Raw genomic sequence first — 144,179 nt, 5'->3', positions numbered from 1 at the left:
TTTTCTCTTTATACCAGGAAAGGGAGGAATGGACATGGAATTTATAACATGGGTCCAGGTTACAGCAATAAGATAAAGGCGTGTGGTTCTAAAAGAGGATGAAGAGTGACTGAGCCTGCACATCAGAGAGATGTCCCACCACACGGTGAGGGGTGCTTTAGGAGGAGGCATGAGGGGTCTAGAAAGACTGGTTGGAGACTGTGTCAACAATCTAGCATGGATGATTAGGTGGAAAAATCTGACAAATGTCTTCTAGAGAAAAATGTGAGAAAATGCCCTGAAAAGGCTTCGGCCATAACTGGGAGGCCATATTGAAGGTTGTATGGTTAGCTTACTAGGCAAATGTTCAAAATGATTATAGATTTAAAAGAAGTCACGCTTACTGTGTCATCCTGGCCTGGCAAGGATGCTGATGCTTGGGTTAAACCCAGGAAGTGGTTCCACATTCTTGGAACATTCCCCACCCGACAAACCTTCTCATCCTATAAAGCTCAGCCCACCTACCAAACACAACTCTGCCTTCGGGGAGGATTCCTGGCCTGCTGTCTCCTGGATCTCCTTCTTGAGGCTTCCACGATGCCTTGTGCCTATTTCTACCACCTTACCTGACACCTTGTTATAAAAATTTCTTACCCACAAAGTACGGCCATCTTAAAAGGAAGATAATTTTACCCATCCGCGTCTCCACCACGACAAGGGCCCAGCATGTGGAAGGTGCTCAGTATTGGCTAAATGAATGAGTAAAGGACTGAATGAGCTCAATTTGGCAGGGGAAAAAAATGCAAAATCTGCTTATTAAAAGTTTAAAAAGTGAACAAGTAGATTGAATTAAATCATCGAGCCTGGCTGAATGCTTTAGCTTAGAAAAAATGTGAACGTTTTTTTAGATTTATTTTCTCTGGAAAATGAAAATACTAATTATTTGTAGAACTAGTCACTGAATCCTGTCTCCTAATTTTCTTACTGATAGCTTTCTTAATGATAGTCATGAAGACAGTCCCCATAGAGCCGAGGAAATCATCCAAACTTCATCAATCCAAAATCCTAGTAAGGACGATTAATTAGATCACACTGCTGCCTTCATTTTGGATTCTTTCAGAATAAGTGAACATCAGGCCCCAGAATTGTATGTGCTGAAATCAATCCTACACACAGCCACACATAATCGATGTATTCCACTGATGGTGTTGATGCTTCAATTTTTAGGAACTGGAAGTTTTGTGAAGCCAAATGCACCCATTTACCCTGAACTCTGTATCTGGACCTTTGCAGCATTTTCAGCCAGAGAGCATCCATCATTGTAATGTTTTTCTCTCCTAATCAGGTTTTAACAAGTGAATTCATTCTTCAAAAAAATAATAAAAATAATTATTTAAGGAATGAGAAAGTACTGAGTAGAAACCATTTTTTTTTCTAATTCTGGAATTTATCTTAAGGAAATAGCCATAAATAGAATTATTTTGTTGCAAAGACTGTTCCACATCTTAAATTTTTTTTTCAAATATCAGAAAATAGGGAATACCCTAAATGCCTAAACAATGGGAGTATATTTAAGAGAACTATGGTTTCCACGGTGTAAGCCTCTCAAACCTCTGATTTTTCTTCTCTCCCTACCCCACCAAACTATTCTCCACTGACAGTGAATTTTTTGTAGCCCTCCATAAAGAAAAATAGAAGTTCCCAGAAACAAATCTCCTCCCTTCTCATCAAACAAACTCACCACACCTGCCATCCCTTTCACCTTTCTTAGAGTTACAAAGGAATACGTATCCAAAATCCAAATTTCCCCAATGGTCCTGGATTTTTCTAATTCCATTTTCTTAGGAGACTTTCTACCCTACTCTTCTGGATTATTCTGCTCATTCAAGTTTCTTTTAAAAAAGCAAACAGGGACATGGTTAAGGATCTGCCTTTGGCTCAGGGTGTGATCCCTGAGTCCTGGGATCCAGTCCCACATCGGGCTCCCTGCAGTGAGCCTACTTCTCCCTCTGCCTATGTCTCTGCCTTCCTCTCTGTGTCTCATGAGTAAATAAATAAAATCTTATAAAAAAAAGACAAAGGCATACTCATTCTTGCTACTACCCTATCTTCCTCTAAAAATGACCTTATGCAGCTAAGTCAAAATGAACAATTCTCAGTTCTCACCTTACTAGACCTGTCAATAGTTCTGTAGGCCAGGATTGGCAAACTATATCCCATCACATGTTTTGGAAATAAAGTCTAATTTGAACACAGCCAGGATCATTCACTTACATAATATCTAGGGCTGCTTTGGTGCTATAATGGCAGAGTATTCTCTCCTCGAACCAGCCTCTTCCCTTAGCTTCTCGAACAACAATCTCCTGGTTTTCCTTCCACTTCTCTGGCTCCTCTGACTTCTCTCTTTTGGCTCCTTTTCTGGCTCCACCTCATCTACTAGTCTTTAAATAGTGGAGTTCCAGGGCTTAATCCTGATTCTTCTCTTTTCGTACATTTACCCCTAGATAGCCTCATCTACTTCTTTAGCTGAAATAGCGTGTCTAGGTCGACAATCCATAAGGCCTATCACCAACTCAGACTCTCTCCTGGGCTCCAGAATCATTTAGTGCTGCATATAAAACATCTCCATTTGGAGGCTTCCCTGGCTTCTCAGACATGAATGTCCAGAACTGCACTCTTACGATTCCCCACCCACAACCAACCACACACACACACACACACACACACACACACACACACACACACACACAATCTACTCCTCTGAAGTGTTTCTTATGTAAGTTTTGGACTTCCATGGATCTATTAGCTCATACCAGAAGCAGAAATTATACTTGATAAATTCTTCCTCAAGTCAGTATTGTCAGTTATATTGTCGGGATAGGTCTTGAATGTACTGAATTGTCTTTATACCACTGTATCATTTCTGCAAGCAACTATCATTTCTCCACTGAATTACTGTTCTAGTAATCTTTTAAATGAATGCCTTAATTCTAGCCTCTGATCAAGCCATTCTCCATGAATCTTCCAGAGAATGTGTTAGACATGACTTGTGCTTCTCAGTGAAGAGTTCTACACAATCTGATTCCCTTGCACACCTCCTCCTCCATATCAGGACGCTTTTCCACTTGTCCATTATGTACCACCCACAGTAATCTTTAAGATTATGGGAGACATCATGTTATCTCCTTAGAGATTTTCATATTTCCTTCCTCTCGTTAGCTAGTTAATTCCTATGCATCCTTCAATTCTCAGCTTCAATGTCACTTTCTCAGAGAGTCCTTCTTTGCCCACTTGGTGGAAACCAGGTTCTTTGTTATAATTTGTCATTACACTTGATTTTTCTTTTATAAGGTACCAAGTTTGACTCAAAATCCACCAAAGGTAATGCTCAAAAATTAGATTCCTTTATTTGGATGATATAAAATTAATTCTATCTCTATGCAACCCCCCAGAAAATGAGAAATTAAACTTTAATAATACTCAGGAATTATCAATATGGGGTTATGACAAAATTAGGGTAATCACACAGCAACAGGAAGTAGAGGAAACCTTTTTGGTTATTGGCCATCTGTGCACACAGGTTAGTGTTGAGATGCTCATGGCCCAAGTTTATGTGGTCAATGCTTTCTAGTTACAGGGAGGATTACTACTGCACCATGCTGGGGCCAAAGATCCCTGGAGCACCTGCCTAGGTACATCACACTTTTCTCTGAAGACTTGCCATCCTCCTGAAGTCCCAGTGTTCCAGAACCTCTTGGCCCTCTTTTCCTCCCAGTCAAGAATCTCACTGACTTCATTGCTCCTCAAGTCTCTATTGTCTCTTTTCTCTCCCCATTTGGGTCACTTCTCTAGTCCCAAAGCCTTACTTTCTGATCCTTGCTGGAGGATATCTTTTATCCAGTATGACTGAAACACCCTTAAGTTTGTGGACCTTAAATTGGCTCTCAACACTGCTTAGCAACCCAAACAAGTTTCTCTAGTAAGCTTTCCTGTTGTCCAGAGGAACTCCTTTGTCTCTTCTCTCTTCCCTAACTGCTCTCACATCCCTCCAGACTTCAACAAATGAAGTCTTCATACATCATTAGGAAAAATAAGCAGAGCACACAAATGTCCTTAAATTCCTTTACCACATTTATAAACCGACTTGAAGCCAACTTTTTCATTCTTATGACAAATGAGGACATTTCCTAATTCCCATTTAATACGAATTTATCCACCTGTCCTGTGGATTTTTTTTTTTTTACTTTCTACTGTCTTCATGAATTTTCTTCTTTAGTTATCCATTCTCTGTGGCATTACCAATCTCTCCTCTCATCTGCTTTTGTTATCAGCATACAGACTTGCTTATGACTTTTTAAAGTTAAAAGTAGCTCTCCTGTATTTGTCAGCCATTGTTCCACTTCTCTGATTCTTTCAATAGGCCAATCTAAGTGTTCTTGTTTTCTAGATATATTTCCTTTATTTACTTAGCTCACGCTGATACCTATATCATCCTGGGTTTTGTCTTTATCATTTAAACAGAAATGAGGCCATCAAAATCAGAAAAAAAAAAAATACATGTGGCCAGATCTTATTGACATTTTTTAACAATCCAAATAATTGGATTTTAAACAATCCAATAATAATTTCTTGATTCGCAGTCTAGGTGCTAGTATTCTTACTTGGTTCTGCCTCAAACCTGCCCCATTTGGGAAAGACTCCTATCTCCAACATGACAGTGGGACCCATTCCTTGAGAGGGAAATTTCACTTCCAAAGATATCTTTCTTCTGTATCCCCCCTTCCCTGAGGCACCTGTAGTGGAGCCCATCTGCAGCCCAGAACAGACAAAATAATTGCTAAATTTAGTTTATTTCAGCATAGATGACCAACTTCATTAGATACTTGACTTTTACTATGTTGACACTTCCAACCCTCAAGACCACAAGGTAGGATCCTCTTGCTAAAGCCTACATCCTAGTGTTGCATATATGGCTGTGCCCACATGATTATCCTTCTGGAAAACTTGGCCCATTCAGCACCAACTCCAGTAACAGAGCTCTGTTGAATGCAGCAAACGGACACACGGGTCTCTGTGTTCAGCTCTACTCCAGATATTCCAACAGCACTTGGGGGAGAGCTGGGAAAGGTACTATTTTGAGAAGTCAGATTCTACATGGATAGGTAACTGTCAATCAAAGGGATCCGGGAGGCAGAGTTACCCTGATGATTCAGCAGCACCCCACCCACCTTCACTTTCCATGGCTGTCCAGTTGAAGATCTGCATGCAACCCTAGGACTCCTGGCAGTCCCATATTAAAATTACAAACATCTACAACACCTTTTCCATAGCGACACTGTCTCCAGAGTTGTTATAAACTCTCCTGATTCCTTGAAGTAACTAAGGAACAATGGCTCTGAAATTTATCTTCCACTTTTCTGTCTTGAAATAACAGAGTCCAATTGCATGATGGCTTTGGGGGATTTTTAATGCTGGAATTGGCAGGAAAGTTTGAATGAATTTTCAGTCCTATATTCTTTGTTCTTCTTTATATATATTTGGAATGCTTGCATTTCATTTCAGGGAAAGACCTGAGGCAAGATTGACCTAGAAATTTCTATAGCTTAGCACAGTTTCTCTGTGGACCTCTGCACGATATATGTTCAAGTTGATTCGATGAACAATGTATAAACACTGAGTGATAGCTGTGGATCAGAGAGACTCAAAATATAGCTTCAGTCACAGTGAAAGAACAAATTGGCAATAGAAATGTGTGTATGTGTGTGTAGGGCACCTAAAAAAAATCTCAGAAATAAAGTGAGAGTCTTGAAGATGTAGCCTGTAAACAGTTAACTATCACGTGGGCTTTGGAACTAAGATATCAGAAACCCAATGAGGAAAACAAATAATGTAAGAAAATGGAAGGTTTTGCTTTGGATTGAAAACCTATGGGGGAGAGAAAAGCCCTTCCAACCCAAGAAACATAAGTATTGGCCCTACATACAAGAGAAGGGGGAAATTTTTAATCTGTGCAGCAGCCTTGAGTTGTAGACTTAACTTACTTGAGAGAAGCAAGCTCTTGACAGAGGAGAATAAAAAAAGGACCTAGAGGGAAAAAGGATTGTCACAAATATAACTTGCAGAGATTGGAGGTTACAGGGGACTAACAAAACTCACTCAGACCTTATAGAACATGAAAGCTGACGGAAGACAACATTCCGAGAAAAGAACAAATGACAGAGCTCACACCAGCTCTCACCAAGAACCTAAGGGCCCAGTCTTTGGAACAACAGCAATGTATGGTGAGACATGGAGAGAGAAGATACTTTTGTACCTAGTTTTTAAAAAGTATTTTCTCTAAGAGGTGTGACTTATTCAGTTAGGCTTTAATTTCTCTTGGAAAAAAGAATTGTTTTTACATGGAGCAGGGGGGCTCAAATAATTTTAAAGTGTCACAGCAAATTTCAGGCATGTAGCATTGCTGACAGTTTATTATGTGGCCGATGCTGTCATCTGGTGCCCATTGTTCAAGTCTCTGATTAGTTTTTTTATGAAGAAGCTGTACCTAATTTGAAATGAGAGGCACAATCATGGATGAATCTCAGCCTGGTATACCTGTGGCCTTGTAATTATGTGATGTCCTGAAGAGATCTATGTCAGAAGTTTCTACAGCAACAACCAAATAGGTTTGTAAAGGTCTTTAGAAGCTGAACCACCCAATCCTCCCTTGCAGGTGGAAAGTAACAAGGAAATGGGGGTAAGGATGGCAGAGTCAGCTGGATTTCTCCAGCACCCAGGCTATCTCTACAGCAGTTAGCCATTCCCTCAAGGTGACCACAGAATTGACTCTAAGATCAATTAAGTTAACAGGAAGAAAAAGGAGGAAAATATTGGTTCTTCCAGGAAAAGCTAAAGTGTTTTCTCAAAGCTCAAGGATGACAGTGAAGGTTAGATTTTAGGATAACTATTGGCTATGTTCATGATTAGAACAAAATATTAGTAGCGTCTTATGTCTATGATATAGAGAAAAAAACATTTGTTTCAGCTTCTTGTATTACCACCTCCTTGTAAATAGTTTGAGAAAGCAAGAGATCTAATTTTGGTAAGCCTATGCAAAAGTGTAGTTTGAAGATAGGTTGGTGTGATCAGATGTACACTTTATATGTATATCGGAGGCTACAGTATGAAGGGTGAATTGAATGGAATTAATGGCAGGGAGATCAATTAGTACATAAGACAGGGTAAGTCTCTGGATCTGAAAGTTCACCATCCTTTATGAATTCACATATTTCAAGGAATTCACATATTTCTAAAGTTTTCTCAAACCCTAAAATTGTCCCTATATTTATATGGAACTAGGTGAACAAAATTCACACTACTCATTGTTTTTGTAGACTTCAATCACAGCATTGGACTCCTCTACTGCCCTAGCCCAGACCAAAGTCTATTTGATTTCTCATGCATGTGTCTCCATCCTCTGGTTCCCGTAGCACCCTCTCTCAGCTTTCCACAACTCATCTGCAATCTTTCTTTTAGATATATAAACCAGGGCAGCTCATAGAGCAAAGCCAGATTTTTGCTGGGTTTCCAATACCTTTTGTAATACTGCCCAGAGATTAGTTGATCTATGGGGCTGCCTAACTATATTGAGTCATCCATAGTCATTCGTCACATAAATGTATTATTCAGGGTTCTCCAGAGAAACAGAACTGTTAGGATATATTGAGATAGACATAATAACAAATTTATTGGGGGAATTGGCTCATACAGTCATGGAGGCCAAGAGGTCCCATAATGTGCCATGACAAGCTGAAGAAGCAGGAAAGCCAGTGGTTGGTATAATTCATCTGAGCTCAAAAGCCTGAGAACCAGGAGTGCCAATTTCCAAGAGCATGAGAAAATGAATGTCTCGGCTAAAACAAGAAGAGAAAATTTGCCCATCTCTCACCTTTTTGTTTCAATTCGAACTCTCTACAGATTGGATGATACCCATCCATAGTGTGGGAACAATCTTTTTTTACTCAGTCTACTGATTCAAATGCTAATCTCTTCTGGAGACACTCTCAGGAAATACGTTTCACCAGCTATTTGGTCATCCCTTTACCCAGACTGACACATAAGATATCAACCATGACCATGAGAGTAGCAGAATAACTTTTACTTTCTCTGTGTACAGACTGCACACTTGCCTCTTCTAAGAACACACTCACTTTACATTGGTTTCTTTTGGGTATTGATGACACACACATCAAAAGCAGAAAGTTAAGAGCAAGAGTGATGACACTCTTTAACTTCTCATATTTCTGACGTTCTTTACAAATTACATAGAATTTTTCAAATGAATTATATTATTTTTTTGCCAAAACAACCTTCTGTAAGTAGCTTCGCTGACCTAGAGAGTGGGACTCAGAGAAGTTGAACCACCTGCCTAATATAATCCAGCTCAAGGCAGCAGAGCTGTGGTTGTCCAGGGTCTCCTGGATCCAACACCAGTCTTTCCCTTCTTTCACCCTGGAAAAATGTGTAAGTATGAAGTCAACTGACCCTGCTTTATCATTTTGAAAGATGAGGAATCATTCACTGTGTCTTATCACCTTAGTTTTTCCTAAATACTGTCATTAGCAAGGACTCTGCTTTAAAGAATTTTCCAGTCTTCCGAAGCTTGTTACACTCCTCAGTATTCACACATCATTATGGTTTTCCTGTAAAACTGAATAATCTGTGTATTTAGTGTGCTTGCTCATGCTGACTTGGAGAGAAAAGGGTGTTTTTCAATGTGTCACATTGCTGTAATTCTTGTAGGCCATGGCTATTTAAACCTTCACATCTATAAATCAGCTATCACATAAATGACCCTTGGGATTCTTTCAGTTAAAAAAAATTACAACTTTAATTTTCATATCCAGCATCCAAATTGAGAAGGGAGTGGATACTTTCTATCCCGACTGCTACTATGAAATAAGCCAGTTTGCTGGAAATTTTACATTCTGTGGTGTTCTGTTTTCTGTGAAAAATATTTCTAAAATCCATACTTGCCCAGAACCCTTTTCTGGAAACAGCTCTACCATCCTACAGACTGGCTTTTCTGTGCCTGGTCTTCCAGGGATAGAAGTGGCTCTAGAGACTTTCATCCAGCTGGTCCCTCTCCCCATCTCCAACCAAGCAACGTGACTGGGAACATCTGAATTTCTTTCCTTCACTCTTGCCTTGTTCAACAGATTTTGGATGAAATTGTTGAGTCCTGTCTTGGGATTTGGATTCCACACTCACTCTTAATTTGAGCACATCTGGGCCTTGTCACATAGTGAGAAAAACAAGTGCTCTTGTTTCTTAGACATACTGTTAGATAACATGGCATTAGCCAAGTCTGTTAATTAAAGTCTAGGTTAATCAAGGCTGAAAAACAAAATCATGTAGTATTGTTCTTCTCAGCCTAGATACAAAGTCCTGTTCCTTGCCCCTCCTTCTTGGCATTTGTTTTAGAGATCCTTACTGCAGACATAGTGGGGCAGGCGTGTTTGGAGGCTATGAAGGGTAAGAATGTATGAAATGGGGGATCCCTGAGTGGCTCAGTGGTTTAGCACCTGCCTTTGGCCCAGGGCGCCATCTTGGAGTCCCGGGATCAAGTCCCGCGTCGGGCTCCTGGCATGGAGCCTGTTTCTCCCTCTGCCTGTGTCTCTGCCTCTCTCTTTCTCTCTATGTCTATCATGAATAAATAAATAAAATCTTTAAAAAAATGTATGAAATATGATCTAATTCCCTGAGGATATTTGCTTTCTATGGATCTCTCAGCCATCCATTTCAGAGATCCTGAGCAAGTCTTTACTCATATCTCTCAACAAAGTATAGCAGATCAAACAAAACCAGCTTTATCTGCTCTGTGTATCATAATTCACCTTGCCAGATCCTGATTTCACAAGAAATGTTTGAAGGTTACCCTAAGTTAGATTAAATTATGAGTGGTGTAACGTGAAAAAAAAAATCACAAAGGCCCACAGGAGATCTTATTAATTCAAATCTGCTACAGGATTTTTTCATCGCCTCTAACATTTTAAATATTCTACATATTTCTTTAGCACTTTGATTTGGACATCAGAAGGACATGTTGGGGAAGTAATGACTCACCACCTACAAAATCAAAGTCCAAGCTTTAGTTTGACCCAAAATATTCTTTGACACTTCCAAGTTTGTCTACCAAAAGAGCAAAGAGAATTCTCGTTTTCTGAAATCGATGGAGACATCACTGTTGAGAGTATCAGGAACCATATGCCAATAGTTTCTCATGCTTTTAGCACTGCTGGGGCGGGGGGGGGGGGGCTTGCTGCCCAGGTGTAGGTTATTCCCTACAGTGAGGAAGGTCAGGAAAAATAGGAAAACAAAAGAAGAAGAGAAGCAGGGGCAAAGACAAAGGAAAATGGTATATCAGGACATGCTAAGTTACACTGTGCTGGTGAAATAAACAACACACAAAATATCGGGGGCTCAAAAGAACAAAGGTTCATTTCTTGCTTGTAGTACATGACCTTCTTTGGCAGGATGGAGGCTATGGTTGTATCCTCACATCTTCACTTGAAGATCCAAATTGAGGCAGTGGATGCCATCTGGAACAGTGTACTTCCCTTTTACCATAAGGAAAGGAGAAGGCATTGATGCGTGTTCTAGGTATTAACACTCTGACTGGGAAGTGACACATTTTATTGACCGGACAATAGTCTCATAATCACACTTTATGAGAAGTATATTCCTACATTGTGCTTAAAAGGGAAGACCTGAAAATTCATCATAATCCTAATGATTACCCTAGTTGGGGAAAAAAAAGTGGGGGCAGGATTAAGGAATATCCCTAGGTCTGAACTGTGGGCACTCTGCCCTGGAGGGAGGTATGTGGGCTCAGGAAGGGCAGGCTCTACATTAAGTAGGGTGCTTATGCTTACTGTAGGAAATCCAACAGACAGGAGAAGTAGTTTCCCCAAGTTCTCACAGGAAGGAAATAGCAGAACTAGGCACTTTGGTTTCCTGTGCACACGTCTGCTGTCTCAGCCATGCTCTAAACTGTCCCACTGAGGGGGGCACTTGACTGAATGAGCACTGGGTGTTATACTATATGTTGGCAAATCAAACTCCAATAAAAAAAATGAAAAAAAAAAACTGTCCCACTGAGTAATTAATTGACCATTTGATGTCTGCCCTTGAGATACTTCCAGAGAAGCAGAGTAAAAACCAGGCACACAAGAAATTAGGGAAACTACCAAGTCAGTATAAATTATAAATTAAAGCGTAAGTTGTGTTAAAACAGCCCAAAGAACGAGTGCTTGGTACAGCCAGGGATCACCCTGGGAAGGCTTCCCGAAGGAGACAGGATTCATAAGTGCCCTCCAGGGATCAATAGGATTTGTTTAAGGGAAGAAAAAAGCAGAGAACTTTCAAAATGAGCAGAACAGCAGGTGAAAAGGCAAAAGGGAAAGAGAGAGCCCAGCAGCAGTGAGAACCCTTGGGGAGGCTGGGCTGGGGAGGCTGGAGGCAGAGGGCAGGGACACACACTGGATGCACCCACTGAGCAAGGATTCCTCAGCAGGCAGTCGGCCCTGCAGACAGATGAAGCTGTGAAGGGCTCCTGAGCAGAGGTGCAGGTGCTTAAGAAAGTGGTTTGGCAGCAAGATGGTTTGGTTTGGGGCAAGAGAGAGCTTCAAGGAAACTCGCCTTCCGAGAGATCATTACAAGGATCCTGGTAATAGGCAGATGTGGAGTTGGCTTCTAAGATGCCCAAACTCAACAGGTCGACAGTACTTTTTTAAGTCTCGATTTCAGTTCAATGCCAGGCATTGGGTGCTCATTTTTAGGATACGGTGTGGGAGCCACCATGTGGAAATGGATCCTCCTCCCCTTGGTCTCCAGAGTGAGAAGGGGTTAGCGGGGTGAACCTCTGGCACAGGGGTCAAGCAGCAGCTATGCAGAAAACCCCAGCAGCAGGGAAATAAAGGAGTCACAGCCCCAGGATTCTGATCTCACCATTGAGCAGGCCTGAGGGTGACCTCTCTGAGCTGATGAAACTGGACAACTCTCTGAACCTGAAAATGAGCCTTGACCCAGACTCACAGCTCCAGCTCCCTGCCCCTAAATCCACCAACCAGCACAACTTCGCTAGAGCCAAGGGATCTTACACGCATCCTTGGGGGAACTTAATTGCCTACTTATTGCTGTGATTAATGAGGGCAAACCTGCTCCTAGCAATGCCTCATAAAAAGAGGGAGCAGCCACCTATCAGAACACAGGGGCCGGGAACCATGAAGTGCCTTCCAGCCAAGCATCAACACATTACCCCCAGGAGACCGACAGACCCACACCCCCACACACATCCATGAACATGCACACACACTTATTTCCAGGGACCTCCTGCACACACCACACTAGGACAGGGCCTGTCTCCCTCCGTCCCCTCCTCCTCCCCTCTCCCAAGCCCTCCAGGCCACCACAGCCCAACAGGTTGTCATCAGGCTCCTGGAAGTCCAGCCACTGAAACAGCTGGAGGTGACAGAGGATTCAGGCCATTTCCGCCAAGGTGCAATAGCCACGCTGAGGCTGTGACTCATTCAGATTCAATTTATACTCTGCTTCCTTCTGATTTTATGGTGCTTTTACTTTCATGGCCCTGAAAAAGCATCTTTGTCAAAATACACATCATAGTATTAGGCCTGCGGAGGCGGCACTTTACGACACCCTCCCCCGTGAGGGCACAAATGGGGCGGGGTGTGACATAACTCCTATTTATCTGTTGGCCACTGGCTCCCACTGTAAGGCAGAAAGGATCTTGCTGCTTCCATTAGGAAGCTTTCTCTTCCTGAGGATGGTAATTAGCTAAATGCTCTTAAGCTCCAGTATGGAAACAGCTGGGTGTGTTTCCAGGTGATGATTCAAAGCTTTACTTGTAGAGATCTCTGCCTTTCTAGATGGTAATTGCAGTGTGGGGGAAACACAGGAAAAACAGCTAGTAAATAACAAAGCTAGAGGTGCAGGCAGGAGGCAGCTGGTCACAGGGACACATGCTGGGGGCAGCGGGGAGTGGCAGCGAGGGCCGGTTCCGGATATCTGGCCTCCCCAGCCAGGATGGATCCTGGGGAAAGTGAGCTGGCCCCAAGCTGAGCCCAGGCCAGGGCCACAGGAGACTCTCAGGGAAGGAGAGGTTACGGTCCAATGTTCCTCATAGGCATGTCAAAAGAAAATTAATTTCAAAATGACATTAACTAGAAATATAAGCTGGATTAAAATGGCCTTTTTTTCTAGACTTTCCAATTGCAAAGTTAGGAGTAAATTTATGTAAACTGAACTGTTTTCCTCTTTCTGGTAGAGGTAGTGCTCTTTCTTTACCCTAAGCATGTGCTAGCTCAGTCTCTTGGATCCTGGCACAGAGCTGTACCCTGGACACACTTGTCTTGGTGATACAGAATTGATCAGAGTCAGGAACGCCATCAAGAGCCTGAAGCCTGTGGGGCACCTGGGTAGCTCAGTGGTAGAGCATCTGCCTTTGGCTCAGGGCATGACCCTGGGGTCCTGGGATTGAGTCCCACATCGGGCTCCCTGTGGGGAGCCTGCGTCTCCCTCTGCCTGTGTCTCTGCCTCTCTATGTGTGTCTCCCATGAATAAATAAATAAAATCTTTAAAAAAAAAAAAGAGCTTGAAGTCTGTGACAGGAATTCTGGGCAGTGTGGTATGCTTTGCCCCAGGTAGGAAGCCATTGCTCATGAGGATACCTGTCATGGGGCAATAGTTGGGGAACCCTTCAGTCCTAGAGCCTATACTCAAATGTCACTTCAGACAGGTCTTCCCTAACAAATCTCTCACTAGAAGATCTCCTCCCTCCCAATCATTCTCTGTCTCTACCATGATTTATTTCTTTCTTTAGCACTTATCTAAACCTAGTATACTGCACCCTAATTCTTTTACTGTTTTATTTACTGTATGAAGGTATGTGGTAGGCCAAATAAAGTTCACTTGAAGATGCTCATGTCTAACCCATGCAGCCTGTGAATAGGCTACTTTCATGGCCAAGAGAACTGAGCACATGTGGATAAATTCATAATTTTAAGATGAGAGTATTATCCTGGATTGTCTCTAGGTGGGTATCATACAACCAGAAAAGTCCTTATAAGAGAAAGGCAAGAGATCAGTCAGTAGAAGACAGTGCTGCGATGCAAGCAGAAGAACAGGCTATGTGATGTAGACCATGGGCCATGGAGTGCAGGTGACCTCTAGAAGCTGGAAGAGGCAGCATGGATTCTTCTAGAGGTTCTAGAAGGAAATCAGTCCTGCTAACATCTTGATTTTACCCTTCTAAGACCCATTTTGGACTCTGGCTCCAGAACAGTAAAATAATAGAATTATATTGATTTAAGCTTGTGATAATTTGTCATAACTGCAAAAGGAAACTAACGCAGGGTTTACACTCTGTTCCCAGCTCCTAGACTAATGCCCAACACAGAGAAGGAAATAAACACCACTTGCTGAATGAAGAATGAATTAATGAATTTAATTTACACCTGCAATATGAAGCTACAAGATTTTTGAGGGTAGTATCCAGACCAGAACTGGCTTTTTCTCCCCAGTTGTTGGCACTTTATACAAAGTAATCGGTCAGGGAAAAAAAAATACTAGTTGATTTAATGAGTTAGAGGTTTGAGATAGTATGCCCAGCTGCATTCAGGCATCAGTTTATAGAGAACCTGTGTGTACCCAACACTAATTGGCATTAAGAGTAAAGACCAAAAAGATCACACCTATTCACACAGTTACTTACAGCTTAGTCGGGGAGAGAAGGATAGAAACCAAAAACTCTCACTGCAAGAAGTGAGGGTTAACCTTAATTGAGCGCCTACTATGTGACAGGCACTGTGCTCAGATACATTTCAATAAAGCTTCTGAGAGAACGGGCTTTGTGGTCTAATAAATCCTGAGTTCAAATTTCAGTTTGTACAAATTACTTCATCTCCCTGAGCCTCTAATGCCCCATTGTGACTCTGGGAAACAATACTTACCTTACAGGGTTAATGGGAGAGTTAAATGAGCTAATGATCATGAACATAAAAGTTGTAATACTTAATTTTAGGTGTCAAACTTAGGTAGGCCATGGTACCCAGATATTTGGCCAAACGTTATTCTGGATATTTCTGTGAGGATGTTTTAAGATGAGATTTAGATTTAAATTGATGGACTTTAAGTGGAAGATTGTCCTCTGCAATGTGGGTTGACTTTATGCAAACAGTTGAAGGCCTTCATAGAATGAAGACTGAACAAGAAGGAATTTTGCTGGCCGATGCCCTTTGGGCTTCAACTGCAACTTCAACTCCTACATGGGTCTCTGGGCTGCTGATCCACTCTACAGATTTTAAACTTGTCAGCCTCTATAAGGCAGATAACACACACACACACACACACACACCCTGTTGATTCTCTTACTCTGGACAATCCTTTTTTTTTTTTTTTTTTTTTTACTCTGGACAATCCTAATACAAACATATAGTATAATGCCTAGCCATCTTGTAATGCACTGTATCTCACTTAATGCCCACCTATGACTACTTTAGGTATGATTACTCTCATTATACAGGAGAGGAAATTACATATTAGAGAGATGATTCACATTCAGTGGTACCTACCACCTAAGCCTGGATGCTCCATCTACAATACTGTTCTCACTCTGCTTTAAAAGCTGGCCAGGCAACATGCTAAGAGAATTGTTGATTTCAAAATTTATTGAAATTCCAGATTTCTTAATATTTTTCAAAGTATAAACACACATTTAATCAATATTTAGTGCTCTAATACATTGCATTACACTAGATGCCCCCCCTCCCCAGGCTCTTTGGAACTGCTAAGATGAGCTTCAGAAAGATGCCATGTATCAAAAGAAGATGCTCTGACAAGCAGTCTCTTTTTACCCATGCATTTTAACTCTGTATAATCTACTTGTATCCCACTACAAACCTACACCTACTGACTACATTCTCTAAATTTTCTCTGATCATCTCTTAAATATACAGATTTACTCTGTGCTCATCTACCCTTCCTCTACCCTCAATAAATATGAATAGAAAAACATAGAATTCATGTTTCCAAAAGGAACTACTGACAAAATAATTCAGAGACATGATATTTATTAATTGTTAACAATGCTTTATGCCAAACTAAGATCTGGAAGGATCCAAACATTCCTAAATGCAGTTACTTCTGCCTCCAGTGAAGATGGAATAACTGGGATCATATTTCTGGGATATTTACCTTCCTACCTGGAGCAACAAAAATATAGACATAATATATGAAATAATATCAAGACGTAAGACATCAGGAAAGGAGACCACTAATCTTTGATAATTAAGAAATATGCGAGATGGCCCTAAAATCACTATGGCAAACTTCCTTGATAAACTTTCCAGACTAAAATGCACCCAACTCCTTCCTAAACTGAGGAGACTGGACTAGAATTCCTGGGACTGCAAGGTAGCTAGATTTCACAAAACATAATACTGGAGAGGAAAGAGTCATGTTGTGACAAAACTCTGGAGGTCTTCAGAGAGTCACTCCTGAGTATTTGACTAAATATTGACTAGCACACACATGTGAGGAAACCAAGAAAGAAAGAAAGAAAGAGAATGACCTTAAAGGGTAGATGTAACAGTGCTATGCTTCACAAGACTGGGAAAAACTCCTGGTCCCATGAGAAAACCTCAAGAACCATAGGACATTGAGCATAGCACACAAAGGATCTTACATCAATAATGGGGGATAATTAGCCCCAGATCAAGCATTGCTCTGGTCCTAATACTAACAGCAAGACCTAAAAGGATTAAACTATTTCCAAGTAAATATATCAGATAATGGGAAAAAAAGCTCAAGAATATCTATGTGAACACACACACACACACACAAAAAAAAAAAATCCAGCATTCATTTAGGTAAAATTTATAAGTCTGGTACCAAATAAAAAGTTACCAGGCATTTAAAGAAACATACAGAAAAATATAACACACAATGATGACATAAATCAATTGAAACTGACCAAACATTGACATAGATATTAGGATTAATGCAAAAGGACATTATAGTCATTGTAATTGTATTCCAAAGATTGAAAACATTAGGTAGAGACATGGACAAATCAATCTTCAAAAGATAAAAATCTACAAGGTTTGAGATGAAAAGTACACTAAATGAGATTTATAGGTTAGACATTACACAAAAAAAATCAGTAAATTTGAAAACACAGCACTGGACACTATCCAAAATGAAATATATATATATATATATATATATATATATATATATATATATATATATAGTAATGGAAGAGTATTAGTAAGCTGTGGAATGATTTCAGAGGGCTAATATATATGTAATTAAAGTCATATGTAATGAAATAAAACAAGACCCATTCTAATCAAATTGCTCAAAATCAGTAATAAAGAAAAATGATAAAGGAGAATAGAGGGGAGAAAAGACATGGCCAGAGAAACATTTTTTAAGGCAAAAGACCTCCATTTTGAAACAATACAGATGAGAAGATAGTGGCATAACATCTTTAAAGTAGTTTAAAAAGCCTGTCAATTTAGAGTTTTATATCCAACAAAAGTCATTTTTTAATACGAAGATTAAATAAAATCTTCCAGACATCCAAAATCTGAAAGAATTCATCACCAGCTGACCTACACTACAAAAGCATTGTTAAAGGAAGTCCTTCAGGTAGAAGGAAAATAATATCAGATAGTTGTATTAATCTACAAAAGGAATGAAGAACACCAGAAATGATAACTTAATGGATAAATATATGAGTTTTTCATATTATTTAAATGTCTTTAAAAGACAACTGTTTAACTAATGTAGTATAGGGTTAATAACAACTGAAGAAGTAAAATGTATGAAATCAATAGCACAAAGAAACATAGGGGATTACCTTGCCCTTACCAACAACTAACTTTTCAACTGTTTCTATGAGTTTGACTTTTTTAAAAAGATTTTATTTATTTATTTATTTATTTATTTATTTATTTATTTATTTATTTATTTATTTATGAGAGACACAGGGAGAGAGAGAGGCAGAGACACAGGCAGAGGGAGAAGCGGGCTCTGCTCCGTGGGACTTGATCCCAGGACTCCGGGATCATACCCTGGGCTGAAGGCAGTGCTGAACCACTGAGCCACCTGGGCTGCCCAAGTTTGACTTTTTATTTTGATTCCACATTTAGTGATATGCAGTATTTGTCTTTCCCTATCTGGCTCACTTAGCATAATGCCTTCCATTTGTATTGTTGCAAATGGCAGGATTTTCTTTTTTCTCAGAGTTGAAGAGTATTCCATTGTGTGTGTGTGTGTGTGTGTGTGTACCTGTATATTGTACCTATATAATTATGCATATATGATATACATATATATCTTCTTTATCCACTCATTGACAGATTGTTTCCTCATCTTAGCTATCATGATTAATGCTTCATTGAACAAACTGCAGATATTTCTTTCATATCCTGTTTAATTTGTTAATTTTAAAAGCTTTCCTACAAAGAAAACTCTAGGACTTGATGACATCGATAGTGAATTCTACTCAAAAGTTAGGGAAGAAATACTACCAAATTTATTCAAGGTCTTCTGGAAAATTGAAAATTACAGACTACACCCCAGTTCATTCTCTGAGGCTAGCATTTCCCTGATGTCAAACTAGACAAAAACATTACAAGAAAAAAAAATCCACTACAGCTAATAACCTATATTAGACTATTAATAACTTGATTGACATAAATGCAAAAATTCTATCTAAAATTTTAACAAATCAAATATACTGCATAAAAAGGAAAATATAACCTAGTGGGATTTACTTTAAAAATACAAGTTGGTTTTACATTTGAAAAGCAGTAAATGTATTTTGCCATATTAACAAACTGAGAAATAAAACCCATGTTATCATCTCAATAGATGCCAAATAATCATTTGACAATATCCAATATCTATTCCTGATTTTAAAAAGAAGGGAGAAGAGGAAAAGAATAAGGATGAAAAGGAGATAGAAGGGAGAAAAAAACTTCAATAGAAAGTAGACAAGAATTTCCCAAAACTAATAAGATGTACAGAAACCTACAGTACACTGATAAATTATAATACACATGATGCTTAACAGTAAAAAAGTGAAAGTTTTCCCTGTAAGACCGGAAATAAGACAGGGATATTTATTTTTTACTACTTCTACTTGATATTGTACTAGAGATTCTATTCAGTTTGAAATAAAGCAAAAAAAATAAAAAGCCTCCAAATTGGAAAGAGATAATGAGCTGGGATATATTCTCTAGTTTATTTACAGATGATGAAATAATCTATGTAGAAAATCTGATGGAATCTACAAAAGCTAAATGTGAGCTTATCAGTGTTGCAAAATATAGGTACAAAAATCTATTTTATTTCTATATGCTAGAAATGATCAAAAATTAAAATCAAATGGTAAAAATACCATTTACAAGCACATGAAAAATTTGAAAATAGAGTTCTGACAAATAATGTGAAAGACATGTACAGTAAAAGCTACAAAACACTGCTGACAGAAACTAAAGAACTAAATAAATGGACAGAAATGTTATGTTCATGGGTCAGAAGGCTCATTATTCTTAGGATGTTAACTCTCCCTAAATTAATTAGTAAATCATAGTATTTCTAATCAAAATAACACAAGGTATTTTTAAATTTTTATTTATTTATGATAGTCACAGAGAGAGAGAGAGAGGCAGAGACACAGGCAGAGGGAGAAGCAGGCTCCATGCACGGGGAGCCTGACGTGGGATTCAATCCCAGGTCTCCAGGATCGCGCCCTGGGCCAAAGGCAGGCGCTAAACCGCTGCGCCACCCAGGGATCCCAACACAAGGTTTTTAAAACAAAAATTGATATGCCACCTAGGTGGCCCAGTCGGTTAAGTGTCTGTCTTTGGCTCAGGTCATGATCTCAGGACCCTGGGATCGAGTCCCACATTAGACTTCTTGCTCAACAGTCTGCTTTTCCTTCTCCCTCTATCTGCTGCTCCCCCTGCTTGTGCTCTGTTTCTCTGTCAAATAAATAAATAACACATTGTTTTAAAAACAGAAATTGAGGGACACCTGGGCTGCTCAGGGGTTAAGCTGGAGTCCCGGGATCAAGTCCTGCATTGAGCTACCTGCATGGAGCCTGCTTCTCTTTCTGCCCTATGTCTCTGCTTCTCTGTGTGTCTCTCATGAATAAATAAAATCTTTAAAAAAAAAGAAATTGATAAACTAAATCTAAAATTCATATGGAAATTCAAAGGATCGAGAAAAGTTGTACCAATTTTGAAAAAGAACAAAGTTGGAAAGATACTATTACCTAATTTCAAAATTTACTATAAAACTACAAAAATGAAGACTATATACTATTGATCTAAAGATAGACACATATCAATAGACAGTCCAGAAATAGACACACATATATAAATATGGACAACTGATTTTCAACAAAGGTGCAAAGACAATTCAATGGATAAGGGATATATATAGTCATCATCAACAGATGGTGCTGAAACAATGAGCTATCCATACGTTTTTAAAAAGTGATCTTCAATACCTTCAATAGTACCATATACAAAAACTCATTCAAAATGGGTCACAGACTGGTATGCCTGAGTGATTCAGGTCATGATCCCAGGGTCCTGGGATTGAGTCCCGCATCGGGTTCCCCACAGGGAGCCTGCTTCTCCCTCTGCCTATGTCTCTGCCTCTGTCTCTCATGAATAAATGAATAATTTTTTTAAAAAAATGGAAAAAAATGGGTCACAGACCTAAATGTTCAAACTAAAACTATAAAATTTCTAGAAGGCAACATAGGAGAAAATCTTTATGACCTTGATTTAAGAGAATATTTCTTAGACACAATGCCAAACAAATGATCCAGGATTAAAAAAAAAAAAAAGAATGTACAGAAAAGAGTTAATATAGCAGGACTGAGTTTGCTATTCTTGAAAGAGGTGCAGGAAAGGTTGGCCCTCTCTTAGTGTCTGGAACCTTGGACTCCAGAAAGATTCTCACCATTCTCAACTGATATGAGTGGTATACTGAGCCCCGACTGTTCCTACAAACAATATGGCTTATGCTAAACACATGCTTTCCTTCTGAGAGTCTGGAATTTTTTATATATGCTAGGAAGAAGATGCCTACAAACCAGCCCCCAATCACAGCCCCAGCCAGCTCTAATGAGCTCCCCTGGTAGACAACACTTTGTTCAGATTGTCACAATTAGATGCTAGAAGATCGTCATCATCTGTAACTCCATGACGAGAAGACCCTTGAAACCTTACACTTGATTTCCTCAAGACTGCATCTCAGACACCGTTCCTTTCGCTGATCTTGTTTGTATGCTGTTGCTGTTCTAAGTTTTAGTCATGAGTATAATTGCAGGCTGTATCCTATCAGTTTTCTTACCAAATCACCAAACATGGTGTTGGTTTGATCAATCTCTGATATCAAAATAAGCTAATAATTTGGACTTCATGAGTATTGGAGAAGTCTACTCTTCAAAAGATACTAAAGACAAACCAGAGTCTGAGAAAAAAATATTTGCAAAGCCTATATCTGATAAAAAATACTTCTACCTAGAACACATGAAAAACTCTCAAAACTCAATAATAGATGAAAAAATCAATTTTATAAAAAATGAGGAAAATATTTGAATAAACATTTCTCCCTCCAAAAAGGTATATGTATGATAAATAAGTACATGAAAAGAGGCTACATAATACTAATTGTTAATTTCACTAAGGGAATGCACATTTTTACCAATGGGGTATCACTACACATGTATTAAAATGGCAAAAACAAATTGATCACACGAAGTATTGATTAGCATGTGGAGGAGCTGGGAAAAGTGTCACACTTTGGATTACTGTTCAGTAGTTTTCTAAAAACTTAAACATGTACCTACCATATCATCGATCCATTCCATTCCTATGTATTTACCCAAAATAAATGAGAGCATATGTCCATATGAATGTGTGAGCACATATGTTCATGGAAGATTTTTTTCAATAGTTTAAAACTGGGAGCAAACCAAATGTCCATCAACAGGTGAAGGCAATATAATTACACTGACCATAAGACAAGTGTAGTTCTATTTAAAAATTAATTTAGTATTCATTTTAGGTGGTATAGATTCCATAGGATACAAGCTCTAAAAGTTGCATACTCTGTAGTCTATACATGTATTCTATGAATCTGTGACTATAAGTATAATCACAGTGGAGATGTCAAAGTCTAAATTTGAGCTCCTTCACAAACGTAAGGTTCTTACCCAAATGGACTTTCTAACCAGCCACACAATGCCATCTGCCCTGCACACGTAGTTTGTGGTAGAACTGTTCTCGTGCCCAGGCCTAAGGCTCCCCATTTCTTAGCTTTGCTTCAGTCCTCTCAAGACCATGAACACACACACACACACAAAGAAAAACCACCCGTATTTATTAAATTTCTACTTCATCAAAGTTCTACATGAGGCACAGTGAAAGAGTCTAGACTGGTATCTATGGAATCTGTCTTCTAGTTTGAAATATAAAGATCAAAACATAGCAAATGCAACAACAAAAGTACAAATGATGACAATGTATAAAGTTCCAGGCTCCAGCAGGTAACATTTGGTACAATTACTGATGCACTTGGTGACACTGAAATGATAGATGACCCTTTTGTTTGTTAAATGTTAAAAGTCACCAAAGAGGACAATAAAATGCAATAGTGGGGTGGGGTGGATATCAGGGTGACCTAAATGGCAATGAACATTTTTTTAAAGTGTCAACACTGAGAAATAATAGGAAAGTAATGATACTGCCTTATCTTGCCTTTTCAAGGAGATTCTTAGAGCACCACTCTCGCTAACATTTTCTGCAGTAATACTTTTTTCCCTTCAGAAAACACATCCAGAATCTGAAATGAAAAATCTGTCAAGCATGTGGTTATACCACAGAGGATGGTCCACTGGGGAATGGAAGTGCTGGCATACTGAGAGAGGCATTAATTTCTGGAGGCCTTGAAGCTTAATTTTTGCTACAGGCTTCCCTCCATTAAAAGGAACTTGGAAAGAAAATAAGCAGAAATTGGTTTCAATATTCCAGAAAGTGATATTTTTCATGAACTTCCAACTTAATGGAAAACAAAGTGTTTTCAGTTACTGTATCAAACTTTTTTCAGTTTACTTTTATTAATCTTGTAAAAATTATTATATTTTGTTCTCTCTCCTTTTGTCCAGTTTCTATTTTTTGACTCAAGTACACTCCTCTCCAACCAAGAAATGTCACCTGAAAGATCGTCATGCCCACCTATCTTCCTCAAAGACACTTCCTGGTTTGTAGACAAAGAAGTCACAGGGCAATGAGGCCTCTTGCATCTGATACAAAGGTACAATATCAGAGAGGGGACTTGGTCAATAATCATGGACATTTATTGATTGAATGAGATTACTCAGGCAAGAAAGTTCCTATGTGCCTCTCAGGCTATGCCCACTCCCCAACTTCTCTTCCCATCTCTGTCACCATGGGATTCCTGCCTTCAAATCCAACCTACTCCTATGCTCTGAGAGTAGATACCTAATCACATGGCCAAATCACTTTCACCAAAAATGTTCCTTGATTATGAGTTCTCTCATGCTGTAAAATGTTCAAGGTCACACATGATCTCATACAGAAGAGATTTAAGATGCAAACTGGTGAAATGCCTGGGTGCCCCAGTGGTTTAGCATCTGCCTTTGGTTCAGGGCATGATCCTGGAGTCCCGAGATCAAGTACCACATCAGGCTTCCCTGCATGGAGCCTGCTTCTCCCTCTGCCTATGTCTCTGCCCCCTCTCTCTCTTTCATGAATGAATAAAGTCTTAAATAATATTAAAAATTAAAAAAGATCCAAACTGGTACAGTCACTCTAGAAAAGAGTATAGAGTTCCTTAAAAAATTAAAAATAGGGGTGCCTGGGTGGTGTCCTCATTAAGCAGCCAACTCATGGTTTTCAGCTTAGATTGTGATTCAGCATCATGAAATCAAGTCCTACATTGTGAGCAGAGCTGCTTGATATTCTCTCTCTCCCTCCCTCTGCCCCCTCACTCATCATCTTTCTCTCTCTCTCTAAAATATATCTTAAAAATAAGAAGTTAAAAATAGAACTACCTATGATCCCACAATTGCACTACTAGGTATTTAACCAAAGAATACAAAAGTGCTAATTAAAAGGGATACATCTACCCCATGTAGCAGCATTATCTATATAGTCAAATTATGAAACCAGTCCAACTGTTCATTGATTGATGAATGGATAAAGAAGAGGTGGTGTGCGTGTATATGCATACAATGGGATATTACTTGGCCTTAAAAAAGAATGAAAACTTGCCATTTGCAAAAACGTGGATAGAGCTAAAGAGTATTATGAGTATTGTATATTAAATTCAGAGAAAGAAAAATACCATATGATTTCACTCATATATGGAATTTAAGAAATAAAACAAATGAGTAAAAGAAAAAACAGACAGGTGGTAGGGTCCAATGAAGAAACAGACCCTTGACAATAATGAACAAACTGATGGTTACGGGGGGGGGGAGTGGATGGGGGAATGGGTAAAAGAGATGATGGAGATTAAGGAGGGCACTTGTGATGAGCACCAGGTACAGTATGGAAGTGTTGAATCACTATATTATTCACATGAAACTAGTACTACACTGTATGTTAACTAGCTGGAACTTTTTTAAAAAAACGTAAACAATTAAAAAAATTAAAAAGAAGATTTAAGTTTCAACATTAATTGCCTGTGATAAAAGCTAGAAATAGTCTAACTACCATTCTAGGATAAAATAGTTAAATATGTTATGGTATGCCTATACCATGAGCAGCGAAGTACTATTAAAATAATGGAGTAGATGTAGATGTACTGATGGGGGAAGTTGTCTACAGCATATTGTGAAGCAAGAGAGCAAAGCTACTTACCAAAATACATAGACATATGGCAAATATTTTTATTCATTTATATTTAAAAAAAAACTTCTGAAAAGGAATAAACTGTACTTTAGGTGGGATGGAATGGGTAGAGGAGAATTATACATTTTATTTTATAAAAATTTTGAAGTTTGGGGGGTTATAATTATTTTTATTTCTCTTTTCCTTTTTTCACATAAAAAATCTTAAAAATCAGTAAGTAATAGAATATGTTTTCATCTTTTCCTTGTATCTTTCCCATCATTTATTGTTGGACCAACCTACTAAGAACACCTTGTGGCAGAAATCATGTGTGCTTGGTCACTGTTGTGTCCCTTAGACCCAGAATAGTATCTGGAATATTGAAAATATTCAATGAATATTTCTTAGAGAGATGGATTAATTAAATAGATTCAGTCCCATCATACTTTGATCTGATGTCTTTGGTTTAATTGCACTCTGCTTTGTTTTCATAATCAAGCACCACCTTGTATCCCAACATCATAATTGTGCCCCCACCTTTTTCCCTTGCATTTGACATCTCTGTCTTGATTCTTTTCTTAATTATTTGGTCCCTGAAACACTGATCTTGCTTTTGCTGCTCTCCTACCAGGTGATGGAGCCTTCCCACTTGATTCTAACCTAGTGAAATCTCTTCTACTTTCTCCTGCCTACCTACACTCGGATACAGTTAGCTCTGAAGTTATCTGCTACATATTTGTCTGGTTTCCCCAGAATCTCCTTAGATCACTGGACGGCCTATTCTTTGACTTCTTCTTTCCCTTTGGACAAGGCTCTCTATTGGCACCCTTCCCATGTTCCAAAGGTGGGTCCATTTTCAGATCTCCTCCACCAGGAGGCAGGTCTGGTTCCAAGTTCTGACCTGCTCCAATCTACCCCCACCCTATTTCAACTAGGTTATCTGTACTTGGACTGAGAAAGTGATGCCCATAAGATGTTTTATGAAGACCCAGAAATATCCAGTGTTTCCATTATCCTTTTATAGGGATATACATTTTTCTGAAGTTTTTTAAATCTGACTTCTTCACCTGAAATGAAAGCACATCACCACATAATAGTCTACAAGGACCTTTGCTCCCTTCTGGCCCTGCTCTGTGGCTCTCCCTGCTCAAAAAAGTAATTCTCCCTTCAATTTTGTGTTCATAAATAGAAGCCTATGAGATTGTACCTTTGGTTCTAGTCACCTAAGAGACTCTCTAGAGTCTGTGGGTTCACCCCAATCGTTTGCAACCTAAATAACCATAACAATGAAAGTGCATTGCCCTTAAGGTTGTGACCCCAATAAAGATCCACAATATATTGTCCAAGATTAAAGTACAGATTTGAGGGAATTCACTTGTGTGCATGTAATAATGGTGATCATTAGGATCATGCCCTAAACTATTTTGTCTATTAAATGTTCTATTCAGCAGAAATCAGCTGTTATTTACTAGGAAATTCATACAGAAAAAAAATCAAGCCATGGTATCTATAAACATAGCAAGATTGAAGTGAGTGAGGAATTATATTGCAGGTAAGGTCAGGGACCCAGGAGCATCTGAAACTTGCTCCCCATCCTCTCTTCTTTAAGATCTCTGACAGAAATTCATGATCAGAGAATAACTTGAAGAATATCCGATATTTGTTGGAGCTTAGGTCCTGAGGCATTTGAGTGAGCTGTCTGACATGGGCCACAGAAGGGAAAGGATACTTTCTGCTTAAGCTAAAGAATCCCTCAGAATCTGCAAAGATTTGCTCCTACTTTTACTGCAAGACTTTTCCTGCAAGACCCATAGCTAAGTCACATTTTCATGGCTACAATGGGAGAAAGCACGCGGGCCAACAAGAAGCAAGAGACCCAATGAAGACCCAGAGTGTTTGAGCAGGCCTCAGTCAGCTGGCCCTTGGCTTTTCTCAATTCAAAACTCATACATATTGATAAGTTATTTGGGGGAAAAAGATCCTTCAGAATGAAGCTATAAAGAAAAAAAAAATGTGGATGGCTGGCCTTTCTCTCAGAGAATCAGTAACTGAAAGGGTGTCTCCTCCCAGGTATTAGAAAAAAGAAAAAAAGAGGGCCCAAAAATCCACCTCAGAAACCACACAGATGTCCACTTTCTTTGAAAGTTGCAAGACTGGGACTGAGGCCCAGTACAATGTCCTGGAATCTGACCAATTCAGAAAAGTAGCATTTAAGGGTAGAGGGAAGCAGACAAGAGTAGCTTTCCTTGACTAACAGTCACTTTATTCCATTTCCAGCTATTCCTCCATAACCAGTCACAAGAGCTCTATACCACAATATGAGACACAACTGCCATATTGATCAACAATTACAGACTCTGTATCTCTTCAACTCATCACCAGCACATGGAGCATCTACATTCTCAGCACCAGGCTAGTTCTGCTAAAAGACCAAAAACAGAACGTGTGACTCTAACCTAAATAATATTTTTCATATTTCCTTTCACTCTGAGAGTAGATACCTAATCATGTGGCCAAATCACTTTTTACCATGAATGTTCCTTGATTATGAGTTCTCTCATTCTGTAAGATGTTCAAGGTCACGCATGATCTAACTTTGAATAAAGTTATGAGACATAAGAACTCTAAGAAAGATTTAGATTTCAGTTGCATTGAGGGCTTTTTCCCACCATTATTATCAACTCTTAAGAAATTTAAAGAAGGGAAAAAACGTTTAAATTGTAGTTGTTTTTAAAATCATATTTATAGCAAAAAGCAAAATAGTCTACCTGCTGAGATATATTTTCAAGGCGCAATACTGACCCAGGTCAAAGGCATGAGTATACCCCAATAAGGACCATTCCAAATGATGACAGGGCCCCCGCCATCCATGCCAGAGAGCTCCACCACTCTTCAGCTAGCCAACTCAAACATACCAATGCTCAACCCAATCCTATAAAGTGCTGTCACAGGGATACGGAATGCTCCCCATCCATAGGAAAGCTCTGCAATAGTGCAACTGTCCTAAACCAGGCAGCAAATGATCTTCAGGCTACTCTGGATGACCATACTCTGGTCAAATACAGCCTTCATGGAAGCTGCAGATTTTCGAGATTTTTTCTACATTGTAATGTTTGTGCTACTCTCCCTATCTGCCTCTGCTCTTCAGCCACACTGGACTTCTTCTAGTTCCCCAAAGAAGACTTCAAGGGCCTCCTTCCCACACACTGCCATCTGTGTGTCCTATCCTGATTTTCAATAAAGATACTTCCGAAGATGCTTTTCCTCTGTCCTCAGATGCCTTAGTTCCTGCTGTCACCTGTTCCCAAGGCACTTCTCTTCACTGCAGTTGCATAGCTTGTGTTTAATATTGGACTCCCTACTAGACCATGCATCCTACAAAACCCAGGGACTATATGTGTCTTGGTTACCTCTTTATCCCAGGCTTCTAGAACAGTGCCAAGCACATGGTATTTGCTTAATAGTTTTCTGAATAAATGAATGAAGTCATAATTAACCAAGAAAATATAGTCCAATAGAAAGTTCATATGAGAAAGGAAAGTTCTCCAACTTCTGGAGAACTGAATCTCAGCTGGACAATGATCTATTCATTCTTAAGTCAAAAATAAATTCTATCAGTTTTAAATGATTCTCCAATCTTACCATCTCTGTGCAATTTCTGTCTTGGTGTCTAGTTAGGCTTTGTCCAGAAGATTCAAATCCATAAATGCATGCTATCAAAGAGCAGCAGATGTGAGAAAAAATTCAGCTCTCATTTCTTGGCAGTGTGAACTTGAGGAAGCCATCTGACCTCTCTGAGTTCAGATATCCACCTATAAAAAGATAATAATGGTTCCTGAGGTATCATATATGAAAGAATCTCCCAAATTACAAAAGGCTGGACACACGTATAAAACTATTGTAACGCTGAAAACACATCAGAATTTCAAATAGAAAAATATAGAATTGCAGGATTGGAGAGTCCAGACAAATTTCCCTTGCAACCCAATGAATAAATGACAAGGCCAGAGACTGTGAACATGTTGCCTGGGAGGACTCCAGTCACCCTGCCCAGCCAACAGCACCACTATCCCTGCCAAAGAAGAGGCTGGATGCTGATTTTATTTAAATAGATTCCATTCCATCAGATTGTCTCATGATAAAAATATTTTCCCATATTCTCCATGAATTTGCAATGAAGTTCAACAATGTATAAAAGCCACTGAAGCACGAACACAAGCTAAATGAATCTGGGCTTATGACTAAGGATGGCCTCACACTTGTAATTCAACCACTGCCTTCTGAGAGGCTGGCCTGACAGGTTTTACTATTAAGGGAAATGGTCACATTAGGAAAACCTAAGAAGGTAGCATTGTTCTGTTGCAATCAAGGACACTTTACTACCAATGAGAACCCTGATAGCAGCACCCTGTCCCATTTCATGTCAGCATGGGACAATAGAATGGGGAGCTGAAGATTCAACATTTTGCAGCTTGTTTACGTTGAATCACTCATTAATCTGAGATTTTGCAATGGTCACAGGGATGCGTAAGAAGAGACATATGTAGGTATAACTAGAAGTTCCAACCTGGAGAAGGCACTGCTGGGGACCCAAGACAGCAAGCTCTGGGGAGAAGCACAGACAGAAACTGGTGGCTGTGGTCTAGTGAGACTGGCTCAGGAAAGAGCTGCTTCTCATTTGGGACTAAGAGGAACTAGGGGACCCTCATGGTGGGAGCAAAGAGTCTGGGCTTAGCTACCTTAGGTCAATGCAGAACAAATGCTTGCCCACAGGCTGACTTTCCATTGGTAACAACTCCTTCAGGAACTTTGTAGGAAAGCTGCCAGTGGAAATCCAGAGGCTTCCCACTGCAAGCTGTCCTCCCAAGTGATGAATCAGATGTAAACCAAAAGACCTGTGGATTCCTCATTAAAGTATACAGTGACAGTGTGTCCCTGACTGCAAGCTCTTGCTAACCACGAATCATTTCCTATGCTTCTTGCCCCCATAATGGAGCCAGGCAGCAGAGAAACCCAGAGCCCACTCAGATCTGGTGCCTCTGCCTTTGAAGAGATTAAAGTTTAAGTTAGACACTAATGATGTAGCTATTACCAAATACACAAAGTGAATGCAAATGTTCACAATCATATATGTGTGAGCCACCCCAAGCACTCCAGAGAGAGTCACTCAGCTGCCTGTACATTTGGTCGGTGAAAAACATCAGAGGAAGAAGCTGTTTAGCTTTCAGAAGCAAATCCTCTAATAATCATGGGAACTGTCAGCTTTAAAAAATGGAAATTTTGTGGAACTCCTGTGGGGTCCCCCCAGTGTTTTGCATATGGTTTCAGAAGGGGAATCTTTATTGATATTCTGCAGAGATTCCAGCAAAATCTATCCAGGGCCCCAACTTCCTGCAAATCCTCCTAAAGAATCCCTAGGCAAAAGAGAATAGCTATGATACTCCCAGAGCCAGCTTCAGACCAAAACATTGACTGCCTCTGTGGAAATAGAAATAAATCCTAATATCTCCATGTGCTAGGCACACTTCTTATTTTTCTGGCTTGCCTAGGAGGATTCATCTGTCTAGATTAGGTGACTAGAGTTTTGGGATTCTTGCAAGAAGCTACTTCTGCCTGTCTGATGCTTGAGTCCTAAGATAGCATATAAGAATGAAATGGCCCAACTGAAAGGGGCTTTGGGCTTTCCTCTGAACTGTACACAATGACCTGTTTTATTATGAAGGGTCTGAGCCCCTATGTAAGACTTGAATAGCAGGAATCAAGAACAGGTTGTGGTTAGGAAAGGACTGCAAGCCTGAGCACTTCTGACTCCCTGTTTCAGTTCACTACCACAACACCAAAAAGCATTTTGTCCTCTCCAGCTTCTTGTTTTAGTAGTCCTTATATCATTTACCTTATATCTACTTCCATATTCTACAAATTGGTCCCATAATTTCTCCACCTGAAGTTTTTCTCACTAGGAGAAAAAAGGGTGGGAGAGCAAATGGATCTAACAAATATGCAGAACATTCAACCCAAAGCAGAAGAACATATTTTTTCAAGCACACATACAACAATCGCTGGGATAAGTCATGCATTAGACAACAAAACAGGTCCGAATAAATCTATAAAGACTGAAATAATACTATTTTGCCTGACCACCATGGAATGAAACTAGAAATTAATTGCAGAAGGAAAGCTGGAAAATTCACAAACATGTGAAAATTAAACAACACACTCCCAAATAACCAACAAGTCAACAAAGAAATCAAAAGAAATACTGGGAAATATCTTGACAAAAATGAAAATGAATACACAACAGGCATATCAAAACTTATGGGATGCATCAAAAGCAGTGCTAAGAGGGAGGTTTAGAGCTCTAAACACCTAGATTAAAAAAGAAAAAAAGATCTCAAAAAAAAAAAAAAGATCTCAAAGAATCACCTCGCTTTTCACTTTTAGGAACTAGGAAAAGAACAAAGTCCAAAGTTAGCAGAAGGAAAGAAAAGAAGATTGGAGCAGAAATAAATAAAATAGAGAATTAAAAAAAATTAACTGAGTTGTTTTTTGAAAACAACAGAATTGAAAAACCTATTAGCTAAGAAAAACAAGATCCAAAAAAATGAAAAATGAAAGAAGGGACATTATAATTAACACAGAAATATGCAGGATCGCAAGAGACTAAAAACAATTATATGCCAACCGATTGGCCAACCTAAAAGAAATGGGTAAATTTCTAGAAATCTATAGCCTACCAAGACTGAATCATGAAGAAACAGAAAAATCTGATCAGACCAATAATGAGTAAGGAGATTGAAGCAGTAATCAAAAACCTCCCAACAAAGAGAAGCCCCAGACCAGATGGCTTCACCGGAAAATCCTACCACATATTTAAAGAATAATTAACATCAATCCTTCTCAAAGTTTTCCAAAATATTGAAGAGGAGAGAACATTTTCATACTCATTTTATAAGGCCAGCATTATTCTGATACTGAAGACAGAAAAAGACACTTAAGACAGAAAACTACAGGCCAATAATCCTTATAAATAGATGTAAAATTCTCAGCAAAATATTAGCAAACCAGATTCAACAGGATCATTCACCATGACCAAGTAGGAGTTTCCCTAGGATGCACGGATGGTTCAACATTTACAAATCAATCAAGGTGACACATCATACTAACAGGACAAAAGATTCAAAGCATATGATTGTTTAAATAGATGCAGAGAATGCATTTGTCAAAATTCACCACCTTTTCATTATAAAAGCATTCAGCAACCTAGGGATAGAAAAAAAAAATTAGCTCAACATAACAAAAGCCACAAATGAAAATCCCAGAGCTAATTTTACACTCAATGGTGAAAGCCCGAGTGCTTTTCTTCTAAGATCAAGAACAGGGCAATCAATATAAGTAGTAGATTCAATATACTACTGGAAATCCTAGGCAGAGAAGTTAGGCAAGAAAAGGAAATAAAAGGCATCCAAATAGAAAATCCTAAAGATTTCACAAAGGAACTGGAAGAACTGGAAGACTTAATATTGTTAAGATATCCATACTACTCAAAATGTATCCAAGATTCAATGCTATCAATGTTGAAATCCCAATGGTATGTTTTGTAGAAACGGGAAATAGGAAAAAAATAGCCTTGGAACTACAAACGACTCCAAGTAGCCAAAATCATCTTGAGAAAGAATAAAGCTGGAGGTCTCACACTGGTTGACTTCAAAACATGTTACAAAGCTACAATAATCAAAGCAGCATGGTACTGACATAATAATAGAGACCAATGTAACAGAACAGAGACCCCAGAAACAAACTTACTCACACACAGTCAAATTATCTTTAACAAAGATGCCAAAATATGCAATGGGGAAAAGATAGTCTCTTCAACAAATGGTGCTGGGGAAAACTGGCTATCTACATACAAGAAAATAAAAAGAGAGAGAGAGAGAGAGAGAGAGAAAGAAAGAAGGAAGAAAGAAAGGAGAAATTGTACTTTTATTTTATGCCATTTGCAAAAATCAACAACATATTTAAGACTTGAATGGAAGACCTGAAACTATAAAACTTTTAGAGGAAAACAAAGAGAAAGCTTCTTGACATTGGTCTAGGCAATGATTTCTTAAAAATGATCTAAAAAACACAGGCAACAAAAGCAAAAATAAACAGGTGGGACAGTATCAAACAAAAGAAGTTCCCATGCAGCAAAGGAATCAATCAGCAGAGTAAAAAGGCAACTTATGGAATGAGAGAAAATATTTGCAAACTCTGTATCTGATAAGGACTTACTATCCAAAATATGTAAGGCACACCTAAAACATAGTAGCAAAACAACAGATATCCAGATTAAAAAAGATGGGCAAAGGACTTGAATAGACATTTTTACAGAGGGGATGTAACAAATAGCCAATGGGTATGTGGAAAAACACTCAACATCACCATCCTTGAGAGAAAAACAAACCAAAGCCACAAAGAGCTATCACCTCACACCTGTTAGGATAGCCACTATCGAAACACAATAAAACCAAACAGAAAATAACAAGTGTTAGTGAGGATATGGAGAAATTGTAACCCTTGTACACCACTGGTGGGAATGCAAAATGACGTGGCCACTACGTAAAACAGTATGCAGTTTCCTTAAAAAAAAATTAAGTATAAAAATATTAGGTTCCAGCAATCCCATTTCTGAATATTTGTCCAAAAGAACTAAAATTAGGATCTCAGAGATACATGCGCTGTCGTGTTCATTGCAGCATTATTCACATTAGCCAAGAGGTGAAAACAACCCAAATATCCATCAAAAGGCAAATGGATAAACAGATAAGCGGATAAAGAAAATGTGGTGCATACATACAATGGAATATTATTCAGCCTTTAAAAGGGGATCCTATCATAGGCTGCGACATAGATAAACCATGAACACATTATACTAAGTAAAGTAAGTCAGCCACAGAAGGAAAATATTGCACCATTCCACTTATATGAAGTATCTAAGGTAGCCACATTCGTAGAAGCAGAAAGAGAATGGTGGTTGGGAGGGGCTGGGAGTCAGGAGGATTGGGCAGTAGGTATTCAATGGGCATGGAGTTCAGCCAGGTAAGAAGAGAGAAAAGAGAAATTTTAAAAAGACCGTTGTTTTAACACATTTAGTCTTGCATCCGGAGAGAATGACGGGGTTCCCAGACTTTGTGAGCAATCAGGCCTAATGCTCTAAGCAAAATTCCAAAAAGAAAGCAGGTTAACTGTCCTTGATTTTCCCAGCCTCATTCAACCAGGTCCTTGATGCCTCTCATCACAGACTCGCTCTTACCCAACGTTGGAGCCATTTGCAATCAAGCCATTTGCATTTTTCATCATTATGTTCAGTCAGGCAATGAGCATGCTAGTGTAGTTACTGAGCGTCTCTCCACTAATATTCTTAGAAAACATTTCTAGAAGGGAAATTACCATGAAGACAGATATTATCAAAATTGTCTAGAAGTGTTACTATCAATTTACACCCTCACCAGTTACCTATGAGGGCCCAATTCATCTTGTCCCTGTCAACATTGAGTTTTATATGTTTTTATTTCCAGATTTCAGAGAGGGGTGCCTGGGGTGGCGGCTTAGTGAGTTAAGCGTCTGCCTTCAGCTCAGGTCATGATCCCAGTGTCCTGAAATCAAGCCCAGGGTGAGGGTCCCTGCTTCTCCCTCTTTCCTACTTACACTATCTGTCACTATCTGTGTTTCTCTCTCAAATAAATAAAAATCTTTAAAAAAAATTTCAGAGGTGAAAACACCTTCTACTTTTAATGTATCTTTTTTGATTATTGGAGAGATGAAACTCTTTTTCACATAGTTCTTGGACTTATTTCATCTTAGATGAATTTTCCCAAATCATGTTTCCATTTTTCTATAGTTGGTTGCTATTTCTGTTGCAAGATTTTTACATATTGAAAATATCAAGATTTATCAAAGTTTTAACAAAAAAAATCCTAGTTTTTAATTAGCATTTCATTTGTAGATGATTTCTAAAACTACATACTGAGTTTTAATAATTAATTTCTTATTCATTTATGATCATTTCCATGTCTTTATCACTCCAAGATTTTCTTTATATTTCTAAGGGTCCTAATATATGGTCAGTTGTTTATGACTTATTCATATGTCTGAAATAAGTCATATTCTCTTTTTGAAAGATGAAATGTGGTTATTCCCTCCTTTACATGACCACAGAGAACTGATCATTTTTATCATTCTGATCACATATATTTTACATTATCTTTGTAGTTGCCCTATGCTATGATGACACAAATTAAAAGCTGATTATTTTACAATAAATTACAACTTTAATCAATATAAAACCATGTTGCTATATAATAGTCCCTTCACTGTGTTAATTTGATTTGTAAATATTAATATTCTCTTTTAATATTTTAATATAGCAAAGTAACAAATCTTGGTTGTCTTTAACCAAACTGTAGACTCTGAGTTATTAGGAGACAGAATTAATCCTTTCATAACTATTATAGTAACTGGTATGTACATTCTTATTCTTGTTATTTTCTTTCCAAATGCATGCTTTCTAAGTTTTCTATCACTTCCTTTATGCTTCATCTCTGCTGTTATAGACCGTTGCTTTTATATTCCACAGGATTGGGAAGATAGAAATCACACTTTTAATCATTAGTAGTCTGAATACTATAAATACATAATTAAACTTCCCTTTGATAATGAAGAGCAACTTGTAACTTCCAAATTCTCACAAGCATCACAAGAATTTTTTGTGCATGCATCTTGCCCATTCATTCTGTCCTTCTGTTTGCCGCAGTCAATATTTTTTTTTACTGAATGATACAATGGGCTGATATTTGACCACAGGTCAAATACATCAAATGTCAGGTGTCCATTCTGGTCATTCAGTTTTTCTCACTTACTGGCTGTGGACCTCGGTTATTACTACACAAGGATTACATTTAGAATAAAAACATAAGCCTCCTAACTCTGGAAAATGAACTAGGGGTGGTGGAAGGGGAGGAGGGCAGGGGTGGGGGTGAGTGGGTGACGGGCACTGAGGGGGGCACTTGACGGGATGAGCACTGGGTGTTATTCTGTATGTTGGCAAATTGAACACCAATAAAAAATAAATTTATTATTTAAAAAAACATAAGCAATAGTTTGGGTTTTTATAATGCAAATCTGTAACCATGTTTTTTTAAAAAATCCTAATATACAGATTATATATTCTATGTTGTTCTTTTGTGTTACGTGTTAAGCCATTCATGTAAAAACTCAAAAAAAAATTGGATTACACATTTAAGTTACTTGTTTCAGGACAGTTTGATGGTAGTTGGTGTCCTCTAAGGTAAAGGAGAGTTTCTTACAGTTGCCTTCTGACATGAGGAACAACTTGATTTAGCACGGAATTCTTTTAAGAAATAATTGAAAAGACAAGTGTTTGAGAGAAAAATAAGCCTGATTATAGTTCACCTTACGAAACTGATTTATTTTGCCATTCTGTGCTGCTTCTTTCTTCTTACAATGGAAAAGCTTGACAGTCCTGTCTAATACTTGGCCTCTTTCATTAATTTTATCCACTACTCAATAAGTTTATTTGAATTATAGAGTCAGACTTTTTTTAGTTCAAGGACAACTTCTTCTGTGTTACCTTTGGTAATTATTACTCCTAACAGATTTCAAGTTTGTTCCTTTGAAACAACTAAAAGCTTAGGTTGTATCTCCAATACCTGCCTTCTATTTTTATCATTTTCTTTCTCTCCTTTTTCCTCTTTTTATTATTCACACTGCTGAGTTTATTTTGTATATTATCAATTCCGCACTCCCAGGATCCCAATGTCTATTTCCAGTGTTGCCTTTTGGCTTCTTGAACTTTTTTTTTTTTTAATTTAAGCAAGTTTCCTTTACATCACATCTATGCCTCTATAGTAACCCTTTATTGCATTATGATTTCCTGCTCTATATTATGGGCCAAACTCTTAAAATTCTTTGAAAATACCAAGACATGTTTCCGAAGATTTCCTTGTAAAAAATGAAAATCCATCGCTTTTAGTGATATTTTCTTCCTTTTGATCTATACGGTCATACTCCTTTTAATTACATTGTGATATATTTTTACAGAACCTATGACTTTTTCCAGCTTTATTGAAGTATCATTTACAAATAATGAAATTCATCCTCTTTAAGCATGCAACATGATGAATTTTGGTAACTGTATAAAAGCAAATATCCTCCACCACAGTCAAGAGAAACAATATTTGTACTATCTAAAATACTTTTTCTTGGGCACCTGGTGTTTCAGTGGTTGAGCATCTGCCTTCGACTCAGGTCATGATCCAGGGTCCTGGGATTGAGTCACGCATTGGGTTCCCCTCGGGGAACCTGCTTCTCCCTCTCCCTGTGTCTCTGCCTCTCTCTGTGTCTCTCATGAATAAATATATAAAATCTTAAAAAACAAAAAATATTTTCTCTTGCTCTTTAATAGGTTATCCTCTTTGCCATCTCTTGTCCCCAGGAAATCATGAACTGATTTCAGCCCCCATACTTTTGTCTTTCCTGGACCTTCATATCAATGGGATAATGCAGTATATTTTCATGTATTTGACTTCTAACTCAGCATAATGGTTCTGGGAATTATCTGTTTTGTTCTGTGTATTAATAGTATGTGTCTTTTATCATTGAGTAGTATTCTATAATCCACATTTTTTTCATCCACTTATAAATTGGTAAATCCAATTATTTATCAATTGGATTTCCAGCCTTGGCCTATTACAAGTAATGCTTCTATGAGCATTCATATACAATGTGTGGACACACATTTTCATTTCTGTTAAGTAAATACCTAAGAATGGGGTTTTTGGGTGATAGGGTAGGGATTCTTAGCTTTATAGAATACTTACTGCTATCCTATTTTCTGAAGTTGGTTATAACCACCACCACCACCACCCACAAGTATGAGAACTCCAACTGCTTCATATCCTCGCTAATATTTGGTGTGTTCCATCTTTTTAATTTTAGCTATTTTAGTGGGTTTGTAGTGGCACCTCATTTGTATTTCCTTTATCACAGGTGAAGTTGACCATCTTTTCATGTACTTATCAGCTATGAGTAGATCTTTTCTACCATTTCTCTTAGGTTCCCCACCTCCTTGCCCTTATTTGTTTTTGTTTTGTTGTTTTTGTCTTTTTGATCATTGAGTGGAAGAGTATTTTGATATTCTGGATACAAAGCAAGAACGTGCTTTTGCAACTATTTTCTCTAAGTTCTTGGCTTGCCTTTTCAGTTTCTTATATTTTTCAAAGAGGAAAAGTCTTTAATTTTTGATAAAGTCAAATTTATCATTTTTATGCCTCATGCTTTTTTTTTCTCTTAACCTTACATAGAGTCACAAAAAAAAATTCTCCTGTTTTTTGCTCTAGAAGTTTTAGAGTTTTGACTTAGACATTTAGGTCTGTGATCTATTTCGAGTAATTCTTTACATGGTGTAATATAGGGTCAATGTCTGTTTTTTCCATGCAGATATTCTGCTTTTCTAGGACCTTGGTTAAATTACTCTGACATTTTAGATACAAGCCAATTGGCCATACATTTATTTCCAACCTCTTTATCCAGTTCCATTGACCAGCATGTCTATCTTTACCACAGTGCCACCCTGTTGTGATTACTGTCCCTTAAAGTAAATCTTTTTATCAAGTAGTGTTAAATCCTTCAATATATTTTGTTTTTTGAAATTGTTTAAGCTCTTCTAGGTTTAGGTATTTTTTGATTTTCTGCTAAAACTTTAATCTTGTCAATTTCTGCAAAATCTGCTAGATTTCTCATGAACATTACATCAAATATACATACTTGGAGTGAATTGACAGCCATGCTGATGCTTGCAATTCAAACACAATATATTCTCTTTATTTACACTGTCTATACATCTATTTTGCAATATTTTGAAGTTTTTAGCATATATATTCTAGACATCTTTAATTTATCCCTAAGTATGTTATTTTGGGTGCTATTACAAATTGAGTTCTTAAATTTTGTTTGGATTACTCATTGCCAGTAAATAGAAATATAATTGGTTTTTGTATCTTTAATTTTGATAAGCTTATTTACTCTAACCTACTTATACTTTAGGGTCTTTAATATGCATAAGCATGAAGTCTGCAAATAAGGACTGCTACTTTTTCAATCTTATGTATTTTCTTTTTTTTTTTTTTATGATAGTCACAGAGAGAGAGAGGCAGAGACACAGGCAAAGGGAGAAGCAGGCTCCACGCACCGGGAGCCCGACGTGGGACTGGATCCCGGGTCTCCAGGATCGCGCCCTGGGCCAAAGGCAGGCGCTAAACCGCTGTGCCACCCAGGGTTCCCAATCTTATGTATTTTCTTGCCTTATTTCACCACTTAGGACTTTCAGTATAACATTAGATAGGAAAGAGCAATTCCATTGCTGAGTTTTAAAATATCCAACTATTATTGTGGAATTTTTGCCTCAGGTATTTTGAACCTCTGTCATTAGTTGCCTGCATGTTTATGATTATTATGCCTCCCTGAAGTGACCAATGTAATTACAAAATTTCCCCTTTATCTCCAGCAATATTTTAGGGTTTTTTAAGATTTTATTTATTCATGAAAGACACAGAGAGAGAGACATAGGCAGAGGGAGAAGCAGGCTCCGTGCAGGGACCCGATGGGAGACTCGATCCCAGGACCCTGAGATCATGACCTGACCTGAGCCAAAGGCAGACACTCAACCACTGAGCCACCCAGGTACCCCTGGCAATATTTTAGTTTTAAAATCTATTTTACCTGATATAAATATAGCTGTTACAATATTTTAATGCTTAGTTGGCCTGGTGTATCTTTTCCTGTTGATTTACTTTCAATTTTCCTGTGACTAGCATCTATAATGTGTCATTTCTAGAGAAGACTGAACACTAGATTTTATGAAATATAAGTTGTGGAGAATCTGGTTTCCATTCTTTTTCCCTGGTGAGTGCTATTTCTTTTGTTTTAAGAAGCAATTATCTTGGATGAACTTGAAGTACAAAGTCTGTTTCTTATGCAATGTGTCAGTCTCAGTTCAAATAAGTTATCTTTATCTGAGTAACTTTGAGTCTTAGAGAAGACTTGGGGATTTCCTATTTAGATCCTCCCCCTCCAGGATCCTCCCACTCTGTTTAGTGGTCACAGTGACCCTAGCTTAATTTTATTTTATTCCCCAGGCCAAAATACTGCAGATGTTTCCTCTGATCTCCCTACCCCACTACTGATGTGGCTCATTAAAGGTATTTGGGCTCAAGTTAAGAATTATAAATAAGGAACTCATATCATCAAACTACCCTCTCTGGGTACACACCATACCACCTGGTCTACTGATGTTCATTTTCTAGTGCCCACAGCACTGTTTTTTTTTAATTATATATACTGCTTATAGTTATTTTCTGTGAGAGATTCAGTCTAGTAGAATCATATACTGTCATTATCATCAGATCTCTATCTATTCTCCCATAATGACTGTTTTTTCCACTAGCCTTAAATGGGGAGATATCAACATAGAGCTGACATTTGCTAAAATAGCAAGCATAGTGTTTTCAGATCATTCTTACTGTCCATGTAGGCTTTTTTTTTAAGATTTTATTTGTTTATTCATGGGAGACACAGAGAGACTGAAATATAGGCAGAGGGAGAAGCAGGCTCCATGCAGGGACTCCGATGTGGGACTCAATCCCAGGACCCCGGGGTCATGCCCTGAGCCAAAGGCAGATGCTCAACCACTGAGCCACCCAGGCATCCCTGTCCATTTAGGTTCTTGGAGCAACTTCCTTTCATATCCAATTAAAGAACAGGTTGAAGTATGCTGTCCCTGGTTCAACTGCAATGTCCAATCAGCAACTGATCCAAAGTCTCCTGCTCCAAAGATCAGGTTTATCAACCAAACATCAGCTACTGTTCAGATGCTGTAGTTCCTGAAAGCATTGCTACTTCTTGCGAACATTTTACGCTTCTGTTCTTGTTTACACTTATTTTCTCATCTGCTATGAAATTAGGGTGTGACATTGTTTTAAAGCCCTTACATTTACTGCTATATCGGATCCTAAAAGTTTTGGTCCCCGAAGGATGCAAATAAAGGGAAGATGATGGTTTCAAAAATATCTCTTAGGCAACCAGGGAGTAACATCCCTTTTCCTGGTAAGTCAAGCCTCTGAACATCAGAACTAGAGGTGAATCAACTGATTTCACACATTCTTTGAAGTAGTTTGTCCTGTTGATTTTTAGAAGATGAAGGATATAACATATAATAAAAATAATCTTCATAACCCATGACCCCCCATGATTTAATAAGTAAAAGCTCTACCCTGTTGGCCTTAAAAAATAAAATAGCCAGTTATCTTACCAGCAAAAATGAGTTTATTCAGGAGTAGCAAACTATGTTCAAGACAAGCAAACTATGGTGAGCCATGGTCAAATCCAGACAGCAAAGGAGAAGAGTATTCCTTTTATGGAGAAAAAGAGAGAGGCAGGAGGGGCTGTTTAGGATGAAAGTTCATTGAGGAGAAAGAGTTCAGAGTAGCTGTCACTTCTTTCTGGCTGAATGTGGCAATTTCTCATTGGCTAGGCTGTTGTTGATGGGCAGGGAGAAAATCTTCCTTCTTTCCAACAGGATATGTAAAGTAAGTTTCTTCCTATTGAAAAATGTGAGGTGTGATTCTTCCTGCTGGAGTTTGTGCATGGCTGCAAGTGGAGGTACATGAGAGCTTCCCCTTTTGGGCTTCCTAACTCCATTTTAAGTATGGATTCCTTTATTTATTTTCAAAACCCAGTGTTAACACATCACATTTCTTCTGTTTTAGAGAGCAATGGCTATTATTTGTCTTGCTGTGAATGTTTGTTTTTAATGAGAAATCAGGAGATATGTCAGGCCCATGTAGTCTGGCATCACATTAACCCAAAATTGTCAATAACCTGATTTCTGATTTAAATCCTCTTCCAGGATTTAGGATTTGGCTTCTAGTTAAGCTCTTACACTGATTCCCAGTGTGACTTTGGCCAAAGTCTATTTAGACTATGAAATCACTCATCTATGATCAGATGATGAACTTCTACCATAATGTAAATCAACATACTGCTTCATTCACCAAAGGGAGGGAGGGAGGGAGGGAGGGAGGGAGGGAGGGAGGGAGGGAGGGAGGGAGGAAGGGAGGAAGGAAGGGAGAGAGAGAGAGAGGGAGAGAGAGAGGGGAGGGAGGGAGGGAGAGGGAGAGAGAGAGAGAGAGAGAGAGAGATGAGGAGAGAAAGAGAGAGTCCAAGAAACACACTTAACTATAGAGAACAAATTGGTGGTTACCAGAGGTGAGGAGGTGAGGTGGCAGGAGATGGGTTAAATAAGGATGAGTATGAACATTACACTTATCATGATGAGCACTGTGTCATGTTTAAAATCACTGAATCACTATATCGTACACCTGAAATTAATATAACACCATGTGTTAACTATATTGGAATTAAAATTTTAAAACTTAATACACAACAAAAACCTTACTACCAAAAAAAAAGGGAAGAGAAATAAGGTCAGCCAAGTAAACAGTGTAATTAGTTATGGATTGTATTTACATTGTATTTACATTCCCTCATTCTGATGGTTTTTTTTTTTTTACATGACTCGATCCTAGAACTGACAAGAATAGCATTATCAGGCTTCAACTTAGATTAATGAAATCTGAAATTTCAAACTTCAATAATGCACTCTTCATATTTCTAATTGTAGGTTGATACTGAGGATAAATCATTCTTGGGATGCAGCAGAATATTTACTCATTCAACAAATCCTTGAGCACCTACTATATACCTAGTAGAGATACATATTTGATTGATCAGCAAATCAAACAAAAATCCCTGTCCTCATAGAGCCATCACTGAGTGGAGGAGATGGGGTGTAATAATAAAGATAATAAATAAATCAACCATGTGAATAGCTGGGCAAAAGACAATTCCAGGAAAAAAAAAAAGTCCAGCAAAAAAAATAAAAATAAAAAACTAGGCATGCCTAGAATGTTTGAGAAATCACAGATGCCAGCATAGCTGGAGCAAAGGGAATCAGATAAGGACTAGAAAGACCACCAGGAGTCCAGATCACATAGGACCTTGTAGAGACTTGGATTTTTGGCATGAGTCAGTTGGAAGACTTTTAGAGGACTTAAAGAGCTTATGCAACAACTTTAATTTTTAAAGGTTTGATCTAATTGCTACGTAGAAAAGAGCCTGATGCAGAGCAAAGGTAAAGTTAGGAAAATTTTGTATTAGTCCAGGCAAGTGATGATGGATAATGGTCAAAGTAGAAGTGGTGAGAAGTAGTTGTACTAGCAATGTGTTTTGAATATAGAGTCAATGATATTTCCCAAATTTTTTAGATCAAGTATGAAACAGAGAAGGGTCAAAATGACTACAATGAATTTACAGGGAGCAAAAAGACAGATGGGCTGCTGTAAAGAAGATAGGAAAGGAAGTGGATGAAGACATTTGAGGGTGGGATGGAAACATGATAAATTTTTTTTTAATATTTAGGTGGAACTGCCAAGGAAGGCATTAGATATACAGATCTGGAGTTTAAAAACGAGATCTGGATTCAAGATAGAAAGCTGGGAGTTATCAGTATATAGAAGATATTTAAAGTAATGGAAATAAAATTATTTCAAGAAACTTTCCAGAAATGTTTTAAGACAGAAATTCTCATTTTTCTCCATTTCCTACTCCAAACCATTTCAAACACAGCCTACAGGGAGATGTTGCTAGTTTACAGGTTTTCAGGGCCCTGGCTCTGGCACCTGGCCTGGATGCACCTACTGATGCTGACTGGTTGGCAGGTACACATCACCAGGCACACATCACCAGTCGTCAGGAAGTCATGGAGATGACAGATTTGGCTCTGAGAACCTGAAGCAATTATACACCCTCTAGTCCTGGCAGCTACTCCAGAATCAAGGCAGGAGGCCTGCCAGGATCCCACCTTGATGGTGTGAATACATAACTGTGCATTACCTAATGAGGAGGCTGCGCGCCAATAACATTCTTGCTTGTCAAAAATTTTATACCCTAAAGAAAACAATACCAAAAGCTGAGAGACTTCTAAAGCTGTGAATATAGTAGTCACACACCCCACAAATAACTAAATATTAATTATTAAAGTACTTTCCCCAAAATAATAAATATCTGTGGAAACAAGAGAAGGTAAAGTTGATGTAAGGCTAAGAAGGACTGGAGAAGATCTATGCTTAAGAAAAAAGAAAAATAACATTGACATCACCTATTCAGGCTTGCTGGAATCAGAGAAATCAGGTATATTTTGGGGGGAAAAAAAGAGTAAGCCAAAAGCAAGTAGAACTGAAGTCAGAAGAACTAACTGAACTCTCTGGGTGGCCCTCAAATAGGTAGCCCAAAGTCCAATAGTTACTGTTCAAAGAGGTGCCTTGAACTTGGGTTTGCTTTAGCCTAGTATCTATCAGCTCTGGTGTAAAAGGTCCTCAGAAAAGGAGCCTCTGAATCAGCCATCTCCAACGTCCCATCAAAATATCTATGAAGAAGCTCAGAAAAGCATGAAAAATTTTTAAAAAGGACTGAAAATAGGTTTTAAAAGTCAGCCAGCTGCCAGAAGATGAGAATAATTTAAATGTATAAAACTAAGAAAACAACACTTAAAAATATATTCTGAGGCCCACCTGGGCTGTTTTCTGGGTGACAGGTATCATGACCTCTCTTCTACCACAAACTGCCATGGGCAATGGACCTGAACAGACATTTCTTCAGAGAAAACATACAAGTAGCCAACCGGTAGAAGAAAAGATGCTCCATATCACTAATTGTCAGAGAAATGCAAATCAAAATCACAATGGGATATCACCAAAAATCTGTTAGGATGTTCATTATTTAAAAAAAAAAAAAAGATAACAAGCGTTGGCAAGGATATGGAGAAATTGGAACTCTTGCACACTGTTGATAACGCAAATTGGTACAGCAGCCCGCAAACCAATGTGATGGCTCCTCAAAAAATTAAAAATAGGATAACTATGATCCAACAATCCCACATCTGTGTATTTATCCAAAGGAATTGAAATCAGAATCCCGAAGAGATTAAAAAAAAAACAGGCAGAAGGCATGAACAGACATTTTTTCAAAGAAGATGGCCAACAGAGACATGAAATAACACTCAACATCACTCATCATCAGGGAAATGCAAAGCAAAGCCACCTTATACCTGTCAGATGACTAAAATCCAAAAGACAAAAAATAAGTTCTGGTAAGGAGGTGGAGAAAAAGGATTTTTCATGCACTGTTGGTGGAAAAATAAATTGGTCCAGCCACCGTGGAAAACAGTATGGAACAGTTCATCAAAAACTTGAAAACGGAAGTACTGTATGATCCAGTAATTCCACCACTACTGGGTATTTACCTTCTCCCAAAAATGAAAACACTAATCCAAAAATAGGCATGTACCTCTAAGTGTATTGCATTATCTATGATAGCCAAGATATGGAAGCAACCTAAGTGTATATTGATAGATGAATGAACGTGATATCTGTGTCTATACACACACTCACACACATAGAACGTGTATATATACAAATGCACATATACACAATGGAATATTACACAGCCATAGAAAGGACGCAATCTTGCCATTTGTGACAACATGGATGGACCCACTGGGTATTATGCTAAGTAGGTCAGACAGAGAAAGACAAACACCATATAATTCCACTCATATGTGGAATCTAAAAAACAAATGAGCCAACAAAAGAGCAGAATCAGACATAAATACAGAGAACTGATGGTTGCCAGAGGGTAGGTGGTTGGAGAGATAAATAAAATGGGGGAAGAGGGATGGGAGATACAAGCTCCCAGTTATGGAATAAATAAGTCATAGGAATGAAGGGCACAGCATAGGGTGTGTAGTCATTGATATTTTAATAATATTGCATGGTGGTAGATGGTAGCTACGCTTGTGAGCAAAGCATAATGTACAGGGACGTGGAATCACCATATTGCACACCTGAAACCAATATAGCATTGTGTGTTGATGGCACTCAAAATTTTTTTAAATAAAAACTAAAATAATAAAAATTTAATGCAAAAGCAGTATAACTGGAACACACAAGTTGGTGTCCCACCTTTCCCTTTTCCATTGCTTTATGCCTTTACTACAGTTTTTGTCACACTCTATTGTATTAACCGCTTTTGCTTCTGCTTTCCCCTCACCCAGACTATATGCACCTGGAGGGCAGGGACTTTTGATCTTTTGGAGTTGCCCACACCAGTGCAGAGCTTTGTATATAGAAAGTTGAATCACATGGAATCACTGCTTTCAAATATTTTGGTCTACAGAAAAAAAAGTAGCTATTTTCATATAATGCAACCTGATAGGATTCGATGGGTATATATCCAATCAATGCTGAGTTAGATAGAAGCTGAGTCTCCACAGGGTAACCAATATCAGACTCACTTCTACAACCCTAAATATCAAAAGACAGACAAGTATCTATAGAATTTTAAGTATTGAAAGCCTAAAATTTATACCCAGACTGCCTTTTCAAATGTGAATGCTACAGAAAAACTGTCTGAGATATTTCAATTCTCAGAAATCGTATCATTCCTTTAACATTTATGAAAAAGATAACTTCAAGGAAATATTCCAAATGGCCAAGATATTCCAAATGGTACTGGGATATTAGTGTTAAGTACAATTCCTGGCAGTATCTAGGAGAAGCTAAAAAATAAACTCTCATCAGGGTATCTGCCCACATCTGGGGCAGGTGGAAATGGGGAGAGCTGACCCGCCTGCAGGCACCCAGCCCAGGTATGAAGAATGGGAGTATCCCTCCTCCTCTTTCTCCTGTAGTTCAAGCAAAGAGCTGGCCAGAAAGGTTGGCAGAGGAAAGGTTCCAAGATAAACTATGAGGGTACCCCCTAAATCAGGGAAAGCCCAAGACTTCAGACTGAATAATACTCAGCTCTAGAAAAACAACAACAAGACCACTGCACTGGTTTTTAGGGCCCTGCCTCCAGTCCACGAGAATGGAGAGTCCTCTCCAGACCCATGCAGAACAGAAAAGGAACATCCTAGCAAAGGACGAAGACAACAGGGACACCTGGTCAGGTTAGACCGGCAAGAGTGTCTAAGGATCTCCTGCTTCACCTTGGTGCCAATCCTCCCATATCAGAGAACAAAGTGTGGCTAAGCCGGCAGGTGAGAATCAGTATGAGGATACAGGAGCACACAGAGTCACACTTTAAGTGTCTCTTCATGGCTGGGGAGCCTGGGTGGCTCAGTTGGTTAAGCATCTGAGTCTTGATTTCAGCTCAGCTCATGATCTCAGGGTTGTGCGACTGAATCCTGCATCAGGCTCCCCACTCAGCGGGGAGTCTGCTTGAGAGTCTCCCTCTCTCCATCACCCCCACATGCATGCACGCACTCTCTCTAAAATATTCTTTAAAAAAAAAAAAGTCTCTCTGTGGCTGAAGGATAAAGTACCAACTCCCTGGAAGATCAGGTCCTGCGTGTCATTCTTAAGCACTCCCAAGGACGTGTGTTTTGTCTCGCTGAAGTACACCCATCTCCAGGGAGCTCTGGCCACAGAGTTGGTGATTCCTTCCTTCACGCGACCAGCTCTAAGCCACACACCATGCTGCTCTGTAAGGACTTGATTATGTGTTTCTGCTCCTTGGCAAGGACCATCTCCCTGCATCTCCAGTGCCTATCACAGAGCCAGACTACAGAAAGATACACAAAATATGAACCACAGAACACATGGAGCCACATGTGAGCTCCTCTAAGCCATTGAGGACAAGGCGGTATGACTACAAGGTGGGGTTGCTAAGTTTATTGGCATATGGGGAAAAAAATGGGACTTGGGGACTATTGCTTGGACTTTACCCTGACTGCCTCTTTGATCTCAGGCTGTAAATCTTTCATAGAAACGCTCATCTTTGCCTTCCTCAAGGCAGGAAGGTGACAGGTGCAACTGGCTGACATTGAGGAATGCTTATAAATGATGGCAAGAACTCAGGACTTGAAAAGTGTTACATTTGGGTGTTATTTTTTAACTCCAGGAGACAGCACCTACGAAATATATTTTCTGATTTTATTGCCTCCATGCATGAATAAATAAATACGAGGCATTTTGATGTAGTGGAACCACCAAGGGCTTGGTTTCACAGATGTGGTTTCCAAATTTTAGCTCTACCACTTAATAAGAAAGTGAGGTGATAGGTTCTGAAGCTGGGATATTACCTTTAGCCCACAGAGCTGTGAAAATCATGGACAAATCAATGTAATAGGCCTAAATCTGAGCTGAGCTCCTATTACACACTCAGCAAATGTCTATCCCCCCCCCCCTTCTGCGTCAGATCCCGCTCCAGAAATCTATGCATCAAGACAAAATAAGTTTTAGCCTCCAAATAAATATTATATAATCCCATAAATATAAGAAAGTTCCTAGCCCTTAGTGTTTTCTTATTCAGCTAAATGATCTGGAGAATCACCAGGGAATTCTGGAATGCGTTGGCTGTGGATTTTAATGTGAAGACTTCAATGTTTCTTTCAAATGTAAAAATGCTGTGAGATTCTTTGGTGCCTCTGGATCCCTTCAACCTTGATATCACCGAGAATGAAAAATAGTAATTGGATTCACCTCTGCAAGGGCTTAAGCCGCCCAAGTCCTAGACACTGCCAGGACAGCATCTTCCATAGTTGCTCTACTCCCTCAGCAATGCTTCCCGGGAAGTCTAGAAGGTTCAGAGAGAGATCAAAACAGGGTACAAGTTGGACGAGTGTAACTACAGGGCATATAAGGGTCTCAGAGCTTAGGAATGCAGAGGAAAAGCAGCTGTGGGTGAAGGTGTCAGGGATGAAGTGGATCTTCCAGGGGACACGGTGGCCTGCAAATCTGCACTGCGTCTAAGGTTGTGATGAAGCAGGTTTGCTCCCCACAGACCTTGCTCTCAGAGGAACTAAACCTGGTGGCTGCTGAAGCAGTACTGCAGGAGGCTCTTAAGCCAAGTGTGATGACCGGGGTCAGGGGAGGTCAAGCAGCCCTGTGCCTTTCTCAGTCCTAATTCCGAAATGCTTAACCCCAGCTGACCTCTTCATTCCTTCTGGCTCTATGGCCCGTGGTTGCTCTGCTGTTTCCTTCCCCTCCGTGCTCCTACCAGTAACGCGGACAGGAATTACCTTCACTGAGCGGCGCCCGGAGACGTATCAGCACGGCTCCTTTCCCGAACACAGGCTGTCTCTCTATCCAGGTAAGTGGATTTCAGCTGTCTTGCAGCAACACCTCTGTCAATTCAAGCTGATGCTTCAAATCCATCCCTGTCCTCCCTCCTCGTCCTCCCTCCCTCTCCTTGTGCCTAACTTCTTAGCAGATGACCTCAGCATTCTGGGTGATGACTCTGAATAAGCCCTGAGGTGGAGCTGAGGGCATGCTGATGGGTCCAGTCCAGTAGGTGGTAGAGCCAGGGATGGAGACTGAAGTTGGGGCAGGGCTCTAACTTAGCGGAAAGGGGAAGCTAAGCAGATGTCCAAAATTGGCAAAACTGGAAATTGGAGCATTGAGGGTTCTAAGGGTGCCCTGAGCTTCCCCAAGTTATTCAAAGTATATACGGTAACTTGATTAATCTCCCACTTGTAGGAATGGGTCTCCCTGTCCTCACAAGGATTGATCTAGACTGGGGTGATCCTGCAGGAGGAGGAGGGAACCCTTGAAGACTATGGACTGCACCCCAGAGTTACTACATGTCCCCAAGCTCTAGCCACACTGGTCCTCTCCCCCCAGCTGGTGACCTTTACACAGCCTCCTTCCCCTGGTCAGGAAGCTTTTCTACTGCCCTTCTCTCCACATGGGAGCTTCCTGGTAATCTTTCAACGTTCAGCTCTCCCTAAGCCCCAGACCAGACCAGGCCACCCTGTTTTTTTATTTTAAGGGTGCCCTGCACTTTTCCTAGACATCCCATATCACAGCTGATAATTATCAGTCTCTGAAACCACTTGATTCATATCTGTTTCTTCAAGGTTGTAAGATCCATGAGGCAGAGATAGTATGGATTTTATTCTGACCCCAAGAGCCTAATATGTATACCGTAATTATTGCTTCCATTAATGCATTAATGAGTTTGTCAAGGCTTTCTCCGCTAGCAGCATACTCAGCATCTTAACTGTGTCACCTCATACAATCCACACAAGGACCTAACAGGGTTGGTGATCTCATTTTCCTCGTTTTGCAGGTGAGGGAACCGAGGCTTAGAGGGATTAATTAACCTACCCCAGGGTGTCAGACCCAGGAAGAAGTGGGGTCACTGTGTGAACTCAGGCCCACCTAATGCCAATGCTTGAGCTCTTTGACAATGGTCCATAGTTTTTACACAGGGGACAAGCAAAAGGCATGAATTCTGAAGTCCTCGTGGTGGCTATGGTCATACTCACCCTAAGTGCCCAGTTTGGGCATATCACTCCTCTACACTCCCTAGGCCTCAGTTGACTTTTCGTATAGAGGCAGCTGGACTAGATTATCTTTATTTATTGGGCACCTAGTAGGATTCTCTGGGAAGACATTAAAATTATCTCCTGAACAAAGAAAGGAGCTAAATGGCCTTTATCTCTCTAAAGAGAAATGCCCAGGACATCAGTGAAAGAAGAGCAGGAAATAGGCCTTCAGACATTGGGGTGAAGGGGAGCTCTCCTCAGATTATCCTGGTCACAAGGAAATTCTTTCATGGTCCTCCTTTCGGACCAAGCACTTGGCCTGTGCTCTTACCTTCTCTTGACTCCCCGCCGTCACTAGCTTTCAGGCTCGTGGCTCACAGCTTAGTGATCCCCAAACACGGGGCTCCATTCCCTAGAGGCACGTTTCCACCCACCTTTTCAGATGGCCCCTTAGATGTCCACATGTGTGTTACACCATTATTTCAACTTTACAATGTTTCCAACCATACTCCCCTTCAAAGTCTTCACATCTTTTAGGGGCCTAATAACAATGCTCTTGGGCATCAAAGCTAAAGATAAGAAAAACCTCCAAAGAAAGTCACCCGTAACACCTCTCTTTGCTTCATCCCCTGTCTCCAGCCATCCCCCAGTCTTACAATTGCCCTGCTGTAGTGTTTCCCAGAGCAATCCCCATCTGTTCCCAGCCATTTCCAATCCTCTGGCAGGCTCAAGTCATCTTATACCTAAATGGCTGTGGGAGCCTTCATGCCAGTCTCCTTGTTTTGGTCTCTCTCATTTCAACCCATGCTGCCACCCTTTGTCCAGTCCCAGCCCCTTGACAGCCATTTGTGAAATCAAAGCTCAGCCATCTGTAAGGGTCAGAGGTAGTGGCAAAAGAATGTATTAGGAATGTCCGGTTTGGGTTTGGGCCACAAAATCAATGGTACTTTTTATAGATGTGGTTGAGACATGGCAGGGGCACATTCCTAAAACATGAATTTCCCTAGTGGTACCACACTACCTACATAAGTAACTGCTGGAGCTTTTTTATTATTATCATTTAATCTGGCCTTCAAATCCTTATTTTACTTGTTACCGGTATAAAGTTCACTCCTCTGCAATCCATCCCCAGTAGCTCCAGCTGGGCTGTTCTAGCATTGTCCCACCCACACCACACTTACTCCTGCTTCTTTCATATAATTTGTCTCCACTTGTAAAGGCTTCCACCCTCGTTTTCCACACATGCAAATCCAAATATACTTCAAAGCCTAACTATTGCTGCCCTGCCTTCCTTTAAATTTCTTCCAACTTTTCTAGGTCATCCCAGAAACCCCCAAGCACACAGATGACTCTTGGGGGCTCATTTAGCCTGAGCTTATATCTCCCAGTGGGTTTTTAACCACTTGCTAACCAATTTCTTAGTCACTTCAAGAGGCTGAAGGAAAGGTAGGCTACTTAAGCATAGGAAGGAACCTTGTCTGATCCTCATGTGTTCCCCAGCCCCTCGCACAGCTCTGAGTCTAGGACATAGACTCACCAAGAGGTGTCAATTGGTTGTGATACTGGGTCAGGTAGGTTGCTCTATCTGAAGCTATGTGCACAGACCCACAACCAAGACATCCTGGAGATGATGGGCAGGTTTCTACTTAGCTCTAAAGCCAGAATCCTCACTTTTTCCTGCATGGTTGCAGTTCTGATCCGGTAGCTCCGAAACAACCCATGGTTTTCTAGATTATTTAAAACCCTAATTGCAACACTCACAACTTGAAGTAGCTGTGCGTATCTTCAACTACAAAGCTTAGGGTGTGCAAGGATAGAAAACCTCAAGCGACACATCAGTGCAGGTACCACCATTGAAAACTCCACATAGAGAGCTATTTAAGATTCAAGTTGATCTTGCAACTGCCTGCAGCCTCTCTAAATTCTAAAGCCACCTGAAGGATTTACCTTTCTAAGGAAAGGAGGTGCTCAAGCATGGCTATACTTATCCCCTGAAAGGAGCCAAGAAAAGGCACTGAAACATACCAAGGATTTCCAGTGACATAAAAAGACTAAAAGGCTATTAACAATGAAGGCTACGATAGGATTTGAAGAGTGTTCGCACTCAAGTTCAATATTTGAACTTTCCCCAAGCTCCCAGACCTTCACCCAGATTAAGTATGTCCTTTTTCTTTATCTAAAAATGTTTCCGAGCCACTCTGTTCCTGAAATACGAATTTCCTCTTCTTCCTGGAAAAAAATACCCCTTTCCTTTTTCTTTCTTTCTTATTCATTGTCCTTTAATACAATGCCAACTCCGGTGCTTGTCATCCTCAGGCCCAAGACAGTGTCTAGGTCAGCCTCCATAAAAGTCCTCTAGCTAGACCGTGTACCTGAATAGCACAACCTGCATTTCTGCTCCATAGAGCCACCAGGCAGTTCCGAGGGCCTGTGTATGGGGTTAGGGTTGCCTGTCTCACAGAGACATCTGCTGGAGCCAGCCTCACACTGCAGCTCTATGACATATGGCCGCCTAGAGATCCATACCTGTGCCCAGAGGCACTGTGCAGCCCTATGCTTCAAAGTTAGCTTTTGGCTGTATGTCTAATCGGCCCCATTTCCTACCCACTCTGAATTAAAAGGAAAAAGAATATTCACTTGGCATCCCTTAAGTGCAGATACAATGGTAGGTGCTTTCTATTTACCACTGTAAGACCCTGTCATCACCCCAGAAACAACCGGTAGATTTCCTGTCCAAACAGAAAGCAGGCACGTGTAACTCGAATGCTGCTAATCTTTCTGTGTCTGCAAATCTGAATGCTCAAGGTCTATCCAGGTGGAGTCCTGGTCTGCTGGGGCTTTATAAATAATTCATTAATCTATGGCATCATCCATCGTTTGATGTCTCTTCCCAAACACATGTGAGCATTACCAAATGGGGTAGGAAAAAGATGGAGCTTTTATCAAGCATTTACTAAGAGCTAGGCCCATTTCATACCCCATCACATTGAGTCCTCAAACAATCAAGTTGCTATCTCCACTTAATAACTGAAGGTCCCAGAAAGCTGATTAAGTTGAAGATGGCACAGCTAATAAGCCATTGGGCTGAAATAAAAACTCAAAGCTCTTTCCTCAATCTACTTGAGCCTTGTCCTTTTACAGCCTAATGCAGTACTCACGTTTCTACAAAGCTGGCCCTCGGCGTGTATGGTAAGTAATTTTTCATAGGCAAAGCCAGCTTACTAGTAAAAAACAGAGCCCCAACATCAGCAAGAGTCAGAAAGAGAAATGGAGGCTGAAATTCCATCTGAAGAATTATAGATCAGCTGAGCACATTTTTTTTATAACTAAAATGCATCACTACCTTTTTGTATTTCTTTGTGAAACATCTTAATAAGCAGGGGGTGGAAAATATAGTGGAGGCCATGCTGCGACCATCTAGTTTGCAAGAAATAACAAATGAGCTCAAACCACCAGGAGATAGATTGGTACAGAGGGAGAGCAGCCCCTGATTCCAAAGTCAGAATTTAAGTGGCTTTAGCACCTGAAACAGGTGGACTCCCCACAGGGATCTCTGATGATGAAGGGGGAAAGCAGCAACACGGGGTAGAAGGAGCAATCACAACAAGGTCAGAGTAGAGACAACCTATGAAATTCAAGGTCACAAAGGAGCTATGAAAGGAAGATGCTAAGGAGAACTGAAAAGAGACGGCTACAGAAAGCAGTGAAGAAATCCACTGAAAATGCCAAAAACGGTGAAATGCCCCTACACAAGAGGCCGCAGAAGCCAGGCCTGGGGTATACATATATGTGTATGTGTTCATGGGTAACATGAAAAGCCATAGTCCGTACGCATGCAAAAATTCTGAGTAGATGCGTTGGCTACAGTTCCCTGAGTCTGCCCAGAGACTTCTAAGCAGGATGGCCCAATCCCCAGGATATATGAGTGCTTCAGCACTATACTCCCACGGAGTATAGACACCCAGGGAATGTTGGTAACAGAAATCATCCTAGCACCGTGGCCAGGCTTCTGGGTGCCCATCTGTCATGCCTCTCCACTAGGGCTGTTAGGAATCACAATAATTAGGTCCAGTGCACTCACCTACACAGTGTCTTCAAGACTGAATGAACCACTACCCTCTTCAAATGGATGTGACCACCACCACCCTGACCTGGCTGTCCAGTCAGAAGTTAATGTTTCTTAGAGCATCATAGCTCATGTAAGTGTTCCAATGGGGTAAGTTTTTCAAAGGGAACATTTGTTCATAACTTTGTCTCCCTAGGACCTATCATCTTAGTAGGAAAGATAACACGATTGACAGATATCAATTATTTGTATGACAGCGTGAATCATGATCAGAACAAAGAGCAGTAAACTTCCCAAGGAGGAGATCTGAGCCTCAAGAAAATGAGACTTACTCCTGCCCCATCCACACTATATATAACCTTGAGTTCCCTGAGCTTCAGCTGTTCCACATGTAAAACGAGCATTAAAAACTCAAGAAGTGGAGGAAAGTGGAGTGATATGATGGAAGTATACAAATGATGCTAATTGGATCCTACTCCATAAATGTTCCCTCAAATTTGCAAACTCTAAAAGCTACCAGCTGGAACAGATTCCAAGCTTGGGAGATGCTGGAGGCCAGCTTTTCCTCGTCCTCCTCTTCTTCATCTTTTGTTGAGCCCACTGTGTGTTGGGGCTAGGTTTCATACAGTATCTCACTGAAACTTCAAAAGAACATTCAGAGGTAGACATATCCATTCTTGGCAGACCACGAAATCAAGGCCCAGCGAAGGGAGGTCGCTTGCCAAAGGTCTCATAGCTAGTCTGTGACCCAATCAGAATATGAACTCAAGTCTCTGAGACAAAGCACACCATTTACCTGTAATGCCTTTCTGCAAATGGCCCATGGGATTGAGTCCTTGATGGGAACTAATCCTGGGCAGGCGAAATTCCCTAACTTCTCAGTTCATCTGTTTGACTCCCAACATCTAAGAATTATTTTATGTGTCTTATGAGTGCTTTAAACCTCAAAGCCACTGAACTGGAGAAAACAAATCACATTTCCTTCCAAGTGCTAGCACTCCGGGTGTCCCCAGTGCCCATCTTGTTGAAAAGGATGTTGTCTCTAGATCCAGGTGACACCCAAGGGGGAATGTCAACACTGAATTAGCTGATTGGATTCTTGCTTCGTCACCCGGGGGAAAGCACACATAGCCCTTTTTTCTGTGTGCAGAGGTATCAACTAAAACGTCTATGGCTAAGTAGGTTCCCTGTTCATCGATCTGCTGTGGTTTGCAAATGACCCCTCTGATAACACAAATTTGGTATCCTTAAAGGAGCCATAATATCAAACATCCACTAACCTATCACTAACCCTGACAACAACACAAACCTTTCTTTTTTCAGTGGTGGCCTGGGGCTCCCAACCCACATTCAGGCCTGGAGCTCTGTAGACACCATTTCTCCTGGGGCTCAGTCAGCACTAAAGTCATGGATATCTCACAAATGGAAACTCTTGCCAGGAGAGAAAGTGAATGGTGCCAAGGTGATACCATCCATGTGGGGCCTCCAGCCAAGGCCAAGAGAATGAAGTAAAAAATAAACAACATCAACAACAAAAGAAACAGTAACCATAACCAAAAAAAGGTATTTGTTCAGAGCTCATTGATTCATCCAAATATATTTAATGAACACAGACTGTCAGGTGCTTGGTTAGGCCTCTGGATGAAGCAAAGAGGAAGATACTAGTCCTGCCTCTTAAGTGGGTTCCAAGACCGTGGATCTGGTTTCATCAAAAGATATATTGATAGAGAACGACAATGCAGTGTGAGAAGTGTATTCATCAAGAGATGCACAGATACATTTAGGGCAACGTTAACCTTTTTGCTGATGATCCGATAGACTTCATAAAGGAGGGGTCACATGAGTTGGACCTTAAAGAAAAGAACAGTTTCCACTAGAGATCGCCTGGAGGTCTTAAGGAGAGAATGACAACTTGAGGTCCGGAATGATTTATCATGGGCAGAGAGAGCTGGAGAGCATGTCTCTGTGTAGCTGTTGGAGAGCAAAAAATTGGTAAAAGGCTGCCTGCGGTAAGAACCCAAGGCAGAAAGGACTACGTCAGGGGCCGAATGGCCAACAGCATCCCCAAAGACCAGCAGAGTCCAGGTTAGGCCCCAGGACCCTGTCTTCTGATGACAACTGGGGAAAGGCCCTTCACTGTGCTTGTAGGGGAAGGGGAGTTTGTTCCTGTGGGATTTTAAAAGTCTATTTCAACACACATAAGTCACACAGCCTTGTGAAGGGCTGCTCGAAGGGCAGAAAAAGAAAAACATAAGTTGGTAAAAGGAGCGTTGCTGCCTCTACTGTGATCTGAACAACAGATGCAGCCGGGCTCATTACTGCTTGCAAGGTGGCTCTTGCCACCAGCCGAAGAGGAATTCCTCAACAAGGGCCTTGCTGATGCTTTTCTCCGTTCAAGCCCAGACAAGAAAAATAATCATCTGCTAGAACAAAAGAGAAAATTAAAAAAAACTATCTTCAGATTGTTTTCATTAACATACAAATGCCTTAAAAGGGGGGGGCGGAAAAAAACAAAATCCTTCTTGAGAGGATTTGATGAGGCAATTCAGGAAGAGCACACTCAAGGGAAAATGGAAGGAACTAGTGATTCGCCAAGACCCAGGGACCACACAACTGCTCCGAGGTCAAAGAAGGAAGGCGGAGGCGCCACTCTGAGCTCCTGGGTTGCATGGCAGGGATCCATGGGGCTCCTGGGGCGGTAGCTCGTGGCCCTGTCCCCGTATCCTGCCTGAAGAGCAGAAGCACGTGGGGTTGGCTTCACTTGTGGTGCCCCTGCCAGGCCCAGCGCCGTGTGGCTCAGGGACAGCAGGGGACACTAGGCCCGTCTTCCCCGGCACACTTTCCAGTTGGCAGGGCCTCTCTGAACTCCCCCAGGCTCCCCGAGTAGTTCCCTACCGCACCCACAAGCTCAAAGGGGCGTTACAGGTGCCAGCAGGACAGCCACCGTGGGGGGGCGTCCTCCGTGGGCCCACAAGTCAGTCTCTCAAGGGAGCACGGGTTCCTGTCCATCCCCCTGCAACCGACCAAGTCCTGGCCCAGAATGGGCACCCCTGGCAGGGTGGCGGGGCCCAGGAAGAGAGCCCAGTCTACGGCCCGCCGCCTGGGCCCATCCCCAGCAGCACCAGCCCCACAGGAGGTTGTTCACTATGTGCCCCCTGAACTCACGGCTTTATTTATTTGTTTTTAATATCGTCTTTTAAGATCTTATTTTGTTTTCAAGCAGGCTCCGTGCCTAGTGTAGAGCCTGATGCAGGGCCTGGGACTCCCAACGCTTGACCAGCTGAGCCACTCAGGCCCCAAACTGGTTTCTTTCCTCAAACTGCTTCTTCTGACTTCCCTCACGCACCTGCGTCTTTGATTTCCACTCCTTGGACCATCTGGTAACTCCTCAGTGCCCCGGGTCTCCCTACCCCGCCACAGAAGAGGATGGGTCAGCCAACCATTTAAGTCATGGAAGGTCAGGGGTCGCCCCAGCTTCCCTTCCCTGATGTGCTTTGACGGAAAGGAAGCAGACACGCTCGCCCCTGAGAAACGTTTAAGATGGCCTTCTCCGGTCAAGGGAGAAATGAGGTTCTTGGTGGTCAATGACTGGGTTCGAGGCCTCTCACAAAGAGCCAGAGGAGAATGGGGCTGATGGGAGGAGGAAGCCAACACACAAAACAAAAGCAGTTCTGAAGAAAACACAACTCCACAGGAATTTCCCTGAGGTCAAGAAAGTCCAAGAATGAGAAAAGGGGGTGATGCAAAGATGGCCAGAACCCTAAGGCTTCTCCCTAGGACGCCGGCCCCCAAAGGGATGGGGACATTGAGGGTGGGGTCTAAGGGAGCCCGGGAGGGACTTGGTGCAGGTGCCAGGAGCTCAGTCCTCATGAGGGGACCCTGTCGGCCACACGCCACCTCCCTTATCAAGGGTGGGCTTCATCCCAGCAGCATGTAGCCCGCCACCTGCCACCCCCTCAAGCCCTGGCCAGTAGCCCGGCTCCAGAATGCGCCCCCATCCCTGCCACCTGGTTCCTGTACCTGTGTGCTGTTCCGTGCAAATACACACGCACGCACACAGACAGCAGCTTCTGTCGTGTTTCCTCGGTCTCTCCCACGCATGTGACACATACTCACTCCGGGGGAACCAGCTGCCTTATCATGAGAAGCCTCAGGCAGTCAGTAAGGAGGCCCATCTGGCAAGGAAGCCAACAGCCAACGAGAGCTGAGGCCTCCTTCCAACCACCACCCAAGAGGCCTTGCACGCGGATCCACCCCAGGCCGCGCTCTGAAAGGACTGCGGTCCCAAAGTGGGGCCTCCTGAGTGACCCTGAGCCAGGATCCCGCAGCTAACCTGCTCCCAGACCACGACCCTCACAAACTACGAAGTTGCATCTATTTTGTGTTTTTATGCTGGTCCGGGTACTTCACTAGGCAACCCAAAACCACATGGTGCACTTTACCCCAGGCAGACAACCCCCGTTTTTCACTTCTAGAATATCTAAGCACCCAAGAAGCATGGAACACATGGCTGGACACTCACCGGAGTGATAGTGAGAACGCCGGCCTCGGCTCGTACACATCGGGCTGATGGAGCAAAGTTCAAAGGTTATGCCTGCCTTGTGGGGGCCTCACGCCGAGCCCCGCTCACTGCCCACAGCCACACGGACTGAGCCGGAGGCTTTCCTCCAGCCCCCCAGCCTCCGTCACCCTTCCTTGCGGCCCCCGTGCCCGCTGTCAGGGTTCTGAGCCACAGCCCAGGCATGGCACCTCAAGATCCTTCACTCATTCCTCTTCTACAGAATAATGTTTAATTATAATTAGGGCCCAACACTCCCCTAGCGCTCCCCCTGTAGAGGAAAGTGGAGAAGAGAGAGGAGATATAATGGGTCTGGTTGGGGTTTTTTAATTTTTTTTTCCTGTTCTGCAGCTGTTGTTCAGCTCTCAGGCTAGTCTGAGGGGAAAGGTCGCGTCCCCACTCAAACACGAGCCCGGTGGGAAGGCGGTGGTGGCTCAGACCTCAGTCTCCACAGGTGTCAGCGTCCCTGGACATCAGATCGGGTGTGAAAGGAAGTATTGACAGGAAAAGGGGTGGACAGCCATAGGTGTCCCCGTCCTGGCTCCTAGGAACACTCTCCATGAGGAGCGCAGCCAGGAACCGGGGCGCCAAGGCTCAGGCGGTCCGTCCGGCAGCAAGTGGGCTGCGTCAGCCTGGAGCTCGGGCCAGGGGGCCCAGCAGGCCCAGCCAGGCCCGCGCTAGCAGCCTGCAGGTGCTGGTTAGGCTGCGGCAAGTGCCATCAGGCCCCGGACAAGCCACACAGACTGGGTTTCAGTCGTAGCTGGTGACGGCTGGACCGGGCACTCGGGAGGCCTGGCCTGAGCTCCCGGAACTGGCACAGCCCTCCTGGAACAGAAGCTGGGCCTCACTTGACGTCTCCCCTGAGGGAGTTTCGCTCCTGCTGGAAGTAGCATTGGTCCCCTCAGCCGTCATTTCTACCATCATCATTCAGCCATCATTTCCTCGGGGTCACACATGGTTACAGAAAGGACGCCTTCAAGCTCCTGGGCAGAGGAGACGTGCTGGCAGCAGGCGGAGATGTCCTCAGTCCTCACGACGCCTCAGCAGCAAGTACTACAGGCTTTTTCTGGTTTTTGTTTTTTTTTTTTTATAAGATTTTATTTATTCATGAGAGACAGAGAGAGAGACAGATACCCAGGCAGAGGGAGAAGCAGGCTCCACGCAGGGAACCAAACGTGGGACGCGACTTCGGATCTCCAGGGTCACACCCTGGTCCAAAGGCAGGCACTAAACCGCTGAGCCACCCAGGGATCCCTGTTCTTTTTATTTCCTTCTGTTTTCTTTGCTTCATGGTTACCGTTACTTCCTCTTTTTTCACTTTTCTCTCATTACTTTCCCTCTTCTCCTCTAGACGCGTTACCTAGTCCCCATCACATTCCTCCTCCCTCCCTCCGCCCTCTTCCCACTCACAAGCTTTCTGCTGCTCCGACCACCATGGGTCATGAGGCCCTGCCCTTCAGTTCCCTAAACTAAGGTCGCACAGGAGGGAAGGTCTAAACATGGTTGACTGACGTGGATACCCTTCACATCCTGGTCAGGCTCTTCAACTCATTTCCCAACATCCATCTTCCCTTCTCCTGGGTGGCTTCTCCAGAAAAGGCCCACTTACTTCCATCCAGGCTACACCTCTCTGCACCCCCTTGGGGCACCCAGTCATGATACAGCCTCATGCCCCATCTGCTAAGACAGGGGTGATCTAGCATTACTCAAATTATTCAAAGGTCAGGGTGAGAGTGACACAGACAAGACTTTAAGATTTTATTTATTCATGAGACACAGCTAGAGGAAGCAGCAGGCTCCATGCGGGGAGCCTGACATGGGACTCCATCCGGGGACTCCAGGATCACACCTTGGGCCAAAGGCAGGTGCTAAACCATTGAGCCACCCGGGGATCCCCAGCAAGACTTTATTTTTTTTTAAGATTTATTTATATATATATATATATATGAGAGAGAGAGAGAGAGAGAGAGAGAGAGAGAGAGAGAGATCGGCAGAGACACAGGCAGAGGGAGAAGCAGGCTCCATGGCGGGAGCCCGACGCAGGACTCAATCCCAAGACTCCAGGATCACACCCTGGGCCAAAGGCAGGCGTGAAACCGCTGAGCCACACAGAGATTCCACCACCCCCCGCCAGACAAGACTTTAAATGCTGGCTGTGCCATTTCTCCAAGCTGGGTAATCTGGGGCACATAACTCATCCTTGCTCACTCTTGGTTTCCCAATCTAAGGAATAGTTTCTATAAAGTAATCAGGACTCCTGCACGGGCCAGAGAGATGATGTAGTAGCACACCTACCACAGTGCTTGGAACATGGTAAATACTCCAAAATTACTGGGCATTTCACCCTTTATTGTATCCCTTCATTTACCCTCTCACTCTCTAAACTGAAAAGCCCATAAGAACACATGCCTTACATTTGAAGACCTTCCTAGCCCAGCCCGACTATGATGTTGCCAGTGTCAAGGAAAGTTGAGATTTTGATGACAATTAGAGCATCAGTACTAGGCACTTATCACAAGAAGGGGCTGAGGGGAGTAAGCGGTCGACAGATTCACTGTTGGGAAAACAATTCAGAGTTTTGGCAAAAATCTCCCCAGATGGTTGGCCAAACCAGACCAGGTTTGCTTACCTATGACCTCAACTTCCAGTCTCCTGCTGGGAACTCTACGTGTTTCAGAAAACCCACACTGCCAGCTAAAAAGGCCGGAATACCCAAACATCACCCTCAGGGGCAGTGTGGCTGTGGCTCACAACTGTTGGAGGAGTCGCACCAGGGAATCTGTGTCATTTAGACACCAGCTCACAGGTGCCTCCCACCCAGGCTCTGATGAGACGTGCAAAATCTAATCCTGTAGTTTCTCAGGATTATTATTATGTGTTTTATTTCCTAGCAATTAAGAACTGGCCAACGAAGCAAGGCTGCCTCTTCCCTCTTCAGGCAGGCGGACTTCTAGGTAAAAGCACTCAGCAAACATCATTTACAACCAAAGAGCCCACTTGGGTAACACGAGACCTAATGGCTGAAGGGTCCGAGTGTTGCCCACAATTCTCCCCACGCCAGTAAATGAAAGATGCCTTTATTTGGACTCCAAAGATGGTATCTGTTACCTTTTCTGGGAAAGATGTTAGGGAATTCATCATCCTACTAAGAGCCCTGATCTTCGCTTGTCTCCATCAGGATTTTCTGTAGCAGAGAATGGAGTTCTAATTATTAGGAGAGAAGCAAGAACTGCAAAAAGGCACTGAGTTTTCTCATAGGAAGAGTCAAGCACTAAAAGAACTCTGGTTTGGGGCCTTTATTCTTCTGGTCAGACCCACCTGCCTAGATCTGACCAGATTTTCAGCAGTGAAGGTGCAAGACAAGACCCCTATCCCGCATAGCCCTCCTCCTGCATATGCTGCCCACTGTTCCACCAAGACACAGTAAAGGACCCTGTACTCTTGACAGTCACTTGCAAGAGCACTGTGCCATTTCCAGCTACGGGAATCCCACTATTTCCTAGGTAACTAGGAAGGAAAAGTTTATAGGCTGCCTCTGGAAAGGCCAGTGAATCAAAAAGGAAAAACTCCCCAGTTCCCCAGTGGGGTGGTAAATGCAGGTAAGCTGGCCACTAGCCTTTTAAATGTCTCACAAAATTCACTTGCTTCAGAAGCACAGGAAAAAACAAAAACAAAAAAAAAACCCTGACTCTTTTCCCTTTGTCCTCTCACTTCAGAAACTGCCTTGTTTCTTGAGATTTTTATTTTTCTTTTCCATGAAAGGGACAGAATCATTAACTACCCTTGGGCTTTCCCAGGACCACATTAATCTGATTTGGGGTATTTCCCTTCGGTTAGAAATGGTAAACAGTGAGCCAACTCCAAGCTCCCGAAATGGAAACCTGTGTCACTCCTCATGCAAAGCCCCAAGGCTCCCTGGTGGAATCGGAGACTCAAATTGGCCTTGTTCTTTTACCCAGGCAATTAATAATGCATTTAGCAAAAAAAAAAAAAAAAAGAAGAAGAAGAAGAAGAAAAAGTCTTGTTTGCTAGGCTCCAGAGACAGCTGCCAACGTTCCATAATTGAGTCCAACCTGCTCAGCTAAGGTGCTTTTCTACAGGATCTGCTGGGTGGGAGCTGCGGGGACCCTGCCAACGACGCGCTCTCCCTGGGAAGGACATGCTGGCTCATTATTTGCATAATCAGACCAACTCCCCCAGCATGTGTATGGCACTTTGCAGTTTACATAATGTTTCTCAACAGTTATTTCAGTTAATAGTTACTGCTCATGTCTCCCATTTGCATTTCCCAAAAAAAAAAGGACAGTAGATAAGCCCCACCATACCTTCTCAGGTGTGAGAAGGATTGTTCAACTCGATGACAGTTGGGTTTACTCTGGGTCTTTCCTATCCTGTTAACATTCCAAAACTGGGGATGCTGCTTTCCACAGAACACCCACCCCCCCAAAAAATGACTCATCTCCAGAAACAAGTTTGAGGCATATGTGATTCCTATTTAAAGTCCTCTCAATTCCCTATTCTTCAAAGGATACAGTTTAAAATCTTTAGCCAGATTCTGTTGATGCACATGGATCTAAATGATTAATTTAAACCACTACGCGGTCATGTTCCCGTGGGTACATAGGCCACAGTGGATGCCTCCATTCCCTTCCTGGGGAGTGATCTTTTTTTGGCTATTACAGTGTTTCACTGCAGGTGCTTGTACATGTCTCTAGTGTATTCACACCAGAATTTCACCAGGCTGGAAATAAAAGTCCTGTGGTAACAAGGAGAAACTTAGAATGTCTGACTCCATTTTGCTACCATCCCCTTGCCTCTGTGATCTATAGCTTAGAAACTTCTGCTTAGCCCTGCATAGAAGCATGCATATTAGCTAAGATTTGCAGGATTAATTCTTAACCAAAATCTACCTCACCAGAGGAGATAAGTACACACAGAAGTGACTATGCTGGGGCACTTGGGTGGCTCAGCGGTTGAGCATCTGCCCTCAGCTCAAGGGCATGACCCCCGGGGTCCTGGGATCGAGTCCCACATCGGGCTCCCTGAGAGGAGCCTGCTTCTCCCTCTCCCTGTGTCTCTGCCTCTCTCTGCATCTCTCATGAATAAAATCTTTAAAAAAAAGAAACAAACCAATGACTATGCTATGTTTAAGATTTACAGGAACAACATGACCAGATCCTTATAAGCCAAGATCAACTGACCTAGGACAAAGAAGTTACAGGACCTTCCTTGATGCCTACAGACGCTCAGTACCTCTGGACTTCAACCTCTCCCAATTCCCCCTCTTCCTGACATAAAAGAAACTCAAAATCTCATGCTCAGAGGGATGGTTCTATAGGACAATAGTCCACTATCTCCTCGGTCTGCTGGCTTTCCAAATCAAGTCACTTTCCTACCCAACATCTTGCCTCTTAATTCACTGGCTCGTCATGCAGTAAAGCAGATGAGCTTGGACTTGGTTATGATTTGGCCAGCCAGCCAGCAGCAACTGCCAGCCGGGTGGCCAGCCCGTCTGTCCCACGGATTTGTCAGGTTAAGTCCCTAGCAGCGGCAGGGACCATTTGTTGGGGGGCTTTCCCTTTGAGTACCCGGAGTGGGACCGGTTGCCCCTGCCTCTGACACTTGGGGCAAGGAATGGACAAATCTCTCCAAGGCATCAGACTGGAAAGTGGGGTAAATCTCTCCACCATGTACAACCAGGAACTCCCTTTCCCTTGGTCTGGGCTTTTCCTTTAGAAGCAGCCACTTTGTTAGCATTTGTGGGGGGTGCGCTGTGAGAGAGGGGCAAATAGTTGTTAGACTTTTACCCAATTTGCGAACCAGTTCCTTTGCATTTGGTTTGTTGCTGCAGCTTTTGGGATCTTTGGACAAAATGAGCCACGTTAGATTTGTTTTATAAATTGCCTTGAATGTTCTTGACTGAGTGTTCCTCCTCCCATTCAGTTGCCTCCAAATAGGGGGTCTGACTCAGTTGGTGAAGCTCTGGCTTTGGAGGAAAAACCAGAAACCGAGAAGCAATTTGGTTCAGTTAGTGAAACTCCAACAGTACTGCAGGCTCCATTCACAGTTTTGTTCCTTCTGTGTCCTGGGTTTTTGCCCTGGAAGATGGCACTGCCCCTTCCTGTCCCCCCAAAGGAAGTACATCACGTATTTTCGAATAAAGGGTGCTGAGGGCTGAAAGGCAACCAAAGAAGCCTAGTTTGCAGGACGGAGAGACAGAAGATGGAGATAAAGGAATGTTAGTCCAGATTTTGAATCTGCCCCTGCCCTTGCCAGCAGCACCCCTGCTGCATCTGCCCGCACCTCTACCTCCCTCTGCTCCTGCATCATGGCCAGTACAGCCCACAGGAAGCTCCCTGTGCCTTTGGAGCTATTGGCTCCTCCTCCTTTTACCTTCACTGTCAAGGAACAAAAAAGACCCCATGCAGATGGGCCACCTCCTTTTGAGGTCCAAACTGAAGCACCTACTACATCAGCATGAAGGGGCCCAGGGTCTCCCCTGGATTTCACCCACTTCAGATTTCCCCCCAGAAGCCCCAGGTATAATTGAGAGTGGGGAACACACTGACTTTTAGTGGGCACAGGTGCAACATACTCAAAGCTAACTCAAGGTTGTTAGCTTAATTAAAATAAACATGTCTTTAGAGTTATCCGCATCAAACGTAAAACTTCATGCTACCAAGGCTTATTAAAGGTCACATAAGCTCATGTTATCTCTGTTGCAATTCATCAGCAAAAAGAGGACTTAAAATAATGGTTAATTTTATCTGACACAGGACGTTTTCATGGGTAATTAAGAGCAAGCAGGTTAATAAAAAAATTTATAGGTAAATTTTTTAATAATTTTTTATTGGTGTTCAATTTGTCAACATACAGAACACCCAGTGCTCATCCCATCAAGTGCCCTCAGTGCCCGCCGCCCAGTCACCCCCACCCCCCACCCACCTCCCCTTCCACCACCCCTAGTTGTTTCCCAGAGTTAGGTAAACTTTTAAATAGCTTTCAAAATCTGTGGTAAACCTGAAACTTCAAAGTTTTTAAGTTAAAAGGTAAATTTAATTAAAGTCATCGGATAGCTAAGTCTTTTCCAAATATGTTAAAAATACTAAAATATTAATTAGTAAACCTAAGTTTGCCAGCTTTTATCTTATTACAGAAAAACTACTGATACCCGGATCTGTTAATAAAGGTGTTTTAGGTTTCGTTGAAAGTTGCACTATAAAAAAACACATTTCTAGAAATTATAAAATGTATTTATGAATTTGTCAATCTAAGGAATTCTGGTGTAACAGGTTCCCAATTGGAACAGGTGGAACAGGTTCCCAGTTTTCATTGGAAACTAAGGTTTCTAAGGGTTAAAATTCTGATAAATATAACTAATCCTGGGTCACATGGGTGGTTCAGATGGTTAAACATCGAACTCTTGATTTCAACATCAGGTCATGATCTCAGGGTCATGAGATTGAGTCCCGTGTCATGCTCCTCACTGGGCATAGAGCCTGCCTAAGATTATCTCTCTCCCTCTCTGCCCCTCTCCAGTGGGCTCTCTTGAAAGAAAGAAAGGAAAGAAAGAAGAAAAGAAAGAAGAAAGAAGAAAAGAAAGAAGAAGGAAGAAGGAAGAAGGAAGAAGGAAGAAGGAAGAAGGAAGAAGGAAGAAGGAAGAAAGAAGAGAAGAGAAGAGAAAAAAGAAAAAAATATATAATTAAGACTGCTAGAAATAAGGAAAACAACCCTCATGTAGAGAAAGCATGAGATGTATAACAAAGGTATAAGAAATTAGAACATATTTTTTTGTTGAGGGAAAAGAAAATAATTTTGTCCTGAAATGAGAATGGTTGTTTAAAGAGAAAAACCTTAGGACAAAATCTGAATGAGGAAAAGTTGTGTATGAAGTTTGTGAAGGGGAATCTTTGAAATAAATCTTATGCATGGTTAGGACTAAGACTGGAATGAATGAGTTTTTAAAATACACCAGTTTAAGATTGGAATTTGTTTTTTCCCTTGTTAAAAACAAGGATTCTTGGATTCTTGGATTGTTGGTCTACTCTTGATAAAGAAAAAGGGCTTATTTACAATTTATCTGACCAGAAAAATAAAGTTTCAGTGTTTTATATTCATCACATCTTTGGTTACTTAAAACTTCTCAGTATTAAAGGAGCTAAGCTGTGGAAGTCATATTGGTTCAATGGATAATATAAAGTTTTATAATAATCTGTAACCTTATTTAGGCATGTGCTTTAGAACCATCCAAGGCTCTTAATAAAATTCCAAAAAATTCAGATTCTAAATGAGATCTTTTTGACAACTCAGGTTTGTTTATCTGGTATGTTAAGTCACATAGGAGGCATTGTCAAACAAATGGCAAACCTTCTTAGGTAATATGTGGGTAAATGCTATAACTATTCCAGAAATTATATAAAATTTCTAAAGTTTTAATATATCATGGTATGTTGTCATATGTAATTCTAATTATTGAAATATGCATCACAAAGGTAACTGAATTTCCTTGTCAACTGCATTATAATGAACGCTCATCACATTTCTAACCATGGCCATTTTTGAGTCTTTTGGGAATGAGAGAGGTGCAGACACTTCCAGTGCTGACCGGCAGACCCGCATGGAGGGTACAGAAATAATCAACAAGAGTCTGCTGGCTCTGAAGGAGTGCATCAGGGCCCTCGGACAGAACAAGGCTCACACCCCGTTTCGAGAGAGCAAGCTGACACAGGTGCTGAGGGACTCCTTTATCGGGGAGAACTCAAGGACCTGCATGATCGCCATGATCTCACCAGGCATAAGCTCCTGTGAATATACTTTAAACACACTAAGATATGCAGACAGGGTCAAGGAGCTGAGCCCCCACAGTGGGTCCAGTGGGGAGCAGCCAGTTCAAATGGAAACAGAAGAGCTGGAAACCAGCTCTCATGGGTCCCTGGTCTCAGGCAATTTCTCCAAGGAAGAGGAGGAACTATCTTCCCAGATGTCCAGCTTTAATGAAGCCATGTCTCAGATCAGGGAATTGGAGGAAAGGGCTATGGAGGAGTTCAAGGAGATTATACAGCAAGGGCCGGGCTGGCTTGAGCTCTCCAAGATGACCGAACAGCCAGACTATGACCTGGAGACCTTTGTGAACAAGGCCGAGTCTGCCGTGATCCAGCAAGCCAAGCACTTCTCAGCCCTGTGCGATGTCATCAAGGCCTTGCGCGATGTCATCAAGGCCTTGTGCCTGGCCATGCAGGTGGAAGAGGAGGCCAGCAAACAAATAAGCAACAAGAAACGGCCCCAGTGACAACTGCAAATAAAAGATCTGTTAAAAAAAAAAAAGTTACAGTTACTGCTTCACCCCAATGCCCTTGTAAATGTGTTTCAGCTTTAAGGAGATGCTCATGAAAATGACTTTTGACAAGCACAGGTTTCTGATATCTTTAAGATCCTAAAACTAAAAATTTCCAGAACTAATGGAAAAACTGCATTCAAACAGAAAAATTAGTAACATAGGACTGAAATAAATTGAGGAAGATGATCATAGTTTTTATGACCCTTATTTGAAACTTCGCTGGTTCTCTAATGTTTGCTTTTCTAGATTTAAAGAAACTTTTTCTCTCAAGATATCTATGAATTACAAAAATATGAAAAAAAATATTCCTTTGTGAGCAAACTGAAATTTATCTTTTTTCCCTACCTGAATCCCAAAAATTCAGGAACTCTCGGTGAGTATTCTTTCTTTCGTGGCAATTCTAATTATTTGCATAAGTTCAACAAGAATCTGTTCTCCTTGTAACAGGACACTGCTGGAAACATCAGTTATTTGACCAAGGCTTTGACTGGAATGTTGTCTTTCAGAGACACACACATGGACTCAGAGGTGATGAACCAATTTTAAGCAACTAAGTAACTTTGACCTTATGGAGCCAGTAAAGCCCCTTGAAAATGGTGGTCTGATGCTTTGCTTAAAGGTTTCCCAGAAGCCTTGGAGTACCTGGGTGGCTCAGCTGATTAAGTGGCCAACTCTTGATTTTGGCTCAGGTCATGTTCTCAAGGTCATGAGATCAAGTCCTACATCGGACTCCAAGCTGGGCATGGGGCCTGCTCAAGATTCTCTCCCCCTCCTTCTGCCCATCCTCCCACACTCACGCATGCTCTCTCTCAAATAAATAAAATCCTAAAAACACACACAAAAACAACCACAACAACAGAGTTCCAAGGAGCTTTGCCAAGTTAAGAATGTCACTTCCTAGCAGGTGCAGGAATCTCAGGATATTTTGTAGACCTCAAGAAAAGAGGAATTCACCCAAACCTACAAGTATCACAGGCACATTTGATGGCAAGTATTTGGTGTGGCTTTTAGCCTTGAAAGGTTATTAAAAGTCCAATATGAAATTACTTATAAAAACTTCTAGCAAAGCAAGTTTAAAAGAAGCTACATGGGAGAAGGGGCAAGACGGCGGAAGAGCAGGGTCCCCAAATCACCTGTCCCCACCAAATTACCTAGATAACCTTCAAATCATCCTGAAAATCTACGAATTCGGCCTGAGATGTAAAGAGAGACCAGCTGGAATGCTACAGTGAGAGGAGTTCACGCTTCTATCAAGGTAGGAAGACGGGGAAAAAGAAATAAAGAAACAAAAGGCCTCCGAGGGGGAGGGGCCCCACGAGGAGCCGGGCTGAGGCCGGGGCGAGTGTCCCCAGGACAGGAGAGCCCCGTCCCGGAGGAGCAGGAGCTGCACCAACCTTCCCGGGCGGAAAGGGGCTCGCAGGGAGTTGGAGCAGGACCCAGGAGGGCGGGGATGCCCTCGGGCTCCCGGGGACACTAACAGACACCTGCGCCCCGGGAGAGTGCGCCGAGCTCCCTAAGGGCTGCAGCGCGCACGGCGGGACCGGAGCAGCTCGGAGGGGCTCGGGCGGCGGCTCCGCGGAGGGGGCTGCGGGGCGGGAGCGCGAATCCAACAGCGCAGGCCCCGGAGCACAGGGCGCCGGGACACAGCCCAGGATCCGGCCTCCCCGGGACAGGCAGAGGCCGGGAGGTCCCAGGACAGCGAGGACGCTCCTGCCCCGAGCTGAGCAGATCAGCGGCCCCGCCCCGGAGCCTCCAGGCCCTGCAGACGGAGAGCTCTGAGGTTACTGCGGGGGCTGAATCCAGGGCTCCAGAGCTGGCCCTGCCACTGTGGTGTTCCTCCTGGGGCCTCACGGAGTAAACAACCCCCACTGAGCGCTGCACCAGGCAGGGGGCTGAGCAGCTCCCCCAAGTGCTAACACCTGAAAATCAGCACAGCAGGCCCCTCCCCCAGAAGACCGACTAGACAGACCAGTTCCAGGGGAAGTCAAGGGACTTCCAAAGTATACAGAATCAGAAGATATTCCCCACCACCCCGTGTTTTTTTTTCTTTTTGATTTCTGATTGCTTCCCCCACCTTTTTTTTCCCTTTTTCTTTTTCTCTTTTTCTTCCTTTTTTCTTTTTTTTTCTTTCCTTCTCCTTTTTCTCCTTTTCCCAATACAACTTGTTTTTGGCCACTCTGCACTGAGCAAAACGACTAGAAGGAAAACCTCACCTCAAAAGAAAGAATCAGAAACAGCCCTCTCTCCCACAGAGTTACAAAATCTGGATTACAATTCAATGTCAGAAAGCCAATTCAGAAGCACTATTATACAGCTACTGGTGGCTCTAGAAAAAAGCATTAAGGACTCACGAGACTTCATGACTGCAGAATTTAGATCCAATCAGGCAGAAATTAAAAATCAATTGAATGAGATGCAATCCAAACTAGAAGTCCTAACGACGAGGGTTAACGAGGTGGAAGAACGAGTGAGTGACATAGAAGACAAGTTAATGGCAAAGAGGGAAACTGAGGAAACAAGAGACAGACAATTAAAAGACCATGAAGACAGATTAAGGGAAATAAACGACAGCCTGAGGAAGAAAAACCTACATTTAATTGGGGTTCCCGAGGGCGCCGAAAGGGACAGAGGGCCAGAATATGTATTTGAACAAATCCTAGCTGAAAACTTTCCCAATCTGGGAAGGGAAACAGGCATTCAGATCCAGGAAATAGAGAGATCCCCCCTAAAATCAATAAAAACCGTTCAACACCTCGACATCTAATAGTGAAGCTTGCAAATTCCAAAGATAAAGAGAAGATCCTTAAAGCAGCAAGAGACAAGAAGTCCCTGACTTTCATGGGGAGGAATATTAGGGTAACAGCAGACCTCTCCACAGAGACGTGGCAGGCCAGAAAGGGCTGGCAGGATATATTCAGGGTCCTAAATGAGAAGAACATGCAACCAAGAATACTTTATCCAGCAAGGCTCTCATTCAAAATGGAAGGAGAGATAAAGAGCTTCCAAGACAGGCAGGAACTGAAAGAATATGTGACCTCCAAACCAGCTCTGCAAGAAATTTTAAGGGGGACTCTTAAAATCCCCCTTTAAGAAGTAGTTCAGTGGAACAATCCACAAAAACAAGGACTGAATAGATATCATGATGACACTAAACTCATATCTGTCAATAGTAACTCTGAACGTGAACGGGCTTAATGACCCCATCAAAAGGCACAGGGTTTCAGACTGGATAAAAAAGCAGGACCCATCTATTTGCTGTCTACAAGAGACTCATTTTAGACAGAAGGACACCTACAACCTGAAAATAAAAGGTCGGGAACCATTTACCATGCAAATGGTCCTCAAAAGAAAGCAGGGGTAGCCATCCTTATATCAGATAAACTAAAATTTACCCCGAAGACTGTAGTGAGAGATGAAGAGGGACACTATCTCATACTTAAAGGATCTATCCAACAAGAGGACTTAACAATCCTCAATATATATGCCCCAAATGTGGGAGCTGCCAAATATTTAAACCAATTAATTACCAAAGTGAAGAAATACTTAGATAATAATACACTTATACTTGGTGACTTCAATCTAGCTCTTTCTACCCTCGATAGGTCTTCTAAGCACAACATCTCCAAAGAAACGAGAGCTTTAAATGATACACTGGACCAGATGGATTTCACAGATATCTACAGAACTTTACATCCAAACTCAACTGAATACACATTCTTCTCAAGTGCACATGGAACTTTCTCCAGAATAGACCACATACTGGGTCACAAATCGGGTCTGAACTGATACCAAAAGATTGGGATCGTCCCCTGCATATTCTCAGACCATAATGCCTTGAAATTAGAACTAAATCACAACAAGAAGTTTGGAAGGACCTCAAACACATGGAGGTTAAGGACCATACTGCTAAAAGATGAAAGGGTCAACCAGGAAATTAAGGAAGAATTAAAAAGATTCATGGAAACTAATGAGAATGAAGATACAACCGTTCAAAATCTTGGGATGCAGCAAAAGCAGTTCTAAGGGGGAAATACATTGCAATACAAGCATCCATTCAAAAACTGGAAAGAACTCAAATACAAAAGCTAACCTTACACATAAAGGAGCTAGAGAAAAAACAGCAGATAGATCCTACACCCAGCAGAAGAAGAGAGATAATTAAAATTCGAGCAGAACTCAACGAAATCGAGACCAGAAGAACTGTGGAACAGATCAATAGAACCAGGAGTTGGTTCTTTGAAAGAATTAATAAGATAGATAAACCATTAGCCAACCTGATTAAAAGAAGAGAGAGAAGACTCAAATTAATAAAATCATGAATGAGAAAGGAGAGATCACTACCAACACCAAGGAAATACAAACGATTTTAAAAAACATATTATGAACAGCTATACGCCAATAAATTAGGCAATCTAGAAGAAATGGACGCATTCCTGGAAAGCCACAAACTACCAAAACTGGAACAGGAAGAAATAGAAAACCTGAACAGGCCAATAACCAGGGAGGAAATTGAAGCAGTCATCAAAAACCTCCCAAGACACAAGAGTCCAGGGCCAGATGGCTTCCCAGGGGAATTCTATCAAACGTTTAAAGAAGAAATCATACCTATTCTACTAAAGCTGTTTGGAAAGATAGAAAGAGATGGAGTACTTCCAAATTCATTCTATGAGGCCAGCATCACCTTAATTCCAAAACCAGACAAAGACCCCACCAAAAAGGAGAATTACAGACCAATATCCCTGATGAACATGGATGCAAAAATTCTCAACAAGATACTAGCCAATAGGATCCAACAACACATTAAGAAAATTATCCACCATGACCAAGTAGGATTTATCCCCGGGACACAAGGCTGGTTCAACACTCGTAAAACAATCAATGTGATTCATCATATCAGCAAAAGAAAAACCAAGAACCATATGATCCTCTCATTAGATGCAGAGAAAGCATTTGACAAAATACAGCATCCATTCCTGATCAAAACTCTTCAGAGTGTAGGGATAGAGGGAACTTTCCTCGACATCTTAAAAGCCATCTACGAAAAGCCCACAGCAAATATCATTCTCAATGGGGAAGCACTGGGAGCCTTTCCCCTAAGATCAGGAACCAGACAGGGATGTCCACTCTCACCACTGCTATTCAACATAGTATTGGAAGTCCTAGCCTCAGCAATCAGACAACAAAAAGACATTAAAGGCATTCAAATTGGCAAAGAAGAAGTCAAACTCTCCCTCTTCGCCGATGACATGATACTCTACATAGAAAACCCAAAAGCCTCCACCCCAAGATTGCTAGAACTCATACAGCAATTTGGTAGCGTGGCAGGATACAAAATCAATGCCCAGAAATCAATGGCATTCCTATACACTAACAATGAGACTGAAGAAAGAGAAATTAAGGAGTCAATCCCATTTACAATTGCACCCAAAAGCATAAGATACCTAGGAATAAACCTAACCAAAGAGGTAAAGGATCTTTACCCTAAAAACTATAGAACACTTCTGAAAGAAATTGAGGAAGACACAAAGAGATGGAAAAATATTCCATGCTCATGGATTGGCAGAATTAATATTGTGAAAATGTCAATGTTACCCAGGGCAATTTACACGTTCAATGCAATCCCTATCAAAATACCATGGACTTTCTTCAGAGAGTTAGAACAAATTATTTTAAGATTTGTGTGGAATCAGAAAAGACCCCGAATAGCCAGGGGAATTTTAAAAAAGAAAACCATATCTGGGGGCATCACAATGCCAGATTTCAGGTTGTACTACAAAGCTGTGGTCATCAAGACAGTGTGGTACTGGCACAAAAACAGACACATAGATCAATGGAACAGAATAGAGAACCCAGAAGTGGACCCTGAACTTTATGGTCAACTAATATTCGATAAAGGAGGAAAGACTATCCACTGGAAGAAAGACAGTCTCTTCAATAAATGGTGCTGGGAAAATTGGACATCCACATGCAGAGAATGAAACTAGACCACTCTCTTGCACCATACACAAAGATAAACTCAAAATGGATGAAAGATCTAAATGTGAGACAAGATTCCATCAAAATCCTAGAGGAGAACACAGGCAACACCGTTTTTGAACTCGGCCACAGTAACTTCTTGCAAGATACATCCACGAAAGCAAAAGAAACAAAAGCAAAAATGAACTATTGGGACTTCATCAAGATAAGAAGCTTTTGCACAGCAAAGGATACAGTCAACAAAACTCAAAGACAACCTACAGAATGGGAGGAGATATTTGCAAATAACATATCAGATAAAGGGCTAGTTTCCAAAATCTATAAAGAACTTCTTAAACTCAACACCAAAGAAACAAACAATCCAATCATGAAATGGGCAAAAGACATGAAGAGAAATCTCACAGAGGAAGACATAGACATGGCCAACATGCACATGAGAAAATGCTCTGCATCACTTGCCATCAGGGAAATACAAATCAAAACCACAATGAGATACCACCTCACACCAGTGAGAATGGGGAAAATTAACAAGGCAGGAAACAACAAATGTTGGAGAGGATGCGGAGAAAAGGGAACCCTCTCACACTGTTGGTGGGAATGTGAACTGGTGCAGCCACTCTGGAAAACTGTGTGGAGGTTCCTCAAAGAGTTAAAAATAGACCTGCCCTACGACCCAGCAATTGCACTGTTGGGGATTTACCCCAAAGATTCAGATGCAATGAAACGCCGGGACACCTGCACCCCGATGTTTCTAGCAGCCATGTCCACAATAGCCAAACTGTGGAAGGAGCCTCGGTGCCCATCGAAAGATGAATGGATAAAGAAGATGTGGTCTATGTATACAATGGAATATTACTCAGCCATTAGAAATGACAAATACCCACCATTTGCTTCAACGTGGATGGAACTGGAGGGTATTATGCTGAGTGAAGTAAGTCAATCGGAGAAGGACAAACAGTGTATGTTCTCATTCATTTGGGGAATATGAATAATAGTGAAAGGGAATATAAGGGAAGGGAGAAGAAATGTGTGGGAAATATCAGAAAGGGAGACAGAACATAAAGACTCCTAACTCTGGGAAACGAACTAGGGCTGGTGGAAGGGGAGGAGGGCGGGGGGTGGGGGTGAATGGGTGACGGGCACTGAGGGGGGCTCTTGACGGGATGAGCACTGGGTGTTATTCTGTATGTTGGTAAATTGAACACCAATAAAAAAATTATTTAAAAAATAAATAAATGAAAAAAAAAAAGCTACATGAAAAAAATAAAATAACCTACATGGTCAACTGCTATTCCTGCTGTACTTACGTAAATAATGGAATAAGTGTCTTACGTACTTATGTAAATAATGGAATAAGTGTCTCTCCCCCCTGCCCTTCCCCCTACTGGCATACACACTTGCATGCAGTCCCTCAACTAAAAAAATCTTAAAAAACACTCCTACATTCCTAGGGAATCCATGCAGCAGGAATACATTCATGGTATCAGTGTGTTTTGATATTCTTATCCTCACACAGATGCTACACAAACTACACCTACACACACTACACACCCATACATGCTACACATGAACCCTAGATTCACTGTTAATAACTCAGAATTTTTGCCTCTGTCATCACAATTAAGCTGTAAGTTTTCCTTTTGTTTGCTTCCTCTGCTTGATTTTGAAATCAAGTTTATAATAAACTCATAAAATTCATTGAGATGTTTTCTTTCTTGTCTAGTCTCTGAAAATACTTCTATAATGTAAAGATTATCTATTCTTAAAGGTTTGAAAGAAGAGGTTTGTAAATGATCTGAACCTATTTTTTTTCTTAGCATTTGAGGAAATTCAGTAGATTTCTAGTAACTGATTTCTTTTAGGGGAATTTTCTATTTATAAATAATTTTCTAGAAATATTTTTTTAAGATTGTATTTATTTATTCATGAGAGACACAGAGAGAGAGAGAGAGAGAGAGAGGATAGAGAGAGAGAGAGGCAGAGACACAGGCAGAGGGAGAAGCAGGCTCCTCACAGGGAGCTCGATGTGGGACTCTATCCCAGGTCTCCAGGATCACACCCTGGGCCAAAGGCAGCGCTAAACCACTGAGCCATCCGGGCTGCCCCTAGAAATAATTTTCTGTTTACAAATGGTTTTATAGAATTCTATTCTTTAAAAATTTCCAGTTTTTCATCACATAGTCATTCATGATTTCTCTCCATAAATATTTAAAACCCTATGACCTTCAGTTGAGGGTTCCTGAACACACCAATAGTAAAAATTAGCATTTCAACCCTAGCAGGGGGCACCGACCTATGGTCAACAAATCGTAGGGAACATTTTTCCCACCCAAAAGATCAACTTTTGCTGTCTGCCTCTATGTGTCCAAGGGTGTATTCCTTTTTCTGAACTATTTTTTCATACTATTTTATTCTACTATTTTATGCAAAGGTCTCAGTTGCAATATGCTGCCTGGGCAACAGCATGGCTTTCATTTTGCAGGCAGATGTTAAAATTCATACCCCTGGAAAGGAGTTAAGACAGCAGAGAGGGGACCCTAAGCTTGTCTCATCCCTTAAACACAGCTAGATAGTTAGCAAATAATTCTGAACACCCCAGAAATCAGTCGGAGATCTGAGAGAATAAAAACTACAAGTCTATGTAGAAAAGCGATCACCTTTTGGAAGGTAGGAGGTGCAGAGTTGACCTAGAGGAGCTATAAATGTAGGTACTGTGGCAGGGAGGGAGCCTTGCTCATGGAGGCTACCGCAAAGTATTATAAGCAGCAGAATGCAAAATCTGAACTTTTAGAAGTCTGCGACCATGGGGGACATGCCTGACTTATGGTGCACAGGGGGTAAAGTGTGGTATAATCTTGGGAGTCACAGCATGGTCTGAGGGTCCCCTGGGTTGCAAGAATGGGTGGCTCCAACCTGCTGTGCTGTGCCCAGCCGTGGAAGAGAGGAAGCCACTGAGAGCAGCAAGTCCTGGTGTCAGCTTTCTACTCCATTTTGCCATAAACTCCAAATTGCTGCACAGTTCGTGAGACCACTTTCCTGGAAGAGGACAGGAAACGGCAAAAATGTGACAAGACCCCCCCCCCAAGAGGATCATCACAGGTCCCTGCCACAGGGGTCCCTAAAACTTGGAGTTTAGAAACTCAGTTGCACACCTGAGATAAGAAAGCTCAGACACAGGCAGGGTGAAGGCAGGGATCAGACAGAAATCAGGGACACAAAAGGGGTGATTATTGCTATTCTGTGAGGGCTCCCAAAAAGTGGGGGTTGTGAGCTTTCAGCCCTGGGGCTAGAGAGCAGGGCGTCACCATCTTCATCCCAACCATCAGCACTGAAAGCCTTCAGGGAGCAAAAACAGTGTCACCTCATGGAGGCAAGAGCCACTTATACCAAGTCCCATCCTCTTTACCCCAGAGAAGTGTTTCCATTGAAACAAGTTAGCCGGAGAATCAGCACAGCAGTCTCCTCCCCCAGAAGAGCACCACAAACAACTTGCTCCCACCAAGTCTGCTGATCAGAGTGCTGCAAATCTTCAGCTCTAGGGGAAATAGGATCTAGCTTCCTTTTTACTTTCATTCTTTATTCTTTTTACTACTATTCTTTCATTTTTTCAATTCCTTTTTTTTTTCAATTTTGAGTTTTATGTATTTTGTATATTTTTTTTATTTTCATTTTACTTTGGAAAAGCAGGCCAAAACACACCCAGGATCTATTTTTTGTTTTGGGTTTTGTTTTATTTCTTCTTTTCCAGACAAAATGACAAGATGAAGAAATTAATCCCAAAAGAAAAAATAGGAAGTAAGACTCATGGCCAGATATTTAATCAGTACAGATTAAGATGTCTGAACTAGAATTGAAAACAATGACTCTAAGGATATTAACTGGGCTTGAACAAAGCATAGGACACAGCAGAGAATCCCTTACTACAGAGATAAAATAACTAAAATCTAGTCAGGCCAAAATTAAAAACTCTATAACTGAGATGCAAACCCAAATGTATGCTATAAAAATGAGGATGGATGAAGCAGAGGAACAAATCAGTGATACAGAAGATAAAATTATGGAAGATTATGAAGCTGAAAAAAAGAGGGAAAGAAAGGTAATGGACCATGAAGGTAGACTTAGGGAACTCAGCAACTTATTAAAATGTAGTAACATTGGTATCTTGAGTTCCAGAACATGAAGAGAGAGAAAAAAGGGCAGAAGGTTTATTTAAACAAATTATAGTTGAAAACTTCCCTAACCTGGAAGGACACAGACCTCAAAATCCAAGAAGCACAGAGAACTGCCATTAAATTCAACAAAAGCTAATCATCGCCAAGGCATACCATAGTCAAATTCACAAAACACACAAAGAATCCTGAAAGCAGCAAGGGCAAAGATCTTTGACCTACGAGAAAAGACAGACCAGATTTTCAGCATATCTGTCCTTGGCAGGCCAGAAGAGTGGCAGGATATATTCAACACGCTGATTGGGAAAAACATGCAGCCAAAAACTCTTTATCCAGTAAGGCTGTCATTCATAATAGGAGAGATAAAGACTTTCCCAGACAAAAGCTAGAAGAGTTCGTAACCACTAAACCAGCCCCTGCAAGAAATTTTAAGGGGGACTCTGAGTGCAGGAAAAAAAAAAAAGACCAAAGCAAAAAGACTAGAAAAGACCAGAGAATATCACCAAAGCTACGAACTTTACAAGTAATACAATGGCACTAAATTCGTCTTTCAACAATCACTCTGTATGTAAATAGCCTAAATGCTCCAATCAAAAGGCATAGGGTATCGAGAATGTATAAAAAACAAGATCCAACTATATGCTGGCTACAAGAAATTCATTTAAATTCAAAGTTTAGATTGAAAGTGAGGGGATGGAGAACCATCTATCAGCTAAAGGACATCAAAAGAAAGCCAGAGTAGCCATATTTATGACAGACAAATTAGATTTTAGAACAAAGACTGTAACAAGAAATGAAGAAGGGCATTATATCATAATTAAGGGGTCTAGTCATGAAGAAGATCTAATAAGTATTTATGCCCCCAACTTGGGAGCATCCAAATATATAAATTAATAATATACACTCAAAATAATAACAGTAGAGGACTATACTACCCCACTTATTGCAATGGACAGATCGTTAAAACAAAATCAAAAAAGAAACAAGGGCTTTGAATGACACACTGGACTGGATGGATTTAACAGATATATTCAAAACATTTGATCCTAAAGCAGAAGACACATTCTTTTCAGGTGCACATGGTACATTCTCCAGAATAGATCACATACTGGATCACAAGTCAACCCTCAATGAGTACAAAGGGTTGAAATCAAATCATGCATTTTCAGACCACAATGCTATCAAACTTGAAGTCAACCACAAGAAAACATTTGGAAAGACCTCAAATACATGCAGGTTAAAGAACATCCTACTGAAGAATGAATGCGTCAACCAAGAAATTAAAGAATAAAAAAATACACAGAAGCAAATAACAATTAAAACACAACAGTCCAAAATCTTTGGAATGCAGCAAAGACAGCCCTAAGAGGGAAGAAAATCTGATCTACTGAGATAGATCTCCTACTACCAAGGCCACTGAAGGATTTGCTGTCACCCTTCCCAGTCTGTTTCCCAGAAACCTTTCCATTTCTAGCATACACCAAGTACCCTTCCTTTCTTGCAAGTTTAATTCTGCTTTTAAAGGAATATCGAGGGCAGCCCGGGTGGCTCAGCAGTTTAGCGCTGCCTTCAGCCCAGGGTGTGGGTCTTGGGGACCCAGGATCAAGTCCCACGTCGGGCTCCCTGCATGGAGCCTGCTTCTACCTCTGCCTTGTGTCTCTGCGACCACCCCCCCCCGTGTGTGTCTCATGAATAAGTAAATTAAAAATCAAATAAATAGATAAATAAATAAATGGATTTCGATTTCATAAAGCATTTCTAGTGCTATGACAATGGCAGGGTCTTCAACTATGTCTCTGAGGTATCATGGGAAGAGGAGAGTCGACTGGCTCCTAAGGCTGCAGAATCCTGGAATCTGGGCAAGTGGAACCAGTGAGGAATTAAAACCTAGGCCTATATGAGGAGGCTTCATTGAGGAAGAAACATTTTAGCTGAGACCTGATGGAAAGCAGGATTATTTATATAGAGCTCGGAAAGAGGAAGGAGGCATGCTTAGTTGTAAACAGATCTTCACACTGTAAATTTAAGGCAACCCCAAATTGTAATAATCTGAAGGGAAAAAAAGCTAAACAGATGAAAACCCTGAATGAAAGGAGTAGATGCATGGTAAGTGAATAAGGGAGAACTAGTGAATGAAATAAGAAAACTTTTCGGTTGAGAGCTCCCAAACGAAGCAAGGCTATGTATTTAGCTCTGTTCAAACCCTGAAAGCGTCAACCGAGAAAAGCCATTCCCAGAATAACTGGCCCCAGACAGACACAGCTTTGAGTCTGTGTAATTGGTGCTGTGCTAAGAGGCTGGTGGTGAAGTGGCTGGATCCTAGCCGGAAACGGGCCACTTCAGTGTAATTGGAGGAACAAGATGTTCTCAAACAGAGTCCAGTACCTGAGTAATCAGGGCTGTCCTGAGGACATAAAGCCCAAGGTGAAACGAGCCACTCCAGTAAATGACACAAACATTGGCTAAACTTCATCTCATTCTAAGTTCATGTTCAAGCCCACTTTCCACCTTGCAAAGTGAAATCAGAGGCATTTTTATTCATGAAGTGAATCAAACCCAAGGATAAAAACAGTACTGTTCCACTTGTAAAGGTGCCTTTTATAGCTGGCGTAAGAGCTGTGAACAAAGTGATAAAAGGGGCTGGGGTGACTGGACTATTTCCCCATTCTTGTTAGAACAAATTCACACATACACTAAAGTGTTTTGTCTTTTTCTCACTTTGGCCCCAAATGCAAGCAGGCGATAAAATAGTTTGTGAGCTAAATCCATTTTGAAAGAGCAGCATTATGAGTGCGTCTGGGCAGATGAAGGGATCAGGGCCTGTTCATATTAAATAAACACTAGTTATAACCAAGTCCTTTGAACATTTGCATCCAGGGATGAAAATCTTAATTATCTGACAAAAGGCTGTTTAATCACCAAGATCTGAGCAAGTACTGAAAACTTCCAGCCCGCCTGCCCGCCCTCCGTTTTGCATGTAAAGACATCAGTGATGTTAAGAAATCAGAGCTGTCCGTCTTAAGCTCTGGACGCTCCAGGTCCCTCAGCAATACACTCTTTAAAGGGAAAATGCTAGACTGAGAAATTCTATTCCAACTAAATGTTTCTCCATCAACTAGGCAAAATTTCTAGATTCCAATATGGAATTTCTTAGTTTTCTATTTCCAGCAAAATTTTCAGGCAGGAGTTGGGGCAGCCTCAGAGTTCATTCAAAATCAGTCAGTGAGGACTATCTTGTGGTAGGGATATAATTTTACCAGCTTTCGTAAAACAAGAATGCAATACCCCCAGGCTTCGTGATGGGCCTTAATTACAAAGATATAGACAAATTAGAAAGAGGAAAAGTGCTGAGAGAAGGGGAGAGACAGAAAGAACAAAAACTGTAGTTCAGAAGGAGGAGAGGCCCCTTCCGGTTCAGCATCTTCCAAAACAATTGCTGTCACACTCTAGGCCTTATGGGAAGTTAATAGATGTTATGCTTTTTATAATGTGAAATATAGGGACGCCTGGATGGCTCAGCAGTTGAGCACCTGCCTGTGGCTCAGGTCGTGATCCCATGGTCCCAGGATCGAGTCCCACATCGGACTCCCTGCATGGAGCCTGCTTCTCCCTCTGCCTTGGTCTCTGCTTCTCTCTGTATCTCTCATGAATAAATAAAACCTTTTAAAAAGATTTACAATTATGCTGCAGAGAACACTTCCCTGGAAGGTTTTCACACAACTGTTTACACCTTGAACTACATCCCAAGTGAGGGAAGAGGAGGGCAATGGGGTTGGAAGATGGAGAAGGATATCATGGGACGATAATGACCTGAGCTGGAAGGCAAGTTTGCTCAGGATGCAGAAGGAAGGGAAGGCAACGATGCTGGCAAAGCCTGTACCAGGATACACAGGAAGAAACATTAAGGACTTGATTCAACTGGAGTAGGAAGTGGAAGGAGGAACCAAAGGGAATTATGCTTACAAGGTTTCATGGATGCTTTATGTTTCCTCCAAATCACATTTAAACCCAACTTTGCTGTTTATCGTACTTTTCCTGACTTCTTGAACCTGTGAATTAAGTATTTCACCAAATTTTGCAACTTTCCAGCCTTTATTTCTTCAAGTACCACCCTGGCCCATTCTCCCCCTTCCTTGTGGAATGTTACAGTTCCATAGCTTGTTTTATGTTGTCTGTGTTTATCTGAGGTTCTCTTCAGTTTTGTCTTCAAATTAGTCATGACCTTATGCCTTATTGTGTAAAGTCTAACTCTTCACCACAAAAATTTTATTCCTAATCCTAGGGTATGTCGTCCTCAACTCCAAAGACCTAATATTTCTGGTTTTCCAGAAAACTGGAAGTTTTACCTTAAGTCTAAGGTACTTAGAGGCATCTCCTCACTCTTCTCTGGAACCCTGCTATCTCCTGTCCTGTTCTCTGATATCACCATTCAGCTCTTGACCTACAGGGGGAAATTTGTATGAAGCCTCATAAAACCCTTCTCTGGACACATGCAGCTCAGCCTTTGGCCACAGGCCCATGCTGTATCCTCACAGATTACAGAGGTTCCCGCCACCCATGCACCCAGGTCCACACAATGGCCCCTCCTCAGCTAGCTCACTCTGCAAATCACAGCAGCTTCAGCATCCTTGGACTTCATCTTTGGATTCTTAGCTTAGAATGTGGCTCCATTTGGGACCACTCGCCTTTTCCCTTATGTCAGGAAAGTGACTCCAGACAAAAAGCTGGAGCAATCGGGGGAGGGGGTGCTTACCTTGTTCCCTTTCTCTCCGAGAGCAGCATCCTATACTGCCTGTCGCCCAATGCTTCACATATTTTGTCTGGGTTTATAGTCATTTTCAGTGGAAGGAAAAATCCAATATCACTGTCATGGCTGGAAGCAGAGTACAGAAGAATTTTGATAGCATGTTCATCATTATTCAAAATTCTATACCCAGTCACCATGTTATTTATGTATAAAGCCGGCTGAAACTCATACTGCTAGGGCTCAGAAAGCATACCGCCCCATACAGCTTTCCTGAAAAAGTACCCAAAATTCTGTAACCTCCAAAACTGTGCAAAAATTCAATTATACTTAAGATGCCACATAAAAGAAATGATTGAGAAGACTAAAACTGGTCAAATTTGAATCTGTTTCTAAGTAACTATTGATGTAATCCTGAGACATAATGTAAATTGAAAACAAAACCACTAAAAAAAAAAAAAGATACGAAATAAAAATGCCAAATATATTTACTAGATGTTATGGAGCACCCCAAATTTTGCTCATTTTAGTGTATATAACTTCTTTCTAGCTTTCCGTAATAGCTGCTTGTATGTTTCTAATGGCCATTGAGCCAGGGCACCCGTCACTGTGGATTTGAGGGGTCTGCTGTAATGACAGCTGTGGATTCCTCCTATTGCCAACACCAAGTGCTTTCCCATTTACATGTACCTGTGTCACACAAGCCTTGTTTTCTATTTCCAGGTTGCCCTGCTGCCGCTGAGGAACAAGAAGCCGTGGGACCCACCCAGCACCCTCAAAAGCACAGCCCAAAGAGGACAAAGTCAAACTTTGATTAATAAGGCACAGGATTCAAAAGATACCAATCTCTCCCTTTCTTCTGAATGAACTGCTCAAAATTCTATAGAATTTTCTTCCAGCTACTTGGAAAATGTAAGAAAAGGCAATCAGTCCACTTGCCACATGTTCCCTGACATTGCTCTTCCGCCTTCCCTCCCTTATCCCAAATTCTCCCTCGGTCCCATCCCCCAGAATTGCTTTCTCGCACTCAAAATGATACAAGAGCGTAATGTATGATATAGTAACAGATCTAGAAGCCGAGGCTGTACTTAAAATAAGAATATTTGGGGGAAATAAAGAATATGTAAACACATATTAAAACATGTCACAATATAGGACAATCAAATACTGCTTCAATCTTGCCATTGGTAAAGAAATTTTTAAGTGAAAGATAAAAATTGCTGGCATAAAAATAACAATTTCTGGACAGCTGGGGGGAAAGTCTCAAAGAAAACTTGCAAAATATAGAAAAATATAGGACACAAGGGTAGGAAACAACTAGAAGAAAAGAAGGAAAAAGGGAAGTATACGATACAATCAATATACCACAACAGGATTTTTTTAAGAACTGCCTCAGTACAAGCACTGTTTGGAACCTGGATAAATGAATCCAATCAGATATGGACTCCAATCCACTACATTGGGGGAAACAGAAATTAATAAACAAACGTGTAATTGCATGCCACATAATTGCTGTGGGTGAAAGCCATGCTTCCATATGAGCCCATAACAGAGGATTTGACCTAGCCATAGCTTGGGGTTGGAATCAGAAGCAAAAAAAAAAAAAAAAAATCAAGCTCTATGCTTGACAACAGCCTTCATATGGGGCACTCTCCCAACCTATTAGTGATTATTTTCTCTCCTATAACAGGAAGTCATAATCCTTACCTGACGTGATTTTTGTGAGAACCAGAGGAGATGAGGCTATTGAGAACATTTTGCAACCTGTAGATCCCTCCACCTGAGGATTTGTGACTTGATTTCTCGTCCCCTTAAAAATCAGCATGACACTTAACACATAGTAGGTGTTCGATACTGAATATCTCCTAAACCTTTTAACGGGCCTAAATAGTGCCAGTCTAGCAAATAAATTGATGTAAAATCAACTTGATTTTTCCTGTTACCATTCATTCTCTTGTGTCCCTACCATCATGGCTCACACCTTCAGAAAGGTTTATTTTATGGGAGAAGTTGTGACAAGAGAAAAAAAAAGTGCACACGTTGCTCTAAGTATGAGAGCTAATAGAGTAGCATTTGCTATAATGTATAGGTGAAATAAAGCATCTAGGCTCCACAAATGACTGGGTCTGCCTCAATCCATTCGCTTAGATGAATCATGAATTGCTTTCAATTCTTGCTCCCTCTGAGCTACAGAGATTTCCAAACTGAAATCCTGCTACTGCGTTCAATAGGTACTGATGATGGAAAAGCCATTTCTTTAATGAGAATTTGGTAGGAAATGGTTTCTTTGTGACTCCTCCTCCCCCATTGAATTGTTCCTAGAATTCAAACAGAAAGGGGACTCACTCCTATAATTTGTCCAAACTAAGGTATCTTGAAATGACAGATAATGCACAATTTGCTTTTCGGAAATAGAGTCCTATCTCATGAGCTCCGAAGGAGGAATAACTGAATTGATTTGTGAGAAATCAAAAGAGAAAAACACTTTCCAATCTTCAGTAGCACAGGAAAAAATATTTCACCTACTATACAACCTGAGCCCTATCACAGGATTATAGTCGGGGCTCGGGTCAAAGGCAACTGATAACATTCTAATTTGATCACCTTTTCTAAGTTTTTAGACATACGGCCTGATTCTAGGCCTAAATGTTTTCATGGAAATATTGGAAAATGAATGAGATAAGCTCTACATCTTGCAACTCAGCATCAGGGTTTTTGTTTTTGAGATAATTACAGACATGTATGTGCTGCTAAGAAATAATAGTAATATATTCCCTCTTTACTCCATTTTCCCCAGTGAGAAACTTCTTATAAAACAATCGTACAAACCACAACCAGGATAGCCACACATTAATACAATCTAAAAATCTCATATTTCTTCAGTTTTATTTGTGCTTATGCTATGAATTGTTTCGCACGTATAGATTCATGAACTTAACATTCTATCTCCACAAGCATTTTCCACGTCGATGTTTTACGACCTTTCCCACATCATTCCTTGTCCTCACAATAATCCTTTGGGACTTTTCCCTCACTCAGCAAAACATAATGACATTTCTGGCATTTTTTTTTCCAAATTGTTGCACATATCAACAGCTTTGTTCCTTTATACTGGTAAGCAGTACTCTATGGTGTGATGTACCATGACTTAACCATTCTGCCACGGGAAAACACGGATTGTTCCACATACTGGGCTATTAAAAGTAAAGTTGCTACTTAACATTCATGCACAGATTTTTGTGTAAACATGAATTTTCATTTCTCTGGGATAAATGTCCAAGAGTGCGATTGCTGGGTCATATGGTCATTGCGTGTTGAGTTTTTTAAAACATGGGGGAACTGTTTTCAGAGTGGATAGAACCTCTTACGTTCCCACCAACAATGTAAGAGTGATGTGGTTTCTCTCTGCATCTTCGTTAGCCTTTGGTGTTGTCGATATATATATATATATATATATATATATATATATATATATATATATATATATATATATATATTTTTTTTTAATTTTAGGCATTCTAATAGATGTGCAGTGATATCACATTGTGGTCTGCATTTGCATTTCCCTAGTGACTAATGATGCTAAATGTTTGCACATATGCTGATTTGCTCTGTTTTTCATTCTTTTGCTTCTCTTTTCTTATAGGTTGCTTGGGCTTTTTTTTTTTTTTTTAAAGATACCATCCTGACTCATTTATTGTGTTTCTTCACATAGGGCTATGTATAGCTTTGTTGTGGCTGCTCTGTGTTACAATATACATACAGGACTGTCTACTGGTATCAAAGTTATGCCACTCGGATTGAAGCATGGAAACCTTCTATTTAGGTCATGTCACACTTTTAAATGTCATGTCTTGAGAATCAGTATTATGATTTATAAAACCTACGTGATTAGAATGTAAAACTCATGAGAGGGATAGTCTACTTACCCATTGATCTGTTCTTTCCATTGTCTTTCCTTCCAGCCTCACGTTTCAAGATTCTTTCTTCTGTCATTTCCCTTCTGTTTCAAGAAACTCTTTCAGCTATTCTTTAAGCAATATTTTATTAGTTGTCTTTCAACTTAGAATGTCTTTATTTCCTCTTCATTTCTGAGGAAGTTTTGCTGGCTATAGAATTCTTGGCTAACTGTTCTCTTCTTTTGCCGCTTTAACAATATTATAACATTTCTGGCATCCATAGTCTCAGATGAAAAACCCAGTTATTTGAGTTAATGTTCTCCTACAGGTAATAGGTCATTTCTCTCCTGGTTTATTTATTTTATTTTTTACCTTTTACCTCCCGCACTTTACCCATTTCTTTCAACCCACACCCCACCTCTGGCAACCACCAATACGTTCTCTGATTCTATAAGCTTGTTTAAAAAAAAAAAAAAGATTCCATATATAAGAGATCATATATTTGTCTTTCTCTGACTTATTTCATTTAGCATAATGCCTTTGAGGTCCATCCATGTTGTCACAAATGGCAATGATTCATTCCTTTTCATGGCTAAATATTTTATGTGTATGTATGCATGTGTGTGTATACACACATCTCTATCTTAAGCACTGATAGATGCTTAAGTTGTTTCCATCTCTTATCTATTGTAAATAATGCTGCAGTAAACATGTGGGTACAGATATCCTTTTGAGGTAGCATTTTCACTTTCTTCAAATAAACACCCAGAAATGGAATTGCTGGGTATCCGATAGTTCTATTTTTAATTTGAGGAGCATCCATATTTTCAGAGTGGTGGCACCAATTTACATTCCCATCAACAAGGCACAAGTGTTCCCTCTTCTCCACATCCTTGCCAATATTTTTTATCTCTTGCCTTTTTGATAATTTTTTGATAATAGCTATTCTAACAGGTGTGAGGTGCTCTCTCGTTATGGTTTTGATGTGCATTTCACTGATGATTAGTGATGCAGAACATCTTTTCATATGTCTGTTGGCCATCTGTAGGCCTTTGGAAAAAGGTCTATTCAGATCTTCTGCCCTTTTTTTAAATCAATTTTTTTCTATTAAGTTTTAGTTCTTTATATATTTTGGATATTTACCCCTTATCAGCTACTTGATTTGCAAATATGTTCTCCCATTCAGTAGACTAACTTCTATTTTTGTTGATAGCTTCCCTTGCTGTGCAGAAGCTTTTTAGTTTTATATAATCTTTTTTATTATTATTATTTTTGCCTTTGTTACCTTTACTTTTTGTGTCAAACCATCATCCCCAAGACCTTTCTCAAGGAGCTTACCACCTATGTTATCTTCTAGCAGTCTCATGGTTTGGGGTCTTACATTCAAATCTGTCATTCATTTTAAATTTTGTGTATCATAGAAGATAATGGTCCAGATTCACCTTTTTGTATGTGACTGTCCAGTTTTCCCAGCATCATTTAAGAGACTGTCTTTCTCCATTGTATATTCTTAGCCCCTTTGTCATAAATTGACCACATCTATCTCTGGGCTCTCAATTCTGTTCCATTGGTGCATAAGTCTGTTTTATGTCAATACCTTTTTTTTTAATATCATTCTATTTTAATTGTAACAGCTTTGTAATAGAGTTTGAAAATGGGGAGAAGCATGGTACCTCTAGCTCTGTTCTTTCTCAAAATTGTTTTGGTGATTCGGTGTCTTTTGTGAGTGAATATGTCTTGGGATTATTCTTTTATGTGAAAACATGCCATTGGAATTTTGATAGGGATCATACTGAATCTGTACATTGCTTTGAGTGGTATGGACATTTTAACAATATTAATTCTTCCACTCCATGAGAATGAAAATACCTTCCCATTTATTGTGTCTTCTTTGATTTCTTTCCTTAACGTCTTGCACTTTTCAGTATACGGGACTTCCACCTCCTTGGTTAAATTTATTCCTAAGTATTTTATTCTTTTTGATGTAATTATGAGATTTTAATTTCTGCTTCCCATAGTTTATTAGTGTAAAGAAATACAAATTTTGTGTACTGATTTTAAATCCTGCATCACTAGTGTATTACTTTTATTTGAATTAAATGCACCAACATATATCATTCATCTCAGATGTAGTGTTCAATAATTTGTCAGTTGCATATAACACCCAGTGCTCATCATATCATGTGCCATCCTTAATTCCCATCACCCAATTACCCCATCTTCCCACCTGGCTCCCCTCCAGGAACCCCTCTTAATCCAGTTAAGAGTCTTTCAGTTTTTCTCCCTCTCTGAGGACTTTCTGGTTTTCCCTTCCTTCCCCTAGGATTCTCTGTGCTGTTTCTTATATTCCACATGAGTGAAACCATAGAACCATCTTTCACTCAACAAAATACCCTCTAGTTCCATCCATGTTGATGTAAACTAAGTATTCATCCTTTCTGATGGCCAAGTAATATTCCATTGTATATATAGACCACATCTTTATCCACTTATTTGTCAGTGGACATCTTGGATCCTCTAAATTGATGCAGAAAAAGCATTTGACAAAATATAGCATCATTTCTTAATTAAAAATCTCCACAGTGTAGGGATAGAGGGAACATACCACAGTATCATAAAAGCCATATACAAGACCCCACACTAAATATAATTCTTAATGGGTAAAAACAGAGTTTTCCCCTAAGGTCAAAAACATGACAGGGATGCTCACTCTCACCACTGTTGTTCAATGCAGCACTAGAAGTCCTAGCCTCAGAAATCAGGCAACAAAAAAAAAAGGCACACAAATTGGCAAAGACGTAATCAAACTCTCACTCTTTGCAGATGACATGATACTTTATGTGGAAAGTACTGTATTATTTCTAATGTTTAACAGAATCTTTAGGGTTTTCTAAATGTCATCTGAAAATAGTAATAGTTTTACTTATTCCTTTCCTATTTGGATCCTTTTTTTTTTTTTTGTCTAATTTCTCTAGCTAGGATTTCCAATACTATGTTGAATAAAAATGAGAGGGGGTATATTTGCCTTGTTCCTGATCTCAGAAGAAAACTGTCAACTTTTTACCACTGCTTTAAAGAATTTTTGTTTTTAATTTTCAGAAGTTTAAGATGAGTTTTGGCATAAATATATTTGTATTTATTCTATTTATTCTATTCTATCCAAATCTATTTGGATTTTTCTCTGCTTCTTAAATCTGTCAGTGTATGTCATTAAATTTGAGAAGTTTTCAGCCATTTTTCTTCAAAAACTCATTCCTACTGTCTCATCTTCTGGGACTCGATATGTTCAGATATTGTTCCTCAGGTCTTTGAGGCTCTATTCATTTTTTTCAGTTTATTGTCACTGGGAAAATTCTATTTATCTGCCCTCAATTTCACAGATTTTTTTCCCTATAATCTTTGCTCTATGATTGAGCCCTTTGGGCTTTTTAGTTAATATTTAGTTCTATTATATCACTTGGTTCTTTTTTTTTAAAGCATCTACTTCTTTGCTAAGATTTTTTTCTATTTTTTTCATTTGTCTTATGAATATATATTATATATATTATATATATAATACATATAGCCCTTAAGCTTTTTTAGTTAATATTTCAGTTCTATCATATCACTCGGTTCTTTTTTTTAAAGCGGCTACTTCTTTACTAAGATTTTTTTTCTATTTTTCTATTTGTCTTGTGTGTGTGTGTGTGTGGTGTGTGTGTGTGTGTGTATAATACATATAGCCCTTAATCTTTATAAGATAATTTCAATATCTGGTTCATCTGAGTGTAGGCATCAGTGGTCTTAGCTAATTCCATTTGTAACTTCTCCTGTTTCTTTCTCTGATGGACAATTTTCTATTGTATCCTGGACATTAAATTAGGAGACTCGGGTTCTTGTTTAAATAATTTTAGTATGCAGTCACCCTGTTTCAGAATCAACACATGGATCCCCGGCCTACTATTTTGGGCTGTTGTTCCAATGCATTTTAATTTTCAGAGCCTTTAGGATGCCATTTTGGCCTACTATGTTTATCTGACACTGCTGAGATTTCCGCTGTTCCCTGCTGAGGCTGCCTGAGAGAGAAGGAGCTTCCCCAAATGGGCCACCTGACGCCCCTAGGTAGGGGAACAAAGAGTATTTCCTGGACCAGATACTTGTTCTGTCAGGATGCTCCCTACCAGAGCGCCACTATTTGCTTGAAATCTCTTGTGGGGGAAATGATATTTTGGGCTGCAGGATACGGAGAGTTCTTGGGCTTGGGCCAGCTGCTTGTTTTTGCAGGAAACTTCTGCCAAAATCTCCTGGCCACCCCTTATCTCTAGGTTAGGAAGGGAAATGTCAGATCCAGCATGAATGGGAAGTACTTTCTGGGCCAGAGCATTTGCTGTGCCAGGACTCCCCCTACTTGCAGATACTGCCTGGCCACCCGATGTCTTGAGGTGAGGAAAAAGGAGTTTTAAGTCTAGTAGGGAGTAAAAGTGTTTCCTGTTGGCTCCTCAAGACAGGTATTTGACTCCTCTTATCAGTTCTACTGATCTTGCAGCCAGGACGTCTCATTCAGTTCAAGAGAATGCCAAGAGGTCCTCTCACTATGTTGTTCCTTCTGGTTCAGTGTCTGTAACCAGCCCATCTGCCTTTGTTCAGGCTTCTCTTTTGGTTGCCTCTCATTTCCAAAGCTTATCATTATCATGACCAGAGAGGAACAAGGAGAAATGGTCTCGTGCCATCTTTATGCCTTCAGCTTCCCTTCTGAACCAAATATTAAATTGGCAGTGTGTAGGACAAAGACAAGTTCCAGAAGTATTTTTGTTCATTCCAAGATATTTCTTAATGTATGTCTGAAGTTAAATAACAAATATGTTAAAATCAGAAGGGTCCACAGAAAGTTCTATGGTCCTGGATTCTCTGAGAAAATTAAATGTGGCCACCTGGGCCTGAATTGGGGCACAATCAGCTGAAAAAGTAGACTAGCATCCCTCTCCAGACACGGCACTTGTACCACTATTCCCCTTTTCAAGGCCCGGCTTTTCCAGTCATTTAAATCACCAGTCTGGCCTTTGAGTTAAGAACCTTGACTTAGCCTACTACCGAACAATCACAAACCTTTATAAGTGCATTTTACACTTTCCCATAAATTCTTTCACTTGATCTTTACCATAAAAAAAATGGCACTATTTAATCCTAACTCTAAATAACAGATTGTACTATTTCCATTTCACAGCTGAGGAGACTAGGTTTTAGAATGAGGATGTGACTTACCAAGGTCATAGTGCTATTTAGTGACAGAGTTGGGATTCAACGTTCATCTTCTGACCCCACATCTGGGATGCTTTACTTGCTCCTGATAGCATAGGAGACTAAGAGGATGTTCCAAAATATTGCCACAAATATAAGACCACATTGCTCTGACACGTGAATGTCCTTTCGAAAACAGACTAGTGGATTCCCTTCAGCCATCATTCATTTGCACCTAGGTTGTATACTTACTTCATTAGGGCAATTAAACAGACAAAACAAAAATCTGAATCACCCCAAAGTAAACTTGAGCATTACCTTTCCAATCAATTCTATCACACTTCAGGCAGACTGCTTTGCTGGCACTCAGGTTGATGGGATGGGTACAAACCTACCACAGCACACACGTCTCCCACCTCCACAGGTTTTAAATATAGTCTAGGAGACTGGACCAACACACTTTTAAACAATCTATAGTCTTATATGATAGAAATCTCGGTTGTGTAGATTTGCATGGAGAACAGCTATTGGAAAGCAAAGAAGCTGAGATACTTAAGACTTAATGATTTGTTCTGTAGTCTGTATCTTCTATAAAAGGGTGACCTTTGATAAAACTACTGGGAGTATAGAAGGAATCAGAAGTGTCGTAGAAACACCATGAATAATGCCTCCTTGTGAGTGATCTTTCTGGTGTCACTGCTGCAAACTCAGCCAAATGACAGGTTTTCCTGAGGGATAGATAAAGAATAACCCCATCTCCGCAACCATGCAGCAAGAACTGTAAAAAAAAAAAAAAAGAAAAGAAAAGAAAAAAAAAGAAAAAGAATGTACAGATAGGCTCAGACAAATGAGAGTGTTTGTTGCCCGAACAGGGAGGCAGCATGTTTGAATGGAGAGGAAAGTAGGTGAGGTGTAGAAGCAGCAGCAACTCAACAAATACAAAGTCCAAAGGGCATGGTGGTTTTAAACCCTGGGCTCAAATTCTAAAATACTCCTCATTTCTCTTGAGGTTGGCAGGCTTGTTGCCACTTTGACCAGTAGAGTATGGCAGGAGGGATGCTGAGTGACGTCCAAGGCTAGGTCATCATGGCCACGTTCAAACACCTGCTCCTGGAGTCCTGAGCTGCCACACTAGGTGGGTCTCATGTGGGCTTCTCTAGATGAGAGCAAGTAGAGTCCAGCCTTCCCTGCCATTCCACCACAAGTGGCAGACATAGGACTGAAGAAGGTTCCAGATAAACCCAATCCCAGCTGTTCAAACAACCCCCAATCTCAATAAGTCTTCCCAGCTGGGGTCCCAGACAGCACAGAGACAACCCCTACGGTCTACACACTCTCAATTCCTGACACATTAAATCCAATAGCAAATCAAAATTGTTATCATTTTAAGTCACTAACTTTTGAAGCTGTTTATTATGCAGAAATAGTCAGAATAGAGGGTAGTTATAAAGGCAAAATGGGGGAGAGAGGGGTAGGTTTAGTAGACAGCGGGTGCAGGAGGTAGAATTAAGCTTGACTACAGAGCACAGCTGAAATGTGAATGGGAAAGTCAGTGGTAAGAAACAACATGAGCTTCTAAGGACTAGGAGCCTCTGCTGCAAGCCCAACTCTGAGTGCCAGCAACATGTATAAAAAGCTAGAATTACATTTATTCATGACAGCATGAGATTATTCTCCAGGAAAATGCCACCTGGTCTTTTGTATTTTTCCTTCTGTACGAAAGAGCTCTCACTTTCACCAGAACCCAGCCACCCATCCCCTCCTCAGCCTGCAGCACCCGGTCTCACACAGCCTTGTGGGCAAATGCCACCCAAGACATCCACTCAAGAAACCAGAATTCACCAGCACTCTGGGGGAAGGCCCTTAGTTGTGTGAATTCCGTGTCCCAGAGTTGCTCAATCCACCTCATATCTTATTCTAAGCTGGTGTACTGGACAACCGCCCTCATGTCTTAGACCATAACACTTGGCTACGATGCACCCTCTTTAACCTCCCTGGGCTGGACTCGCCTCACTTTAACTCCTGGCTGGCATCCCGTGTGCACCAGGCACACCACCTGACTTGGATGCTCCCACAGTTAGACCAGAGTCCCCATGCTGCATTGAATGTCCAGAGAATGAGCAACTGGCCATCCTACTTTGGGGGATTTCCCTGAAGAGTTGTGTTTGTTGTCCAAACCCCAATAGCTGCTTCCTCCAGCTCCACAGTGGACCCACCTACCTTGAAGACATACCCTCTAAGTTGTAATAATTCTTGCAGGAAGTGCAGCAGTTTGATAATAGACCAAACACTGCCTGCCCAGATCCAGTATGAAACCTCTTTTCTTTTAAGTGCTTCCTCTGTGATTCCCCAAACACCAGTGCAGAAGGTCAAAGATGCATGCCAGCTCGGTGCTTCCCTGATTTACTTGTGGCTGACTACAAAGCCAGCCCTCCTCCGTGGAGCCATTCGTCTAAGTTGGATACTTAAGTTCAGATTTCCCATGAATACCTGTGGAGCCAACTCCCAGCTTACTCAGCTCTGAGACCAGAGGAAAGACTTAATGGACCTCAAAGTCTCACAAATTGGCAATTTAAGCAGAAATTTCCAAATTTTCCAAAGGAACTGATTTCCTGCTTTAGTCGCTAGAAGGGAGAACAGAACTGGAGAATGTGACAGTCTGGTGACCTCCTTGCCAAGGAAATTGGGCTGCAAGATTATGAAGTAGCACCTCATGGGTCACAAGCGTTAGCAGACACCTCCCATCAGCCAATGATAAGCATCAGAGAAACACCCAACAATGGACTCATTCTTTTCTCCCAAAGGAGGGAAGCAAGAGCAAGTGTGAGGGGCTGGGAAGAGAAGTTCTGAGCTTTGATTGAGCCCCATTGTCGAGCTGTCTGGGAAGATTGCACAGCTGGGCTAAGTGTTGTATTCAGCAAAACATATGATGGACAGTGCTTTTGTGCCAGGGACACTCCAGTCAGCGCGGAGCCTTAGATGCCTGAGAAAATTAAAGCCTTTTCAGGCCCTTTCGCAACACACCTGATTTCTATATTAAATTTGAGTGTGGATGGGCATTGTGTCGGGTAATTGCCAGCCCTGAATGTCACCTTAGGTGTCAGGCTTGCTCCGATCTCAGACAGGGAAAAGCCAGCTCCCCCAGCACTCACGCTGCCCCAGATATGAGTGACAGCACGGGGTGTGCGGGGAGGGGGCCGGGGGCTTGAAAGAGAGATGGCTGGAGTCTTATCCCATTAATTTCCGGCCCCACCTGATTTTATATACAAGAATAGGATCTATAGGTTTCTGACCTCTAAGTCACAAGCCTGGGCTAGCAGAAAAGTTACCTGTGTTAACATCACAGGCAGCAAGCATCAAACCCCAGGCTGAAAAGGAGGAGAAAAGGGAATCTGGCATTACATGGTAGAAAACAGCCGGGTTGGCCCAGGAGCCCACATCATCACAACCACAGAATATAGATGATTCACATCCTCATCAGGCTGATGGCTTTGTTGTGGGAAACTGGAGACATTCTCAGGATGGGCCAGGTGTTAAGGGAGTAGCCTGTCCACGGCAGGTCAAGCAGGGCATAGTCCAGAGTGAAGACCTGTGTGCTAGGCACGGCACTAGATGGCCTTACGCACATCAGGTAACCCAATTTACAGAAAAATACACAGAGATTCCGAGAAGTTCAGGGATGGTCAAGGTCAGTTACTTACAGAGCTGGTATTCAAACCCAGGTCTCTTGAACCCCTCGACAGTATCCAAATGTCACCTCTTCAGAGAAACCTTCCCGGCCCACCTGAAGCACCAGACCCTCCATCACTAGCACATCACTAAAGCCGAATATTCCTTCTTAGCCCTTGCTACTATCCAAATTATTCTGTTTACTCATTGCGTACAGGTGCCCTATCTCTCCTCATAGAACGTCAATTCAATGAAAGCAAGGATTTCATCTCCTGCATGCCTGCCTCTCCAGAGCCAACAACAATGCCTACACAAGAATTGATGCACAATACATGCACAGGAAATGAATTCAAGCCAGCCTGAGGGGTCTCTGATGCTTCTTCCTTTGGGCATAGGATTGGGGGTAAGGCCAACTCAGCAGAAGGTTCAGAGCTCATCTTCTAAAGGAACACGAAGATGGGTATGCAGCAGGAAGCATGGCCTCTGGCATCAGTGGATAGGCTGGGACCAGAGGGCTAGAAATAAGGCCATGAGTGAAACTCTTACCATAGAGCCACCCCATCTACAAAATGAGACTAATAATAGAGCCTAAATCATAGACCTATTGGAGGGTTAAAGGAGTTAATATAGGTAAACTCTTAGGGGTACCCTGGGTGGCTCAGCAGCTGAGCATCTGCCTTTGGCTCAGGTCATGATCCCTGGGTCCTGGGATGGAGTCCTGCATCTCTGTCTCTCATGAATAAAATATTTTAATAAATAAAATTTAAAAAATAAAGCCTGACAGGAGTCTTCAGTAAGTGCCATTATTGTATTTCTTTCACGGATAGAATCAGCAAGTTTAGGATGTATTGTGTATTAGGTATTGCACTGAGAGCTTTGTAAAAAGTACTTTTTTTTTTATCAATAGATGAAATTAGATGAGTTTATATACATATGTGTATATATGTGTGTATATATAGATCATAGATTATATATATAATTATAAATTCTTATAAATTCATAAATTATTATTATAAATAAATTCATAATTATTATAAATTAAATCATAAATTATAGATTGGATAAAGAAAATGGAAAATGACCCTCAAAGATTTTAAGATCACCCAAAGTTACTAAGGAGGAGGACAAGGCTTTAAACCTCTATTTGACTCCCAAGATGGAATTCCTCACCATAATAGAATAACTGGCTACTTTTCTTTCTGGCTTGAACAACAGCTCTGTACCCCAGAACAGATAGGTTCTGTCCCCCAGTCATGGCCTCCAACACTCAGTGCATGAACATGGAAGTTCTGCAGAAATGGGAGGACAGGACCCCAAAGCCTTGTCCTTGGGCAGCCAGCACTTCTGGAAATAAGTACAGTGCCAGCTGCGCTGAAGCAAGCTGTAGCCACCCTGCGAAGAGATAATTTCCTGTAGGCCCTGGCACATCCCTGGGCCAGGGAAGCAATGTGAGGCAGCAAACCCAGAAGGCCCCTCTCCTGGAACCTCCAGGGTCCACACTAGCTCTCCTGTAAGCAGGGCCTTGCCTACTCCAAACCTGCTCTTCCAACAGCTGGAGTAAAACTGGAAGTTCAGGAAGCTGAAACAGGAGGAAGGACCTGGAGGTGAGGGTGGCGAGGAGGTCACAGAGTGAGTCAGAGTCGGCGACGTGCTTGGACAAACAGCCCCCCTATCTCAGCAGCTCGTACAACAAAGCTTTACTTCTTATACCACAGGCCGCACAGTCAGTAGGGAGGAGGGGTAAGCAGGCAGCCCCCCCTCCCCCCAGGCTCTTCCCATGTGCTTGCTCCCTTCCTCCCAGATGCCTGGGAGCTTTCTAGGCCTTGGAACTCTGAGCTGGATCTTCGGCATGTAGCCGGCCAGCAAGGCCCGAGGGAGCCAGAAGGGAGTATCTACCACACGGAAAATAATTTTATTGCCAGACCCTAAAGAGGCACACGGCACTTCTACCCACAGGCCACTTGCCAAAATCTAACCAAACTGCAAGGGGTACTAAGAAATGTAGTCAAGCTGCTGTGCGTAGAGGGAGCGTGTTTGTCGAAAACCTAAGATCCTCTTTTACGGTTTCCATTTCTTTAGAAATGAGCTGTGTCCAAGTCATAGGACAGCAGGGACTGACCTGCCCGGCGTGAATTCCCCTCGGCCCGGTCCAAGCCGCCCACCCTGGGAGTTCTCATGCACACACAGGTCAACCATTCAGTAGCTTCCCGAGCTCCTGCAGAGCGGGAGTCCAGGATGGGAATGGGGAGCACCTGCGTGTGCCTGCAAGGCCTGCTACACATGCAAGGCCTGCAGACTCGGGCGCTCTGCAAAGTGGGGCTCCCCGAGGCGACCTCACACTCACATGCCCCCTGGACTTCCTCAGCGCCCCCCCCCCAGCATTGCGAACCCCCAAGGTGACTAGCCTCCTCAGCTGAGGGCTCTGGAGCTGACAAGACATGGGCCACCTCTAAAGGGCTACCGTTTTCCTGCGGCCAATGCCACGACCACTGGGATGCCCGCACCCTACTATGAGTCCTGTGATTCAGCCAGCATTTGTTGAACACGATGGGGGCAGGCAACAGATTCCAAATAAAAAAGCAATTAGAAGAAAGCTCCTGCCCTGATAGAGCTTTCCATCTGTTGGGGAAAGCAGAAGGGGCCTCCAAACCCAGAGACGGCACCCAAGCCAGGCCCTGGGGACCAGAGGCAGGTGTCCTGCTAACCTAGCGCTGGATCCGAAACCTGGGGCGTGTGAAGCAGCTACTCCCCCCGGACGGAGGGGGCAGGGGGGTGACCAACACACAGCGCCTGAGCAAAGGCGGCAAAGACCAAGTGGTTCCACAAGGCTGGAGAAAGGAGTCTGAGCAGGAAGAGAAACCAAGTCAGTCCAGCCCAGGCAGGCGGATGCAGGTTGTCTCCAGGCACTTAGGTGCTACCCAAAGACTAAGGTGCATCCCCGAAGGGCCTGCAGGAAGGAAACATGGTCAGGTTTGTGCGGAAGAAGAGCCGCCCCCTGTGACCACAGGGGCCAAGGGGAGAGCGTGAGGGCCAGAGGCAGGCCGTGCAGCAGGTGCTGGGGGCCCACGCACCCCGAAGGCAACAGGATGGAGTGGGCTGGCCGCATCCAGCACAAGCAGCTCTGCGTATGCTGCCTCCACACACCAGAATGTTCTCTCCTAAGGAACTCCTGAGGGTACCGCCCGAGCAGGGGAAGGGCTATGTTCTGAGCACGAGCAGGCCCCAGCAGTTCACCGCACGACGCTGCACAGAGCACCCCCAGGGGTCCAAGAACAAGCAGGCCACCTGCCTCGTGCCCCCGGAGGCCAGGCTGCCCGCTGCCAGCTCCCTGGCCGCCCTCCCGCCACCGCTGTGGGGGTCCCCGCAGGAAATGGCTGCCTCCACAGGCAAAAGCGAGGAAAGGAGTAACACAGTGAAGGAAGAAGAGTGGCCCTGGCATGCGAGCTTCGGGACAAGGTGCGGGGTGAGGAGGAGAAGACTGGGAGGCGCCACAGCCTCCAGGAGGGCATCTCACAGACCCTGCCCCTGGCTTCCTGCCCTCAACCCTGAGTAACCCCAGAGGGGCTGGCAAGGCTTGGGTAGACTTGGGCCATCTCAGCAGGCAGGCGGCACAAGCAGCTGCCTTGCAGGCAGGTCGGGTCTTGGAGGGGCGCTTGTACTCCAGGCAAACGCACTGCGAACGGGTATTTGGGAGGACAGTCAGCCGCCTTGAATCTCCAGGCCCACCGTCCTTGAGTTCACCCTCAAGGCTGATTCTCCTCCTCCTCAACGAAGTCATACCAGATGAGTTCATCTACCCTCTCTGAATGCTTTTGTGTTTCCAGGGCAGTTGGGGTGACAAATGCCACTCCTGGGTCGGTTCACATTTTGATCTTTTTCTTCTCAGCAGAAGGTATGGACTCCTGCCCACTTTGGCACAATGATAGTCATCCTAACAACTTCTCATTCATAAAGGATTAGGATTATGAAATATTTTCATTTGTGCCAAATTCTTTTTTTTTTTTTGGCTGAGTTTTTTTTTTTAATTCAATTTGCCAACGTATAACATCCAATGCTCATCAAGTGCCAAATTCCTCACTTTCGAAACAAACTATAATCGCATTTAAAAAAATAAAAAATTTTTAAAAATCGCATTTTTATTTCATCCTTCATCCAGTAGTTGTGCATGAAAGTTGTGTCTTTGTTCTACTTATTATGGATTTTTTTTAAAATTCTGTGGTATCCCAGTCAGGAAATGTGGCATGTGTCATTTTATACTCTTTGGAACATACTAAGATTTCCTTCTGGTCATACGTGATCACCCCCTGTTGAATCCTTGATTTATCTCAGCTGAAATGCATCTTAGCACAGTTTCTAGGAGTAATGAGAAAGTGGCATCCTTTCTAAACCACTGCATTTCTAAAAGTGGCTTTTTATGGATTCACACACAAAAGACCATTTAGCTGAACATAGAATTATTGGGTCACAACCTTCTTCATTTAAGCCTCTAGAGATGGCAGTTCTGGGCTGGAGGGGAATCTGAAGTGAGCAGATGTTTCCTCCTTTGTAGATACCCTGTTCCTCTGTTGGGATGCTTGCAGGCTTTTTTTTTTTTTTTTTTTTTTTTTTTTAGCTCATCAAAATAGTGTCATCTTTTCTCATCTTCTGTGGCAGCCCTAGTGGCTCTGAAAACACAAGGATACTTCAGAGGAGGCAAGACACCACGTAGAGGGCTTGGGGGACCCACAGCTTGTATATCAAATTTACAAATGCACAGATTATAAACTGCTGAATGAAGAGGCACAAGCCACCCGCGCGGAGCCAGGAGGTAGCTCCTAGGATCTGAGCTCCCACTTTGGGGAAGTGAAACCAATAGGGTCGTTTTGATTAAAAACCGTTTCAACCTGCCTGCAAAAAGTAGTAGAGTCACAAGATTTCCTACTTACAGATCCCAGAAATGGACGGAGGGGGTGGGTAGTGAAATTAGGTGCCATCCACCTAATTTCCCCATCCAATGGATGGATCCCCATCCAATGAGGAAGGGCAGTCTTCCAACCCAGGTAATGGAGAAGAGAGAGAGAACGAGCGTGCAAGCACAGGGTAGCAAGTGCCTATTAGTTATGAGGTGGTTGGGCCAGAGATCACTAACTTTTCCCAGGCTTAACTCTGCTTATTTTAAAAGGTACCCCAGGAAACGTAAAACATGAACTTAAAGCAGGCATCCTGAACTCGTCCTTAAGATATGAATGTCCAGACTCCGTGTGAACAGGGTTATCATCCTGCAAAATGCCTAGGTAGCAACTCAGAGAAACTAAAGTTGTGTTTCCCATCACAGGGATGCAAGCTCTGTGGCTTCTGGGAAATGTCCCCCATAGGGATGTGGGGGGACTATACTTTTCATGGCAACCTCCCAAGCTACACCAAGCATTAGCCATGAGCACAATAACAAGCACACACTCCTGTGCACTCACTTCCCCTCGTGAGCACAGCTTTATTATAAATCAATAGGATTTCTGCAGCAAGGGCAAAAGTCACATGTGTGGGACTGAGCAAAGAATAAGTTGAACCTTGAAAAGGATTTTCCTAGCTGTAGGGTATCTTCTCCTCCAGGCTTTTGTCTCAACGACAGATGCCAGTGTTCACACCCATGCCCTGCTTTCCTCTGAGTGCTGCCTCTGTCCTTGCCTGAATCTAATGGCTCCTATGCCTCATAACAGAACTAGTGAGGCCCTGAGCCATTCTCCCCACCTCACATAGGTCTCATACTAAAACATTATGGGACTACACTCCAGGACCTGGAAAAGGTATCCCAAGAAAACCGTAAGAGAAGATGGCACAAAGCTGGTGGAGGTGGTCCTGCTAAAAATGGAATTGGCCTCAAGATGCTTACCAATAGAATCCTAATAGAGGTATGAGGATGTAAGAGCGGTAGGACACCTGCCTCGTTTTCCAGAAGGAGATCTTGCAGAAGGACAGCCTCATAGGGAAAACCGGCCAAGCCCACCCGCCATCAGCAGGTACCAGTCCCACCACTATTATGTGAACGAATGCTCCACAGGGCACTCCTGTAAGAACACGTACGGCAGCCCCTTTGAGAGGACGCCCCCAGCCCAAGACAGTGAGTTAGATCAGACCTGAAATTGCTAACTGGCACGTCTAGTCTGAAAAGGGTGAAATCCTTAAACTCTCATTTAATATCTATCATGGACTGAACGTGTCCCCCTAAAATCCGTACACTGAAATCTAATTTCCATCATCTGTGATGATGTGTAGAGGGGGAGCCCGTGAGAGGCAACTAAATCAAGGGTAGAGCCCCCTCCCCCACCCATGACGTGATTGGTGCCCTTATAAGGAGAACTTACCCCCTCCAGGCCAGCCTCTTGGGTGAAGAACCTTTCAAGGTGCCTGAAGTCTATCCCTTTTCCAGGGGACCCACACCTGCTGCTCACTCCCACTCCTATCTCCCCCCCAGTGTTCTCTGCCCTTTGCCACACAAGGATACAGCAAGATAACAGCCATCTATGAAACAGGAAGAGGGCCCTCTCCAGATGCAGAATCTACCAGTGACTTGATCCTGGACTCCCCAGCCGCCAACTAGTGAGAAATAAATTGGCTGTTGAAGCCCCATAGTCTAAGGCATTTGTGGCATAGCAACCCAAACCCAAGACAATAGCTCTTCTGCATTTTTCTCCCATATATCTGTGACCAGAAAGCACTGCTATGACATACTAGGACATGAGGTACTTTCCTAAAATTCATCTACTCTTAAGTGTTTCCAGAGATGCTAGACCTGAGAGATATTCATCAGTACGACGATGTAACTGTCAAAGGAGTTTCTGTTGGGAAAGCCTACCCCAAGAATTCAAAACTCTGAAACAGCATAAAGAATACCACTGAACCTTATTTAGCCCAACGGTCCCCAAAGTATTTGGCTACAAAGAACCTTTTTCAAGTAATACTCATTAACATCCAAGACCCCAGAGCACACTTGGAAAAATTCTGTGCTAAGAAAACCTCCCAGATCAAAGGATTTGTCACACGGCCTCCTTGCCACACCCCCTCAGCGTGGTCCCAGCCAGAAATCAACAGAAGAGGAAGCAAAGTGTAACCTGTTTATTGAATTAGCTGGACTCAGGAGGGTGCCTTCTCACTGGGTCTCCTCCTAACCTGCTCAGACAAACCCAAGGAGTCTGTCCCTGAGTGAAATCCCAAGCAGGTTGCAGAGCTTTCTAGGTCATTCTCAGCTACTAACAGTGGTCTCATGTTCGGAAGCAAAAAAGAAAAAAAAAACCCTGTCATCCTGAATACTATAACTTTAATCTCCCATTCAACTTAAAACTTCTCTCCCCAAACCACAACAGGGCTAAGAGAGCGAGCCCAAAATGGGAAAAGGGAAATTAGTCGTTCTTGTCCTTTCTCTCAAGCATTGCCCCAGGCTCAACTGTTCTTCTCCCATGCACCGTACTGCACCTGGGTGCTCTTTGTTGGGGAAGGGAGAAGAGCCATGGGAGAAGAATGTCAAAGTGTCTGATATGCCCGGTGCTATTTCCAGTCCTCTCTGGGTTTTTAAATGCCTATAGTCATAGAGGACACTCAAATAATGACTCTTTTGTACTATGGGGGCATTCCGGGGGTTTCTTCAAAGATCCCCTATGTCAGAGACATCCTGCCTATACTCACTCACATGCATATTGCCTCTTCTAACTACTCAATAGGACAGTGCCCTAAACCCCTGGCATCTAGCAATCCATCAGAGAGAGAGAGGGTCACATCTTACCCCCTCCAGGCCACCCTCCTGGGTGAAGAACCTTTCAAGGTGCCTGAAGTCTATCCCTTTTCCAAGGGACCCATTTCCGCTGCTCACTCCCACTCCCATCTCTCTGCACAGCCATCAGAGCCAACCCCAGGAAGTATCCCAGCCGAGGGCCTTTTCAGGTGTGGATTAGGTCTCTGTCTCCACATTCTTCAAAATCCAGGGAACACTTTTCATGCTCTCTTTGGGACTCTGCAGAGCTCCCCCTCCCTCTCAACTTGATGATAAAGAACTCACTTCACTCCCTCATGGGAATGGCCCATTCCCATGGCCCAGCTCATTGACATCTCTGTGTAGGTTGGATTCCCTGAATATAGACTCTGAAATGGGGATTTACACCAAGGAGTTTTATTGAGGAGCACATGCAAGAGTGACTCCTGTAAAGAAGGAAAGGGAGAAGCTGAACCTCCACAAGGTTGCATCAGCTCTCAGCTGATCTACCAGGGAGCTCTGAAGCCAGACCGGCTTTTCTCAGATTGCAGCAAAGGGTCATAAAATCCCTTTAAACCCCTGCACACTGGCTGGATATAGGCCCCCCCCAGGAAGTGTGTACAAACTTGGGCAAAGGTAACTTCCTCAAAGATTTCCCAGAAAGGATGCTGTCATGAATCACAGGAGCCAGCTCTCCCAGCAGCTGGTGGCCTGAGAGCCCACATGCTGAGGGCGGGACTTGAGGTACTCTACAGCACAGGGCCTTCAGGCCCCAAATGTCAAAGACAGACCAGACCTACTTCACATCCTCTTCAGAAATGAGCGCTTGCTATTTTGTGTTGATCTTGTTGTCATTTTCACTCATCAGTGGGAACCTCAGGTATTTGTTAAAGCTGGGGAGCTAGTGGTGCGATCCCCAGGAGGGACAGCAATGAGTCCCTATTCTTTCCTGGCTCTGCTCATCACTGTCTGGGGTTCAGCTCATGTCACCCTCCAGTCTCAATTTCCCTAGATATAAATCAAGACAGCAAAACCGCTCTGCCTACCTCTCTTGACCACGGTGACATACAGATGAGACATCTGATGCACATGAAAGGCTTCAGGATCTGCTATAGACACACTGAAACCTCTTCAAAGTATTCACATGATATTAATAGATTTGCTGAGCACTTTCTGCTCAAGCTCCCTCAGGGTTTGGTGATCAACTCTCCTAGAAAATAGCATTTAGGGATCCCTGGGTGGCGCAGCGGCTTGGCGCCTGCCTTTGGCCCAGGGCGCGATCCTGGAGACCCGGGATCGAATCCCACGTCGGGCTCCCGGTGCATGGAGCCTGCTTCTCTCTCTGCCTGTGTCTCTGCCTCTCTCTCTCTGTGTGACTATCATAAATAAATAAAAATTAAAAAAAGAAAAAGAAAATAGCATTCATGAGGGAACTTCTGCAAAGTCAGTCTTCATCCCTGGGGAAGCCACCAGGCACCACCCTAAAGGCCATGGACAGAACACTGAGGGCTGTGAGTCAGGGTAGGTCAGATGGCAAAGCAATGTGTCAGAGACTGGGGAGATGACCTGTACTTCTGGCTCTGCCATTCACAGAGACATGTAAGTCACTCCCTATGCTGGAATCTGCTGCATCTATAAAATGAAAGCATTGTTCCAGGGCAGGACTTTCAAACTTTTCAAGTAGAAATTTTTTTCAAACCCTAGTACATGAAAGTGTTAAACATGTCTCTTGTGATGTTTAAACACAGGCTGGTGATGAAAATCTCCAAATTTTGTAGTCTTAGGAGTCCTATTAATGCAATCACTCTGAAAATAGTTCCTGTGTGTCTACCATGTGCCAGGCATGGTCCTAGGCAGGATGTCCAGCAATGTGTGACAGGCGGGATATCCAGTATGATCCCTGCCCTCCGGGAATTCATGGTCAGTTGGGTGGGCCAACTCATGTGCAATCACACGGCAGAATGAGAAGTTCTCAGATAGGAGAATTTTAAGCACATCAGAGATTTTTAACCCAGGTTTGGCATTATGAGGAAGTCATGGTTTATATTCCAGGGAAACTGGGTCTAAAGCATGTGTTAGAATGACTGGTGACTGGATGTGAGGGTAATCTGGCTGTGACATCTGTCACCCAATTCATTGCCAAGGTTGAGTCCACTGATCTGGCTCACCAGACAGGGTCCCTTCCTCCCTTACCACTCCATGAGCATCCCTCCTATTGCTATATGCGTGAAGAGGATGACCTTCCCAGTAGAGGAGGACTGCTCTTTGGTCAAGAGCATAAGAGTAGCTGCACTCTCCTGCTAGAACCTCCAAACAAGCTCTCAAGGTTCATTTGTAGGAGAAAGTGGGGTGATCAAGCTTCCAAGACTCCAGAAACATCCAAATGAAGTGCTGCTTGTGGCAGTCTGCCTTTCAGAAGGGAGGAAGGAGAGAAAAAGAATGACTATCTACTGAAGAGAGAACTCTTCCTGGTAGAAAGCCTGGCTTTTCCAGAGGCTCGGAATAGAGAGACAGACAGACAGACACACTGACTTTTGAATAACTGAACAAAGATTGGTTCCAATATAAAAGAAAGAATTGAAGGTAGGACATGGAAGAAACAATTCAGCACTGCATAGACCACAAAAAGGTCACTCATGAAACACTAAGAAAATTGGGTTTTATCAAAAGTGCCATGAAAAACCCAGTAATGGATTTTTAGCAAAGTTTAAGACTCACTAGTCTAGGTGACCCCTCAGAGTATCTCCAACACTAATGCTTCCAATAACAGATTTCATTAAGCCCAGCCAATAAAGTCTTGCACATTAATTAAGCCATTCAACAAATATTTGCTAAATGTAATTAAAAGGTGATTATTTAAATCATAAAGACTTAGGGAAACATCCTTTGGGGGGAAGATAAAGGTAAATCTATTGCTGGCAGAAAACCCAATTTATATTTTCAGCGGATATCATCACATCTCCAGGAGGAAAGAAAAGGAAGGGAGAAGATCCAGAAGGGTACAGACAAGGGGAAGGAGAAAGTGGCTGCCTAAAACAATATAGGTCAAGACTGGGATGCCTTGGGGCTAAGAAAAAAAGAATTAGAGGCCACAAAACACTGAGTGAGAAAGTTAATTGGGATGCTGAATCAGGGCAGCTAAGAAGGTAAGTGCTTCCTATCCAGGACCAGAGCCAGTTAGTAGGTGACAGAGACAGTCCCCCAAGGACTAGACCAGGGAATGTGGACCCCTAGAAGCTGAGCAGTATCCCAAATAGTCATTAAATCTCAGAAGAGACAAAAATCTTGTACTCAGATGATCTATCAATCAAAGTGTCCCAACTTTGACTGACATTGTTGGCCTCTAGAAAACCTTACCTCTCAGTGTTTACACCCTTATAGAGTACTTTCCCTCACTGACTCGGGCTTGGCCATGTGACTTGTGTTGGCCAATGTGACATTATCAGGGTTGATCCAGTAGGGGCCTATACTCTTAGAATGCCCTCTTGAGGGGCACCTGGGTGGTTCAGTGGTTGAGCACCTGCCTTTGGCTCAAGTCGTGACCCCGGGGTCCTGGAATCAAGTCCTGCATCAGGCTCCCTAGGGGGAGCCTGCTTCTCCCTCTGTCTCTGCCTCTGTCTCTCATGAATAAATAAAATCTTCAAAAAAAAAAATCCCTCTTGAAACCCAGCTGCCATGCTGTCAAAAAATCTAGCCTACCTTGTTGGCGAAAAGGGCCATGTAGAAAGGCTCTGAGGGATGACACCACATGGAGAAAGAGGCTTCAGGGAAAGACCCTAGATGCCCAGTTGAATGCAGCCACATGAGTCACCCCAGTCAACATTGCACAGAGCAGGAACGCAGCTTCAGCAACTCCCAGAATCATGAAACACAACAAATTGTTGCCACTTTAAGTCACCAAATTTTCGAGTGGTTTGTCACATAAGCAATACTACTAGAAAGAAATGGAAAGTAAGGAAGCAGGGAAGATTGAAACGTGAAGAACATACCTAGAAGTTCTAATGTCAGTAAAAGTTCCAGGAGGACAATGAAGAATGACAGGGATGAAGTAATAAGAATTTCTCAGGATTGACAAAACATTGTATTCAGACAACAGATTCTCACCAAGACGCACACCTAGAACACAACGGTGACAGTTCAGGACATCAAGGATACATATAAAATCCACAAAAACTTCCGCAAAGTGTTTCAAACATCCCCAGGGTAGAATGAAAATAAGAGCAGCATTAAACTTCTGGTTGGAAACACTTGACACAAAAAAATTCTTCAAAATTCTGAGGAAAATTGCTTTGAACCTAAAATCCTATATCCAGCCAAATTCATATTCAGAGGAAAACAAAATATAAATATGTATGGATATATAAGGGATATATAAGGATTCATAGATTTATCTCACTGAACCCCTTTGAAAGGATTGAGTATATACACACACAAAAAAGACAACATGAGATAGAAGAAATAAAGGAGAACAAAGAAATCACTAAATCTTGTAGTTAAATATAAGCAACCACTGATTCCAATTTTTTTTTTAAATCAAGAAATTACTATCTGGAACCAAAATGCCAGACAATCTCAAAATAAACTGTGGTGTTATGAAGGAGAAGAGAGAAATAAAAGTAGGCTAGGGGTGGGGGATACGGATTCCAAAGGACAAAACCCCCAAAGAGGAAAAACAAAACAAAGAATGCTTAATCAATTCAGGAGAATTAGAGGAGAGCAAGAGAAAGACTGAGAAACAGAAAAAGCAAGATAAGGTGGCAAGAATGAGTTTAAACTTCAGAAATCATAATAGCTGTGACTGCCTTTCCTTCCTCTATTAAACTCATTAGTAGGGTTTCGGGGGAAAAAAAAACAATCTAGTTACAGATGTTGCTAATGGGACACACATAAAGGAAAGAAAAACAGACACAGAGAATGTTGCCATCAGGCAAATGCTAATGACTATCAGCTTGGGGGGCTGTGCCCAATGATGCGGTAGGAAGTGGCACTGCAGTGTCAACCACTCTCAGCATTGGACCCTACCGTGGCTCTTGTCACAACACCTGGGTGTATAAACCAAAAAATCAGGTATAGTGTCAAAATTGAGGAGACACATGGCGTTATTTCACTCAACTTGGAGTATCCTAAGGGAGGTGAAGCATGCTAAACCAAAAAACACCACCAGAACAAAACAAAAAACCCAGAACACCTCCATGCGGCTGGTAACATCATCTTTCCGGCTTCTCCGGACAAAGGGAAGCATCATGATAAGGACCATGGAAGGGGGCTGCTGGGAGTTCCTCCCTCAGCATCCACCGGATGCGTGGGCCACACAGCTTGGAGCTCTGACAGGAATTGGGGGCTTGTCAGAGAAGATCATCAGTGGTCAGGGAGGCCTCTTCACAGCCCAGCCGGGGTCCCCACATCAGTGTTGGCAGTTCACGGCCTGAGATCAGGAGGTGGAAACAGAGCTTTATGACAAATCTGGTCTGAGAACATTTCTTTTGGCTCTCATGATGTTTTTTGGGTTTTTTGTTTTTTAAGTTTTGAATTAATTACCAATATTTGAAACTTAGAAAATCCTACTTTAAATATGAGCATCTCTGGCTTTTGAGAAGTTGGGAGATCTGGCCACACTGGGCCAATGTTCCCACAAGGTAGCCATCAGTTCAGTTCAGAGAGAAGACGGCCCCCTCAAAGCGTGAATGCACTCCCCCATCTGTCCTTGTCCCTGACTCCAGGGGGTCTCATAGCCAGGCCTGACAGCTGCTGTGTGACAGATCGTCTCCAGTCTGTGAGCCCAGAATCCAAACCCAAGGATTCCAAAGAGCCCCAGCCTTGGGTGTCTCATGGAGACAACATGGACTCTCCAAGCAGGAAGGGGTCATGGCTATGCCCTAGCCCAAGTTCCATCATTTACCAATGAGGAGACAGAGGCCCGAGGAAAGAAGGGAGTCTGCAAGGTCACACCAAGTGTGGCACCAACAAGAGACAGAGTCCGGGTCTTCCCACTATAGCTCCATTTTCACTCCCCCTTTGACTTAGCAACTTCCTCAGCTTGTCAGCCAGGCTTTTCAGGGAGAACAGCCTACTTGCTCCAAGTTTTTTATCACAACTGGAATTGTGATAAAATTGTTAGGATGCATACACTGGATCTGCTTACTTCCTTTTCTTTCCCCCAAATGAGGAGAGAAATCTACTTCGGGTGCTATTAGTAATATTTAAAATGGCCCTGTTTCACTGTTGCCAAGGAGTGGAGAAGTTGGAAGCCTTGTGCACTGCTGGTAGGAAAGTAAAATGGTGCAGCCATTCTGGAAAGCAGCATGAGGGTCCCCAAAAGTTAAAATGAGAATTACTGTATGATCCAGGAATTCCACTCCAGGGTATATACCCTTTGAAAGCAGGGACCTGAGCAGGTATGTGTACACCCATGTCCATAGTGGCATCATTCACAAAGGTCAAAAGAAGAAGCAACCCAAGTGTCCGTGGACATGTGAATGGATAAGCAAAACAGCATCTAGAACATACACACAATGGAAATATTATTCAACTTCAAAAAGGAAGGAAATTCTGACCTGTGCCTCAACACAGATGAACCTTGAAGATGTTATGCTAAGAGAATAAATCACAAAAGGACAAATATTCTATGATTCCACTTAGAGGAGGTACTCAGATTAGTCATATTCACACAGGAAGAGTGACAGCTGCCAGGGGCTGCAGGGAGGGGGCCTGTGGGGTGCCTGTTGAATCAGCAGACAATGTCACTTCTGCAAAATGGAAACATTCCTTTGGGAGGAGGGAAGCACTGTCTGGTGAGGTTAGAGCAGAGACCCTAGAGACAGGCTGCCCAGCTTCAAAGTCCACCTCCCCTCAGACAACTTGCTTAACCTTTCTGGGCCTTAGATACAGAACAGAGGCCCTGCAGACACAAAACAGGACTAGCAGGTACCTCTTGTTGGGAGGATTACAGGAGTTAAAAGTGCTAGAAGAGCAGCAGCCCATAGTAAGAACCATACATAGTTGGACCATGAACAACGCAGGGGTTAGGGCTGCTGAACCCCATGCAGCTGAAAATCCATGCAAAACTTTTGATTTCCCAATATCCTAACTCCTAGCAGCCTACTGGAAGCCTTGCCAATAACAGCCAACATGTTTTAGAATATGTTTTGTGGATTATATACTGAATTTTCAAAGTGAGCTAAAAAAAAAAAGGAAAATACTAAGAGAAAAGGCATTAACAATACAGTGTTTATCGGGAAAAAAATCCACACGTAACTGGAGCTGTGCTGTTCAATTCCATGTTGATCAAGGGTCCATTGTGCGTTAGCATTTATTATTGATAAGACAATCGTTGTTTTGTTGTTAGAGGTTTCTGATGCACTTCCCCTGAAACAGCGCTCTCTACAGAGAGGAACAAAACTGTTTTTACTCTCTTATGCCTAAAATCCTGACTCTGTGCCTCAAAACCTATTTGCCACATATGCAGAAACACATCTATTAAAGGAAATAGGGTGTTATGACACGTTGTTGTGATGATGGCCTTGATGACATTCTCTGCAACCAACCATCAGCTCAACCTCAGAAGGCATCAGCTCATACTCAAAAGGGACAAGAAGGTTCCACATAAATGTCTCCCGAGGACTTAGCTTAGGAAGGCTGATCCCCGATCTGGCTGCTGCTCTTCTCATTTCTATCTTCTAAGCCTACCTGCCTCCAGGTGTCCATCTGCCATCATGAGCGGACAGCATTAGTCACACTCCCTCCCTGCTCCTAGGGAAGGGTACGCGCATCCTTTCCTAGACAACCTTGGGACCACTTAGCCCTTTTCTCAAAGATGAGCTAGGCACTGATGATGGCCACCGAGCTCCCCAGGCCATTCCTGCTGCCGCCCACTTACCCCCACGTGCTGCCTTCTCCCCCGACTTCCATCAGCTTAGCAGCCAGCTCTGTGCCTGACTGAATAAGCACACAGCCAAGGCAGCTGTGCTGACCTTCCATCATGTCAGATCTCTGATTTTCAAAGACACACACACAGAAGACATGATTAACCCCCTGCTCCTGGAAGACAGGGTTGGAGAACCAACTTATTAGGCCCACTATTCACCCCTAAAATGAACAGATTTCCCTGCAGTGACCTATAGATGTCAAGTGGCTATTCCTTCCACAGCTCTGCAGATAAGGCAGAAATACAGAGCACAGCCCAGTCTGGCCTGCTCCCCTCGTGATATGGGCCTACTAAGGTAGGCAGGCGAAATCTGTCTAAGCCCTGTGAGTAATCCCAGGTGAGTCCTGTCTTTCTGCTCTCAGCCCAGTCTTATTCAAATTAAAAAGCCTCGGAGAGCAAGAATCAGTCCACTGCAGAAACGCCAGGCCGACCAAGAAGCAGCCAAAGAAATTTACCCCTTCCACATCCAGAGTGTCTAGGGGGTACAAACGTAATAACATCTCTAACCCAGCTCACAGATTGACTTGCAGATGTGCCCTGTCACAGCTCTGCACATTCCGCCTGGAATTCAGAGCTATTTCTTTGTGCTCCTGCTGAGTGCTTGCTCAGATATTGGCTCTATTCCCTGGGTTCCCAGTCAGACCCAGGCAGCCGTGCTGCAGTGTCTCTGCCTCAACAGGGACGCAAAGCAGGTTCACGGCCACCTGCCATTGATCACGCCCAAAAGTGGATAGCCACGTTGCCATCCTCCACATGAAGGAGATGCCCCCAATCCAGCCCGATGTTCAACCTCTGGTTCCTCCTGCCAGAGCCTACAGGGTTGGGGTAGGATGGAAGTAGATTTTCTCCCACTCATCAGTTTAACAGAAGTCAATCTGCTTCTCAGAAGAGTAGTTCAAGCACATGTAGGACCACCTCCAGATGGTGTCTTTCCCAGCCCCAAATCCAGGAGAAGCACTTTGCCAGGAATCTCCCTCTAGTGTCTTTACTATTTCTAGATATCTGAAATTGTACCATTGAACTCAAGAAGCCCACTCTGGCCATGGCAAAGAGACAGTGGTACTTCTTCCAATGCCCCATCGCTCTTTCTCTGATCGTGTGCAAAATAACCACAAGGAAATACAGGTAAACAGAAATGAAGACATTGACCACAAAGCTTTACTTAGAAACAATGATGATCAAAAAAGGCAGGAAAAATGCTGAAGGAAGCCCAGTACCTGACATGGATCTCCCACCAAAAAACAAGATTAAAAAAGCTATATATAACTACATATTATTCGATAATAAGGAACTAAGAAAGGTATTATAAACATAAAACTAAAAGAACAAGAATTAGAAGCAATAGAGCTACAGAAAATCAAATTAGTGGACTAGAATTTCAACTGAAAATAGATTGAGAAAAAATAAAATATAACAAATATCAAGAGGAACACTTGAATTCTTGAATAACTAAATTATTATATAGGTCAGCTGGAACAGAAACAATATTGAAAGTTATAGTTAGGGCAGCCCGGGTGGCTCAGCAGTTTAGTGCCGCCTTCAGCCCAGGGCGTGATCCTGGAGACCCAGGATCGAGTCCCACGTCAGGCTTCCTGCATGGAGCCTGCTTCTCCTTCTGCCTGGGTCTGTTCCCCGCCCTCCTCCCACCCATGAATAAGTAAAATCTTTTAAAAAAATTTTTAAAAGACATAATTAAACAAAATGCCTAAGAAATTAGAACAAATATTGAAAATTAAAGTGATTTACTGGATTCTGGAAAAATTATGATACAGAAGTCAGCACCAAGATGTATCATAGAATTATTAGGTCCTCCTCTATTAAGAACAAATGAGTGAGCCAAGGTTATAATATCCAGCCAGATTTTCATTTATATGTGACAGTGACTAAGGTATTCTTGACATAAAAACGTTCATGAGAGGCTATTCTCAGTAGTAATCATAGAAACTAATATCCACTGAGCATCTCTATCTGCCCCAAACTGTGCCAGTAATTACTCCATGATCCATCATGTACTAACCCCATTCCATCCTCACTATCTCTGAGATCTATTATGATCACCACCACCCCAACTTACAAGGGATAAAACTGGGACCCGGAGAGGTTAAATAATCTCCCAGATAGGATACTGCGAGTTAGTGACAGAGCCAGGACTGAAGCCAGTCATCATACTCAAATCCCAAGCCCTGAACCACTGTCCAGTGCAGAATGTAAAGATGCACAAAATCTACTACCACCGTGGTTGTTAGGGATTGAGATGGCAATCAGACGCAGGTGACCTAATAGGCTCTCACGTAACACTAAACTGACTTAAGTTATTAAAGGGCACAGGACAAGAAATGCAGCAGATACTCCTCTTCAACTCCTAGGAAAGCCCAACAGCTACCTTAACATCTTGCTTACATGACACGGTTACCACCGCCCCAGACAACAGCCAAAGTTGCATGGGAGGCACCTCAGCACAGGTGCTACAGCCTCAGTTTCTCACCAACCTTCCTAGTTGCATAGGCCTGAGGCCTGCATGCCAACTCAAGGGTTCTCTGGGCCATAGGCAGACCCTCATAGGGGATGTAGCAGCTACAACACCCCACATTTACCCTGGATGGGTGGTTTTTTTGAGATATTTATTCATGAGACAGAGAGAAAAAGGCAGAGACACAGGCAGAGGGAGAAGCATGCTCCCCATGGGAAGCCTAATGTGGGACTCGATCCCAGGACCCCAGATCACGACCTGAGCCCAAGGCAGATGCTCCACCACTGAGCCAACCAGGCGCCCTAGCCTGGCTGGTTTTTAAGAGAATCTAACTGGGAAAAGACAAGCCCAGAGGTCATGCTCCCAGGCAGGCACAGATCAGCCCAGGCCTAAGAAGCACTCTTTCCTTACAGCTCTGTAACTTTGCTGTAAGGAAATTTGGAGCTTCTTGTAGAACATATTTTTGTTCCACATCCTCACATCATATGAATACATCTCTTACTTCAAATGTAAAAGCAAGTCTTACAGAAAAGGAAGAAGAGGAAGAGTCAGGTGTCCATTCTGATTACACAGACCAAACCCTTTCTCTAGGTAGTACACTTCGAATGTCACCAGGGAGGTCTGGGGAGGAGTTTTGTTTGTTGTGTTCTGCAGCCACCTAGAGAGAGATCAGACCCAGAAGGGCTGAGGCTCTTGAGTCATTAGGCCAGCAGGAGAGAACAAAGCAAGCTACAATGGAAACCAGCAGGCCCAGTGCAGAGACTCGCCAGGAGACTAGTTCTGATTTGGGGAAGCAAAACGCATACAAAAAAAAAAAAAAAAAAAAAGAAAAGAAAAGAAAAGAAAAGAAAAGAAAGAAAGATATTCCAGACACTACAAAGGCCTCCCTGAAAACTTAAGTGACAAGATGTGTTCTGAGAAAGTCAACAAGAGCTAATCAAAGGCTGACAGGCTTCTAAGAGGATCTCTGTGTGTTTATTTCAAAGATGGTCTTTGAAGGTGTTTCAGAAGTCAAGGACACTTCCAGGGAGAGTCAACACAAAGTTACCCGGAGTAAAAAAGGACAGACACAAAAAGGCCTCTTTTGTCTTGCCAGAGGTAACCGGGAAAGAACAGCATGAAATGTGCTTAGGGCACAACCCACTGCTACTGGCCTGTAAGCTTCTAGGTCCAGGGCAACCCCTCTCCAAGGGATGATCCTAGATCAAGTACCAGTATGTGGGCTTTCTGCCTAAATATTTCCACAGGGATGGCTGACTGGGTGAATCAACAGCATGCACTCACTCAGAAGCCCCGTGTGTCAAGCAAAGATACACACTATCACGTCATCCTTCATAGCTGAAGTCAGCAAACTGGCCCACGGGCCACATCCAGGCCTTCCCCTATTTTAGTCGAGAGATACTGGAATACAGCGAAGACTGGCCTCGCAAGCATGTGGTGTGTGCAGTCCCTGAGGGCCCCACACTTAGGAGGGCCCCACATTTGGTTTAATGTGCTGCTGTTGACTTTTTGAAATTCTTGATTTTCAAACAAGGAGCTTTAGGTTTCCATTGTGTACTGAGCCATACATATAACACAGTGGGGTCCTGAACATGGCTGTTTACCAATGGTCTGTGGCGGCTTTCATACCAAAGTGGCAGAGTTGAAGAGTTGCAATAGCTACAAATGTTTATCATCTAGCCCCTTGCAGAACGTTTGCTGCTCCTGCTTCATATGATACTAGGTTGTGGTGCACAGGTTATATAGAGTACAGGTAGGAGCACGGTCGTGCTGTCCTGTAATGGGGAGACCGCCGGCTTGGATTAAGAAGAACTCCAGGAAACAAATGGAGAGTTGTTAGAGGGGAAATGGGGGTGGAAAGGGTAACTGGGTGATGGGCATGAAGGAGGGCACTTTGATGTAATGAGCAGTGGATATTATATGCAACTGATGAATCACTAAATCCTACCTCTGAACTTATATTTAAAAAAAAAAAAAAAAGACCCAGAGGTAAGCCTAGCTCTGCCTTTAGTAGGCCTGTTGGTTTACCTCATTTCTCACCCTGAATTTCCTCACCATTATTTAAAATTTGTGTCCTATATTACTAACCGGAGTTTAAGTGTTCTTCATAATTCTTATTTTTTGTGTAAGAGATCTTACACTTCTATAAAGATAAAAGATGTCATAAAAACTTATAAACTTGTCACCAAGTATGCAAAACAAGAAACCCCATCTGATGGCTGGTCCTTTGACACATCTTTAGGAAAATCTACAGACTCCGTGTGTCTTGGAACATCCTTTAGGGAGAAGGGGAATTAATTTATTATCTGTTTACCGTCTTTGGTTGAACGTTCTTGTTAGTTAAAGCTACCCCTGGGAGTCATTAGCTTTCTTGGTCCCAAGTTGTGTGACTCCACCCTCTGAGCAGTCACCTCTGTAGCAGTTCAGGTTGGACCTGCCAATGGAGCTCCCATGGCAATATGGGAAGAACGCTGAAGCCCAGCCTTTGCCTCTAGGGGCAGAGCTCAACTGGGACCTTAGGAAATAAGGTGCCAAATACGATTCACAATAGTAAGTCTTCCAATCCATTAAAATATGATGTTTTCGGGATCCCTGGGTGGCGCAGCGGTTTGGCCCCTGCCTTTGGCCCAGGGCGTGATCCTGGAGACCCGGGATCAAATCCCACATCGGGCTCCCGGTGCATGGAGCCTGCTTCTCCCTCTGCCTGTGTCTCTGCCTCTCTCTCTCTCTGTGACTATCATAAATAAATAAAAAATTTAAAAAAAAAAAATATGATGTTTTCTGTTTATTTGTGCAGAAATAAATTTCTTATAATTTATAAATATTAATATTTTTAATACATTAATAAAATATGTAATAAATAAAATTGTTTTAATAAATTAAATTTCCTTTAATTTTATTAGTTTTTGTAGTTCTAGTTTTGTAGCTTATTAGTTTTGTAGTTTTGTAATTTTGTAGTTTTAGTAGTTTTCTTAGTTTTGTAGTTGCATTATTTTTAGTTTTCAGTATAGAAGTCTTTTACCTTGGATTCAGTTTATTCCTGTTTTAATCTTTTTGATGCTATTGTAAATGGGATTGTTCTCTTAATTTCCTTTTTGGATGGTTCTTTACCAGTGTATAGTAACACAACTCATTTTTGTATCCTGAAATTTGACTGAATTTGCAAATATTTTAGGCTCTGCAGGCCTTATGTAAATCTACTTGATACATCACATTAACAGAATGAAGGCTAAAAAACCCACGAGCTTCTTCATACAGGAAAAAAAAAAAAAAACCTGACAAAATTCAAAATTCAACACCCAATCATGTAAATAACACTCAAACTAGGTACAGAATATACCTCAACATAAAAAGGCTATATATGGCAACCCCACAGCTATCATCATACTCAATGGTGAAAAACTGAAAGTTTTTCCCTTATGATAAGGCAAGAATGCCTACTCTTACTTCTAACTCAAAATACTGCAAGTTCTAGCCAGAGCGATTAGGCAAGAAAATGAAAGAATCCAAATCATAAAGGAAGAAGCAAAATGATCTATTAACAGATGACATAATCTTATATAGAGAAACCCTAATTGACTTTGTATAAAACCACAAAGAGATAACATCTAAAATTTTGACAGTTGGAATATCAAAAACCCACTGTATATTTCATCCTTTAAATTAAAAAAGAACAGTTATTTATTTTTTTTTATTCATGAGAGACAGAGACATAGGCAGAGGGAGAAGCAGGCTCCCCTCGTGGGAAGCTCGATGCAGGATTCCATCCCAGGACCCCGGGATCACGCCCTGAGCCAAAGGCAAGTCACTCAACCACTGAGCCACCCAGGTGCCCCAAGAAAAGAGTTTTGTAAGTTCCCTTTAGTGACATCTTGATACTCTTTCTCTGCTTAAAATATTAAAATGTTTCTTGCAGTCCTAGTAGAAAAACTGCCTGTGATTTTAATACAAAGCTGCCTGCAACTAGATCTGCTCGCCAACAGGGGATTGAGATCCAAGTGACCACAGAGTATTTCGGAAACACACACAAACACACACTTTCCCAGGATGGATGCTGTGATGCATGCCCTCCCCACACCTACCACCATACCTGTTCCCTGTGTATACTGTGCCTAAGAACCAGAAAAAGTAGGAGTCGGACTTGGGCCAAATTGAAGCAAGATAACCAAGTTTACTGGGGCTTCTGGAAGCAGAAATTTGTATAGGAGGAAATGCTGGGGGAAAAAGTAACTATATGGGGTATTTTTACTAAAGAATAAAGTTCTAGGGTGGCTTTAGTATGTGACTGAAGCACCTGTTAGAAGGGTGGATCCCTAGGGTTTCCATCCAAGACAGCCAGCTCATTCCGCTGAGAACTTAAGCTCAAGGGGTCTTTAATTTTGACTATTATTCAAGAAAAAGTTTGCATTATAGCAGGGCAAAGTTTCATCCTAAATGTTAATTCTACCTGGAACCCATCCACATTCCCCTCTTCCATGATATTAAGAGCTTGGGAATGAAATAAACAATATAAGGCAGGAGTCAGCATACTTTTTTCTATAAAGGACCAGATAGTATCTTAGGCTTTGCAGGTTATAAAGGTCTTGGTTGAAATTACTCACGTCTGTCCTTAGGGCATGAAAACAGCCATAGCTAATATGTAAATGAATAAGAATGACCGTGGCCCGATAAAACAAAACTTTGCTTCCAAAAATAGGGAGCTGCCAAGATTTGGCCCATGGGACATAGTCTGCGGACCCTTGATATAAGGCAAGTGAGCAGCCTCACAAATCTTAGTGCAGCCCTTGTGGGAGGCCTGAGTATCCTAGCCTTAATTGTGAACGTGACATTTCTCATCCAGAAGAGGTGCTACCTTATGGACCCTGCCCCTGGGTGGTTCTGAGTTCCCGTCTCCTCTTTTCCTATACAAATTCCTTGTGCTATCAATCTGCACTCATCAAGCAAAAGGGTGTTGACCCCGGGCTAAGAGCTACCTCATTTCTGAAGATGGGTTAGTCAGGCCTGCTCTGGTCCAGCAGCCACCTCTCCCATTTCCAGCAATGACTAATAACAGGAGGGAGCCTTTGTTTGCACAAAGAGAGCTGGCTCAGCAAGCTCGGGAGAAAATGATTTTCTCTTTCGGTAGGAAAAAAAAAAAAACGTTAAAAACGCCAATGTTCTGTTTGCACTATCATTATTCTATTAATCCTGACCTTGAAAACTGAAAATCAACTACCGTATAATCATAGCATAATTGTCTGGTAATATCTGTCCTTGAAACTAGAACACTGGAAATCCGTTCTCCGAGCTGGAATTCACACAGTAATTAATCTTAAACTCATGGAACAACACAGACATGGCAAAATGTTCCTTAGTCAACTCTGGATGAAGACATTGTGCATTATTGAAGTGTCTGATGTACTTGGGCCACACAAGGTTTACAGTGAAGGAAAGTAAATATGTACTTTTCAGATGTGTTTATTACAGGCAACATTTCCTGACAGCTATAAAGCTGGTGAGGCTGGACTTAGATAGAAGCCCTGTTTTATCTACTTTGGACACCAAACTAATCTAACAGGTATCTAGGAGCCAATCAGATAATTAGTTCTCTGTAACAATGCTGAAAGGCTTTATGGAGACAAGAAACAGTACCAGTTCCCCAAGACAAGGCTTACATACACAGTTGACTTGAACAGAAGGGCTGACAAGAGCCCCTCAGTGCTATCTTGTTCCAGAAACTCAGTGTGTTTAAAGGAGGATCTTAAAAGGGGAGGAGGAGGAAAGGGATATGTCCAGCCAGCAAAGTGGCACAGCAAGGGATAGGGAGCTCGAAGACCCCAAACAAAGACACTCGAGTACAGAAAGAGGAGTCTGAAGGTCGTAGGTCGGGGTTTCTCTGTTGTTCATATATGTGTAAGTCACCCAGGGGGCTTAGCCATGTGTAGATTCGGAGTCAGTAGGCCTGGGGTAGAGGCCAAGATACCGTGTTTCTCATGAGCACCTGGGGACACACCTTGTACACCTGAGTAGCAAGGGTGTAAGCCTTCAGCAGTTACAGTTGGAAAGGGATGGGCAGAGGTTAGAAGCCAGCCCTGAGAGATCACCCCATCCCAACTCCTCATTACATGGGTGAGGAAATGGAAAGCAGGGAGGTTAAGTGATTTGCCCAGGGTTATGTTAATGAGAAAGCCATGTGACTTCCATTTCAGGGCATTTTACTGCTCTATTAAATCTCTACGAAGGATTCCCGAAGAGTTGGAGGTGTTTAAGTTTTTGGAAGAATTTATTTATCCAGATTGTGAAAAGATATTTCCAATTTTTTTTAATGACAATTTCACAGTAGTCCTATAACTGTTCACTTATTCCCAAGCCCAGGACTGTGCTAGGAAGGAAAGAGATCATCTTCACAACGGATCATTAAACTTCTTCTATTTTGAATAATTTCATACACAAAGATTCTTTGATTTCAATTAATCTGAACAACCATGATCTTAAGAACTGGGTTGTCTGAAAATATGACAGATTTTTAGTCTGGAAAAAAAATTTAGCAAAATTCATGGACTTTGGGGAAAAAAAAGGAATTTCCTGGAGAAGAAAACTGCACAATTATTTACTTTATCACCATGTTATCTAGGAAACTTTCCAAGTCAACAGTTGTAATCATGGTCCCACAGCTAGTCTAACCAAACCAATTTCCTAGTCTCCTTCTAACTTTTATTCCAAGTTGCATATCCCTACAAATGTTTAAGTCTGAAATATTACAACATCTTAAGCATCATCTCTGGGAAAGGGCGATGTTACGTTTCTGAGCTTTTGTTCCACTTTTCCCTGGACCCAGAAAGAGGGGCAATTGTTCTGTTCAAAGACTCCTCGAGCAACCAAAGGTCCAGGAATCCAAGCTCAGCTAACGCTCACGTTCAGTTTACTGAGTGGTCTGCCTCTCTGGCCAAACAGAACCTTGGGTGGAGGACCGAGGAGAAGTGAATGCTTCATCCTGAGTCCCAGCATTCCGCTTGTCTGACCAGGTGGGCCAGGGAGACCTTCCACCAGAGCCTCACCAACTCTTCATAAGGGTATTTCATTAACATTTCCTGACATCCCTTCTGTGGTTTTGCACTCAGGTATCTGCCTGGAAGCCAGTTCCAGAATTTTTTGATGGGGGCTCTGTTGCTGGCCCCCCTCTAAATGGGCAGACCAGAGACTTTGTAGCCATACATTTAAATAGCTTATTTAGCTGTGCATGTTCCACATTAATTGCTCCTGCCTTCAATTGGATTTGTGCTTCGTAATTTTCTCCTTACACAAATAATACAGATAAAATTTTATGGGCCTTGTGGGCCGTGGGCTGGAAGACACAGAGCCTTGATGCTGATACATGCAGAGGAAACGGGTGCCACAGACCATGGCTGGTGGGACTCTCTGTTTCAGAGCAGAGTGCCTGGTCTGGCTAGGTCTCCCATTCCTGCCTCTTCCTTTCCACCTCCCCCAAATTTTATCAATGGGATACAGGAGAACCTACCAAGCAAAAGGTAACCCTCCAGAAGCTTGCTTAATGATTCCTGTTGGGGGCACAGGGTAACTATTTTCAATTACTTTCTCTTTTTGTTCCCTGACCCTCAACAAACAGTTGAAGACACCATCAGGGCATTTCACCAGCTTTGGGATTTTGGCTCTCTGCATGCACTGTAAGCTTTCTTAGAAGAGTTAGCCAGGAAGAGTATTTTCCATTGAGAGGACTTGCATAAAACAGAAGTTTGTATTTAGCAGAAAACATTTTTCTCCTTGTGCCATGTTCTAGTTCTACAAAGTTTTAGAGTTTCTATTCTGTTCTGTGTCTGGCCGGCCAGCCCGTATCTGTCTGCCTCGCTCACCACATCTATTCACCAGACAGGTGCAGAGGGACTCCCCAAGAGAACATTCTGGCCAGGACACTGTCAGTGTTCTAATCACCAATGGCAATGCCAGGCACCAAGGAATGTAAATCATCATCAGGGGCGAGGCCACATAATGGCTTTGGGCATTCAGCTTGGACTTACAAGCTGCTGTCGGCAGTTTTTATGAATACTAAGTAATTATGACTGGAGGACAATGCTGAAATTTATCAACACTAAGCTTTGGCCTGATACCGCCATCACACTGCATTAGAGAAAGCTCTGGCTTGTCACTCAGCCTGAGCTCCAAACACCTCCTTGCTGCCACTCGTGGACCTCAGATACCGATGAGCTTTGCTTGCATCTGTTAGCATAGAGAATTCAAGGACGACACAGAGGCCTGAGTGGCAGTGTCCTGGTGAACCCAGAAGGTCAGTGTGAAAGAAGGGAGATCTCTACTGGCATCGCCTTGGGATAAACTGGTTCTTCATCCTATGTTAGCATTGCTAGAGAAAGCAGTGCCACCAACATAAAATGTTCCTAAACTCTGTCCCCCCTCAACAAACCCACCCCTTTGCCTGTGTTCTTCACCTTAAAGGTCCCCACCATCCCTCAGTTGTCTAAACTAGAAAACGAGGCTGTTCCTAGCACTTCCCTCTTTCCCTAATCCCAGCATCTATTCAATAACCAAGTTCTACCCATTCAATATCCACAGTGTCACCTGAACATAGTCTCATCACAGACCCCTAACTAAGGTACACAGCTGGGCTAGTAAAACATCTTCACCTGAGGCCTCCTACTCTCTAGCCCCTGCTCATTCCCATTCAGCTCAGTCCACCCTCCACATATCCTTAGTTTTCATCCTAAAATAAAAACCTGCCCAGGGCACTCCTCTCATTTAAAACTTCTAAAGTTTCCCATAAGCTACAGAATAAAATTCAGACTCTTTAGCATTGTTATCCTGAAAGTTTTTGGCCTTCGAACCCACCACCCATTTTTTTTTAATTTCACTTCCTGCTATTACCTCCACATCCCCATGCTATGTAAACCCAACTCCTCTTTCCCAACCAAGTCAAACTCTTTCATACCTTCTGCCTGAAGTGCCAATTCTCCTGCCTTGTCACCATGGAAAAATCATGCAAACTCCAGATTTGCTCAAAGATAACATCTTCTGTAAGACTCTCTGACGCCCTTTACTTATCATGATATAATTATTTTTCTGGTGTTATCAGCAGTATTTCACATGCCTATTATCTAAGAGCACAGTGGATCTTCCTGGTCTCTGAATTTCTAGCGCCCAGCATATATTCTTTACGCACTGATATTCAGAAAAAGAAGGAAAAGAATCCGTTAGTGCGTTGCTGAGAAAGATAATACAGAAAGCACCAATTTTATCCTTTATGTGGGTGGATATCCCATAATACTAAAGAGTCCAAGCTTTTGGGGGAAATGGATGTCGTGGACATATAAGCTCTTAGGATAGCAAATGGAACTTCCAACAAATTGGGCAACTGCTCCATATGCACTAAAGCCCAGTATTTTATTAGAAAATCACTTTTGCCACTCAAATCCAAGGCTCTCAGCCAACTCCAAGCCCAGATGGATAAAAGGCCACTGGCATGATGCTACCCATCCCCAACATGCCAGACGCTCCTGTTGTGCATCTGGGTCAAAGTTAGGCTGCTGGAAGATAATCACAGCAATATAAATATAGCTCCAAAACTTCCTATCGGGCAGAGCTGGGTAGAAGAGGGTAAAGTAGAACCCAGAGTCCATGAGGGACAGGAAACAAACTTGGAAGAAAGCCAACACACACTTGTTTTTTCCTTCAGTGTTTATCCACCAAAGACAACACTAAAAGGTTAAGATAGAGGTTGGGGTGTACTCTTTTGCTGGAGAATGACAATTTTAATGCCTGTGGTTAAAGTGTCAATCTGCTAAGTGCTAAATATCTTAATATCTTTTATTTTCATGGGAATTGGACTAGAGAGAAATGGGGAAACCAGCAGGGAAGAATGAGTCCTTCCAAAGGCCAAGTTTTCTCCCCACTGGTGTCCAAACAGACACCAGCCCAAGCATACACCTTGCCCCAAATCACCAGGGGACCTCTTGTCAAACTTTCAATATCCATTTTCAGTTTGGAACTAGATATTTTCATTTCCACATATCATAATCCAGAGTTGGAGACTAGAGGATAAGAAAAAGCACATGCTTTTTTATTTCCGGGAATGCTTGGCTCTGTCAATGACTTCAATGCAAGACAAACATCCTTAATCTGTGTCTCAGTTTCCTTATATGAGAAATGGGAAGCCAGCCCCATAGCATTATCATTTCATCTGAAATGACAAAAGTAGGGAGCAGACAACTGGCACACAGAAGTATGTAATAAATTCCAATGACCACCCCCCTCCAACTCCCTTCCAATGGTAGGCTCATTTGTTTAATATTTTTTAGCATCTTTATTAGAAATAGGTACACTGCTGAAATGAACAGAAAGCCCTGGTATTTGCCTGAGCTAATGACATTCAAAAGCCCCCCAGACCCTCCTCACACACGTAACTGTTACAGGCCATGCCAGGCCACACTGCATGTTAGAAGGCAAGAAGAATTTGATTTTCATCTTCCTTAAGTGAGATAAAAGATGAAAAATGAACAGGATAAATAAGGTCATTCTCTTTGTAGGTCTTGCAAATATTTAGATCTCGGTTTTGAAAGGACAGAAACTAATCTCTGCTCTGTTGAAACTTTTCTTCCTTACACAATGTGAAATACAGCAGTAAATTGATGATGTTGGTATTTCTAAGTATCTGTGGTCGATAGAAGCAACAGGTTAGACAGAGGGGGAGAAAAGAAAAAGTAATTTCTTTTCAGAAGGAAGTAACCCATTGATATTACATCAGTTGCTACTAGGCCAACTTGAATTGATTTTTGTGTAGTGAATAGTTCTCTTTTCTTGCATTAATAGTTGAGCAACAATGAGTACTGGCAAGTTACCAAAATTAAATTATAGAGCCATCAGCTATGTCTAATGATACAAGTGTCTCTTGGAGCAGAGAGGACTTGGAAGATAAGGATAAATATCCAGATCCTTTAATGAAAGTTAAGGGATAACTTATCAAGAAAAAGTAAAGCTTTGTCTTGTAATGGCAATTTGAACAACTGTATTTCTTTTTCCTTGGTGAACCCCTCCCCCTACAATCCTCATTAAAAGACCAAAGTCCCTAAAATTAAAGGAAATTTTGTAATCAGTAACGGAAGCGATAAGAATATTCTCATTTTAGAAACTTTTAGAAACTTCTAGAATGTCTCCTACAGAATGGTCTAGGTTGAAAAAAGGCTGATGGCCCATTACTTCTCACCAACTACCCTCAAAGTTAGCATCAGAGACCCAAGTAGGAGATATGTGGGAAGGAAGTGAAGCTGGGCCTTGGTACACTTGACTGACAAAACAGTTTACACCAGTGCTACTGGGAAGGGAAGACAGACCTGGTAAATCCTCACCAGTTAGCCCAGCACGCCCTCAGCACCAAATATAACGTGGGAGCTACACTGTCCTCCAAGAGATGGTCATACCTAAACTCCATCCCAGGGCCAACTACATAATCCATGTGTCCCAAAGCAAAATGAAAATGCAGGGCCCCTTATTCAAAAGGCATTAAAAAGTTTAAGATAGCAATAGCAAAGCATTAAACCAAGCATGGAGGCCTTTTAGGCATGAGCCCCTATGTGGCTGCATACATAACATGCCCATGAAACCAGCCACACCTATCTACCTGAGTAACTACTCAGAATCTTCTTGCTGGTCATCCAGCTCCAACCATTTCATCACCCTAGTATTCATGTGGGCATCTCCCCCAAATCTGACCCACCCTAACCTTCCTCTGTACTCTCAGGAACACATGACCTTGGCCAGAAAACTCCCCCATTGCTATCTGAACTCCCCCCACCCTGTCCTGTAACCCGGCTATCCCTGAGGCTACTGCCTGCCCTGAAGCCTTCCCAAGACGCTGCTGGTACCTTTCTATTTACCTCTCTTGGTGAGATGGATATAGGAGTCCTCCTTCCTCCACACCCCTCACTCTGCTTCTAATAAACAGTTCCTCCCACATCTTGCTCAGAGGCCAGGCCCTGCTGCCATCCACCCCTCCCAAACATAGAATCTACTGGTCACCTAGTCATGCCCTGCACTCAGTCTAGACTTTGTCTTTTCGCCTCTGACATCCTCTTGGCTGATCTAACATCCCTGTGGATAACCTACCCCACACCTAGCTTGCTAATGAGCACCTTGACCTCCATACCAACCCCCACTCCATCCCAGCACCCCCCACAGACACACACACACAATCTCACAGGCTTTCCTTGAATGAAACTGAACCACCATAACCTCTCATTTTCAGGTATTTCATTCTTACAGGTCCTCCTCTCTGCCAGTTAGTTCCCTTTAACACCCCCAATAAGACAATTATTTATCCCCATCGACACCTCCAGTGCATTGACTCCCTCTATTATTGCATTACCCATTACTCCCCCACTGTCTTTACTTTTTGCTGAGTCCAACTTAGATTCCATTGTTCATCGTTGTAATTGCTCCCTTGCAGAGGCCTCATCATCTCCCTTACTTCTTTCCCTGTCGTATATTATGTGGGGGAAAACCCCAACTGTCCGCCTGGCTCAGTGCCAACTTGAGTCAGAAAGCCAAAAGGGATCCCTGAGTGAAAGGCCAAATAAAGTGATAACCACACCTTGATCATTCTGGTGCCTTTTCCCTTTTAATTTCAAAGCTAAAGAAAAAAATTCTAAGCTCTCAACAAAATAAAGCACACTACTACAAAGGAACAAAAATCAGATCAGGTGATAAACATCTTCCCTAAAATCCTAAATTCATTGATTAATTCTACATGATTTTTCAGAGTAAAGATTGTGGCCTCAGAATCCTGATCCTTGCAAGCTCTTACACACGTACAAGGACAAGGAAGCAATCTCAGCTGGTCCAAGTAGGCTCACCACATGTATCATCCCAAAATAAACACACTCCATGTCGCCAAAAGAGGAATCAAAACCAGAAAATCAAAAGTGAGGAAGTCATCTTAAAGAATAAACCCAGCACAAGATGTCCAAATAGTTGCTAATATGGTTATAAAACCTAACAGAAGTGTTAAAAATAAATCCCCTCGTGAGGATTAAATGCAAAATGCTTCTACCAGTCTGTCATATAGTTGACTATGATTATTACAAAGAAATTGATTTGTTATTAATCTCAATCTAAAGTCCCAAACTCTGAAAAAAAAAATTCAAGGAAATTGATGGGAAAGGAAAGGATGAAGCAGAAGGTGTAGAGAAAGGAAATAAAATCATATTAAGTTCTCATCCTATGCCAAGTCAAGTCCAAAAATACCAGTGTTCTTGAAGCCAATGATTAGAAGCAAGACGTGAGAGAGTATGGGCACGCATCTGTGTATGCTGTTTCATTTAATGCTGTGATCCTCCCTCTAGGAGTGTGCACCCTTATCTACCCAGCAAAGTGTTTTGTAAATCCACAGGGCCACTGTGGAGTGAAGCAATGCAGTGGCCCTACACACAGCCCAGCTATTCACTGAGTGTGAGTGTTTTTCTTTGTAACCCCACAGAAGATATGGCCAAAAAGAGAGCAGACCACCCTTTAAAATGGGAACTCCCACCCAGGCCCTTGGACCTAGAGCCCATCTTGTCTCTTGTACAGAAGCTGGTCCACCTCAACCCACACAGCCAGAGAACAAGCCCATCTAGCATAGAGCCCCAGTGTCAGCACCAGGCCTAAGAGGATCTTCAGGTTCCGCACTTCCTGAGCCCAAGACTTCCCACAGCAGAGTCGCAGTGTTGACATAATTTGCCCTGTTACCTTGACTGCCTTCACATCAGCTGGAGGAGGCTTTCAGCACAATAACATCAAAACAAAGCAAGGCATCTTTAACAGCAATGGCAGTTGTTGGAGTTGAGAGTCAAAATTGCCAGAAGCAAGCAAAAGGGAGACAGATTGAGAATCATGACGTCCCAATTAGAGGACACAAGATGTCCAAGGAACAAAAAGGAATTGGAACCAAGAGAACACCAATTATCTTAGACCACATTTTTAAATTCCCATAATTTCATTTATTTGGTCTCTCTACTAATGTTCACCTTGTGGGTACATTTATAACCTCCATGTAAGGTGGGGAGACTCCCCATCCCTGACTCCTTTGCTATAACTCCCAAAGGTGATACTTAGTCTTATTTCTCTTCAGCGTGTGTTTGGAAAGCATCCAGAATGGTTATTCTAAAACCTGCCTGGCGGGGAAAGGGATGTCGCTCTATAAGATGTTGTCCCCTCGCATAACACTATCATTAGAGGTTCCATTTTTTTTCTGAATTCATAGTAATATTGCTGGAGCTTGAGGGCTCCAGAATATTGCTGTTTTCAGCAGGGAACAGGAGGACACGATCCCACAGACATGAATCGCAGTGCATCCATGGCGGCCAGCTCGATGGAACCCAGACACACCTGCTCGCACTCCATCTACAGCGTGGGATAATTAATACCTTGCTCACAGCCTTTCACTTTCCAGTCACTTTGCCAATGCCGCAGTCACATACAACAGACTTCCCAGATTGGATATTAATGGTTTACTCTCTGAAATCTAAGAGTGCTCACAAAACATGAGAGTGAGTGACTGAAAAATAATGCAAATAGAAAACACCCCCCTCACCCCATCTGGGTGCGGCCAGGCTGATGATTTATGGGAGGAGGTCTCCACAGTCTCTCGACTATGGCAGAGGTGGGTAGAGGAAGAGGGCCTGGCTGCCCATCTTCTTCAAACATCTCTGTTGCCTACTGACAGCATGGGGATCCACTACAGGGCAAGAGCTCTCCCCACATAGCTGAACCAATAGAACTCATTCATATTCCCTCACAAAAAGCAAGAGGCACTTCTGTCAGCAGCAAAGTCCAATAATCGGATGCCCAGGCTCTGTTCCCCCAGCCACTCAGTTCCCACTTCCACTCTGAGGGCTCTTCACACCCCTGTCCCTGCAAATCCACCTGGATTGCCACCTTGGAGACCCAGCCCAGGGCTCACCTCCTAACAAGAGTTGTTCCTTCCTTACTCCATATCATGCCGATTATTAATTTCTTCCATATCCTGCCACCTTCCAGGGTGGAATCAATTTACTGGTCAACTCAGAGTGGACTACGGTTGCATAGTCCTGGGTCTCAAATGAAACATTTTTCAAAGGCACACTGGTTTACAGTCATACTGTACCACACAAGCCTCTTCAGATAATTATCTCAATACCTCAAGCCATGGGTCTTTGCCATTTCCACATTCAGATGAAGAAACTTGCCCAAGGCCAGATAACTAGAAAATACTTGGCTCAAACTTAGGCCTCAGTGATTGGTCAGTCTCATTCCTATACTTGGAAAACTATAATTCCAAAGCTTGGAAAACCACAATTCCAATTCCAAACCTCTCCCTGGTTTTCGGATCATTCCATCCTTTCACTAATAACCTTCCCTTGATGCTACTGCTTTCACTTTCTTGGGCAACAGAAAAATTTCTAAGAATGTTGATGGAAGCTCACTGAGGCAGGAAGTGAGAGAACATGGCACCTCCTTCTCAGAAATTCAGATGATGACCAGGGAAGGGAAGGGGAGAAGAGGTGCACACTCACTACAGCAGGGGCTCTGCTCTCTGTGGCCGTGTGTCATTGTGGGCTTCCCCCCAGACATGAGAAGCAAGACTGAGTGAAAAGGAAGAGCTGGAAGATAAAGAGAAAACAGGGACCAGAAGGGGTGATAAATTCGAATGGCAAGGATACTGTTAAGAGGGAGTCTGGAAAGGGGCTCAAAGCAGGAGTTTTCAAGGTTGACAAATCCTGGATGAGCCAGATACTTAATCTCTCTGAGCTTTAGTTTCTGCACTTGCAAAACAAGGATGATTATCGGTGCTACAGTGATAAATGAGATAAAACCTAAAACACATTTAACCTAGTGGCTGATTCACAGCAAACACTCAGTAAGTGTTCGAAATTCTTATAGGCTTTTTAGAATGAAAAATAACAGAATGCCCAGAAGAAAAGGGACCCAGCAAATATATGACCATATAAACAAACAGGTATTATGGACATTAAAATTGGCAACCAAAGCCGCAAAGGGGGAGAAAAGCATCGCACGTTGTTCTTTCAGAAAGGAGCACATGCGCTAGGAAGGAAGCACAGAATATGTTTTCTTTCAGTCGGAAGGAAGTTGCACAAAGGGCACTGCACTCATTGGCATCAGTGGCTGGGAACAGGTTGGGGTCAGGGGACATCCTCTTCTAAACCACAGAGGTGAAACCAACCAATGAACAATTTTTCAACAGATGTACAAACTCGCCAGAGCTGTGAATAGTGTTCATAATAGAATTAATAATAGCTAACAGTGCTGAGAACTCATGCCTGCCACGTGACAGTCTATGCCCTGATATGTATCATTACTACACTAAGCACATAACTATCGCTAACCACAGGCTTATTATTTTCCTTGTATCGTAACTGGGGAAATGGGATATAGGGAGGATGACTTACCTAGACTCACAAAATTGGTGAATTGTAAACACGGCTGCAATCTCAAAGTGACTAAAAGCCCAAGCCCTAAATGATGGGGCTGACCTAACCCATAACTCAATTTCTGAGATTTGAGGGATGTAAATATCTCACAGTAGCAGAATTCTAAAGATCTAAACTGTTGCAGTCATTTTAAGGTCCCCTAAGGGATATAGAAAACAATGGGAAATCCTGGTTTAAATTTGAGGATTAGCCACACCGTTAGTTTTTCTCCTGGAAGAAGAAAAACTAGAGTTAAGAATCAACACCTGAATTTTGGAAACATCAGTTGACCTGCCCTAGTCTATTCTCTGGTGCTCTACCATCCAACCTCAATCTTCTTGCATAATTCTCAGTAAAATGCTAACTCGGCCGTTTGAATTTGGTCCAACCAAAACCTTGGACCCATCCTTGACTCCTCCCTCTCCTACATGCCACATCTAATCAATCATCAATTCCTATCAGCAATGCCTTTATACTAGATCTGTGGCTCAACCACTTCTGACCACCAGCATTGTTGCCACCACGGTCGAAGTCAATGCAGTTCATACTGGGGTTGTTGTGAGAGGCTCAGAGGAATTCCTGCTTCTGCCTATGTCCCCTCCACTCTTCCCACATCAGCCAGAACAAGCCTTTTTAAAACATGTCGGCTTAAATGTCATATCTCGGCTTAAAGTCCCCAGATGGCCTCCCATCTCAGTTAGGAAAAAAAGAAAAAAATTCTTACAATGGCCCAAAAGACTCTACATAGCATCACCCATCACATTTCTCTGACCTCCGGTCATGCTGGGTTCACTATACCTTAGCCACTCGAGCCTACCCCTCTTCTTGCTGGAATAGGCCAGGTGAGCTTCAAAAGGGGGGACCTTTTCATGCAACCTGAGGCCTTCTCCCTGACAACCCATGGTCTATTTTCACGCATCCTCTGGTCTCTGCTCAAATACCATATCAAAAAGGCCAGTCTACCCTTTGTAAATTAGCACCCTACCAACCTCTCATGAAGGCAAAATTTAGGGCTGTTTTGTTACTGCTCCATCGCAAGTGCCTAGGACTCTCTGAAAACATAAGAGATATCCCATAAATATTGTCTAAATGATGCATGAATAAAGAACATGAAGGCAGATAATATGGCTTATTTCTCTTCATCTCGCCCAACAACCCCTGGCACACAATAGACATTCAATAAATGTGGAGATTTGGGAGGTTAAATGAGTATCTGTATTAGTCCTAGTTCTCCAGAGAAACAGAACCAAGAGATGAGATGTGCATACGTATAGAAAGAGATTTAAGTAATTGGCTCCTGTGGTTACAGAGTCTGGCAAGTTCAAAATCTGTAGGGTAGGCCATCAGGCTGGAGACCCAAGGGAGAGTCTATGTTGCAAATAAAGTCTGAAAGCTATCTGCTGCAGAATTCCCTTTTGCTCAGAGAAAGTCAGTCTTTTGTTCTATTCAGGACTTCAGTTGACTGGATGAGACCTACCCACATTTTGGAGAGCAATTTGTTTTATTCAATTTAAATGTTAGTCTCATCCAAAAACCCTGTCAGAGAAACGTTCAGAATGCTGTTTGACCACATATCTGGGCACTATGGCCCAGCCAAACTGACACATAAAATAAGCCCAAACAGCATCCTATTAAGGTGAATCGATAGGATATATCAGATTAAAGAAGAATATTGTAACAAGAATCGAATGCTTTATAAGCAAAATGGCCTATGTCATTAAGCATTTAACAGACACCTGTAGGGCGACACACTGTGCTAAGCGCAGCAGGGAATAAGTCTCAGTTGGCCTCTTCAAAGAACTCCTAGGAACTACATACACATCTATCATCCCACATGTGTTATCACTGCTTCACGTCCACTTGACTAGCTAGGGTCCCAAGAAAGATTGCACACCTCAGCACCCAGGCCCTTGTCCACTGAACTAGGTATATACACATCAGTAAGAGATTTGACAACTATACAGAATAAGCAAATGGAAAGAGCCATATGTTACAAAAGAGGGAAAAACAGCCTCTCTTGGGGGTTTGTGTCTAACAACTGCCCCTTCCTTAGAGACTGTCCCCTGGCTAGAAGGCTGGCCCCCAGTAACCATGTCTGTATCTTGGACACTTGCCTTCCTTCTCTACCCCACCTGCCTTCTCCTGATTTCAAGTCCCTTGAATTCTCCAAGTCATGGTTTCCTCTGGGAAAACCTACCTACTAGTAAGTTCCACTGAGAACAGAGCTTTGTCTGGATTGTTCACCTAGCCTAACTTATTAGTTATTGATATATTACAATGATCATTGCTACAATTATTAATTCAGAAAAGGGAAGCCCTTTCATGATTTGGAGCACTAGCATGGTGTCCCTACGACTCAGGTTGAGTTCACTTTAAGTAGTCATCTCTTTATAACAATACAAAGAGGACTTTTTAGCTCCCAATTTCATGATGAAGACATAAGCTCTGCCAGAGTTGACTGAGCCCATGCTCAGTAAAGGGCACTGTGAACATCCCACCATGTACATGTGCCACTCCGTAGCACCTCCAAAGTTTTCATGGTCTACGATTTGAGTAATCTGTATTTCCATGACTCAACTACCATTCCACAGGAACTAAGAGTAATTTTATTCACAGTTGAATCCCATCATATAACACAGTGCCTGGCTGAGTTAAGCAAAACAGACTAGATGAGGCCAAAGAACCAAACCTCCAAACTTCAAATGTTAGTGGAATAACACCATAAATGTCTGTTTCGTTATTACTCATGCTATATGTCCATCGTGGACTGGTAGGGGGCTGTGCTCCACATAGTCACTCAGGAACCCTGGGAGATGGGAGCTCTACCATTCTGTTGTAGCTACATGATCTGGAACACATCGCTTCCTCAATCATGGGGTCTGCTCATGTGCAGAAGGTGCCATGTACCAACAATTCAGTGTTTTGGCCTTGGAGTAACATGTCCACCCACAGCCTCTTGGCCAAAAGGAGTCTCCAGGCCCAACTACCTGCAAAAGATTTGGAAAAAGAAAGAGACCAAAAACATAACTTGTGAGCATTACTCTCCTACCATACAGGCACCATGATAGGTGTCCAATAAGTATTTCTGACTGAATGTATGAATAAATGACTGATAACAGTCTCTGAGCACTCCACAATGAGTCTTGATCTCTTTCAAGCCCCACATCACCCTAGGTGGAAGACAAGACTCCGAGTCAATCTAGTTCTTCTTCTAAGCCCTAAGTCATTTGCTTAAGCTTCCATTCAATACTCACGATGCCCATGTCACGGATAAGTAACTGTCTCAGAGTCTTTGGTATTTCTGAAGTTCTTTAATGGGCTGTATTGACTTGTCCCTAATCTCCAGTAAACTAGATCTTGAAAAACAAAGGCAAAATCCTGGTTCCAGGACTTACCAATGACGTTCAGGCCATGAAAACAACAAAGGGGTGAGAAAGTAATTTTCTCTAAGAAAATCTTGAATGAAAAATATCAGTGATTATGTCTAAAGGCACAAGAGACAGAAATAAAGGGACACCTATCAAAGTCTGCTGTACAATATAGTCTAAATTCTCAAAGAGGCCACTAAGGCTTGAAGCATAGGACCAAACACATGAAACTATCCTTCTCTGTTTTTTTACTAACTCACCATTTCTGAGAAAATGGTTTTCACTGCCTCAGATCTTTAGTTTCAAAATTCTTATCCTTCAGTAAGCCAATCAATTATCTGTGCCCAAATGAAGAATAGTTTGAAGGGCAAGGAGAGAGAAAACAGGAAGTCCCAAAAACACATAGAAAGAACCCAAATCCCTATTCTAGACCTGCTTGTTTCCAGGCCTCATACCCAGGGCCTCCAGAGCCAGGAGTATGTCCCATCCCCATAGCCAGTGGACCCCAGACTGAAGAAGGCCAGCAAACGAATAGACCCCAACAAAATGCTCCTCTTTAATTCTCAACTAAGTGTCAGGAATCAATAAGGTTTTTTGTTTTTTTGTTTTTTGTTTTTTTTTTAAAGATTGTATTTGTTCGTGAGAGACAGAGAGAGAGGCAGAGACACAGGCAGAGGGAGAAGCAGGCTCCATGCAGGGAGCCCAACATGGGACTCAATCCGGGACCACAGGATCAGGCCCTCGGCTGAAGGCAGATGCCCCACCACTGAGCCCCCCAGGCATCCCTCGGGAATCTATAATCACGGGCACACACTCAGCATAAAATGGTACCCAGACTCAGGTCTAACCTGCCTCGATGGAGCTGAGCAAAAAATTAAAAGGACTCTTGTTAAGAGAAATATTGTGCAGATCCAACAAGAGGAGGAGATGTGAGGATGACATGTGCCCCCAGGAAAGATGCAAAAAAAAGAATCCCCGTATCCTACTTTCCAGTCAGGCTGCTCTTCACAGCTTTGCAATAACCCTATCCTCTTCATGTGATCCAAGTTGAGTGAGATCTGTCCCTTTCAGCCAAAAGGGACTTGATTCTACAAATATTAACATTAATGACAATTAGCATTTACTAAACACTTTGTATATCTGGCATGACACTAAAGCTTCTATACTATTGTCTCATTATTCCTATGAGGGCAGTACTATTTTTTTAATCAATTTTACATTTGGGGAAATTAAGGCTCTGAGAGGCTACTTTGATTATAACTCCCAGCTGAGGCAGGAATTACGCACAGGTGGATCCAGCTCAGAACTTACGCTCTTAGCTACGGCACTAGGCTACTCCTTGACCCCTGAGCTGGGCCATCTTAGGAATCAGAGAACCACAGGAGAGCAACCCACTCCTCTGAAAGTCTCTCACCTGGCTCTCATGGACAGTGACCTTATAACAAAGTTGGAAGAGTGTGGAGTTCAGGTAGGATTTGGATTTAAATTGCGGCTCTACAGTTTAATCTTCCCCCAACCCTCACCTCACCGTCTTCACTTCTGTCTAATGTTCAGGGTTGCAAAGGAATTAAACGGCAAATGGAACAGCACCAAGCAGAGCATCTAGCCTTCAATAAATATCAGCTCCCTTCCCGGTTTGTGTGGTTTAGAAGATGACAGAGCTACATTTGCAAAGTATAGGACGCGGTAGGTGATCGTACACCACATCCCTCCCCTCCCTCCATTCTGTGACTTCTAAGATGTCTTGGCCATCAGCTTGATGCCACGGTCACTTCAAAACATCCACAGAGCCTCAGCTCAGCGCCTTTACATGAGAGCCACTGATCCCTCGGGTCAAGGCTATTTTTTTTGTTCTTCTAAAATGTGTGCGGCTATCAGGGAGCTGAGAGAATGGTCTTTGAAAAGCAAGAAATGCCAGCCTGCTTGTCCTCAGAGTTGTCACCAGTGAAAAGTGTTACAGCAGGTTAATGAATTTTTCCAAAAGACTGAACTGTCATGGGGGAAAGGAGAGTAGGAAGAGGGTGATCTACCTGCGGGACTCTAGCACGGGCTTCGTTAACACCGCTCGCTACAGGCGACTGCAAGTGAAGTCCAAGCTGGACAGAGACTCCTGTCCACCAGGGATGGATTCCAACTACGTATCTGGAAAAGGCATGTCTCTCTCCATTCAGCCACGGCCTTTGGTGGGTGGTGCCTGGATTTCCTCTTTTCTCAGACAAGAGATTGTGAGCCTATAGCCTCCTCCTCTTGCAGAAACACTACCCACGCAGGGTAGATGACCACCAGTGCAAGGAAGGGACAAGCAAGGGGCTCCCTGCTTCACGTAACCACTGGGGAAGAGACCTCACTTCATTCAGGAGGAGGTGGAGCTTCAGAAGTTGGTGTCCTCCACTCAAAGTGTGGTCAGTGGGCCAGCGATGCCTGTGTCACTGGAGAGCATGAATGGTACAGGGTCCCCAGCCTAGACACAGCCTTCTAAATTGGAATCTGCCCAGTGCAAGGGTGGGGATGGTGTAGATGCAGATGCTGACTCCAGGTAGGCCTGAGACCCTGCATGTCAGGCAAGCTCCTGAGTGGCGCCGGTGGCACACTCCTTAGAGCAGATACATGAGCCCCTGCTCACTGTGAGTAACTGCCCCGGCTGCTCTTAGCCCTGCCCCACGGCATCCACGTCATCCCAAGGGGTCACCCATCCCATACTGCCGGAGCAGAGGAAGCCAACTGCTCATCAGAAAGGGGGGGGGGTTCCTCCTTCATCTGTGTGGTTAGCCCTGGAAGGGAGAGGGAGCTGCCACTTGGTCATGGAAGAGGCTCCTTCCTTGTCCCCAAGGGTAACCACATGACCAGTTCTCACCAAAGTGATGTAAGCAGGAATGCCACCAATTACAGCCCAGCCAGGCCTCTTGGGAAGTGGGGGCACCTTCCTCATGCTCTTCCCACTCTCCTGGCTGGGGACTCTCGGGTTGGGGTGGATCCTCAACCAACAAGATGGAAAGAGACCACATCCCTGAGTCGACGTGTGAAAGAAACCCACTCCTCTGGCCTTCAACCCTGACATGGATGGTTACACGTGCAAGAAACCGGTTTTGGTTGTTTTATGCGACTGAAACTATGGTATTTTTTTTCCAGTAGCTGAGGTTACATTAATAGCACTGCCAATACTGTGTCCCCCAAATTATAATTGTTACCCAGTCATGGCTATGCCCTGCCAGGCCCTGTTCAGGATGTTCTATAGACATGGTCTCCCAACCCCCGCAGCTAAAATGCTCCCACTTCGCAGGCACAAACTGCAGCTCCGAAGGCATTAAATCACCTGCTTGGGACCCCACCCCCGCCTAGCAAGAGCCGGGACTGAGACCAGGGAAGGGGCTCGGCCCCCTGGAGATCTGAGCACACCAGACATTCCCTCCCAGGCCCCTTCTCGCAGCGCCCCCCAAACCCCTGCTTTCCAGCACCTTCCCGAGGGGCCTTTCCCTGCTGGCCCGTCCTCACAAAGTCATTACTAAGGTGACCCCTGACAGATGCAGGAATTCTCCACCCACGTAGCCCCAGGCCTCTCCTGGAGCTCCCTTCTCTCCAGCGTCTCTCTGCATTTAGCAGCACAAAATGCCTGCTGTCAGGATAGCTTAATGTTCCTTGTAGGTCAAGGCTACTGGTTGTTTGACCAACGTCCTTATCACTGAGCTGGACTCCTTCACCAGCTGTTCTGGGGTTTTCCCCCCTTCTCCTCGCACAGACGTACACACAGTGAACTACAAGAATAGTTGCACAAAGCCTCCCCAACAAGGGCCCTGAGCTCTGGGGAGGGGGAGGGTGAAATGGGCCCGATCGCCCCTGCACTCCCGGCCACCACCCACCCCACTCTGTCCCAGGGCCTCCAGCCATGGCCTTGCTGGCCGAGCCCACCTCACTGCCCCTGCCACTTCCCATGCAGGAATTTGGCCAGCGAGGCACCTGTTCTCGTCCCAGGGCTCCTCTGGTCATCCTCAGCCATGGGTAGAGCTTAAACCCCCAGGGAAAGGGTGGGCCCTGGGGAGCGGAGGCCCGAGCCCCCCTTTGGACTCAGGCAGAAACAGTGAGGCAGACAGGAAGCCAAGCAGGTAAGAGAGAAACCTTATCGGTGTAGGAGCAGTAGGTGTCCATTCAGGAAGAAGTGGCCTGAAGTGGAAGGGAGGATTTGATAGGTCCAAGAGATCAGGGAAAGCTCTGCTGAGACCCTAAAGTGGGTGTGAAAGGACGACTCGGGCCTCCCGGGGGACCCAGAACTCCCACTCCTGGGGCAGCTCCACCTCTGCTGCGCAGCGGACTTGTGGTAGCGTTCCCTCGGTGTGGGTGTGTGGTGTGCGCCCCAACAGGGAGCCTCTTTCTTTCCCTGCCATGCTCATCCATCTCTAATTAGCCTTACGGCCTCTGATTCCCACCAAAGCAGCCGAGGACGAGGCAGCCTGGGAGGCAGGCTCGCTGGCAAGCCCCGGTGACTGCAAGGCCGCTCAGCGCAGGCTCTTCGCGGGCCCAGAGGCAGGAGGCTTAGTCTTATCGGGGGCTCAGCAGCAACAGAGGCACAACTCAACCCCAGGCCTTCTGACTTGTTGGTGAGGCCAAGCAAGACCCATCTCTGACCACCACAGACTGAGGCTTCAGAAGGAAACTTCTGGAAACAAGTTGTGCAGAGCTGCCAGGATAGACGGTGGCGTGACAATGCAGCCCACACCTCGGGGTACACGTGGTGCCCTGGGGCTGACGGAAAGAAAGGATGCTTTGCCTCCCCACCAGGCCTGGCTCTCTCAGCCACGTGACTCAGGGTTGTACCGGATCCGACTCCTTTTCTACCTTCTTGTGTCCAGCAAAGTCCCCTTAATTTGCTCAAAGGCACTTGTCTAGCACAGCCACCATCTGCCGTCGGGATGTGGGGCTCCTCCATGGTGCCCTGCAGCCAATAATTGAGGGGGCCTTCGGGTCCACCAGGCTGAGATTCAAATCCCTCCTGTGCAGCTTACAGATCGAACATGCTGTGTGACCTGGAGCCAATAATTCAATGTCTCTGCATCTCAAACGTCCTCATCTAATGGGCTTTAGGGTAATATTAGGGATCCAAGGGAGAAATTCTAAAACTGGAGTTAATGATAAAGTTGCAAGCGTAACACGATTAGCTTAGATGCTTAACAAATGGTTAACTCCCCAGAAACAATCTGGGAACCCGGAAGTCTAGACAAAGACAAATATACTTCCCAGAGCAGAAAGACTTGCTCAGGGAAGACATTTTACAATTGCGTCTGTGAAGTCTGTCCAGGATTTATGTTTTTCACCTGCAAGAGTGAACACTGAACCTTCCTGTCTTGGGGACCATCAACCCACCTCTTCAGCCTGCCCGTAGTGGCCTGGGGGGTGGGGGCAAGTAAGGGCTCCCCTAAAATAACAAACCATGCTCCTGTTCAAAGAGTAAGGAAGCACCAGAGAGGATTCTAGAAGGAGGCATGAACACAACTTTGAGTAGTTGAGAGTTTCACACTGAAGAACCAATAGCCTGAGTTCTTCTTCCAGTTCTAACAGTAGCCCCTTGTGTTACACAGACAACTGATTCTCCAATAAATGAAATAAGTCCTGGACAAGTCAGGCATGATCCCACCTGCTACAGAGTTATTGCCTAATGAGATCATATCAATAGTGGTAATTATCACATAATAGTGCCAGGCATATACACAAGCACATGTGTTGCCGATGTCTCACACTTCCTTTATTACCTTGCACTATTGTGAGACTTAAATGCAAGCATTTACATGTAACCGCTCTGCAAGCTGCGGAGCACTTGGATAGATGATGACCTCATTGGTAACACTTGACCCCTCTGGCTTCAGTTTCCCCATCTTTAAAGGATGGAGCATATAGCCTGGCTTCTACTGCTCACACACCACCATCTTACAGGTTGATAAAGAATCAGACTAAGGGAAGAATGGGAAAGGGTTGTAGAAGCCGATTCACTCTACAATGGGTGTTCATCTGTGGTCCTGTTAATGGGATACAAAGCTTTTTCAGGGAAAAAGAAATCACCCTTCCAAAAAATAGAGTTCATTCCTGTGACCCTCCCCTACAAGGAGTCCTGGGGCCCTTTTTACTAGATTGTGGAGACTGAAGCCTCCGTCAGACAACTGTACCAACATCTCAGGTCTCCGAAAATGACAAAGCCCTCAGAGCTCTTTCTCAGAGCCTCTGGAGCCCACGACAGAGTTGAAGAATCAGGAGCCCCAGCTGCCTCTAACCCTTCACGGTGCTGTCACCACTGAGCCACAACGGGACAGTTCAGATGCCCAGGGTGGGAGAAGCAGCTGGAGGAAGGAGCTCAGGAAACAAAGGTCCTGGCTTAATAAATGGCTCATCACTGTGCACACAGAGAGCCTGGAGGAGGGAAATGCCAGCAAGCAGGCAGGGTGAGGCAAGGCCAAACAGTTCAGAACCTGCCGGCTGCGTGCCACTGTCCAAAGGACCCCTATCCTCCCCCCTCATCCACCACACTAGGAATCAGGATCAGCTCAGCTTCCCTCTGATTGATAAAGCCCCTGAATAGGTCAAGCCCTCCTGGACATGTGTCTCCATGTGCCTCAGTAGAAGTGGCATTTGATAGGAGAAATGTCAGAGAGAAAGGTCTTGAAATAAAGATGCTGATTTCTGTAGCTATTGAAGCCTCTGAGCCCTGCAGCTCCAAAGGCCACCCTCGGGGGCCCCTCACACAGAGCCGCAATGGTGAGAGCTCTGGACATCATCCTCCTCACACTCCAGGACTTCACCCCAGCTCCTTGGCCCACTTCCACACTCCCAGCTCCCAGGGACCCAGGCCATGGCTGGTCACGCTCAACTGAAATGCAGAAATAAAGACTCTCTCTGTCCCTCTTTGTCTAGAGCTTCCAGTTCGGTGGAAGAGACAGCTACAGTTGAGTACCTTGTAGTTCGCAAAGGCTACTTGGACAAGGACTGTGGGGGTTCAGAGGGGAGCTTTCCCCAGCCTGCAGAGCAGGAAAGTCTGAAGATGCAAGTTCTAGGGTGGGGTCCAGAAAGGGTGAGGAAAAAGAGCTGAGTGCAAGGGTGGGTGAGGTTTTTCCCAGCAGGGAGAGCATCCCGAGCCAATCCAGAGCCACAAGCCGTGGGCTGACAGGGTCTAAGCCACTGGGGTTGCTGGAGAATGAGTAAAGTACGATGCCAAGAGGTCCCACAGGTGGGCACAGGTTGCAGGAGGAGATGCTACAGAACCTGGAACAGGCAGCAATGGGCTCAGACTCTGGCAGCCTCACAGCTCTATGGGAAGAAGCAAGCTAGGCAGAAAAGGAGGTCCTACTTAGGAGGCAGAGGGACCCAGGTGAGGAATGTATGACGGCCCAATTACACAAGAGTCCTGAGGATTCCAACAACTCCCCAGATAGAACCCCCAGGATCTTGAGCCTGCTGAAATGGGGAGTTTGATATTTGAAAGAAATAAACAGAGGAACAGGCAGGCCACTGACTCAAAAGAACATAGTGAGGGTGGGTGGCACCATCAACCAAAACAGAGTTCTTCACTTTGAGGAGAGCCGTGGTTGGGGGGCATGGGGAGTCTGAGGGTTCTGGGAGACTCGCATGTAGGAATGAAGACTTGGAAGCTAGATGATCAAACTGTAGCTCCTTTCCTGCCACTGTGCTGCAAGGAGCACGTCTGATGGTTCACACTGTACAATAAATGCCAAGTGAACGAATGCTTTGAGGTACAGGGCAAATCACGGGGGAACTTATGAGACACAGGGATGGGGAGGGACAGGGAAGCATATAAACACTTACTGAAACAAGGATATAACAAAGGACACACACATTTCACCCAGTCGGACTCTTACCACAGTCTGGAATTGGTAGGATTCCCATTTTGCAGAAGATGCTAAAGACACAAAGGAACAAAATAGGTAATTTTTGCCCACAGTTTCTAAGTGGTCTCCCTACACTTCAAACCCTATTCTGGCTCGTGTCGCAGTGGTTCAGAGCTCCAGCTATGGAACTGAATGAGCCTGGCTGTCACCCATTAATTGTGTGGCTTCAAGAAGTTACGTAAGAACTCTGAGGCAATCTCAGCTATGAAATGCAAATACATAGGATACACCTCTCCTGGAACATTTTAAGAATTAAATGAGAGGTTATCAGTAAGCCTATAAGGGCTTCTAGCACACCATGAGCACTCAGCACATACCAGCTGACGTTGCTCCAAAACTTCTCTCCCAGCCTCAGGACAGCACAGTCAGAGCCACCAGAAGTGGGGCCTGTGGTTGTAGTCTTGTTCTTCTAAGGGAAAAATGTCATTTCATCCACTTACTTGCAGGTAAGCAGCCCCAGAGTTAGAGGCTGAAACTACCCAATGGCATTTTGTCTCTTTTCTTAAGCATATCTACTGCACTGATAAGGAAAAAGAAAGACCCTTCTCCATGGTGTTGTTTGTGGGCGAGTTCATTCCTCTCTGCCTTTGGTAATATACTGGCTCTTATACCATACACGTACTCTAGAAAGGAAAGCAATGTATGTGAGTGCATGTGCACACACATCTCCTTTACCTTTAAAAAAATTCACTTTGGCCTTGAAAAGTTGCACCAGTGTTTGCTAAGTGTCATCCCAGGCTCAGCAGCCTCAGCATCATATGAGAACTTGTTAGGAATGTGAATTCCCAAGTCCTACCCTGGGAGTTGGACCCTGCTTGTGACTGACAAGTCCTCCACATGATTCTGATGCTCTCAATTTTGAAACCCATTGCCTGGGATAAAAGCAGAAGAGTCACTCCAATTCGCCACTCACTGGAGTAAAGGTTAGAGAAAGCCAGTGGAGTCAATCCTTAAACCCTCCAACCTCAGCATCAATGATCCTACCTCACTTCACCTTTTTTCCATCTCTCACACCCTGGGCTACAGAAAAGGCTCTTGACCACATGGGATATGTCATTTTGAAGAAGTACCTCCAAGCAACAGATCCTAACCAAAGTCAAGGATTCTTCAGCCCTAAACCTAAAGCCAGAAAAATATTTTCCAAAGCAAACCACATATCACTTTTCCCTAAATCATTCCATCCTTCAGGATGCCTGAAAAAAGTAGTCAATAGTTACATATGTGGCTTTTATTCCGAGAAACACAAATGCCTACAGAGGTTAGGCTGACAGCTTGAATGACTACAGTGACCTGGGTTGGGGAGTAGTCAGGAATGGTGGGGCCTGTGGAAAATAAAGGTAGGGCAGGACAATCTTAAAAAGCAACTGATTGTCAACCCAGCTGCAGCTTTACAGGGTGTGAATCTAATGCAGCCAGATCTTCCAGCATTCCAGGAGAAGCCAGAAATCCAAATGTTTGTGGGAAATCTTCTCCAATGTAAATGTTAGCACAACTGTTTTCCAAACACTGTGTGTATCACACAGCTGTGGGTCAGACTTGGCTACAGGCTGTAATGTAACCTTTGCTCTACAGAAACATGATAGAGAAGGAAGGAAAGAAGGAAAAGAAAAGAGGAAGGAAAAGAGGAAGGAAAAGAGGAAGGAAAAGAGGAAGGAAAAGAGGAAGGAAAAGAGGAAGGAAAAGAGGAAGGAAAAGAGGAAGGAAAAGAGGAAGGAAAAGAGGAAGGAAAAGAGGAAGGAAAAGAGGAAGGAAAAGAGGAAGGGAAGGGAAGAAAGAAAGAAGGAAGGAAAGAAAGACCATCAAAGAGTTTTGTTTTTTTACTATAATTAGGTTGGTTGCTGATTGCCTCGTCATTTTGGATGATGACCTCTATTAAAATGGGACTTTGAATCTTCAGGACCAATGAACACCTGTAGATGACATTGGTGAACCAGCACTGACCACCAGCAATTCCCTTCCTAAAAATCTGTCACTCCTCCAAATTAGAAGGGAAACACTAATAATACAGGGGAAGAAGAGACATTGACTGCTGTGGGCATGTGTCCCTGGATTGGAGTGTCTCCTCCAAGGACACTCCTTGAATAAACAGTGACATCCACTGGCTAAAAAAATTAGATCCTGAGTCCTATTCATAGAAGAAAAGAAACCTCCCAACAGGTTAGCAAGATAGTGTCGATCCAGGCTGGGGATTTTCAGGTACCAACGGATGAGTAAGAGGAATGAATCCAGAGCCAAGAGAAAGATTTGGGAAGAACACAGATTTTAATAAGAATGAGAGAAATGTGATTCCCAGTACATGCTGGGTTGCTGCTTTACATTTCAGAATCAGATCTCCTTGCTGTGCTCAGGTTCAGCTGTTAGATG

The sequence above is a fragment of the Nyctereutes procyonoides genome, unplaced genomic scaffold (genome assembly GCF_905146905.1).
Source record: "Nyctereutes procyonoides isolate TBG_1078 unplaced genomic scaffold, NYPRO_anot_genome, whole genome shotgun sequence".
In the NCBI taxonomy this organism is placed as follows: Eukaryota; Metazoa; Chordata; class Mammalia; order Carnivora; family Canidae; genus Nyctereutes; species Nyctereutes procyonoides.
The sequence above is the reverse complement of the archived record's forward strand: the minus strand, read 5'-3'. Positions refer to the sequence as shown.